Genomic DNA, 144,179 nt, shown 5'->3' with positions numbered 1-144,179 from the left:
ATTAAGACCTTTCAAAGTTTTGGCCTAAGCGAAGGGGCATGGGGGTGTCATTTGAGCTCCCCGCCTCAGGTGCCAAAATGTTGTGGGCCGGCCCTGTCTGCTTCCCTGATTGGCTGGCTGAACTGTTTTGAAATAGGATAATAAAGAATAATGCTAAAGTTTGTGAAACTTTGGAGAATCCGTTAACATTTTCCCACATAGCTGGCAGTTGTCTAAATATCCTCACATAATAAATATCACAACAAATCAAATTCAGCTCTTGTATTCATGGAAACATTTACAATTTTTTAAAAAGACTGGATCCAGAGCTTTCCTCTAGATCACCCAGTATGGTTCGTATTGTCTGTCTACTTAGACTGTAAAGCCCAGATCCTCAAAGATATTTAGATGTCTAACTCCCATGAGATCAGTTAGGCACCTAAACACCTTTGAAGATCTAGGCTTAAGCTTCTTGGAACAGGGACAATGGCCTTAAAGTACAGTAATGCTTTGCTCAGGGCAGGACCCAAGATGGGGACCAGGTGTAGGGTTGCCAACTTTCTAATCACACAAAACCAAACACCCTTGCCCTGCCCTCTGCCCTGCCCCTTCCCTGAGGCCCTACCCCTGCCCTGCCCCTTCTCCGAGGCTCCCGCTCACTCAATCCCCCTCCCTGTTTCGCTCACTCTCCCCCACCCTCACTCACTAGCTCACTTTCACCGGGCTGGGGCAGGGGATTGGGGTGCGGGAGGGGGTGATGGCTTTGGCTAGAGGTGAGGGCTCTGGGGTGGGGCTAGAAACGAGGGGTTCAGGGTGCGGGAGGGGGCTCCAGGCTGGGGCAGGTGGTTGGGGTATGGGCTCTGGGGTGGGCCAGGGATGAGAGGTTTGGGGTGCAGGAGGGGGCTCCAGGCTGGGGGTTGGAGCTGAGGGGTTCAGTGTGGGAGGCAGAGGGTTGGGGTGTGGGCTCTGAGAGGGAGTTTGGATGCAGGAGGTGGCTCAGGGCTGGGACAGGGAGCTGGGGTGCGGGCTCCGGGAGGGAGTTGGGATGTGGGAGGGGGCTCAGGGCTGGGGCAGGAGGTTGGGATGCAAGAGGTGGGTGAGGGGTGTAGGATCCTGGTGGCACTTACCTCCTTGGGGAGCTCCCTGGAAGCTGCAACATGTCCCTTGGCTCCTAGGTGGAGGTGCGGCCCAGTGCCTCTGTGCGCTGCCTCCAACCACAGGCACCACCCCCGCAGCTCCCATTGGCCTCGGTTCCTGGCCAATGGGAGCAGCAGAGCCTGCAGTCGGGGCGGGGACAGCGTGAGGAGCCCCCCGGCCGTGCCTCCGCCTAGGAGCTAAGGGACATGTTGCTGTTTCTGGGGAGCTGCGCAGAGCCAGGTAGGGAGCCTGCCAGCCCCACCAGCCTTCTTTTAACAACCTGGTCAGCGGTGCTAACTGGAGCCACCAGGTGCCCTTTTTGACTGGGCGTTCTGGTTGAAAGCCAGATATCTGGCAACCCTAACCATGTGGTTTTGTGCATCCTTTCTGTTCCCCTACTCTCTGGGGCTGTATCATCTCTCCTTTTCATAAGCTAGAGCAACCTCAGAGCTGCTGTACTTTCTGGCCATCAAAGGCTGTATTTTGACCCTTCTGCTTCCTGCTGCTGCGTGGCTCGGATACAGAGGTTTAGGGTGTTGCCATTTCAAGGCTACTCTGTTTGTTACTTTTCCCAGTGACACAATATTAACAGCGGTGCCAGTTCAGGGTTGAGTTGCCAAGACATCACAATGCAGGTGCAACGTAACTGACGCACCATCAGCTGAGATGCCTGGATACTAAATACCCCTGCACTGAGCCGCAGCTCTCAGGTGTCGGTGAGGCATCTCTGGCAAAGTATGTCAGTGAGGGGTTTAGCCATTGTCTGCAGGTCTGGTTCACGGAAGCCCCGGTCATAGCACAGCGAGGAGTGTATTGGTGAAGTTAGCTGGACGCTCACACTGCACAATGATGGGCATTGAAACCCCATTCACTCTAGTGGCATAGGAATTGCCATGCTGGATCAGAATTTGGCAAAGCTCAGTCTTCTGGCGTGCTGTTACCACTGCTTATCCTGCTGACCGAGACTGTCTCTGTTTTCTTGTGCTCCTCCATCAATCTGTCTGTATCAAGCTGTTGTCTCATCTTATACTTCGATTGTAAGTTTCTTTGAGCTTTTTGAGCTGTGTTTGTATTACCCCTAGCACAGCAGGCTCCCTGCTCTAGGACTATGACCATACAAATAATAAGGCCAGTAGCCCACTTACCACCAGGTGGTGCCCTAGGGGGTAAGAACAAGCTTCAAACATAGCCAATGCCTATCTCGTGATAAATCCAACAGCCCAGCCCCCTGGTTTTGACCTTCCAGACCCTGTTTTGGGTAAAGCTAAAATAGGGAAAGAACAAGTTAAAAATTACTTAGACAAGCTGGATGTCTTCAAGTCACCAGGGTCTGATGAAATACACCCTGGAATACTTCAGGAGCTGACCGCGGAGATACCTGAGCCAGTAGCGATTATCTTTGAAGAGTCATGGAAGACGGGACAGATTCCAGAGGACTGGAAAAGGACAAATATAGTGCCAATCTGTAAAAAGGGGAATAAGGACAACCCAGGGAATTATAGACCAGTCAGCTTAACTTCAATACCCGGAAAAATAATGGAGCAAATAATTAAGCAATCAATTTGCGAACACCTAGAAGATAATAAGGTGATAAGTAACACTCAGCAATCATTTCTCAAGAACAAATGGTGTGAAACCAACCTAATAGCTTTCTTTGACAGGGTAACAAGCCTTGTGGATGGGGGGAAGCGGTAGACATGGTATATCTTGATTTTAGTAAGGCTTTTGATACTGTCTCGCATGACCTTCTCATAAACAATCTAAGGAAATACAACCTAGATGGAGCCACTATAAGCTGGGTGCATAACTGGTTGGAAAACCATTCCCAGAGAGTGGTTATCAGTGGTTCACAGTCAAGCTGGACGGGCATATGAAGTGGAGTTCCCCAGGGATCAGTTCAGGGTCCAGTTCTGTTCAATATTGATTTAGATAATAACACAGAGCATATATGTATAAAGTTTTCAGATGATACCAAGTGGGGAGGGGTTGCAAGTGCTTTGGAGAATAGGATTAAAATTCAAAATGATCTGGACAAACTGGAGAAATGGTTTGAAGTAAATAGGATGAAATTCAACAAGGACAAAAGCAAAGTACTCCACTTAGGAAGGAACAATCAGTTGCACACATACAAAAGGGGAAATGACTGTCTAGGAAGGAGTACTGAAGAAAGGGATCTGGGGGTTATAGTGGATCACAAGCTAAATATGAGTCAACAGTGTAACACTATTGAAAACAAAACAAAACATCCTTCTGGGATGTATTAGCTGGAGTGTTGAAAGCAAGACATGAGAAGTAATTTTTCTGCTCTATTCCATGCTACTTAGGTCTCAGTTGGAGTATTGTGTCCAGTTCTGGGTGCCACATTTTAGGAAAGGTGTGGACAAATTGGAGAAAGTCCAGAGAAGAGCAACTAAAATGATTGAAGGTCTAGAAAATATGACCTATGAGGGGAAGATTGAAAAAATTGGGTTTGTTTAGTCTGGAAAAGAGAAGACAGAGGGGACATGGTAACAGTTTTCAAGTCCATAAAAGGTTGTTACAAGGAGGAGAAAGAAAAATTGTTCTTCTTAACCTCTGAGGATAGGACAAGAGGCAATGGGCTTAAATTGCAGCAAGGGAAGTTTAGGTTGGACATTAGGAAAAACATCCTAACTGTCAGGGTGGTTAAGCACTGGAATAAATTGCCTAGGGAGACTGTGGAATCTCCATCATTGGAGATTTTTAAGAGTAAGTTAGACAAACACCTGTCAGGGATGGTCTAGATAATACTTAGTCCTGCCATGAGTGCAGAGGGCTGGACCAGATGACCTCTCAAGGTCCCTTCCAGTCCTATGACTCTATGATATATATACCAGGCCCACAAGGGGAAATTATGGGATAGCCTGTCCATCGAAGAAGTTTCTCCCTAATCCCCGTCAGTTAGCAATTGTTAGTGGCCAATTTATCTGAGGCCTCCATCAGCTGGTGAGCTGCACCATCCCCGTTTGTGATAACACTGCCCTACCTTAATAAAGACCTTTGACCTCATTGGGCCAGACTGGCCCTTCCAGCCTATCTCTGAGCAAGGAGTGGTGTGTAAGCTGCTCCAGCCCAGAAAGCACCCCTCGGAGACACAGCGCCATCCCCACTTCCTTCTCACTCTGGAAGGGCGTAATGTGAGGCTGGCCTGTACCGGCATTATGATACTTCCTGCACTGGCTCAGTTGCACTGGCAGCAAGTACAGGGGTGGAACTAAAGCTTTTCCCGTTACCCACCCATCCGGTCCAGATAGGAACTAAGTGTCAGGACCTGCGGCACAGCCAGACTCTGGGCAGCCCAAGGAGTGCAGCTGGCCTGTTGTAGGCTGCCTGACTGATGGGAAGCGTCAGCAGACCAGCTCTTATCCCCAGTAGCAGCAGCTTTCAACAGCTCCTCAGAGCATCTGCCCACGACTGCAATAGTTTCTGTGTCCGCTTGTTCCCAGCCTTGCTCCTGCCTTTGACCCTGCCCTGCCTTGTCTCACTGTGGGTAACCCATCCCAGCCCACACCCTCGGCTCCGATTCCTGACTTTGGCTCTGATCCCTGGCTGTGGTGCCTGGGCTCTGACCCTGGGCTCTAAGTCCTGACTACTAGCTCCTTCTCTAGCCACTAGGCAGGACTGCCCACATCCCAGTCACTGACAGTAAGTGGGCGTATAGAAGAGCTGGGAGAAAAATTTTGGTCCAGGATGTTTCTTCCAGTGAAAAATGCAGATTCGGCAACACCAAAACATTTTGCAAATTCGTACGGATTTCACCTATTTGTTTCTTTACAAAGACAAATGCAAAACCCCCAAAGTTCTGAAAGAATAAAAATGCTTCATTTCAACATTTGCGGGGGGGACGGGGACGTTTTGATCTTTCGGCTTGAGACGACTTTTCATTTCAAAATGTCTTTGAATTTTATTTGTAAAACATTCAAGAACATTTTAAAATGGGCCAAATCAGAATGAAAGGTTTTGCTTTTGTCGAAATAAAATGTTTTTCTTTGACCCAAAACAAAATTCTTCAAAACTTTTCATTTTCGGTCTGACCCAAAACAATTTGTTGTTTTTTTTTTTAAATTGCCAATGAAATGAAAAATCCATTGGTCTCTCAGCTACAGTGCATAACCCTGATTTGTGATCAGTGCCTGGACCCTGGGACATAGCAATGAAAGGGGAACTCTGACTTCTTTGCAGATCTAGCCCTATGAATGGAAAGTGCTATGAAAAGCTGTTTCGGGCAGGCAACATCCTTTACTCTGTGTTTGTACAACACTTCAGACAATGAGGCCCTGACCCACTGGCCTTTAGGAGCTACCACCATAGAAATGTTAAATAAAAATAACAACAACTGTGAAATTTGGCAGAAATTCTCCATTTTGACCAGATGCTGTCCCTATGCACCCTGGCAAACACGGACCTAAATCCCTCCTGACCTGTGTGGTTTTGTGTGAATCCAGCAAAATAAGGCAGAACGCACCAGATGACCATTCAAAGGCAGTGAGTCTTTGCCACTCTAACTTGCTAGCAGCCCTGCTTTTCTTTTGCTTTTCCAAACTCCTGCCAAGTCATATAGAAGTGGATGAGCACGATTCTTTCCCCTTCCTAGCAACCTAATGCCAGCACAATTGAGTTTATTATTGTAACTTAACCCTCTCTTGCAAAGTGTATTTAAGGACCTGGCTTTGAATGAACCAGAATTGACCCTACTTTGCTACAAATTTTGCTGCTCTTTATTTAACTGGGGTTGCTCGTTACACAGTGGCAGCCATTGGATGTTAAGAGTTCTCTGACAGGAAAAACCTGGGAGCAAAGGGTGGCTAAAGATAAAAGCCTCAATAGTGCCAGAATAGCATGCATTGTCCTGAAGTTTTAAAATTTCATCTGTTTGCAGCAGACCAGGGGGATTTTTTTCTTTACAGGAGCTCCATGTCATTCGATGGAATTCATTTCACAGGACATGGTGGCAAATGGGTTAAGGCTCTTTGAGTGTATTGGCTGGAGGTTCTATCCTACAGCCACTTTTATTGGTTGATGGACAAACAAAATGGTTCCATTGCCACACCCCTAATATCCCAGGAATGCCTGTTGATTGGCTCTTCTTTGGTCTTCTTGACTAAAACAGGAAAAAGCCACAGCAGATAAAAAACAGTTCATAGCCTAGCCCAAGGGAAACTTACTGGGGAGTCCTTTCTAAAGTCATGGCAAACCCATGGACCTGACAAGGCATTGTCAGGAGTTCAAATTCAATTAAGTCAGACAAGGCCCACGCCCAACTGGTCATTAATTATTAATTATTATTATTATTATTTGTATAAACAATAACACCTAAGAGCCCTACTCATGGACCAAGGTGCTAGGTGCTGTACAAATATGAAACAAAAAAGACATCTTGTCTAGTAAATAGCCACAAAGTCTGAACTGTGTCTGGTGATGAGCCCATAATTCAAACTAATCAAAAATTTCCAGACAAAACTTTTTTTTTCCCCATTACGGAATGTCATTTTTGTCAAAATCAAAAATTTTCTGCAAGACAAATGCCAGTTTTGATGAAGTTTTTCAGTTTATCAAAGCGGCCATTCACAATTGAAAAGTTTCATTTTGAAAAGTTAGCTGCAGCCAAAATGTTCCATTTCAAATGGACATTTCAACTTAAAATGACATTTTAACTCAAAAGGAAACATTTAGTTTCAAATCCACATTTGCAAACAACACGTCTAAGTTGATCACCAGAGTACCTGAGCGCCTTAGTAATTAAAGACGGTTCTCTGATCTTTTCTGATATTCGCCATAGATGAGACATCCCAAACTCTCATACACAATAGATTATCTGGTACTGTTTATGGCAAAACTTTTTGGGGGGGATGAGAGGGGGGAGGTAGCAACACAGCACTAGTGCAATAGGAGACAAACTGTCTCACACATGTGATGATTTGGCAGCGAGCCCAATACACTAAAATCAGTCCCTTTAGCAATCCAGCACAGTTCTGCTTGGTTAGTGAAAATTTCTCGGGGAGGGGAAAAAACAAACGCCATTTCCATTCAGATTAGAAACAACTGTAAATAGTTATCACTCTGGTTATATCACATCAATCTGGACGCCGGGACAAACTGATCATCTTTCTAACTGCCATAACCTTTGTCCAGCCCCAAAACTTTCCACTTGCGTCTGTTCCATGATTCGTGCCCTTTAGCGGGTGTGCCAAATTTTTCTCTTACTCCATCACTCTGTACCTTAGATATAAACCTCAAGTGCGGAATGCTTTCCAGTTCTTGAGGAAGATTTATCAGGCAACTATATGGCAGCCCCTCTGCCTTCTTCAGCTGGTGGTGACAGCCTCCAGGTTCTCAACATGCTAATGAGAGTTGGCATTCATTTCCCACAGCCATCTTTACCATCCTCACGCTAGTCGAGCTATGTTTCAGGAGTGGATTTCCCTTTTTTTCCCCCCTTTCAGCTGTTGCAAAGCTGGCTTAATCATCATTCCAGGTCCACAGAACAAACAAATGCCCTATTGCATCCCTCACTTTTTCTGTGGCTTTATTTGCATTTTGTATGCTCCCCTTCTTTACAGCCCTGAAGGTGTCTGGGCTCTGGAGTGGTGGCAACGAACTGAAACCCTGAGCTGGGCTTACTCATTTGGTTTTGCGGCTAGAACTCTGCAAGCATTTCCCTGCCTTTTCAGCTCCCAACCAAGCTGAGGGTGGGCCACTGCATAGCTTCATTGCTTTGCCATTGCCTTGGTTCTCAAAAGTGACCAGCAATTAAGAAAAAGAAAAGGAGGACCTGTGGCACCTTAGAGACTAAATTTATTTGAGCATAAGCTTTCGTGAGCTACAGCTCACTTCATCGGATGCATTCAATTAGGGTTGCTTCTGTTTTTAGGAACTCAATTTGAGCCACCATACAGGGGTGTGGTGTGTTGAGTTCATTGACCAGTATTGTCTCCTTGTCTGTATGTTATCACTTGTCTGCTACTTAGATGGTAAGCTCTTTGAGGCAGAGATTGTCTTTATTGTTCTGCGTCTGTACAGCACCTACCACAGTGGCCCATGCCTAACACAATGGTCCGTGCTCTTTGGCACTATGGTAATACAATGAATAATAAATAATAGTAATAAATAAAATAATAATAATAAACAGAAGGATATACGGAAATATACATAGCCAAACTCAGATGACAGATCCATAATTCAACCTTAGCAAAAGTACTCCAGTGATAGACTCTTTGGTCACTGATTGCAAGAGTGGTGCATATCAAGTCAGGGAAAAGAAATGATACCATGTGGCCACTCAAAACAGCTCCAGTTTAGACTGTCCAACACTCATAACCAGTGGCTCTCAAATAAGCCACTGGTGGAGACATTTACAGAAATGTATTCACGGAATACTCACCGCCAGTGAATTCCCTCAAGAAAATCATAGTCTGAGAAGAAAACACACAGCAAAATTCATCAAATAAACTATTCACCACAAGTTGTGTCCCCAGATCTAATCTCAGCCCTGAAAAGAGAGGTGAGCAAATGGGATTTCAGAACTAACATCTCAATCATCATGTCCATTTAATCCTGACTATTTCCAGTGAGACTGACAGCAAGGGTGGCAATCATGCCAAACGTGGCGGTGTATTTTTTCATATAGACACACTTCCACTAGGGGTGGGATTCACAAAAAGCATTTACTGAATTCAGTGGGAGTTAGGTGCTAAATGCCTTTGTGAAAGCCACCCCAGGAATAAATGCACCAAACTCCATTTCACACTGACCGTCAAACAGCCATGAGACGGGAACAACTTTCTTTCAGTACCAAACGAGATCCCTGATCCAATAAAGATGCACATAAGTAGTCCCATTAACTTCACTACTCACATGGTTAGAATTAAGCACATGGCTAAGGGATTGCAGGAAGGTGAAAGGCTCCGTACATCACTATTACTCAACTGGTAATAGTAACTCAACTGGGGACTGGACAGCTCAGTCAAGACTATTAATGTTGCCCTGATGATTTTCCCTCTGTCTGCTTCCTGTCGCTCAGCCTCAAGAGCATCAACCTTTTAATTCACCACTTGCCCATGAAAAGAGCTGCAAAACCATTTGTGCTAGATAAAATGCTTCGGATTGTTTGATACGACATTGCTGTGGTTCCAATTATGTTTCCTTGCTTTTATCTTCTTTGTATAATCTACTCAACCCTCCCACTAATTAGATCCTTATTTGCCCTTTCCCCCCCTAAAAAACTGTTTATCCTTCGCATTGTTCCTTACAGCTCTGCTAAGCTAGATTGGCTTCTGTTATCTTTACTTTTTAAATATATGTTTGGAGTTTATTGGCCCAGACGCTCATTAAAGCTCTCCAACTATTCATTACAGACCTGCAATTTTCCATAGTAAATTTTCGAGACAATCAACTCCGATCAGCATTATCTTTATCCCATTCCACATTCTTTCAAAGGGGTCTTTTAAAAAAAGGCCCAATTATTCAGATTATTACCTTTCCTACATAACATCTCCTTAGAATCAGCTCATATCTGATGATATTCTGATGGCTAGACCTCCAGATGTTTTACTTTATTTATCATACTTGGCTCGCGTTCTAGGACTAAGTCCAGAACGGCCCCTGATCTAAATGATTGCTTAACAAATTCTGTAAGGGAGGGAGATTTGACATTAACTCAAGGGGGAAAAAAGTGTATCCATGATGATTTCTGTAACTGCTATTGTATTCTTTATCTATGGAACCAAAATTTACCTTGACCAGTAATCAGCCTTTAAAACACAATAAGGATTTTAATAAAAGAGTTTTGAAAGGGATACAAACCTTCGTGCTTCAGGGCATAAGCCGTCCTCTAACTAACAAGGGTTAGGAAAAGAATTTCCATAATTGTCAGCTACAGGGTTTCTTACCCTTCTTCTGAAGCAGCCGGTTCTGGCCACTGTCAGAGATATTGGATTGAATAGAGGACTAGTCTTGCTCCAGGATGGCAATTCCTATATTCCTTTAAAAAAAAATGTCCAATGAATTTGTAATGAGCCATGGCAATCTGCCAACAGATTCTTTGCTTGTCAGGTTGGGGGATAGAATTTAGGACTTTGGTACCAAAAGGACAAGCTTCTACCACTTGAGCTAAAGGAGAACTTTTAGAGGAAAAGGAAACAGAGGTTCAATGAAATGAAAGCCAATGCTGTCCAGCAGTAGGCGGGAAAAATTGACCCATAAGGGCTGTGACACTCCCCAGGGATACCCCGGACTGGGATGCCCCTCACTACCAGTTGCTTTTAGAGAGAGGAAGCCTGAGCATCCAGCCCCTGGTCTACTGAATGTTCAGATTCGCTGCTTCCAAAGAAGCAGTATACCTCAGTTTACCCGTTCCACCTCTGCTCACCGCTCTGCATAACACCCAGCCCTGGTGTCTAATGAAATCAAGTATTCGTTTATTTAACAAAGCACAGAGATTCAAGTGATAGCAGGGAGAAGTGCTGGAAACAAATGGTTACAGATCAAACAAAATCATAACACGCATTCTAGAGCCTGGACTGAATTAAGGAGATACTCTCGTGGCTTGTAGAATATTCTTCACCCAAAAACTTTACAGCCAGACTGGCTGTGAGCCTCTTTTCATGAAACAAACATGCTGTCAGCTTTTTTCCCGGGTGAAGGAGCCCACGTGTCTCTTTACTCCCCTAAATATACCAGTCTCATCCTTGGTCTTCATTCATGAACCGGACACTCCCTGCTGATTGGTTTTTCCTATAGATTTCTCTCTTATACATTTTACAATCTTTCAGCTGGTATCTGGCTCAGGGTGCAACTCATTGTGAGCCATACAATGCACAGTACTCACGTGGCCAGACACAGAGATAAGCATCTGCTACCTCCTACTTGATGGAAGCATATCCAGAGTATGTCACCTCCTGGTATGTCTCCTGCCTTAACTTCCAGACCTTAAGAACATAACTGTCCCTATAGATACATAACTCCTTAAATATTATCTGTATTTACATTTTGTGGTGATTACGACAACCAGTGGGCTACTGCCTCATGGTAGAGATCTCACACGCCACCTTTTGGTGAACTATTATGCTCATATCTGACCCAGGGGATCCTGGTAAAACCCTACGCACTCCATGTGCCCTCTGCCCGTTGCTACCAAAAGGTCTCTGGGTCACAAGGATGCATTTGGTCAATTTATAATAATAGAATCATAGAGTTGTAGGACTGAAAGTTTCCTCATGAGGTCATCTTGTCCAGTCCCCTGCATTCAAGGCAGGACTAAGTATTATCTGGACCATCCCCGACAGGTGTTTGTACAACCTGCTCTTAAAAACCTCCAATGATGGAGATTCCACAACCTCCCTAGGCAATTTAATCCAGTGCTTAACCACCCTGACAGTCAGGAATTTTGTCCTCATGTCCAACCTAAACCACCCTTGCTGCAATTCAAGCCCATTGGTTCTTGTCCTATCCTCAGAGGTTAACAAGAACAATTTACCTCGCTCCTCCTTGTAACAACCTTGGGCCATCTTGATTATCACTACAAAAGTTTTTTTCTCCTGCTGATAATAGCTCATCTTAATTTATTACTCCACCTTTTCATGTTCTCTGTATGTATGCGTGTATATATATCTTCTTACTATATGTTCCATTCTATGCATCCGATGAAGTGGGCTGTAGCCCACAAAAGCTTACGCCCTAATAAATTTGTTATCTCTAAGGTGCCACAAGTACTCCTGTTCTTTTTATGTACTTGAAAACTGTTCTGTCCCCTCTCAGTTTTCTCTTTTCCAGATCAAACAAATCCATTTTTTTTTCAGTCTTCCCTCATAGGACATGTTCTCTAGACTTCAGTCATTTTCAACCAATAATCAGTGAGTAAAGATCATAATGTATTTTGTTCCCTTAGGGAACACTCACAGTATAAAATCAAAAAGAAAAGGAGTACTTGTGGCACCTTAGAGACTAACCAATTTATTTGAGCATAAGCTTTCGTGAGCTAAAAAAGACAGCTGAGTATAAAATCAGCTGTCTTAATGGCTGTCCGGCTTTCTCCCTGTCTATTTTCCCACCTTCAATTCCTGCCTGATTAACATAGCCAGCGGACTCATGATCTGTAGAGCTGATATAATCTGCAAGCTGGGACTCCAAAACAGGCCAGGGGAGCTGTAATTAGGCAAGGACTCATCTGAAAGACAGCACCGTGCACTCCTCGCACCGTACTGGGTTTGGAGAAAAGAATATAACGTACAGAACCACCCACATCAGAGAAATCCCAGGGGCTGCGGGGACTGAAGGTCTCTCCCTGAAAAATACTGAGCAGGGCTGGCTATACTTCGGCCCCGATCCAGCAAAGCACTTGACTCTATGCTTCACTTTAAGCAGATGGACAGTCCCATTGACTTCCACACCTGCGGAGCCCGAACTCCGGAGACCAGCAGCACTGCTTGGAGGGTTGACCCTTGCCCCCGGAACGCTGATCAGCTGGGGAATGGGCAAAGAGGAGGGAGACAGAGAAAGGACCGTGCAGGCCACCTGAGAGGACATATGCCACGGCAGGGACCCAGCACCAGGCCCCTGATCAGTGACCGAGGAGCTGGTGTGGAGTAGTGCTCCGGGACTTCTCATTCGCTGATAAAGCAGTTGAAGTGATACGTGGGTGAATTCCTGCCTCCTCGAGGCTCTCCACCCCCAGGGAAGCTAACTACCAGCCAGGGGACCCCCCTGCCACACACGCTTTGCTGGACCGGGGCCTTAGTTTGTGATGCCTGCTGAGACCGGCAACACGGGGTAGCGCGGCTCACAAGAGGGTCACCCAGGGGGTTGAGGAGTCTGGTGTGTTCAGATAGGGTTGAGCAATTGTCTCTCGGCTGTGCTCTCTTACAGCCAATGAGTTTAAATTAGGATGGGCTGCTGCTATTTTACTGGACATCTGTTTGTGAGTGTGGGGGGCTGGGGGGGTATCCATTTCACTGCACCGTGAGCCCTCTACTAAGATGGTGCTCTCATACTAGCCCTACACGACTTAAGCAAATGGAAAGTTTTACACCATCATGCATTCAACATCGGCTCCTGTTCCACCCTCATCCCCGACAGTCAGGGCACTGTTTGCCGAAAGTAGTGTTCATTTTCAGACCAGGCTCTTTGGCAAAGGTTCTACGGGGGAAAGCAAAGTGCACTGACATGCTAATCCACTATCCTGCTTCTGGCAGTAGCCAATACCTGATCCTTCAGTGGAAAGCAGAAAGGCAGCATTATGCAGCTAACCAACTGTGTAATCACCCACATGATTGCTTGTGCGTGTGTGTGTGTGTATGTAAGTGTGTGTGTGTGTGTGAGAGAGAGAGAGAGAGAGCTATCCCTTCCTGATGCTTGCAGGTAAGCCCTGAAGCCTGATGCCTGTTTACACTAAACACAGCTCCTAAAGTTGGCCAGCCCTTTTAAAAAACCCATCTCTCCACTATTTGACTCCATGACCTCCTGCAGCAGGGAGTTCCACAGATCGACAATACACTCGCAGAAGGGGAGTGGGGTGGGGAGATGCACAGAGTAGAACTGATCTGAATTTTTCAAATGTCCAAGACATTTCAAAATTCAAAATGTATATATTCAAAATAAAAATTGGGGAAAATTTTGATGACTACCCCCCCTCCCATTTTTCAACTGGCTACTCCCTTTCCCAACCTTATCACCATTGTTTACTAATATAATTCTTTATTATATTGTTATTGCTAAGAGCTGTACACGTATAACATGTACAACTCTATCGCACTGCCCTGCTTAATTCTTTGCCAAAGCACAGGCTTGAGGTTTGTCTTTTCAGGCCTTTTCAGAAAGCACTACAGCGAATTAAACCTCAGGGCTGTTATATGTACAACCCTGCTAAATAGGGGTCAATAATTCCAAATCAGCTCTAAAGAGAGAGTACCAGACAGTTTCTTAGGCCACGTCTACGCTACAAAATTAAGTCAACCAAACTTACGTCAGCATACAGCGGCCGCAGTACTTACATCACATGTCTACTCTTTGTGTCAGTGGGGCGTGTCCTCACCAGGCTCACTTGTATCATTGAATTATAGAATCGTAGGACTGGAAGGGACCTTGAGAGGTCATCTAGTCCAGTCCCCTGCACTCATGTCTACTCCAGTCCCCTGCACTCATGACTAAGTATTATCTAGACTGGCGGTTCTCAAACTGTGGGTTGGAACCCCAAGATGGGTTGCAATCCTGTTTTAATGGTCTCGACAGGGCTGGCTTAGACTTGCTGGGGCCAGGGGCTGAAGCAAAAGCCCAAGCCCCACTGTCTAGGGCCGAAGCCTGAGGGCTTAAGCCTTGGGCAGTGGGGCTGAGATTACAGGCCCCCTGCCTGGGGCTGAAGCCCTTTGGCTTTGCCCCCCCCTACCTGAGCTGGCAGGGATTGGGTGGGATCAAGCTTCTTCCCCCCACCACCCTCCTGGCGTTGTGTAGTAATTTTTGTTGTCAGAAGGGGGTAATGGTGCAATGAAGTTTGAGAACCCCTGATCTAGACCATCCCTGACAGGTGTTTGCCTATCCTGCTCTTAAAAATCTCCAACGATGGCGATTCCACAACCTCCCTGGGCAATTTATCGATTGTACGATCCATGTGGGGCATTGTGGGACAGCCCCTGAAAGCCAGTAACAGTCAACATCAGTGACACCGTGTCTACACTGACGCTGCATCGACCTAGCTACATCGATGTTGATGCTACACCGCTCTACACCATCAGAGATGATTTCTCAGTTCACTAGGGGGGCCATAACATGGATTGTGCGTCACCTGGACTCCTCTGACCTTGAGACAAACGGCAGCATCTCAGTGTCCCTCCAAAACCCTGTCAGCAAACAGTCATTGGGGGGCGGGGGTCTCCCCAGCTAACAGCATTCCAGCCCCGGCGTTAATAGCTGACTGATCCTCAGGGGCTGTATCCAAGGAGCGACAAGTATCGGGACTCCTTAAATCTTCCGAGACAGCTTCGGCAACAGCTCGTGAGCACGTCCAGTAACTGCCCTACCCTAGTTCTAGAGATCTGTGGGCCCTTCTAGCTGAATTGTCCTGCCCTGCCCTCTGCACTTGGGCAGAGACCGAGTACCCAACTAAAATCCATCCGTCCTTCCCACTGCTTCTTTCCCGTTCCCATGCTGCAGAATAAAGCATGTGGGTTACATCAGACTGGTTGAAAGCTCTCTTGCGTATTAGCCCTTTCCTGCTGGAGTGAGATTTTTATGGTGTGACGTACGGTGCCAGCGATGGAAGCTGCCAAATCTGCCGGAGCTGAGGAGTTATTCTCAGGAAGAGGAAAAACCCAAACTAGCTATTCGAGCCCTGACCCTATAAAAAAAAAAATACAAACCCATCTGGCTGCTTCCCCACTGCCACCTTTATTAGGGGGACCCTGGGAAAGGGTATTGGAATCCAGGGGAATTAATCAATCTTGAGAATAAGGAGCAGATATGTCAGCATCATTGATCAGGAGCATCTGGTGGGAAATTAGGGAGCATTCCATAAGGAACAGCTGGCTGCCCTTAGCCTCCAAAACGGCTAAGGTTGGCACAGTGACTACACCACAGCCGTGCCATTTTCACAGCTCTCGGGCACTAGTGCCACATGCTGTTGCTCTCACATCACTTCCCCATTTGGTTCACACACGGCTGGTATCCACCTGTCAGTTAAACATTTTCCATATGGCAGTCACACACCCACGAGGATCTGTGGAGCTGGGAAGCGTGACTAAGACCATTTCCAAATACAGCAGCAACTTGCTGTACATGATCTGGGATCCGTAAGGGGAGGACTTTACAAATGAACACTGTAATGCCAACTCTATATCGGGATCCGTTGCCCCTGGAATGCAGCCTACTCTGGGGTGAAGCCCAGCAGGTGTTTAGCAGCACAAAGGATCACTCCCCAATAACACTTACACCATATACCTGTCAGTTATGCTGTTCTCATATCAGTCGTCCCATCTCTATGCACGTCACAGCACAGTAGCAAAAGGCCCCAATGGCAGTGCAGAAACCCGTCTCTTCCCAGCCTAGTTTTGGCAGCCAGATCTGATCCACAATATCCCCACTCCCCTGGATCACAGATGGCTCACCTCTTAAAGAATACTAATTCCACTGTCATGCCCAGGGGGAGGCTGAGTCTGTGACCTCCAAACCAAGAGCCTCCTGTGTTTGCAGCTATGCCACGGGGCTGATCAAAGTTCCAAGGATTTCCCTAATTAAAACTAGCAACGAACTCCTCAAAATAGATATGATTCTACATTGGACATGGTCCCAGTTTGGATACTGACCTTCCGGTCACGCCGTCTCTTTTCCTTTGAGTGGTAATCACTGGCTAGCAACCTTTGGCATGCAAAGCAGCAGGCTTATAATAAAGCTGCTAATGAGCAGACCAATAATTTCTGAAACTTGAAATGCTGGGACAGGAGTCAGTTCAGCGGATGGCATTTCAGTGCCATTGCCTGGCTTGCTAGATCTGTTCTCGCCATGAAAGTCACTGGGTTGCATGAAGCCCTACATTGTTGGTCACATCCTGCCAGCTGCTAAGAAGAATAATGCGGAACCCTTTCTGTCCAGGGATCTCATTACAAAAAGGGGTTGAATGTTAGCACCGGCATTTTTTCCAGCTAGAGAAAATGAGTCACGGAAATGTGGGTGACTTATCCAGGGTCACGCAGTGTGTCCATTGCAGTGCTGGACTTGGAATCTAGATCCTCTAACCCACAAATGCACGGTCCTAGCTACCAAAGCACAGAATCCTTCAATCTTCTTTATAAATAAGAGGGGAGAGAGCCGGGGCAGGAGGGAATATCACTAATATTTCCTTCCTTTAATTGCACCAACCAAACAGCATCTGAAGACACTTGAAATGGGGGAAAAGATGCTCCCAACTCCTGCAGTCAAAAGGCCTCGGACTGAGGCTTATGGGAAATTCTAAGATGAATGGCATGCAGAGAGGTGATTCAAGCCATGCGGCTGTCTAACAGAGAAGGCATGAATCCCCTAGGAATGCCTTGTACATAACAGCTATACCAGTTGTTCCTGCATCACCCACCAAAAGAACCAGAGCCCAGATCTAATCTCAGCTATGCTGGGTGTAAATCCTGTGTGACTCTGCTGACAACAACAGAATTATCCCGGTGAGACTGAGATCAGAATTTGGCCCAGAGGCCTACAGTTCCCACCCTCACCCCTGCTCCATTTTGAATGTATACTTTGCAATACTGTGCCTTATTGCACCTTGACCCATCAGCTCTGACTAGCTGGTCATGAATTTCCTAGGACATACCCTTTTCTCCCATCATTATTGCCTAAAATTGCAATAACGTAATTTATGTTTCCAGGAAAATAATTGGCCCAGTGTGTGTGTTTGAAAATTAGGGTTTGTTTTTAGTATAGTAGGGCCTAGATGCCACAACAGATTGGGTGCGGTCCCAAAGAGCTTAAAAACGAACAAGAGAAGGGGTGTGAAGCAGAACAGATCAGCCCAATGGCTGGGTCAGTGGCAGACCTAGGACTGGAATCCAGATCTCCTGAGTCCCAGCATGACACCAGTAGCTCACACAGCTTCCCCACTAATGTCTGATTTCTGGTTCTCTGCTTTCTGATGGCAGCCAGGGGTTCTCCCGCTCTCCCCCTCTCCCCCCCGGCTCCTGTCAATCCTGGTTTTAATACTTCACACATTGCTAGCATAATACCAAGTAAAAATCAACCGGCCACCATCTGAATACCACATTGTAAAAGAAATTGGCGAGCATGAAACCTGAACACCTGGGTCCACATTTTGTCTTCAGATTCATACATGCCGCTCTCGCTTGATTTTCACAAAGATGCACTTCCCCAAGGTCCAAATTCAGCCCCTGGACTTCCTGAGCAGGTCACTGCACATGACCAAGGACCGATGTTGGCTTGTGATTTGTTCAGGCTTTGAGTGACTTTTGTCTGAGAGGGTGTGTCTACACTGCTGTTGGAAAGACCCATCTACACCTGAGCCTAGCTGGACCAAAGCTACCATGAGTAACAATAGCAGTGAAGACCCGGTGGCATCAGGGATTAGCTGTCGCCTCGTGCTGCATTCACACCTCCCAGTGATAGAGTAGATGTACCCGGGGTGTAACCAAGTTAATGATCAAAGTTGTTGCAAAACCCCCAGATACCTGGGTTGGCTCTATTAAGAGGGAGACAAAGGGAAGAAAAAAAGATACGTCGGCACAGATGATCTAGCTGTAGGTATAAAATAGATAGAGTGAGAGAAAACAAAAAGAAAACCCACTCTCCGTTCTTCCTATGGCCTTTAATATTATAGCTTGCAGGATCCTTGTTAGGCAAATGCCAAAGTAATTGTTCTTAATGGGGATCATAGGTGACAGCAAAGACTCCTCTCATCTTCAAGCTTTCACAGGGCTTGATCCAAGGTTGTCCATTGATTTTTAATGAGTCTCTGATCAGAGCATGGAGCTCGCATGGACTTTAGTGGCCGACCCATATGTACAACACATGCAGGGATGGGCAGTATTCTCATCAGAACTTAATCTACTGTCCCTATTCCTGCTGGCATAGGAGGGCACTTGCTACAGTGAAGGAGTTGTGATTACTCTGTCCAACGTCCTTTCATTGCTTTGGTCTCTTCTGAGAGATTTTTGATTTATTTCTGCAAGCCCTGGGATGCCCTCTTTTAATTCCCCTTTCATTTCATTGCATTGTGTAGCTGCTCAGTTGACAGAGCTGGAGTTTGCTTTATCCACAGAACAAGTCTGATGGGGTGACAGAATCTTCTCCCACTCCTCTTGACCAGCATGCCTGCATCTTGACCTGGAGAGACCATTAACTATTTTCCTACAGAGAGAGAGCAGTTCATTTTCTACTGATCATTCTATCCTTGGCCTCTCTTCTGACAAAGGGGGTCAATTAGTGCCAGTGGATTTTGATGACATGGCCACCTGTCTAGTACTAACTGGTGTGAGACCACCATTTCACATCACATAGGTCAGGCCCTGATAAATTGGATACATCCAAAACTTCTAACCAACCCATCAACCTGTGTTCCAGAAACGGGACGTGATTATGTCTTTCTGGCTACAGGCATATATGCATAAATTGTGTGAAGCGTAGGGAAAGGGCAGGAGGCCAAATAAGAAATAAGGGTCAGATTAGAGTTAGTCACAGCCAGTTCTTGAGGGCTGGTCCTTAAATCCCATTTTTACAGGGCACGTGGGACCAAATGGGATGATCGCAGAGATTTTGCATCACTCTTTCCATTAGATATGATGACACTGCTAGGCCCGTGGTCTGTTCCATGTAAAGTGATAGGAGAACGCTGTAAATTATTGACTTGCATTTCTTCGGCTTGTACTTTGCACGCTGCTGTGCTGGGCTACATTTGGGAATTGTAGTAATACGAAAGATATGTGGGGTTTGGAGCTGGGCTTGAGAACGTCATAGCAGAGGTGATGTGCACTGAGCCCATCCCATTTGCTCTCTCAAATGCTTCTATTTCTCCTTCCAGCTCTCTCCAATCAAAAGCTCTCCATGCCCTGTCTCAGCACGCACAGACATTGCACTCTCCAGCAGCCCCGTTTGAAAGGCACCCCTCATCTTCCGGACCTGCTGCACAAAGCCATCCTGCTTCAACTCTCCCACTGCTCACAACTTCATGACATTCAGAGCACACCCTGTTTCTTTTTGGCCCAGCTTCGTAGGTTTTTCAGGAATCAATTCCAGATTCACAGAGTTCATGAAAAAATGCATAGGAGTAATGTTTGAAAAGATCAGTCGGGTCATCACGAAACCTGGTGAAAAGAAAAGAAACTACTCCATTTCCTCCGTCTTTCGCCCTCTTGGTTTGGTCTGCATCATTTCTTCTCCATGCCAAATGCAGTGTCAGGTGTTGGAAAGGTTGCCCCTCGCAGCAATAGACCATTGGGAGATAGATGGTTCAAAGAATTGGTACTTGCCTACAAAGCCTTTCACCTCTACATCAGTGGTTTGAGTCCAGCTCAAATCCATCAGTGTCAAAAATCTTCAAACGCATGATGGCCCCTTTGTGGCCTTCACAGAATGAGCTAGGGTGTCCTAGTCCCAGTGGATAAGTAGCCACATCACACGGCATATCTACACTACATACTAAGCCTGGAGTCTGACTCAGATTTGAGTCCAAGCCCCATTTCTGCCCACACACAAATCAGTGTGACTCAGGATCGAGGACCATGCTAGATGGTTGGTCAGAGCCTGAGTCAGATCCTCACCAACATAATTGGGTCCAGTAAAAGATATTGTCTCACGCACTTTGTTTCTGTATGATCCAAGCCCTGTCATTTTGCAGTGTGGATGCAGTTCTAGCTGCGGACCCAAGCCAGAAGGTCTGCATAGTGCAGCATGAGCATGTTGGCATGGCTGTGAGAGCTGGGTCCAGGCATTGTAAAGCCAGGTTTATAATGCAGTGTGGACACTCTAACATGGGTTTGGAAACACCGAGTCCACAAGCCTGGATCCCACAGACTTGGGTTTACAATGTAGCGTAGACATACTGAAAGACACCAATAGGCTGTAAGTGCCCCCCTTATTGGGATCCCAGACAAACAAACCCATGGCAGAGGGAACCCAGCAGAACACACTGTTCCCTCAGCCTCAGAGATCGTCCCTCCACAGAAGGGCACACTGCAGAGGACCCTCCCCTTGATGATATTTATGCCACATCCAAGTGTTTAAAGCCTCAGCCTAGCATTGTAGAACAGGTCACAAAGCTCCCAAATGTCCCGCAGGCACTATAGGGGGTTACAGACAGGGAAGCACGAAAATATCTCAGCGTTGCTGTCACTCGAGGTCCTGGAGTGCCATTGCCTCAGGCTTAGATTAACGCATGATCATTTTGCTTCTTTGTGGCCTAGTCCGGGAGCTTCTTTTTGCTCAGGCTGGAGACGAACCAGAGACTGACGTGGAAAAAAGACGCCCTTCCTGTGAGCTGTCGGCTAGAAGTCTGAGGGTTTGCCGGACCTGTGAAGAGTGGGGCAATTCCAGGGACGTCGCCCCCACGAGCACAACCAATCGGGGGAATGCATTTCCAGCTCCTCCTCCTTCTAATGGTCCTTGCCATTGTTGGGCAAAAGAGGCAATGAAGACCCAACTCTGATGACCTAACAGCTCAATTTAACTCGTTCAAGTCCACAGGCTGGATACTGTTCATTGCAATGCCCTGAGGACATCACCTCCAGATTCCTGACCAGGGCTGTGGGAAAAACAAAGGCAAGGATGCCCTCAATAATTCATGCCAAATTTTACACTGAGCCCAGTGCTTGCTGGGGTGGGACTTAGGAAGTTCAATGTGAATATATACCCCAGCAGCGCTGCTAGGATCCCCGATAATATAGCGCTCGGTATGTTGCTTTCCAGTCTCAGTGCACTGCTCCTGGGACATAAGGTTGACATCTAGGACACCGCTCCAAAGCACAAAAGTTCTGCTCTCACTTACACACTGCTGTAAATCATGGACAACTCCACTGACGCCAATGGCGTTATGCCAGTGTAAACTGGTGTTGATGGGAATGGAATCAGGCATGGAGGCTGAAAGGAAGATTTACTCTTCCTCAGGACACCCCAATGCATGGCTCACCAAGCCTTCACCTTTCTTACAGAAACTCCTAAAGACATGCTGGTATATCTTTTCTGGAAGGTGATAGGAACTGAAATCACCTGATCAATGGGCCATTTAGTCCAGGGGCCAGTCTCTGCTAAGGGATAAAACTGGATATTTCAGTGCAGGCATAAAAACCCTGCTTCCAAATGCAGCCAACCATGCAATACGCAGGCCGGATCGTGTGTTGTTATTATTATTATTTATTACAGCTGGTCAGACATTTTCTGAGGGAAGGCTTTGCGGTCAGAAAACGCTGATTTGATGGAATTGAAACTATCAACGGAAACCAGGCATGCAGGCAGGGTGGCTGGCTGCCAGCCCACCTGGCTTCCCGAGCTGCTAGCCTCCCCTGTGGCCCCCCTGGTGAGCTACCAAGCTCTCCAGCTGCCCAGCTCCCTGCCTGGCTGACTGGCCAGCCTTTACACTGGCCAGGAAGCCGCTTCCATGCTTCCCAAACAAAATATTTTGGAATTTCTGTCCCGTGAAAAATGTTGAGATTTTTTTTTTTTAATGTTTTGTCACGATTCCGGATGAGGGATTTTGTTCGTTTAAAACTCTTCATTTTGTGGAGGGTGGAAATTCCATTTCCCAGCCAGCTGTATATTATTGATATTCCTTAGCAGCTAGAGGACCCATCCAAGATCAGGGCCCATTGTGGAAAGCACTACATGGCCATCTAGAAAGATGCAGCCATGTGCCCAGGAGCTTACACTCGTAAGAGACACATTATTCTTCCCATTTTACAGATGGGGAATTAAGGCACAGAGAGAGTAAGGGACATGTCCAATATCACTCAGGGAATCCATGGAAGAGCTAGCCACTGAACCCACGTCAGCTAAGTGCTGGTCCAGGCCCTTAAACTCCCGAGCCAAGCTTTCTCTTTTACGTTTGCTGCTCCACGGCTACACAGCAGACAGAACAGCTATAAAGCCTCTTCCAAAGGGCCATGTACAATTGCAGCTCCTGCTCTCGAGGGAGAGTGAGGCTTGCTCCTTCCTGCACGACCAGGACTACACACCACCCCAAAAGTGGTGGGGAAAGCCCTACCACCACACCCCCCACACACACACAGCTCAGAAAAACGCACTGATCTAAAGAACACAACAGCCCATGCATGCCCACCTGTGCACTGGGAAGAGGCCGAGCCATTTCGTTACCATATAGGATGGCGCGCTGATAAAGGAAACATGAACCCTGTCAGTCTAGACACACTTCCGCCTCCTAAGCACCAGCCGCGCTGAGTCAGAGCCCTCCAGCAGGGCCTCCCTGCCAACCAAGGTGGCTTCAACAGCTTGGCGTCTCGCACTTTCCCACCCTCCTCCCCCCTACGACCCGATTCCCCTTTCTCCCCTGCCTCCCACTTAAGCCTGGCTTGAACCACAGCCAACGCTGTGTTTGATGGGTGAAATGTCAGAGGATTAACTTCTCCCTGACTCGGCGGGGCCGACAAGCAAACAGGAATTCTCACAAGACGGCAGCAGCTTCTCTTCTTATCCTTCCCAGACTCTCAGGAACGAGGCCTAGCAACGTCCGCCTCCGGAGCCTGCAGCCTGGGGAGCTCTGGGCTTAGTGAGGCTATTCGGCTGCCTTCATGGAAACAAGTGGGGTATTTTCCTATCCCTTCCCTTAATTCAGTCAGCAAACATTCCCCACACAAAAACCCCAGGCTGGGAAGAATGGCCGTATGCACCATCCTGCATTTGCCAAATGGATTAGTTACTAAATTGCTGACTCTCTCAAATGCTGAAGGGCTCCTGGGTCTTATGTCTTGGGAGGGATGTTTTTTAATTTTCATTTTCCCCCCCTTGTGAGCCCTCAGATCCTGTTCCTAAATCCGTCTTGCCTTTTTTTCATTAGCAAAGCAATGGGCCGAAAAATGACTTTGGGAACCAAGATCTTAACCTTTAAGGATCCTAATGCCGCATTACAACGCATAATCCTGCATTCCACAGCATGTTAAAAACATAAAAGGCTAGCTCGAAGAGCAAAGATCACCCGTTGTGCAGAATTTACACTCGCCGAAGGAAACAGAGATCATTTGAAGGGTGGGAGGGTGAGGACAAAACAGAGCTGGGTCGGGCCGTCTAAGCGTGGGACATTTCTAAAAAGCAGAGTGTTGGCTCCAGAGTGGCGTACTGAAATTATCACTCCCGTACACACACACACCCCAACTACTTCCTCCCCAAACCACTTTGCCACCAGGCATAGACAGCCTGTGTGGGGTCAGTGCTACCAATCCCATCACCATGAGCAGGGTTCTATGGCACAGAGCCATTGTAGCCTGTTGGCATCACAGAGGACTGAGAATGCATCGCAATAAGTAGAACCATCCCTTTGTTCATGTTACCTAGCTGGCGAGCCCCCAGGGCCATCTCAGACAGTATCAGGATCTATTGCAGCTGTAGGACACATTGGCTCTGCCCTGTAATCTCACCACTTGAATATTTCTTTCCCTGCGTATTGGTGAGGACATCAGAGTCTCCGATTTCATGCAAGTGCGATACACGTATCTGAGCAATAAGGTCATCAGAATGATACAAGGCTTACTTAAAGATATTGCTATGCGTCCAGCACACAATGGGAGGGTGGGAGCTGTGAAGGAAGGGGGGTTTGGCAAGGGAAAAGCTACATAGTAAATAAAGCTTTTGTCACAAAGAGGAGAAGAAAAAAGAATCCAGGTTTGAAAGCAACCTTATCTGAACACTGATTCTGCAAAATCACAGGGCACCAGAATCAATGTTCAGATAAGGTTGCTTTCAAACCCTGTACAGTGCAAGGCAGTGGAGAATCAGGCCCAAAGAGTGTCCAGGATCTAGGTTCCTAGATAGCTGATTGGAAATTTTCAGATGGAACCTTTTTCTGATGGAAAATGCCATTTTATCAAAGCTTCCGGTGGAAACATGCCAATTTTGATGACATTTCATTTCAGAAAAGAAAGGGAGGGAGGGGGGGAGGAAAAGTAACAACATTGTGTTTTGACATTACCAAACTGGAATGTTTTGATTTTTCATTATGAAACCCCTTGCTGTTTTGCAATTGCTTTGCAAATTTTTTTAAAATGTCAATATTGATTTTGATTTTTTATCCAAATGAAATAGTTCAGCTGAGTCGATTTATTTTTTCCAGAAATGTCACTTCACGGGAAATTTTGAAATTCTTTATTTTCATTTGGATTCAGATCGAAGCAAATTTCAAAATTGCAGAATTTCCCACAAAATGGAAATTCCAGTTCCCATGCAGCTCTCGATTCCTGTCTATCGACACACTTTCCTACCATAAATATACAGTCCCCATTCCAGTAGCGTCTGAGTGCCTGTTGCCTGCACTGATTCAAATCAGATATATTGTGAGCTTTACCCGTTGCTATAAAATGCCTCTGTATTCATATTTCTGTGTCTCTTTCACTTAACTGCTTTCAGTGGACAGCAACCTCCCGTTGTTTGAATGAAAGGGACCTGATTGTTTATGTACACCTGTTTTAAAGCAGCGTAACTCCAGACACCTAACTGGAGTTAGTCCTAATTTACACCAGTGTAAGTGAGAAGAGAACAAGGTCTAGCTAGGACAAAACCGAAGCTACCTCCCTAATGCACTGACCAGGGTTTTGATTTTGCAAAGCCAAAACCAGAAGGCAATTCAGATCCAGGTTCTTAAACATTCCAGTCAAGGTGCTGGGTTCTGTTCCAAAGCAAACACTGAATTCACCAAAGTTCAGATACAAGTTTTTAGTTTTGCTGAACTCAGTTCCACCTCAGATACCAAATCCTCAGCTGGTATAAATCGCTGATTTACACCGGCTGGGGATCTTGCCCCATTACCTTCATTGGAGCTACTTTGATTTATGCCAGCTGGGAATCTGGTCCTACACCTGCCTCTTGCAGTAGATATGCAGCGTGGAAAAGTGTGTTAGCGATGCCTTAAAGTGCTTTTCAAAATATCCGCAATAGCAAGGAGTGGGTACCACATGGGAGAAGACCACTGCTTTGCTAATGAATGGCTTGCAACAAGCACTGCGGGCAAGCTTTCTGAATGGAACCTGACCCTAGCCCTGGAGGGAGTCAAACCGCAATGGTTTGTGGGGGAATGGGAAGGGGTGCCACACGTGAAGAGGTGGGGGTGCACTTAGAAAGAAAAGTGTGGGGAGTGGGTTTGGGATTCCTCCCTTGGAAAATGGTGCAATACCAAGAGCAAATATCCTGCATTTTAGAAGATTTTAAAAACATTGCAGGTTTATGCCCAAAATGAAAGCAACTGCCTCAGTGGGCTTTATCCCAAACTCTCTTCATTAGGAAGACTTGCCAGTGTAGTAGGACTGGGTAATTTTAAATGGCCAATACAGTCATAGAGTTTAAAGCCAGAAGGGACCACAGGATCATCTTGGGTGACCTCCTCTATATCACAGGTCACCAGCACCATCCAACCACCCCTACATCAACAGCCAGAATTAGACCCAACACACACCAAGCCCAGCCACACCACAGGGATTATTTGATTGTATTTGGCAGCAGCTAGGAACCCCCAGACAAGGATCTCCATGCGTGCTAGGTGCTGTACAGCTAAGTAACAAAGACAGTCACTGCCCTGGAGAGCTCTCAATCGACATGTCAGACAGGACACAACACATGAGTGACAGACGTGGGGGAGGAGGGGGTAACAATAACATGAACAGAATTTGGCTAAAAACCCACAATCTGTGTGTAGCTGATCAGACACCTCTGGAAGCAGGGGACCAAATGCGTTCAGATGCTAAGATGTAAAAACCTAGAGAGAGAGATTGCCATGGCGCTGCATGGGTAGGATTAAGTTGAAGCAGATTCTGGACCGCAGCGTACAATCTCTTTCAAGACGGTGTGTATGTCTCTATATACACATCATATAGATAGCGAGAAATATCAATAGAGATATATATACACACACACACAAAATGTAAAACCAAAGCAGGATTCTCCCTTCCCATGCACACAGCGACAGGTCTCCCTTGCTAACTTCCCATTCATAACCTTGGCTGCCCATTTAAATCTCCACGCTGCAATTCCCCCTTGTCCTGCACAATCTCGTCCACTAGTGTATATATAAAAATCAAACATGCTACATACATAAAGGCCAGACCCATCCCATACGCTGCAGTCCCAAGCCCATAAAATTCTCTGTCCCACATGGGATGCCCTGCTACAGCTGGTCGGGAAATGGTTTTCCCGTCCTACGAAAAAATTGAGATTTCCAAAAAATTCCCATTTCGTATCAAGACAAAACTGAGACCTTTTGACATTTTTTGCAAACAGTGCGAAAGCCCCACCCCAGACTAGCCAATAGCTGGGTGCTATGGGACTCACCTAGCATGTAGGAGACCCAGGTTCAAGTCCCTATTGCAAGAGGAAAGATTTGAATCTGGGTCTTCTGCAGCCCCCTCCCGACATGAGCACCCTAACGAGAAGGCTATTCTGGGATCTCACTGGCCAGAAATTTCATCCTGGACCTGAGGGACCATCCCAACAGATTTGTTGAAATGGACTCTTCTGCAAAAGGTTTCAACAAATTGGCATTTTCCGATCAAAAAAAAAAATCTCATGAAAAATTCCCCACTAGCTCTGTTCCCAACCTTGCTGGGTAAATTCCTCGGCCTATGGTTGAGTTCTTGCTTCAAACACACTCCCCTTCCCCAGGAAAGGTGCAATGTTAAAGTTGTATAGACTTGTACGGGGCATGCAGGTCACACCATCTGCAGAGACCACTGTCAGGGTGTCTTCTACCCCTTAGTAGGTATGAGCACAGCCGAGAATAGCACAACCCACACCAGCAGTTACCTTTGTGATCCACAGGTGCACTCTAGTCTGGAAGACATGCGTTTATTTACACATCATTTACCACTGTGCTACCTACAGTCTGCCTCACTGTTCCCGCTCTGTGGTCTAGTCACCTGGATATTGTATTTTGCTTAGTCTCCCCATTCAAAAGAGATTGATATGACCCTAGGCCTAACATTTTCCCTCCTTCCTAAGTAGGCAGCCCATCTCGCTAAATGGCTTTCACAAATGCTAAATGGCCAGCAGGAGAGTGAGTTTGTGTGTGGGGCGGGGGGTGAGAAAACCTGGATTTGTGCTGGAAATGGCCCACCTTGATTATCATGCACATTGTGGGGAGAGTGGTCACTTTGGATGAGCTATTACCAGCACGAGAGTGAGTTTGTGTGTGTATGGGGGTGGGGGGGGGTGAGAAAACCTGGATTTGTGCTGGAAATGGCCCACCTTGATTATCATGCACATTGTAGGGGGAGTGGTCACTTTGGATAAGTTATTACCAGCAGGAGAGTGAATTTGTGTGTGTGGTTTTTGGAGGGGGGTGAGGGGGTGAGAAAACCTGGATTTGTGCTGGAAATGGCCCACCTTGATTATCATACACATTGTAAAGAGAGTGGTCACTTTGGATGGGCTATTACCAGCAGGAGAGTGAGTTTGGGGGGGGGGGGGGGGGGGGCGGAGGGTGAGAAAACCTGGATTTGTGCTGGAAAGTGGGGAGAGTGGGGTGGGAGGAGGCATTGTTTCATGGTCTCTGTGTATATAATGTCTTCTGCAGTTTCCACAGTATGCATCCGATGAAGTGAGCTGTAGCTCACGAAAGCTCATGCTCAGATAAATTGGTTAGTCTCTAAGGTGCCACAAGTCCTCCTTTTCTTTTCACAACATGGTGGAGCATGAACCATTTTAGGAGCAGGAATGGACCAGAATTCTACTCTTTGTGCTTTGGCTTGGTCCGATGGAACTGAACCAAAATAAGATGGCTGAGAGAAAACCCTGCCTGGATTTGTTGATTTATTGATTGCATCACTGTTTTATTTTTGTTACATGGGAGGGATGAGAAATTAAACAAGTGGGACTGTGCTGGGAATTAAAGGCACTACACGATCATTGAAAGGGTAAAATGAGATCTTCCTCCATAGCCCATTGGTTTCCTGCCCTGTGCTTTGCCCCCACTACATGGAGGGGGAAAGCCGGGCTCCAATGAAGTTAATGGGAGTTTTGATTTGACTTTAGTGCAGCCAGAATTTGACCCTGAATGCATTTCCCTAGTCAGCCCACCAAGACACTGTGCTGTCTTCAGGGGGTGTGAGAGATTGCTGGACCCAGACTAGAAGGAAACTAGTCTGTAAAAGGAAGCTTACTGGAACTCCTCTGAGGGTGAGGTTTTATCTGTATTCAGTTTTCTTACTGTATTAGACGTAAACTTGCATGTTCTATTTTATTTTTCTTGGTAATTCACTTTGTTCTGTCTGTTACTACAGTACAGACTCATTTACGCATGAATCCGCTTAACGCGCAGTAGCGCCATGCCTCCCAGTGCTACCTATTTAACACGCGAGACTCATGAACACGCGGTACCGGAACTTGCTATGTAGCGCTACAGATTTGCTCACTAACTCACTGACATAGAAATCGACAGGAAGTGCAGAGCGGAAACATGTTGTACGTCTTTACCGATATTGGTAAAGACTTATCATGCACGCTTAGTCATTGTCACGCTAGAGAGAGAGATAATATATAGTAGTTATATCGTAATATATATACACTACATGAGAAAATTTTAACCATAGGCCTAATGTAATGGCAGAGGGCAATTGTCAGCATTCCTACACTGTAGAAGAAAAGTTAGCTGCAATAGATGGAGTAAATAGCGGAGAAACCCAGGCCAAAGTTTCAAAAGATATTGGGGTTGCCGAATCTACTCCCCGAGGATGGCTAAAAACCGAATCTAAACTAAACAGCTTTGTACAAAATATCAATTCTGCTGCGGGGCGTAAGAGAAAATGTGTGCGTTATTCAGGAAAACCCACAATAGACAAAGCCATGGGCACGGGGTTTGCTCAGGAAAGGCTGAAAGGAATGCCACTCAGTGGGCCAATGTTTCAAGCCCAAGCGACAAAATTTGGAAATGTAATGAGGGATGAATCATTCCAAGCCCGCAAGGGGTTTATGAGTCGTTTTTAAAAGCGTCATGGCATAGAGCAGGTATCGATTTCTGGAGAAAGCCGATCAGCTGATGAATCAGCCACGAACGCGTTTCCCGCTGAGTTAAAATCTATTTTACAAAATGAAGACTACCACGAAGAACAACTTTATAATGGTGATGAAACAGTTTTATTTGCAAAACTGCTACCTGATAAGACTTTAGCCTTTAATTACGAGACACAGATAACAGATGGATTTAAAAAGATAAAAGATCGTGTGACTGTTCTTTTTTGTAGTAATAAGATGGACAGCCATAAGCTTGCCCCTCTTCTTGTTGGCCGCTTTCATAACCCTCGCTGCTTTATTCACCTCAGTAGAGCCAAACTGCCAGTAATATATGCTAACAGCAAAACTGCTTGGATGACAAGACGCATTTTCAATGACTGGTTCCAGAACAGCTTTGTTCCAGCTGTTCGTAAGCATCTGCGGTTGAAAAAATTCAAAGCCAAAGCACTTTTGCTACTTGACAATTGTCCAGCCCATTCTCCAGCCGAATCACTGGTATCGAGCGATGGAAAAATTCAAGTGCTATACCTACCATTCAACACAACATCAAAAATTCAACCTTTAGACCAGGGCATTATTCAGAATTTTAAAAACAATTATCAATGGGAGCTGATTTCAGCGATCGTGTCATGCACGTCTTCAGGCATTTCCGAATTCCTGAAACAGTTTAACATGAAGAGAATTATTTATTTAGTTAAAAAAGCTTGGGACAGAGTAAAACAAAAGTCCATTGAAAACTGCTGGATGAAGGCTCTCGGTGATGCCTGTTCTATCAAAGACAGCTCAGACTCGGAAAACTCCAGCAGTGGCCCCTGATTCAGAGGAAGGCTTTGAAGGATTTTCAGAAGAAGACATCCTACAGACACGCACGCAGACAAAAGAGGATAAAGGTAAACTTCTCTTTCAAATGCTAAAAGGTTTTAGTTTGGATACGTCGCCGGAAATAATTACCGAGTGGCTGGAGATGGGTGAAGATTGCCTGACTTCAGAATTTCTGTCCGAGGAAGAAATATTAACGGGCTGTGAGGCTACGTCAGACCGCGAAAGTGATGGCGAGGATGTCATTCAAAAGGTCAAAATTTCGCCCACAGAAGCCCTTACTGCTGTAGAAACTGTTGTAAGATTTATGGAGGAGCAAAATGCAGAAAATATCAAAATCATTCATCTGCGGCAAATGACAGACTTCATAAGAAAGAAAAAAATGCAAGCCAGAAAGAGCAGAAAATAACGGCGTTTTTTCTAAGTGAATCATAGACACTTTTTTCAGCATGGCCCTCTTAACCTGGTCATGATGGCTTGACTCCCGACATCCACACGTAAACGGGTCTGTACTGTACTTGGAACCACTTAAATCCTACTTTCTGTATTTAATAAAATCACTTTTTACTTATTAATTAACCCAAAGTATGTATTAATACCTGGGGCTGGGGGGAGGAGGCAAACAGCTGTGCATATCTCTCTATCAGTGTTATAGAAGGCAAACAATTTATGAGTTTACCCTGCATAAGCTTTATATAGGGTTAAATGGATATATTTGGGGTTTGGACCCCATTGGGACTTGGGCATCTGAGTGTTGGAGACAGGAACACTTCTTACTCTGCTTTCAGATAAGCCTACAGCTGTTACGGGATGTGGTTCAGACCTGAGTCTGGGTTTGCAGCAGGCTAGAGGGTCTGGCTCCAGCCAGGCAGGGCACTGAAGTCCCAAGCTGGGAGGGCAGGGGAAGCAGGGGCAGAAGTAATCTTGGCAAGTCAGTTGGCAGCCCCAAGGGGGTTTCTGTGATCCAACCCATCACAAACAGCCCAGCAGCAAAGTAAAAAAATGCCCAAGATACATTCTTAACACCTAAAAAGATTGGGAGCAGGACCTCATTGTGATTTACTAGCAGGTGCAATGCACAGAGAAATACCTCTTTTTCCTTTCCAATGGCCAATAATTTATTGGATTCATCTGCTGTCAGATCTTACTATTTCATATATCAGATTGCCAGCTAATTTATTATCTGCAGCCATGCACCCTTCACACAGGCCTCTTAAAAAACAACAACCCACACAAGAGTAAAAAAACCTGCCAACAACTGATAGCAAAGAGATAATCCCAAGATTAATCACTGACAACCCCCATGATTTAAAGGCCTTTGGAAACACCTTCCCCTATCAGTCATCTGTGTGCTAAGAGTCAAGTTAATTTTCGGGGTAGCTCCACTGACTCCTGCAGAGTTACCTTACACCCCAGGGCTGAGTTTGGCTCAAGACATGCCCTGCCCAAATTCTGTCCAAAGACTTTCTGTAAAGGGATAAGCCATAACGACAGGCTCCAGGGGACTCCAGCACACCAGGGATGTGGTTGATGGGATGATACGTCCCGGTAACCAAGTGGGGCTGTGCTGACAGAGTTCTGTGGGAACTGCTTGAGCACCCTGAGAGCAGTGTATCAGTTCTGGACCCACCTTCTACGGGTCTTCCTCTCTTCTGTCTGGCCTGGAAGAGCAGACTGGGATGGGGCGAAAGAATGCCGTACAAGGAATCGTAGGCCTTGTGACCGGGTCTCCAGTAAGGCAGCTCCACAGTGGCGCCCGGATCTGCTTACTGAAGTCAGTGGGGACATCTCCATTGACTTCTACGGACATCGGCTCAAGCTCTAAAAGATCCTGCACCAAAAGTTCCCAGACTTTGGCCTCCAAGAACCTGCACCTGCAGACTGTTCGCTGGAGCACTACAGCTGTTCTCAGCTGCCAAGAGGGCACATGGGGGAGAGGGGTAGTTAAACAACCATCCCAAAAGCAAGAGCAGGGCCCGCCGATTGGAATGGGAATTGAGCCAGTTTAAGCCAGGTTTGGACTTGATCCCTGGTCTCTAAAGTAGCCAGAACCCTGGCCTTTCTCAGAATAGTTCAGCACATCAGATCCTGAATTATCATGTCTAGTCAGAGGTACTTGGAAATTATAAGAAGCAACAAAACCAGGTTATCCACATTTTATTCCGCCCCCAAACCTCTTAAAAGATTCTAGTTTGGCTTGGATTGAAGGTGAAGGTCCAAACCAGTCACTAATTAACATGGGGCTGTCTGGTTTTCTGGTATTTATGTGCCATAAAAATTAATAGGGGATTTCTTTGGGCAAATAAATTGTGAGTTGGAAGGTGCCACTTTTCGCCTTTGTGTTTTTTTCTGTTCATCATAACCTCTCAGTGAGGTTTCCTCACAATTCTGAGTCAGTTTCATCCCAAGAGCCTATACTGGCTTCCCAAAGCCTGTTCTTAGAATTGGGAATGATGACAATCTCAGGTATTGTCATGCAGCCACTCTGGGGAAAAGTTAATTCTTTCATGTTGACCTCAATGGGCATTAGTAGCCCAATTTTACAGAAGCGGGGAAGGGAGGCACAGGTTTTCCGAAGTGGCCTGTCATTTTGGGTGCCTCCATTTTTTTCTGGGTACCCAAACTGAGACAGCTACAGTCCAGTTTTCAGAAATGCCAACTGCCCACAGAACCCATATTGAAGTCAATGGGTGCTCAGTTCCTCTGAAAACCAGGCCCAGAGGGGTTTAAAGATGGGCACCCAACAATGGGACCATGACAAAATTGAGAGCTCTCTTGAAAAAACTGGCCGTATGTGATTTGCTTAAGGTCAAACAGCCAGTCAGTGATAGAATCAGGGATCTAACCTAGATCCCCTGACTCCCAGCCCTGTGCTTTAGCCTCCAGCACTAATCTGTACTAAGCCTATGCCAACTGCTGCGGTTTTGATTCTGTTCCCTTACAGCTATTTTACGTTTCCATCTGTAATATCCAGCAGCCTCCATCAGAAAACCACCATTAGGTCTATTCTGAGGGTATGGAGTACGCCATACTTCAAGTATACTCAAAATTCAGAGAGGGGTAAGCTTCAGAACATCATGAAGAACATCACTGACACTACTCCAGATCTTCTGGTGGAGTAAATGGTCAGCGTAGCTCTGTTGATGTCAATGGAGCGACACCAGTTTACCTCAGCCAATCCTCTTTGAGTTGCTTCCCCCCCACACACACCTAGTCATGAACCATTCTCCCTAATGAATCCCTTTCCTCTAATAATGTAGCATCGAGAAAGAACTCCTGTTGGATAGAACATTTCTACAGAGCTAGTTCTTCTTTGAGGCCTGAGGAGAGCTGCAGGTGTCTGGCATGGGATGAAAGCAGGCAACTAACAATGCTGTTTTATTCCTGACACTAGTCCTGATATTTCACTGCCCTGAAGTATGTCAGTGATGCATGAGCCAAACCTTAAACTATATATGTAATACACAACATTGGGACCGATGTAATGGATTAAAAGGACACGATTATTATGATTATCTCAACTGTAGTGCCAGCACTATTGAGTCATGTTCAGCCAAGGAAGTATCATGGAGACAAAATTTACTTCTTTGTATACTCGAAGGGGGGAAGGAGGAAGACAAATGACTCCAATTTGAAGGATGAAGACACCAGCCAGGCAAATTTTGCTTCTTTGAATGGTCCACTTTCTTAAGCAGCAACCACAAAATACAATGTTTAATCCATTAAAAGGGCCAGTCTCCAAGATTCAAAATCTGGATTTTGTCAACGCACCAGACCGCAACTCGCTGGGTGGGCTCTGGCTGGCTAGGTGATACTCTTGCATTTGGTTCCTTCAGGAAAGACCAGGGTGCCACTAGCTTTATGTCTGGTTATCCAAAAACCTTCACTAATTGATTGTCATCATGAGCACAATGGAACAACATATCATTATCTTAGAGTAAGTCAGATCAAACGTCTCCTGGTTAAAGAGGGACAGGATGGTCTTGTGGCTAAAGCAAAAGCCCTAGGAGAAAAGAAATCTGGATTCTCTATCCCTGGATCTGTCAGAGTTTTCCTGTTTTACCTTAGGTACTTCCCTCAGAGCCTACCATGGTTCTTTAGTGGGAGGAAAGTGGGGAGAGATTCGCCATTTTGCTCACTGGAGCTGCCGGGTGGTGCGTGCTTTTGCAAATCTGGCCAAAGAGGTACTAAGCACCTCTTGAGAGTGGATAAGTGCCCTCAAATAGCACTGGAGTCAACTGGAATAGAGGGTGCTCAGCACCTTTCAGGATCAAGCCCTGGGCTTCTCCATGCCTTGGCTTGCCCCATCCATAAAATGGGGAGGATAATACAAGCATCACCAGACGGTTCAGAGGGGTCATTCGTTCCTGAGCAGATCCTGGCCTGGAAGATGCGAGGAAAGGTCAAAATACTAAGAGACTAATAATGGGGGGACGGATAGCTCAGTGGTTTGAGCATTGGCCTGCTAAACCCAGGGTTGTGACTTCAATCCTTGAGGGGGCCATTTAGGGATCAGGGTCAAAAATTGGGGATTGGTCCTGCTTTGAGCAGGGGGTTGGACTAGATGACCTCCTGAGGTCCCTTCCAACCCTGATATTCTATGATTCTATGAATAGATGTAGCATGAGAAGCAGGACACGGAACCAGAGTTTACATCGTTCTGGTAGCACAGAGGGGCCATGGAGAAATCACGGCAGCCCAAAGGAGAGTTCCTCTGGCATAGGAGCTATGTAAGGTCAGTGGATAGTTTCCTGCAGCCCCAAGGTAGGAAGCATGTTTGGGGTGGAGTTGGGGCCAGGAGATGGAGTGGTCATAACCCTGAGCTCTGCACAGCCCACTGATAGGTGTCAAGAGACTACCATAAGTTATTAGGGCAGGTCTATACAATCATGGATAGTGTGGTGAAAGTGGATAAGGAAGTGTTATTGACCCCTTCACAAAACACAAGAACGGGGGGGGTCACCCAATGAAATGAAGAAGCAGCAGGTTTAAAACAAACTTAAGGCAGTACATCTTCACAACATACACAGTCAGCCGGTGGCACTTGCTGTCAGGGGAGGTTGTGAAGGCCAAAAGTACAAATGGGCTCAAAAAACAAATTAGATGAGTTCAAAGAGAATAGGCCCATCAGTGGCTACTAGCCAGGATGGTCAGCGATGCAATCCCATGCTCTGGGTGTCCCTAAACCTCCAAATGCCAGAAGCATCTGGCACAGGCCACTGTCAGAGACAGGATACTTGGCTACATGGACTACTGGTCTGACCCAGTCTGGCCATTATGGCCTCATGAGCTACTCTACTATTTTACTCTGGGAGCCATACCAAGCAGGAAGAATCCATGTAGCACAAAGATAGCTTAAAGTCACCCCCCCCCCCACCATTCCCCCAACTCCCATCCATACCGGGTCTTGGACAGAGTCTAGTCCATATCCTGCTGAGGTTATGATTAAATGGGAGAGCTGGGTTCTTTTGGGATGGCTTTTAGGATCACAACTACAGCTGGACAGGAAAGCAAGGTTAGTACATTTAGCGGGACAAAAAGTTATAAAATAAATGAGCTTTTTCATGTTTGACATTTGCTGTGAAATTTTCCATTTTTCAACATAAAATTTCATTTTGTTTTGGTCGGAGTGGGAGAGAGGGGAATTGCCCTCATTTTCCTCCCCATTGGAAAAAAACTGGGGTGGCAGGAACTAAATATAGTCGGGGAAAGGATCTGGGGGGTCCACCCTGACTTTGTTTGCCTGCCCCTAGCCCAGCCCTAACACCCTAACACACCCATGATTTCGGACACAGTGCCATGGACAGCCATGCCTAATGATTAGAGCAGGAGTCGGTAGTCACTAATCAGATCCCAGGGTCATAGCCAGAGCCGGAGGCCAGATGCCAGAGCCAAGGGTCAGAGCTGAAGTCAGGAATTGGAGCCAAGGGACAGAGGCGGATTACCTAGAACAGGGGTTCTTAAACTGGGGGTCGGGACCCCCTGAAGGGGTCACAAGGTTATTACATGGGGGGGATCACGAGCTGTCAGCCTCCATCCCATTGCCTCCCGCATTTATAATAGTGTTAAATATATAAAAAAGTGTTTTTAATTTATTAGGGGGGTCACACTCAGAGGCTTGCTATGTGAAAGGGGTCACCAGTACAAAAGTTTGAGGAAAAACTGACCTGACCGAGGCAAGGCTGGGCCCAGGGCAGGAAAGGCCTTGGGGGAAAGCATGAACAGGGCTGGAGCAGGACTGGGAACAAACAGGAGATATCACAGCCAGGGCCGGATTTCCAATTAGGCACCGTAGGCAGGTGCCATGGGGCGCCAGTATTCTAAGGGTGCCTAAAAGTTAAAAGTGGGTTAAAAGTTAAAAAGTTCATACACAGGCCAGCGGTTCTCAGCCTGCGGGCTGCATGCAGCCCAATAAGCACACAGCTGTGGGCGGCCCAGCCGCATGCTAAAAAAAAATTCAAAGTCTCGCCACTCCCAGATCCCGGCAAGGGGTGGGATTGGCTGAGGGGGGGACTACCCCACACAGCCCTGCTGGAGCACTCCTGCCAGCAGGAAAGGCGGAGCAGCTCCCTGTGGCAGGGGAAGAGCTCAGAAGAAGTCCAACGCTGGGGGCCCTGCCGGCAAGTGGGTCCTGAGGGAGCCTGGCCCGGGCAAGCCCCACTCCTGCTCCAGCCTGGCTGATCACACCTCTCCCAAGGGGCCAGAGCGACCCCCGACTGGCCGCCAGCTCAGCCCTGTGTACATGAGCACCTCCCAGCGGGGCAGGGCACGGGAGAGTGGGTCTCTGGGGGGAGGTGTGGGGGGCCTCTGGGCAGCCAGGGGGTGGGGGTGCTGGGAAGTAAGGGGCTTGTGGGGGGGGCTGGGAAGGGGGGGAGGTCTGCGCGTGTTGGGGCGCTGGGCAGTCTTTGTGGGGCACTGGGCAGTTCTGGTGGTGGGTCTGTGCAGGGGGTGCTGGGCAGTAGGGAGTCTGCGGGTGGAGGGGCGCTGAAGATGCTGTGCCTAAGGGCACGTAAGGTGTAAATCCGGCCCTGATCACAGCCCAGGGCAAAGGCTTCAACCAAACTGCTGCTACAGCTGGGCTACAGCGCTGGTCAGCCAATCGGGCCCTATGGGCAACCAGGCAGCCTACCATGGGCCAACTGCGCTCGTGAGGTGGCCCAGAGACTGGTGCTGCTGCAGGCAGACACCTGGTCCTTCCAGGCGTGCCCCTACCCGGGGGACTCCTGTGAAGGTGGAGCACAGCCAACCAAAGCAATTCTGCTGCTGGGGCTATGCCCCAGAGGCCCTAGCAGTTGCCCGGTAGCCCCTCTGCATCACTGGCACAAAGAGACCCTGGGACAGCCATTAGGTGGGCCCAAGGAGGGCTGGAGTTAGCCCTTCATTTACCAACACCAGGTAGGGTTGCCAGTCGTCCGGTTTTCGGTGCAGCTGCTCCGGTCGGCGGTGCAGCGGGGACCCAGGGCTCAGACAGGCTCCCTGCCTGCCCTAGCTCCACGCAGCTCCTGGAAGCGGCCGCTGGGTCCCTGCGGCCCCTAGGTGGCCAGGGAGGCTCTACACACTGCTCGCGCCCCGAGTGCCGGCTCCGCAGCTCCCATTGGCTGGGAACTACAATCCATGGATGCTGTGGGGGCAACGCCTGCAGAAGCGAGGGCAGCACGCGGCACCTCACTGGCCACCCATGTGCCTAGGGGCCGCAGGGATCTGGTGGCCACTTCCTGAGAGCCACGGTAAGCGCTGCTGGGACCCTGCACCCCCTCCCACAGCCCAACCCCCTGCCCCAGCTCTGAGCCCCCTTCTGCACCTCAAGCCCCTCATCCCCAGCCCCCATCCCAGAGCCTGCACCCGCAGCTGGAGCCCTCACCCCCTCAAACCCCACCCCTCTGCCCCAGCCCTGAGCCCCCTCCTTCACCCCAAACTCCTCATTCCCGGCCCCACCCCAGAGCCCTCACCCCCTCACACCCCAGTCTCCTGCCCCAGCCCGGAGCTCTCTTCCACACCCTGAAACTCTCATTTCTGGCCCTACCTGGAGCCTCCATCCCCAGCCCGGAGCCCTTTCCCACACCCCAAACCCTTCATCCCCAGCCTCACCCAGAGCCCAGCCAGAGCCCGCTCCCCATCCCCCTGCCCCAGTCTGATGAAAGTGAGTGAGGGTGTGGGAAAGCAAGCGACAGAGGGAGAGGGGGATGGAGCCAGCAGGAGTGGAGCCAAGGAGAAGAGGCGGGGCCTCGAGGCGGGGGCGGGGCAGGAGTGTTCGGTTTTGTGCGATTAAAAACTCGGCAACTTTAGAACCAGCCTGTGCACTGGCCCCCTGCTACAAGGGCACAGAGAACAACTGGAAAGGGGAAAATAATGAGGTTTTGAGGAAGTATCATAGGTAGGGATGTAGGATTTTTTGTTTGTTTGTTTAAAAAAAAATAAAAAGTTCGTCTGAGCTAAGGAGGAGTGTTTCAAATGCGTACTGTTTCCTGAGTAAAATAAAGACAAAATCATAAAATATGAAAAATGAAAAGTCCTTATCTTGACATGAAAATATTATTCAGAATCTCTACAGATTGTTTTGCTAATTTCCAGAATGAATGATCAAATAGCAAGGGAGCCTTCTTTGGCTGCCAATATTTTTAATAGGCATCTTAGTCAATGTTAGTACAGCTGCCCTTTCAAATCAACTCTTGTGATGACTCATGCTTGGATTCAGAGGTTTCCCAAGGTTTATCTGCTCTCTTAATGCTCTTTGGTGGACGCGTCTTTGTGTCCTGTAGCAGGAGAGTGCCATCCAAAACACACAGCCCCACTGGGTAATAAAAAGGACACACACAATGAAAGGAGGTGAGGATGAGCTGTTCTCCAAGAGCTCTATATTTACACAGAACACTCGGAATCCAACACTTCTCCCGCCACTGCTCCAGCCTTACTCATGGCTAGTTCACATCACCTGTTTCCCCTCTGAGTCGACATTTCCAAGAACTCTGGCTTCCTGACATGCCCTCGGAAAACTAAGAAAGTGAAGTCTTTGGAGTTACAAGAAAATACAGCTGATTGCAGAGCACTGGGGAAAGTGTCAACAGCCAGTGCAAACAAAGGAGAGAAGGGAAAAACCTGAATATATACAAGACGTGAGCCTGGTGAAAGACAGCAACAAACAAAACAATTTATGTTATTTTGGGAGCCTAATTTCTCTTTTATTCTACATTATCTTCGTCACACTGGCCTGGTGCTTAATGGCATTCAGTGGACCGGAAGGTTTCAGTAGCAGGGCAGGGGAGAAGGAAAAGCAATAAAATAAAGGATGCAGCCTTCAGCTGCAAACATGACCCTAGGCCCAAAGGTAACGTGGGAAAGGCTTTGTTTAACTCAGTGATGTTGTTCCTCCTTCCAGACCAGTCTAGAGCCTCTGAAAAAGGGAAGCAATCTCAATCCAGTTTTGGAGCCTCCAGTAGCTTGAAATATCTCCAAGTCTATTAAACCCTGAAACCAAAATAAGCATTTTGTCCTCCTTTCATGGAATCATATCAAAGACCTCTTAGGTCAACAGCTTGTCCATTTGCCTGCCAGTGTCAGATTGTGCTCCGGAGTATATTCTCCAGGTCTTTGTCAAACCGACTTTTAAATGTGGTAAACAATGGGAAGTTCTGCCACCTTCCTGGAAAGTCTATTTCAAAATCTTTTTCTTATGCCCTTACCAAATACGCACCATAAATTAAAGAGAAAGTGGGTGAGGTAATATCTTTTATCTGGCGAACTCTCTAATATCCTGGGACTTTCATTTGACACTGCTACAACTACACTGCATGGCCATAAATTAAAGGCATGTATAAGAACCGATGTAATATCCAGCTAAGAATTCGCCTTTTGTTTTTGCATTGCTCCAGGGACTTAAGCTACTCAACTACTGATATATTAGGAGATGCGTTTCATAGGAGAGAATGCCTGTAGTGCCATTGAAGGATGCCTTTTTAATAAAAAGGTATTGTCCATTTTAATGGGTGCATTCAGTACTCCTTATATAGCTGACTCCTCCATTTCTCCTCGGGTTTTATATACTGCCTGTTTTAGGCTTTTATACTTGCATCAATATATTATCTGAGGGCACTGATAGGTTTCCTACAGTCCCTATACACTCAACAAAGCTCTTAGCCGTCTGCTAACTTTAAGCAGGTGAGTAGTCAGTACATAATTTGGGTTACTCAGGTCCTTAAAGTAAGTAAGTACGTAGTAGGATGTCCAGAAAGCAAATGTGAAAAATCAGGACAGGGAGTGGGGGGGAGGGGGTAATAGGAGCCTATATAAGAAGAAGACCCCAAAATCGGGACTGTCCCTATAAAATCGGGACATTTGGTCATCCTAGTATGTGGTTAACTGAGTTTCTGAATCAGGGCCGAAAAACCTCACTTGACTTGGAGCCTGACCCAAAGCCTATTGAGGTTAATGGGAATCTTTTCTGCTGACTTCAATGGGCTTTTGATCAGGCCCCGGGTAGGTGGATATCAACACAGAGACACATGTACTCTGTATTCACAGTCTTATCAATGAAACAGGCATATGTCTGTTTCTAGACCACGTCCTCCCCTGCCTATGTGCCGGATACTACCATTGAGAACGCATTCACTCGGCAATCTCATTGGTTCCCATCTTACATGAAGGGCCCACTGCACCGTCCTTTGCAGGCTAAGCTTTCTGGCACTGATTAATAAGTATTCTGCATATAGCGGTTGCTTGCACAGTCAGCTGTTTAGTATTGATTTATAATTGGTCTTCAAGGGAAAACTGGGCATTTCCATGTCTGCCAGATGCCAACGAAAATAGAGCTCACGTTAGCAATCAGAGATTTTTTCTGGTGCTAAGGATGGGTGCGGTGCGGGGGGACGGGGACGGGAGATTTGTGCTCTGTTCACAGAGATACCGATCCTCAGTTACCCAACCACAGACCGTACCAAGGATAGATACGGTGGGCTCCTTGCAAAGGATCGAGAAATCGAGGGGGGGGAGGCTAGCTCAATGAAATACAAACATGAAAACAAGGCCGACGTTAGACTTTCCAGCATTCTGAAAGGGCAGGTTCTTTCCACAGTCAGGGAGAAAAAAACAGATTTACTAAACAGTGTGACATAACTTGTTTGCACAGCATTTGATGACGTCTACTTTATTACCTACACTACCTCCGTGTTAGCCCCCAGAGCCTTTTCCAGAGGGCTTGGGAAGAATGCATACAGTATGGAAAAGAAATAAAAGCAGTATGAGGCTGGATGGCACAGCTGGGTGAAAGGAAAAAACCACCAGAAGCAACCTGGTTGTGTGTAAATACTGAGCAGTGGGGGGAAGAAATATGGTTCTTTCCCTTACACTCAGTGTCATTTGCCCACTGGGTATAATTGAGACTGAGGTGGGGCAACTAAAGCTCTGCTCCTCATTACTAAGATGTGCATGATTGCTGGCACAGCGTGGTACTCCCATGAATGCCCATCTGTTTGCATACAAGACCTATATGCGAAAAAAGGGCCATCGTTAACATGGCAGAAGGAGGGAACCTCTGGGAATGCTTTTTAGCTATTCCTCTCTATTCGGCATTGCTGAGGCCTCATCTGGAGTACTGTGTCCAGTTTTGGGCCCCACACTACAAGAAGGATGTGGAAAAATTGGAAAGAGTCCAGCGGAAGGCAACAAAAATGAGTAGGGGGCTGGAGCAAGAGGAGAGGCTGAGGGAACTGGAATTATTTAGTCTGCAGAAGAGAAGAATGAGGGGGGATTTAATTGCTGCTTTCAACTACCTGAAAGGAGGCTCCAAAGAGGATGGATCTAGACTGTTCTCAGTGGTACCAGATGACAGAACAAGGAGTAATGGTCTCTAGTTGCAGTGGGGGAGGTCTAGGTTGGATATTAGGAAACACTATTTCACTAGGAGGGTGGTGAAGCACTGGAATGCGTTACCTAGGGAGGTGGTCGAATCTCCTTCCTCAGAGGTTTTTAAGGCCGAGCTTGACAAAGCCCTGGCTGGGATGATTTAGTTGGGGATTGGTCCTGCTTTGAGCAGGGGGTTGGACTAGACGACCTCCTGAGGTCCCTTCCAACCCTGATATTCTATGATTCTGTGATTTCAAATCAAGGCTGGAATAAGGCATAGACACTAGAGGCTTAGGGCTGAGCTCCTGCAGTCAAGTGAGATCAGAATCACCGTGTTAATTACAAAATGACAACAAATAGGTTACATTTTCAAAAGTCTGATTTTCAATGTCATTTAGGCATCTAAGTCACTTGGGCTTTTGAAAATTTTACGCTCTGTTCCTAACACTCATAGAAACAAAGGAAAATTTGAAAACACTGACCTAAGTGTAACTGATGCCTGCCTGAGTTTGCAAAGAGCCTGAACCTATAACTCCAAGAGGTGTGAACTGTCCTATATATCTTAAATCTGAAACCTGCCGCCTCACCAAGAAGGGGTGGGGACACAGCATGGAGGGTAGGATGAGGGGGAGGGATGGATGGGTTGTGCGTAAGTCCCCAGTTGCCTTAATTTTACTCTGTTTCAAAGAATTCAACGAAGTATTCCAATAAAAATTTCTCACTGTCTTCTAATGAAATACTGTGTTCAACTGGAGTGGGATAAGTGGGGGAAGGTGTGGATTTCCCTGCCCTGAGGTTCCTCTCCCTTTAGGGACACTGCTAAACCACCCACCCAGCAATGACTTATCATCCCTTGCTCATCAAGGGTGAAATGCATCCCCCCTGCAGGTGGTCTGCCCAAGGTCCAGGCACTACTTCCCACATAAGCTCACAAAATATAGATCTTCGGCACAAGACTGAGTTTGCCCACAAATCCTGCTCGCCTTGAACGAAGACGGCAATAAACCATTAGCAATGCTAGCACTGACTGGGGGTGGGGCTGGGGGAAATCCCTAGATTTCAAGATTTGGTTTTGTCCCAAAATTGGATGAAAAGTCAAAATATCAGAACTGATCATTTCAACCATTTATATCGTAATGTTTCAAATTTTATGTTCTATTACATAACAAATATCAAAACGATGAAGTCAGAATGACAGGGTATCGTCGAAACAAAGCATTTCGATGAAATCTGTCCGTTCCCACCAAATGCTTTGATTCCTTCTAATCAGCATTTTCCAAAAGAGAATGGTCACGGTGGAACATTTTCAGCCCTCGCTATTGAATATGGGTTGGACTGGTGCGTGAACCCCCTATTCTGTTCTGCAACATTGAAGAACTTCACAGGCAAGACCAACCAACATTCACAGCCAGCCCACTGTGAATGGTCCAGTGGATAGGAAAATGGACTGGAGATCAGGAGAGCTAGGTTCTGTTTCCAGCTCCATCGTTGACCTTGGGCAAATCACCTCACCATTCATGCCTCTGTTTTCATTGTCCAGTTAAGTTGTAAGCTCTTAGAGGCAGGGACTGTCTCTCACTATATGTGCCTATGATACCTAGCAGAACAGAGCCTGGATCTTGGTTGGGGCCTGTAGATGCCGATAATAAATAGCTGTAGTTAGAAGATGTAAAGAAGAGAGCCGTGCATTAGCATCTAAGTAACTTTAATCACCAAGACCGGATATGCACATGCAGAGCAGCCCAATCGGATTCTGTGTCATATTATACCTGAAATGAAATACCAGCACTCTCTTATTACCACCTGTGCCATGCGTGTGGGTAAAAGGCTCTAAACACCCGGCCTCCACCACTCTGATCAAATTGGTCAAAAATAGGCCCACCACTAAAACAACAAAAGCAACTCTGGGATCTGGATGGAGACAGTCTAATTCCAGCTATTTATTAGTTTTATTCTAAGCAGCACCTACAGGCCCCAACCAAGACTCTCATATTTGATATTTTTCTGAAAGCTGCAGCTGCTGAACACAAGTGATTTCCTGAGCATCTCAGTGTTTTTCTTTTTTTCCTAAATACGTTTCTAGCCCTCGTGGTTCAAAATGGTTGGAATTTCTGTTTTGTGGGAAGTTTTGTGGAAATCTATAAAATTTTTTCAAATATTGGCATTTTCTGATGGAAACCTGTTTTGATGATCATTTTCTGCCCAGTTTTACTCATGGTTGCAGAGAAAAGCTTGAAAACATGCTCCTTAGTGTAACTTAAAGGCTCAAAAATCATGAGGCAAATAAAAAGAACCCAACAGAAATGGGATATTAGACTAACTGGATCCCCGCTCTGATCCATTTTGGTATTTCCTGTATTCCCACGAGGCATGAGATGGAAAGAACCCAGCCTGATAAGCAGATGTGTTTGGAAGGTTGGCAGTGAAGAGAACACAGCTAAGCTCTTCAGGGCAGGCATTGTCCTTTTGAGATGTGTTTGCGTAGCGCCTAGCTCCATGTGCTCCTGATCTCAACCCCGAGGCACAGCTGCAATGCAAAATATAAACACCAATGAGCACATGCGATCTGGAACCGCTGAGAGACAAAGCAAACAGAGACGCAGACAGTTACTTTCCAGACTAAACCCACCCTTCAGAGCTTTGAAACAGCGGAGTTGCCTTTTTTGTAGCTCTTCTCATCCAGAGCATCTGTGAGCTGGAAGAGAGTTGAACAAAAGTCTTTGAACCAATATAAATATTAAATATCACTAAATAAAACAAAAGGGAAGCCACTGAATCTTGCTGCAAGGGGAAAAACAGGGAGGGGATTCTTTCGATGAGAGGTGAAAACAAGAGCACACGGGGTGACGTCCAGTTTAAAATAATACCAACACATCAAGTTGCGTTCGTTACAGGAGAATGGAGTCTGTGCCTACAGCTCATCCAGCAGAGTATAATCTGGGCTGGGAGAACCAGTCTGGATAAGTAACGATGAAAACCGTTGTCCCCATGCTGGAACCAGACCAAACCAACCATTAGAAATGAATGTCCCAAGAGTGAAGCACTCTCAGGAACACCCTTGCTGCAGAAATATTCGTTGCAAGCGTTTCTGTGCTGGCAGTGAAAGAAGCACACCGACAGATGGCCCCAAAAGGAGGTGGGCTTCACCCAGAAGGAAAAGGCCCTTGTCTGAGGAAGTTTGGGGTGGGGGGTGCATTTGTTCTTCCTGAAGGGGGGCGGTGGAGGAGAAAGCCAGACTCTTTTCTACATCAACACCACCAGCAGGAGAGGAGCTACCTCTGCAGTGTCACCAACGCTCCTGAATCTCACAGTATTTAGCATTTTTCTTAAAGGGCAATTGTTGAAATCAGGACTTTGTATGAGAATCTCCCCACCCCACCCCTTTTTTTTTTATAAAGTAAACGTCTAGCCCTTGTCGTTGCACAGAAAAGCTTGAAAACATGAAGCGAGAGCAACCCGATGGTCAGAGATCAAATAAAAAGAGCCCCATTTTTTTTTTATTTTTAAATCTCATGATTGTTAAACCAATCTCATGATCTATGGAGGGATCTGACTCACAATCTTTTAGTGCTTGGGGCTGGCACCTCTGTACCCTTTTCCAGTAACAAACAGATGCTGTTCTGTTGTTTACTGAGCTTGTGCCTGTGTCATTATTTGGAGGACCACTGCCTGCTTGGGATGATCCATCCATGAGGAGAACACGAAGAAGCATAATAATATTCAGTGCTACCCTGGCCACCATCAGAAGCAACTCCAAGCCCAGGCCTTCCCAACTGATGCAAAATGTTGCTCTTCTACTTACTGGTAAACTTGGAGGTATGAGAGCTCTCTTATTGATACTCCAAGAGTCGTATCATGTGCCTAGTTACCAGGGTGATGGGCGTAAAAGCGTTGTTTGCAATAACAAATTAAGTAAATAAAGAACAATGAATAATTATACCCTAGCTGCAGGAAGCCTTTTTCTCCCTATTAATTTATCTGAACGCCAAACTCAGGTGTTATTTTCTTTTCATTAACACAGCCTCAGCTTACCTTACCTGCCATACGTGGCATGAAACCTTCTATCAAATGCACAAAATAAACAGGAATAATAATAATGTGGCTTTAGCTTTCCCTCCCCCGTGACGGTCTGCCTTTGAAGTGCAGGTGGATTACCTGGTTTCCAAGAAAAGATTTACACCTCAGCTGAACAGAATTGTTTAAAAACAAGACCAAACCTGACTTTTGTTTCTAAGATTTTTTCTTAACAAGAAGAAGAAAATGATTCTGCTGCTTTCCCACAGGCAAGGGTCACTTCCATGCGGCTGTTTGACAGTCCCTATAATTAACTTCTCAGAGTCAGATACATGGATTTTATAATAATCTGAGGAGGTAGCGCACTGGCCCTTTAAAAGACAACCATGTCCTTCTCCTGTAGCGCCATCTAGTGGTGGAGAGGAAGGATACACTTGGGGTTTAGGCACTGAATTGGGTCTCAGGAGATATCGGGGTTCAGTTTGTAGCTCTGCAACTCCCCCTTTGGGCCTCAGTTCCTCATCTGTAATATGGGGATAAAAATCCTTCCTTTCTCTGTCTTGTCTCCTTAGACTGTAAACTCTCTGGGGCAGAGACTGTCTCTTGCTAGGTTTCTGTACTGCACCTAGCACTGATCTCAGCTAGTGCCTCTAGGAGCTATCATGATAATAGTAATGGAGAGGGATCAGAGAGTGCTGTGAGACAGCAGGGAGGGTCTGGAGCTGGCTGCCCCTTCTGTGTGCTTCTTCTGTCTAGCCTGAGACCCTCCTGACCTCCAAAGACACTGAGAAAATCTTCTTAGGCAGTGGTTGGACCCGATGACACGTTCCATGCCCGAAATTCAGGAGACTAATAATTGGATGGCCAAGGAACCGGATAAATGACAAAGTTAATGGGAGTCTTTCTATAGACTTCTATAGAAATTGGATCCGGCCCAGTGTTTATCTTATTTGTTTATCTTATAACTTCTTGCAAGTTGGTGGAACAAAATAGACCCTGGTGTCCAATTTGTGTTATTCTCAGTGGGGTGAGCTAGGGTCAGAATTGCAGAATCGTAGAGCAGGAAGGGACCTTGAGAAGTCATCAAATCCAGCCCCCTGTGCTGAGACAGGAGCAAGTAAACTTAGACCCTCCCCGAAAGGGGTTTGTCCAACTTGGTTTTAAACGCTTCCAATAATGGAGACTCCATAACTTCCCATGGAAGCCTATTCCAAAGAGCTTAACTACCTTGATAGTTAGAAAGTTTTTCCTACTATCTAACCTACATCTCCCTTGCAGCAGATTAAGCCTAATACTTCTTGTCCTACCTTCAGTGGACATAGAAAACAATTGATCACAGTCCTCTTTATAACAGTCCTTACAATCTTGGAAGACTGTTGGGTGCTCCTCCATCTTCTTTTCTTAAAACTAAATATGCCCAGTTTTTTCAACCTTTTCACAGAATCACAGAATATCAGGGTTGGAAGGGACCCCAGGAGGTCATCTAGTCCAACCTCCTGCTCAAAGCAGGACCAATCCCCAACAAAATCATCCCAGCCAGGACTTTGTCAAGCCAGGCCTTGAAAACCTCTAAGGATGGAGATTCCACCACCTCCCTCAGTAACCCATTCCAGTGCTTCACCACTCTCCTAATGAAAACGTTTTTCCTAACATCCAACCTAAACCTCCCCCATTGCAACTTGAGACCATTACTCCTCGTTCTGTCATCTGCTACCACTGAGAACAGTCTAGATCCATCCTCTTCGGAACCCCCTTTCAGGTAGTTGAAAGCAGCTATCAAGTCCCCCCTCATTCTTCTCTTCTGCAAACTAAATAATTCCAGTTCCCTCAACCTCTCCTCTTGCTCCAGCCTCAAACAAAATAATTTTTGTTGCCCTCCGCTGGACTCTTTCCAATTTTTCCACATCCTTCTTGTAGTGTGGGGCCCAAAACCAGACACAGTACTCCAGATGAGGCCTCGCCAATGTCAAATAGAGGGGAATGATCACGTCCCTCAATCTGCTGGCAATGCCCCTACTTATACAGCCCAAAATGCCATTAGCCTTCTTGGCAACAAGGGCACACTGTTGACTCATATCCAGCTTATAGATTCATAGATACTAAGGTCAGAAGGGACCATTATGATCATCTAGTCTGACCTCCAGCACAACGCAGGCCACAGAATCTCACCCACCCACTCTCGTCCATTGTAACCCCTAGGTCCTTTTCTGCAGAACTGCTGCCTAGCCATTTGGTCCATAGTCTGTAGCAGGTCTCATAGGTCAGGTTTTCCAAACCTTTTATCTTTTTTTTTTTTGGCTCTCCTCTGGATTTTTCCAATTTTTCCACTTCCATCCTAAATTGTGGTTCCCAGAACTGGACACACTACTCCAGCTAAGGCCTCATAGTCCAAACAGACAAGACAGACCAAGGAAGTGTTACCATCCCATTATACAGATAGGGATCTGTAATTTTAAAACTTAAAAAAATGGACCAGCTCCACATCTGCTGAAAAAACCAAGGAGAAAACGTTATGAAAAATTCTCTCAATTTTTTTTCTGGATATAAAAATATGAGCAAAAAATCTGACCAGCTCTGGTATCTAGCTAGCTAATTAAGATGGGCGCAAACCTAAACTCCAAATGTCATGGATTTTTACATAAAGCTACTTACAAATACCAGCACTGACATTCGTGGTTGCTGGAAACACTCTCATAAGGGTATGTTCAACTCTATTAAGGGCTCTTGCCTCACCCACCAAACACCAGCATAGATCTGATTCCAAGCATTCAAAACCTATTCACACTGGAGTAGAGGGTACCTGTAGGAGAAGCTTCGAATCCAGAGGAGGGAAATCTTTGGCGGAAGCTCCATGCACAGCAAGCCTGAGACCTAGTTCCAAAACATTCTGATGCCGCTCTAGAAAGAAAAAAAAAAAAAAAACCAACCACCTGCAAAAAACCTCACCCCTGCCAACTTATGCAGGAGGTTCCAACCCATCAGAATTCCATAAACGGCCCAAACACATATTAACAAAAAAGCCAGATCATGCGTGCCTGGAATTTGTTGGCAAACACAGGTCAGAAAGGCAGATGTTGTCCTAATCTAACCTCCACCCACCAGTAAAGTAGTGCCAGTTTGCTGCTGACTGTCCTCCACCCACTGGGGCTGGTCCCTGGGGGAATCCACAGATGACAATGCAAACACTGCGTTTTACCCAACATTTGCCCCCTCTTGCTGTGGGGGAAAAAAATCATGCAAAGGGCATTTCTAACCAAAAGGGAGTCGTCATCCCCCAACTCCAGAACCAGCTGAAATGCTTGCAAAGAAGCAATGTGGAGCCGGCACTAACCAATAGAATCTCAGGCACCATAAGCTGTGGTCTTGTCACTTCTTACACGCTAAGCAGCATTTGGCTTGATGTCTGCTAGGAGGGGAACCTTGCCAGGAAGAGCCTGTTATCTTTCCTCTGATATTTAGATTGTAAGCTCTCTGGGACAGGTACTGTGTTTTTGTTATAGGTATGAACAGCACCTAGGACAATGGGGCCTCAACCTCTCACTGGGGCCTTTTAGTGTCACTAGAAAACTACTACTACTAATAAAAAACACGGCCCTTCAGGAAGTGATGGAGATTCAACAGGAGATACACTTTGCTCTGAGCCAGTGCCCCAGCATAGTGCTATCTTTTGGGGATGAGATGGAAAACCGAAGCAGGTAGTCATCCAGGATCTGGAGGGCAGGGGGCAGTTTCAGGTGGTGGGAGGCAAGGCACTGAAAACAGGAGTCTATGCTATTACACAGGGAATCTTTCCAGGACATCACACATACCAGAATGGAGCCACCATGAGTTAGTCAAATTTTTTCCATCAGTGGGAAGTTTGGTTTTCAACTAAATGGCATTTTTCAAGAACAGAGTCTGTTTTTGCAGAAAATTTTGATTTTTCAGAAAACTTATGAACACCTGAAAGCCAAAATATTTTAATTTAGATATGTCACCATGGTGCCTCAAGGGAGCTTTAGTTCAAGTGTCTCATGTCCCCATTCTCCTCTGTGGTCTGGGCTCCCCAGCCAACTTCGTATCCCATGATGAAGGGACTGCCATGGTGCACCAAGATGGACAGTGTGGTGCATCATGGGAGATGTAGTCATGGGAGATGCAGGGAGCCCAGTCTGTAGAGGAGAATAGGAGCATTAGGCACACAAACTACAATTTCCATGAGGTACCACAGCTCATATCCAAATGGAAAGAGTTTGGTTTTAAATTTTTCATTAAAAAAAATCTAAATTATCCATAGGGAAAAAACCCCATTTTCTAGTCAGTTCTGGGAGTTACCATGGCCATCAGATCCATTCTGATACAATTACAATCCCCAGGCCTTTTCTCCTGCCAAATCTTTACAAAGCTCGAGGAAATTCCAAAACTTGAGAAATAAAATGTTATTTAGTTTCCATTCTTGCAGCCCCAAGCCATAAGTGGAAGTGGAATTAAAAAGTTTCTTCCTTCACATGACTAAAAACTCAGCTCTCCCCCCACACTAGGTGCTTCCCCGGTATTATCAGATGGCATTGCAATTTAAACCCACAACAACACTAACTAAAAGCCCCCTTGGAACTCACAAGATCAGTTCCATGTAAGCACTGTTGTTGAAGCCATATCGGTTCCGGGATATTAGAGAGACAAGGTGGGGGAGGTAATATCTTTTATTGGACCAACTTCTGTTTAACTCTGTAAGCTCGAAAGCTGGTCTCTCTCACGAACAGAAGTCAGTCCAACAAAAGATATTACCTCACCCACCTTCTCTCTCTCTAAGATCAGTATCAAGTATAACTGTTCACTTTCTTTCCTTTCCCATATTCTCTACATCCAGCATTCCCATTTAGCCCAGTGGCCACATTAGCACTCCTTCCTGGGCCACCCAATTCCAATCAATCAATCCACCCTCATCTTCCAAACCAAACCAGGTGCTGTAAAGAGGCCATGCAATGTCACCCCAGTCAAACAACTTAGACATTTCTTTCCTGTCAATATAGTGCTATTTAGGTTGCATGGAAGGACTTTTCTTCTCAGCCTGTAAACCACTCCCACTTCCCCAATGACGATAAATGAGGATAGTAATAAAGCTTTGAAATCAAAGGAGAGAAGAATCGCAAGGTTTCCAAATCAAGTTTGAAGACCCCAGTGGCACTCAGGAGGGCTCCAGAGCTGACCTTTCCCCACCCCACCCCCCATTTTCCTTCTGAGCTTCATCTGTCAGAACTCCCAGCACAGCTCTACAATTCTGCTGACAGTGACATGGCTTGGAAGAGAAGGGTCCCGTTTTAATTAGACTAGCCCTCGTGTGCTTCTCTTTTAAGTAGCGGGAGCAGTGAGGGACAGTTCACAACACATGTTCCTGTAATTTACACCTCAGAAGATAATACTGACCAGGCAAGCTGACAAGACAACAACCTAAAATGTTGCCAGAGCAGAAACATCATTCTCCTGATTTGTCAAAAGTCCTCAGGAAGGGAACAGAAGTTTGGGAGATGATTAAAGACTGGAAGAACATGGTCTAGTGGACAAGGCCTCAGCAGATCCAGGCTCTAATTCTGTCTCTGCTCCTGCCCTTTTATGTGACCTTGGGCAAGTCTGTGCCTCTGTCTTCTCTATTTAGATTGCAGCCTCGGCAGAAGAGGGACTTTTGCTCCTAGCTCCCAGCACCGCGGGGTCTTGATCATGTTTGGAGCTCTAGGTGCTACTGTATAGAAATAATTAATGATAATAATAGAGGTTGAGAGACTTGCCTGAACTCAGAGATCTGGACCTGGAACTGCACTCACTCACCGTCCAATGCCCATGGAGGTCTTTCTGTTGACTTCAATGGCTGTTGGAGCATGCCCTGGGCTTTAGATTCTTAGAGTGAAAGTTGCCAGCCACAAAAGTCAGATCGGATCCTGGTGTGGGTTCCACAAACCCCGCCTAAGCCTGTGGCTGTTGAGATCTGGTGTACGTGGGCTGGGGAGAAGGTTGCTGTAGACTAGAGAAAGAAACCCTGTAGCCAGGATAAGACGACACCACCCCATTCTGTACTCTTTGAGCTGGGCGCCCAGTCAACAGCCGCCTCTCTTCGGTTGGCCAGCTCTGAAGGCAGCACAGAAGTGAGGGTGGCAATACCACGACCCCCCCTAAAATAACCTCATGACCACCGTGCAAATTCCTTTTGGGTCAGGACCCCCAATTACAGAAACGCTGGTCCCTCCGTAAAAATCTGTATAGTATAGGGGAAAAGCAAACAAAAGACCAGATTTCACAGTCCATGATGCGCTTTCCATTGGTGTGAATTTGGTAGGGCCCTAGCAATGAATAATTAGCAACGCTGATTCCACCAGACTAATCAGGTCCTCCGATGGTGCTGTGCATTCTGACGGAGTTCTGTTAATCAAGGCCTTGTTGTTTTTAATATTTAGTGAGAGTTGCATGTTGATTTTTTTTAATTGGTATATGTACCTGTGTGGTGGGGGGAGGGGCATAAACTACTACAGACAGAAAGAAGCAGGGAGAGATCAAATCAGTTTGAGAACCCTAGAGGGCTGCATGGGTAAGAGCGTGTGACGCACCAATGCCAGGTCATTGCATTTTAAGTGTCACGTCCCAGTTATACTGGGCTCCACTTGTTCTCAGCAGATCTGCCACCCCACACATTAGGGCTCAGTGAGGCCTAAGGCAGATGGGCTGAGCCTTGGCTTTAATTATTTTATTTTGAGAGAGAGAGAGAGAGACAGACTCTCTCATTCTGTGTTTTGTTTTTTTTTTAAATCCCAAATTTTTACAATATGTGTTCGAGCTTCGCCTCCTTCCGCTGCTGGAACAGCTGTCAAAACGTGGCTGGATGCGAGGCTACTGCGGCTTTACGACTCACATTAGCAGCTCTTTAAGGGTCTGGCAGAGACTGGCTGTGAGGTTTTAGCCTGCAATTTCTCATTCCCCAACTGGCAGGAAGTGTAACGTAAGGTCAGAAGGGAAGCACCAAAGGTATGTGGCAGGTCTGGCGAGAGGCAGCCCGGAGCTAGCCCCATGGGGGTCTCCAGCTCGGATCACACCGCCTACACCCTTCCCTTCTCGAGGCTGGCCAAACACCCTCCAGCCATAGCTTCTGCTCCAGTTCCTCAGGGCCTTGTCACAGCTCACCCCGTGCCTTCACTTTACCTCCCCTCCCCTGCTGTCTCCTCTGCGCCACAATGCTCTCTTCATTTCTGTCTCTGTGCTCCCTCCCATGCCATACCCATGCCCAGATTAGCCACCTTGCCCTCAACAATCACTGCTTCCAGTCAGCCTCCTTCCAGCGCCAACCTCCCACCACACACACCCCCTGGCATGTCCCACAGTCCCTAACTCCAGTGCCTAGCCCCTGAACAAACCAGAACCCAAGAGGGTCTAACAGGACGCATGCATAATGAGCAGTGAAGCTCATGACCTTCCCATGGAATCCACCCCGCATTTGGCATCAGCCTTCACTGTGCCAAGTCTAACCCAGGGCTGGTGCAGACAATGGAAAAGCCCCAGTGTAATGGCATCAATGTCTGCTCTGCAGGGCCACCAAGCACCTGGAGCCAATGGAGTAAGCAGGGAGCTTCCTTTTCCCTGCCTCAGCCCCCTGCATGGAGCCTGGCAGCGGATAGGGAAGGGAGAAGAAGGGCTTGGGGCAGAAATGCAACACCCTCCTTCCATGTACATGGTCCACTGGCATGTGATGTGGTCTCTGGTTGCTCTCAGGGCCTCCACGACATCTCCTGTGACCCAGTCCCTAGCCCTTCCTGCACAGTAAAGGGGAGACAAGAACATCTGAGGCCCTTCACTAACCAGGACTGTCCACATCTCCTTTGATGAGAGGAATCTACCACCCATCCTAAAACATGCACCAGCTCCACCAATACCAGAGAAACCATTGCTCAATCCAAGAGCTCCCAGAATCCACCACCTGCAGTCTGGCCTCCCTTTATTAAGCCAGCAAAGCACAACCTCTCCAATGCCACCTGTCAGCTGCCAGTGTCCTGGATCCCTCTGTCAGGCTTCAGAGCATGGTACAGAGGCAAAGCGTGTTGCCCCGGTGGGCGATCTCCTGTTCACTGATGAGTCAAGTGCAAGCCTTGCTGGACCTCTCTGCAGCATTCCATACCCCTGAGCACCAGGCAATGCTATCCATCATGCAGGAAGCTGCAGAATAGAAACACCCTGAAATGGCTCAAGTCCTTCCTCTCAGACTGAACCCAGAATGGTCATTACATGCAACTGTCTTCCACCTCCAGAGCTCATCTCTTGCATGGTATTCATATCTATATGAAGCCACTGGGAGAGCTGGTCAGGTTGAAGAGCCAGCAAAGACAACACCCCACTCTATATCCGACATAAAACAGAGCCATCTCCCAGCTCTCTCAATGCCTAGCTGAGATAAACATCTGGATGCAAGACAGCTGGCTGCAGCTGGATCCAGGCAGGACTGATGCTGGCAGGAAGAAGAAAGTGTTTCCAAGGATTTGCCATCTCTCCATTGGGGACATCTGCCCTCAGATTACTAACTCACTCCACAGTCTTGGGGGGTCTTCCTTGCAATCCCAAATCCTACTGGATATCCACACAGTCATGGTGGCCAAAAAAAACCCCAAACCCACTTTCATCTTTGACTAGCCAGATGGCTACCCCCTCCAGCTGTCGGACTGCAATCTGGCTACCATGATCCATTCACGTGACCTCCAGACTACACTACTGCAACTCATTATATCCACATGCCCTGGAAAACAATGCAGCTGGTGGACCCACACAGCAAGTCCTTCTGCTGAGCAACAAAGGTCACCATGAGCCCATCTACCCAGGGCTCTGGTCTCTGCCCTGCTCTCCGCCCTGCTCTCCTCGAACTAGAGTACAGTTCGAGGTCTCAGTCTGGATATTCAAAACCCTCCATGAAACTGACTGGAGCCATTTGAGTAATAGCCTCTCGCTTCGCAACCCGGGCCTCAGACAATAGCTACATGCCGCCAAAACCACAAAACAGTCAATTAGCAAGGGACTACAGGACACAGAGCTTTCACCAGAGCCTGATCTAGACTACAGGGCTCCCTGGCATGTGAAACAAGAACGACTGTGGACCTAAACCACCTTCAGAGTGAAAGGCAAGAACCTCATTTCAGCCTGGCTTTCCCTCAATAAACAGTCCTCATGCACGCAGGCAGACACACAAACATGCCCTCTCCCACACAAACTGGAAACATCCAAGCTAATCCAACTATTTCTCCTGCAGCCAGGGAAGAGAGAAAGCGAGAAGGAAATTATGATTTCTATTTTTAAATGCTTGGCACGTGCACAGGGCCTACAGTGACGGAGGGAAACAGAAGATAACTGTCCAGGACTTCCTTACACAACACCAGCCGGAGCTTAGAAGTTAGGAGGTCTTATCTCAATGCTGTTGCTGTTTCTGCCCGCGAAGGAGGTGCGGGGAAAGACGGCTGGGCCCCAGCCCATTAATTACTAACTTGCTATTGACCAATTACTGGGCACAGCTGGCATTCACTAATAATCCAATGGATCACAGTGCCAGCCTGGTTTGAAAGAAATGGAAAATGTGGCTCCATGTGGCTTGCAGGCTAGATGGGATGTTGACCATCTTTCATCACAGAACCTCCTGTGGTATTCCTACTCACTGTAAAAGGCTCGGAGAAAGCCACCGCTTAAGGTATATAGAAAAAAAAACAAGATATCTAGCCCCAAAGCAGGATACTGAGCACCTGAGAAACCTCCCCCGTCCCTTTAGAGACTACAGTGACGAGTAACCTAGAAATACCAGACATACACAGAACAGCTTCACTTAGTTTAATCCACTGCTGGTGCAGCCCTTACAGTCCCCACAACTGTAACGTGCAAGACTCAACGGAGAGGCAAGCAGAAAAACCTGGACAGCCACCCCCAGGGCATTCTGCCTCTTTCTACACACTGGCTATGGATGTGTGCTGTCCAGTTTTGTATCTGCTAACTAAAAAAAAAATCCTAGAGTCTGGTGACTTCTGCAGAATACAGTGAGGTTTTTCAGGCTGGAAGAAGCAGGTTCACCTGTTAAGCCATAGGTACACTGCACCTATGGGGCAGGGGGTAGGTCAGTGCACAGACATTGTGTTTCCGTGGAGTGGTTTGTAATGTGAGGGATTTGCTCCTGGCCTGTAGTTTGCCCTAGGCTAGCCCTTCACTGCAAACATCTTCCACACCCAGAGGCCTCACTCATGAATGGAAACCAAAATGATATGGGCAAGGCTCCTAGACTAAGGCCAGAAGGGATCATCATCATGATCTAATCTGACTTCCTGCATGTCAGAGGCTACAGCACCTCACCCACCCACTCCTGTGATAGACCCCTAACCTCTGGCTGAGTTTGAGTGACAGAGAATCCACCATTTGCACTAGTTTGAACCTGCAAGTGATCCGTTCCTCATGCCGCAGAGGAAGGTGAAAAATGTATGGCTCGTTCAGACAACATTGCCTTCTCCCAAAAAACCCTTTCCCCAGCCACAGGGGAGAAGAAACAGGCTGTCACAGCGCTTCCTACAACAGCATCCGTATTAAAATCCAAGCATGGCCCTGCAACAACTGGACCATGGGAGCAGCCCTAAGTTCAGACCTGTGTTTGGCATAAAGCTCCCTCTATCCCGCTCACCCGCAGATCTTTTGATGGGAGTTGTGCTGTTGATTGCTGCGGTGAAGCATAGCAATTCTTGGGACCTCTCTCTCTAGCAGGGCATGGAGCCTGTGAGAATGCCTTGCAGTACAAGCTTTGCCTAGTCCTGGTTTTTTGGTTTGTTTTTTTAACATCTCAAGCCACTGGGCTTTCACCATTTCCCTTGGGAGACTTTGCCACACACCCCACTGTGCCCCCTGCAAGAGTGCTAAAGGCCCCCACTCTTGCAAAGGTGACCTATGAGAGTTTTGGGTATTTGCATGCCACCAGCGCTTAATCTGTGCCAGGGCTGAGCACCAGCAACTCGAGGCTTGGCCGTTCATAGCCCCAGCACCTCTAGGCTTGGTGCATCAGTAAGGCTGCGAGTGTCACGGATTCCGTGACTTCTGCAGAGGTTGGTGTGGCTGGCTCCGGGGCCGCCCGATCAGCTCAGGCAGCTGCTGGGCCAGTCGCAGCGGCTGGTGCCGGGGTAGGCTCGGGCCACCACCCTCAAACCCCACCACAGCAGCAGGAGTTTAGGTTTGAGAGGGGGCTCAGGGCAGCGCTTACCTTTTGGTGGGGCTCCCCCCCAGAAGTGGCAATGTGTACCTCCCTCAGCGCCTCGCTCCGTGCGCTGCCTCCGCCCACAGGCACCACCCCTGCAGCTCCCATTGGCCACGGCTCCTGGTCAATGGGAGCTGCGGAGTTGGCAGTGGGCACAGCTAGGAGCTCAGGAGGGACATGTCACCGCTTCCGAGAAGCCAGGTCAGGAACCTGCCAGCTCTGCCAACTCTCCTCCCCGCCCCGCCCCACCCCAAGCAGCTGCAGGGGTCCCAGGCTCCAAGCACCTGCAGTGCACCCCAGACCACCACCACCCCAGCACTCACGGCACCCTCCCTTCCCAGGCTGACCCCCTCAGCACCCGTGGTCCCCCCACGAGCACCCACAGCATTCCCAAGATTTAGTCAGGGGTATATAGTACAAGTCATGGACAGGTCACCGGGCCATGAATTTTTGTTTTGCCTGGTGACCTGTCCATGACTTTTACTAAACATACCCGTGACTAAGACGTAGCCTTATGCATCAGTTATGAAAGTTTAAAGAAAGAATGGCTTAAAGCACCAGCACCTCTCTCATTACAAATGAAGCCCTGCATGTCACAGATCTGAAAGGAAAGGGCATTTGGAGAAAAGTCCTGGGAGAGACGACTTGAATTCTTTTTAAAAGCGCTTCTCAAAAATTTAGTGTCATGTCATGTCAATGCCTTCCGAGTTTCTTTGCAGTGTAGACATGACATACCCTAAGACTCTAGTTAGACACCTGTAGGCAGCCTGTGTCAGCTGACGCAGACGTGGGCTACAAGACTGTAAAATCGGGGCACAGATGTTCAGGCTGAAGGCAGAGCTGAAGCTCTAGGGCCCCATGAGAGAGGAGCCTGGCCTCTAGCCCAAACCCGAAAGTCTACACTACAATCTGACAGTCCTGTAGCCCAGTGGTTCTTAGGTCTTCCAGGGGGTACATCAGCTTATCTAGATATTTGCCTAGTTTTACAACAGGCTACACAAAAAGCACTAGCAAAGTGAGTACAAACTAAACTTTCAGACAGACAATGACTTGTTTATACTGCTCTTTAAACTCACCATTGAAAGTACAATATTAATATTCCAATTGATTTATTTTATAAACTATATGGTAAAAAATGAGAAAGGAAGCAATTTTTCAGTAATTGTGTGTTGGGACACTTTTGTATTTTATGTCTGATTTTGTAAGCAAGTAGGTTTTAAGTGAGGTGAAACTTGGGGGTATGCAAGACAAATCAGACTCCTGAAAAAGGGGGACAGTAGTCTGGAAAGGTCGAGTGCCACTCCTGTAGCCCAAGTGTCGCAAGCCCAAGTCAACTGACATGGGCCAACCACAGGTATCTAACTACAGTGCGGAAACATCCCTATCGTTTAGGCCCTGCACTGGCAACCCTGAAAAACTTCTAGGGCTTTTAATAGTCCCACAGTTAGTAAGCATTGAAGTGCACACAGTACAGTATTAGTGTAGAGGGAAAGATGGCCCAGTGGTTAAGTCACTTGCTTAGGATTCGTGAGTTCCATTGCTCTGCCACAGTCTTCCTGGGTGAGCTTGGGAAAGTCACTTAACTGCTCCACCTCATCTGTAGGATGAGACTAGCCCTGCCCTCTTGCACAGGAGTGTTCTGAGCATACACGCTATAAATGTTGAGGTGCTCAGATGCTGTGGGAATGGGAGACATACGACGTACCTTAGATAGGTATCAGAACTAGCAAATCACAAGACCTCAATCTTTGGGCATCAGGTAGGGATGCTATACCACCAAAACTAGTATTTATCTCCATTTTAACACCCCATAGCAAGCAGTTCACAGGGTGCCATTCCTCCAGTTTGTATTGTGCTGGGAAATACCATGAATACAGTCATCCTTTGTGCACCTCAGACTCAGAGCCATTAAAGGTTGAGATCCTCCTCTTGAAGGCCTAAATCCCATTGGGGTAGAACATTCAGAAGTTGGTATTTAGTGCCAGGCTAGTAAGGCTAGCTTTAGAAGTCTGGTTGAGGAACCCCACAAACTGACAAATGTGTTATGGAAAAAGGGTCCTCAACCATCAGATAATCTGCAAACACAGCAGCAGCAGAATGAGTTACAAGTTCTTTTCCTAGCCTTAGTGGGACCAGCTTTTCAAGTCCCTCTCCATTCAGTCTGTCTTGAAGCAGTTCCCCAGAAGCTCTGCAGCTAATCAAATCCTTTTGTGTGCCATCTAGTTTTGGCTCTTCCAACCCTTCTCTTAAACTTAGAAGGGGAGGATAACACCCTGTTTCCAATATATTCTTCCGATCTCCTTTTCACATGCCCAAACCATCTAACCCAAGTTCCCTCAGGTTCTACAATGGGTACCTCCTTCAAAGTTTCTCCCAATTCATTCATTGCAAACATTTTCATTTCCGCTCTATCCAAGCGCTGCTCTCATCTCTTCCTCAGTGGCCTGCACTCTTGCATGATTCTAGCTATAGTCTTGTAGATCTTACTTTTCCGTTGGATGGGCATTCTCCTAGCACAGATCACTCCACTTGCTTCTCTCCATTTAATCCAAGACTTTTCTGTTCTGCTTGTAAATTTTTGCTTGAGCTCCCAGCTTGTCCTGTACTATTGACCCAAGCTACTTGAACTTCTGTACTTTTAGTAGTGGCCAGCCCTCCAGACTTAGTCTCATGGTCTTCCTGCAAGTTATCAGTGAATCCATAGACACATATACTCTTATTTCTGCTGACTTATGCCATGTGTTTCAAGTACGCACCTCCATCTCTCTAAATAAAATGAGCGGGATTGTTGTGCATTAGTCACTTGGCTCGGAGGGATTTAGGGCAAGACAAAGGCAAACAGAAGAGGGAACCATCTCAGGTGCGAGCTTGGTTGGGAGTATCTGCCTGTACGAGGCTTTGCTATACTTTATCTCCTGTGTATTGGCATCTTACCAAAAGTTAAACAGAAGTCCAAAGCTAATATCACCCTGCACAACCTTAACTCGCACACGTTCGCTCAAATGGGTGGGAGTACAGGGTTAAGCCTTAATAGCCCCTTATGTCTTCTGATGTGCTAGAGGAGGGGCATCCAGCCTGTGGTCCTTGAGGTTATAAATTGTTGCTTTTGAGGGCTACTGTATTTAAAAAAAAAAGCTCAGATTTTTAAACTGAAATGTTTGGCTCAGCCCCACCATTCCAGAGATGGAGTAGGGCCTCCTAAACTCCATCCCACCTCTCCAGCCCCAGGAGCAGCTCTCACATGAGCTGGGAGCACCACATAACTACTGCCCCTTCCTTGATGCAGCTTTTCCACAGCTCCCCCTGATGCCCACCCATTACATGGCAAGGGCAGCCTGAAACGAGTGGCAAACAGTACAGAAGCTGCCCCAAAGGATGGGTTGTGGCCACTTGACCTCTTTTGAAAGGATCAGACACCACTGCCCTAGAGGAGTTTGTATCAGACACCAGCCAGCACAGGCGAAGAAAGGGGAACAGACGTCATTATAATTTAAAATACATTTATTGTTTCATTTGTTCTGGCTTTTGTTATACAAAGATGTTAAATAACTTAAATACATTCTCAACAGTCACTCAGAATCAGATTTATACCTACAAGCTGTACATATGAGGTAGAGAAAAATAACTTAGGCTCCCATAAGACATTAAAAAACCCAAAGAAAATACTAATCCTTCATATGTTAGTGTTCAGTCCCCCATCTCCATTGCAAAAGGAAATGCCATTCTCAAGTGCACAAAACAAATCCTAGACTCCACATTCAGACCTCACAGGGAACTGTAGCGAAATGGAAAGGGAGGGTCACGTGCAGAGTACGAAAAGGCTAGTTTGGGTTGGGTTCATTTAAAAAAAAAAAAAAAAAAAGAGAGCTGGCAAGGCTGGGATAAATGCAACAGGCAACCCAGCTTCCTGTTCATACCTCTTTGCAAATTGTGTTATTTAAGTGCATTTCTCCAACTCCTTAGAGACTAAGTGCTTCTACACTCGTTACTGAATGGAGGCCAGCCCAGCACAACCCTACGAATACAGCATGCGCAATGGGAGAGCGGGTTGTGGTAAGAAAGTGACTTTTCAAAGCTTGGCTCTCAGAAAACGTTGAGCCGTGTGCATTTGAACACAAAGGATGGGGGGGAGGGGGATCCAATTGAACTGCATTTCCATGTATTTCATTAACTTCGGTTTTCCACTTAGCATGATCCCTTTAAAGTAAGAGCTAGCATAAAATGGCACCCAAGTGAAGGTGCTGTTTGCATTTCTGTTCTACTCTTTCCTACAAGCTTTGGAGCTATAGAACTTCCCATCAGAGATACTTTCTCTGCTTTAACCATTAGCATTAGGCTGAGAAGTGACTGGAGATTCAAGTGTTCTGTATTATGGACCCTTTTCCCTCTAGGGGGGCTGATCCAATTCTAGCCCCACATTGCACTCTAAATCCAGTCACCAATTCAGCGATCATCTGGCAACTTGCAGGGAAGTAAATTACTGTCTCAGTCCAGGTCCTCATGGAGAGATGTCTACAGGCTCAATCCTGCAAGGCACTGAGCATCCTCCACCTCACACTGACATCAATAGGAGAGGAAGGCACACAGCACCTCTCAGGTGAAGCCCATTTTACAAAGCCACCCACAATGCATAACCCAAGGACTGAACGGGTGAGGGAGACTGGAGATTTTCTGCATTAACTATGTAGCTGCTGGAAATGAACAGGAAAGAAGCTAGCAATGGCATTGCATGGCCTGCAGCTGTTCTGTGGGCTACAGAAAGGCCTCAGCTCTCCTGGGATGTCTGCTGGGAACATTTCACGAGCATTAAAAGTAGTGTTTGCAAGTGACCGTTCTCCTCTAAACGCTCCCTTCCAAGCAGTGACCCTTTAGAAAGGTTTTCCCTCCTCAAGCTTGTACTCTTGATACTTGGCAAAAAGGTGGAGAAATGGCTAATGCCCATGGCAAAAGTGGAGCAAATGAAAGAGTAAGTTTGCAGGCCCCCACCCTCCTGGTATTTCCTTACAGGAAGGAGTGTAGATGGCTGGCTGAGGACATGACAGGTGTTAAGTCTCCCTCATCCCCTTCACGTTCCTTTCCAAAGTAGCCAGCTACAGTAAGTCATGGCTTTTGACAACAGGTCCCCAACTCTATCCTTTGCCTCCAAGGAGGACTGCCAAGCATCCTTAGCTGCAACGGACAATTCCAGCCTCACATTCGCATGCAACTACTGAACTGAAGTCAGCGAGAGCGGTGTGTGATGGAGGCCAGAATTGGGTCCTGCCTGTTTAAACCCTTCCATGTGTTCATTCCTCCCCTCTCACCCCCCATTGCTTTCCTAATAGCCACCTCTGCAGCTCCAACTGAAAAAATCATTAGCAAAAGCCTCATTCATTTCAGGGACAGTGGTTTTGGCCCTGGATTCATTATATTCCACCCGATACAGAGCAGATCTTAGAAGTTCAGTTGACAAATTTTAGGTATGGGCATCTTTACTGTAAACTTCTGCTTCCCTCCACCTCTGATCAGAAATTCTCGTTTCAGTGTGAGGGAAGGAATGGATGGACAAACACGGTCGTCACCTTAAGGTAAATACTACTTGGTTTGCCAAGGTAAGGCCTCTGAAGTTGGAAGAGAACAGTACTGTAACATTTAGGATTGGTTTTGCACTTCTTCACATCCAATATATGGAAGTCAGTTGCAGAGTTCAGAAGCTTGTTAAGAGATGATGGGTGCAACAATTATTCTTGTGGGATTTATTATTTTTAATAGAAAAATCTAATATAAAACAAACGTTTTCAGTTTGCCTGGTTTACAAAAAATATTTTTATATTTCTGACATAACTAAACGCACTGCTCAAAAAAGTATTTTTCCATCGGCTAACTTCTTTATTATAAAAAATTACAATAAAATTATATAAATAATGGTTGCACCCTCCCACTACCTTCCAAGTCTTGCTGGATCAGATAAAGGAGAACCAGCCCGTAAACACTGGAGGGGGAGGGGACAGCAGAAAGCTCCCCATACACACCCTGCCATCCCTCTCCAGTTATATCTGCTGCAGGAGTCCATTTTAGAAAGAAGAAAAGCTTAAGCTTTGCTTTCCTTGTAAAATGGCACCATGACAGAGACAGGGTCCAATTCCACTCTCATACCAGCTTTATATAATGAGTAATTGCAATGGAGTTACACTGGCATAAGTGACAGCAAAACCAGCCCTTATGGAAAAGTAGAACTTAATATGGATGAAGTCAATAGATGTTTAGAGCAACCTCCAGATGCTTATCTTTATGTCTTATACAGGGTTTTTTGAGCTACCAGCAGGGATATAAATTCTCTGGTAAATTCCATAAGATCATTTTAAAAAAACCTAGAGAGAAGACTTAGGAACTATTAGAATTCTCTTTAGCGTTCAGAAGCATTTCTGTAAAGACACTACTGGATCCATCTTAATTAAGTTCTATAGGACCTTCCCATGAGGGAGAGACCTAATTCCCCCCCCCTCCCAATCCATTTATTTTCCAAAAATAAGGCAAACAGTGGAAACCCCTGGGATTTAAAAACAAAACCAAGTGTGTATGTTATACCTCCTTAGGTCAAAAAGGCAAGTTCTGATTTCAGGGTGTTAGTATATTTTATACACTGTCTATACATTTAATGCATGTGCCTCGCTACTATTTTAGTTATTTATAGTTTTGCTTAACCACAGGAGAATAAACCTTACTATTTACAATATATAACAGGAAAGTAATATATCCAAATTAACATAAATACAATTTGTTTTTAAATACTTACAGAAAGCATCCAGGCTTCAGTGCGTGAATTATAATACACAGAAGAGCTCTTTCACTCAGTAGTTCATTCACTCTTTGCCTTTTACCTCTCTGTGATCGTTTAGTTTGCCTTATTGCCCCAGCCTCTCTCTCTCCATTGTCAAACACATTGCTTGGAAATATACACCATGTGCAAGCTACCCTATTTGATGTGTCCCATCCACAACCCCCAAACTCAGTGTCAGTGCCACACCCTCTCCATACATATATAGGGCTTCATTGTCCTCTGGCATTGACAAAAGTGTGGTGTTACCCCAGACAGGTCAATGCATACGAATACACAGGTTAAAAAGGATGGGGGGGGGGGGGGAAGAGGGGAAATCAGGCCCCACAGTTACAAAAAACTAAATGAAATCCAGCATGTATCTGTCCTGCTGAGAGTAGAGAGGGGTCTGGACCCAGCCACTGAAATCTAAAATTCCTCAAGTTTGGGGTATGTTTGGATCTGGGTTTAAGCCTCTTTTGGGGAAAAAAGGTGATATGAAAATATTACTGCAATGAGTTTGTGTCAGAGAGAGATTGGACATAATACCACATTGAAACCACAAGGTCCTTCTGAAAGGCTTTACAATAAATAAATGTTCGTTCAATATTTATATATAATTATGCATATATATCCACACTGACTAATAGGTTTCTGTTCAGTCTATTTAAAAAAAAACAAACCACCAGGTAAACTGCTTGTGTGCGACTTTCGAACTGGCACATCTGGCAGAAGTCGCGGAATCCTCCTTATACCTCGCATTCAATGCGTCGATGTGCATTTGCCATACAGAGGTCACCAGAAAGGACAGGTGGTGCCCCAGAACTACCCACCACCCTCCCCAGTGCACCCAGTCTCCAGAAGTGTACAAAGAAAGAGCTAGTATGTTTTGCTTTGCAGGATCGTAAAGCTATTTAAAAAAAAAAAGGGAAAAAAACATCTTTCCTCCCGCACTGTTCCCCACCCACCCAGAAGAAAAAGTATGCCAACAGGCCAGGCTGGACTGTAGTTATCTGTTGATTAGGAAAAGATCCCCTCCCAGTAGATGCACATGAACACCTTAAATATTAGTGGCTACTATTTGAGAAGACGCTCCAATGATAGTCCTTCCTGGAAGGTCATATGGCTCTTGTTACACAACCATCTACTTGTCCTTGAAAGCCAAGAAAAAAAAAATTTAGCCAGTCAGCCTTCCTCCCTTGAAAGCCAGATATGGGTTATCAACTAGTGACAATCACTACTACTAGACAATCAAAGACTGCTACCAAAAAAAAAAAAAAAAAAAAATGCCCTCCACTCTCCAGTGTTTCCTTAGAAAGCTTCGTTAAGGCATTTACCAGCCGCTTCTGATCCCAGCAGTGTTATATGACCGAAGAACATTGCCACATCAAGTACTAGGTTGTAAATATCCTCTTAAAAAAAAAAGGGACGGTTGTCATCTAGTTCACAGCATTGGAGCTCTCGGCCATTGCATTTGGCTTTTGTTTCTTTGTCCACCGTTGGGTAGAACCATATGTTCACTCGGCATTTGGAATCCCATGGTTTGTTACCTTTAAAAATATGGTTCTCAATCTAGTGGTTAAAAAAAAGCTTAAAGTCATGGGGTCTTACATATAGCTTGTGCCATGTTCTAGAATAAATGGAATGCTGACTAGTAAAATAAAATCTTCGCCAAAAGGTCCGATCCAGTCCAGAATGGCTGCTATACAACGCAAGCATCAAGTCAGCCTTGCCTTCTGAGATGCAACGGAATTGATATGGTCATAAGCCGACTATCAAAACAAAAAAAGTTCCAATTCAGCCTAGATAAAGGCTAAAGAGTCCTCATTTGGGTTTTTGAAGCAGCTGCCACAGGGTGAGTCTAATCAACAAGCAGTGAAAGAGAAATTAACCCTATACAAAATGAAAAGTGAAAGGTCTGCTAGTGGTTTTATTTTTTCAATTAAGACAGTGATAGTGCTAAAAACCTGCATCTGAAGAACATGTGAAGAGGATGAGTGTCCGATCAGAGTGAAGGGGGCGAGTGTGTCTTGGAACTCTTCCCAAACTTTTTGTTGTCTGCAACATGGCGAGCTGGAGGGACCTCAACATTTCTGAAGCTATGTTCACTGATCCAAAAAAACACACTGATATGGAGCCAGAGTTAAGATGGACAAAGAGCTACCCTCAAAAGTGGGTCTGAGCTTCGTATGCTAGATCTGCAGAAATTCCACTAGAGGAACAATTGGTACTGTCTATGCTTTACCCACATCCAGCCCACCCCCTATCTTTAGAAAGCCACTACTACCTTGACCACAACTTTTCAAGGCAAAAAGATCCTAAGTCAGTTTCTCTCGTTCATTTGCTTGGCTGTCTGGACAGTCAGGTAGATTTCCAGGAGTTTTGTGGAGGACTGGTGAAATAATCAAAACCTCAAGATAAGTGAGTGATCTATCAAGCTGATGGGTTCATGGACGGCTTTGGTGAGGGTCTACTGGTACCTAACCCCAATGTGACAGGCACTTATTTCCACACGGTTGGACCTCATGGTTAAAATTCAGTCTACAGAAAAAAACAAAAAACAAAAAACAGCAACACAGCTGGGTCACCTGTACCCTACAAAGTGCTTATGTCTCAACATAGCTTTCAGATCCTAGAACGTCAGTCAAACCCTGTTTGTCTCCATGTGTAGTTCTCATAGATCATAATCTCCCACCACAGAGGATATCCATTAGGCAGAGCATGCATTAGTCTTTGCAGGTATAAACTTCTTCTCTCTGAGTACACTGCTTGCACTCAACGTAGCAGCACCAGCGAACCTGGCACTGGCACGGCCGCGTGACCACCCTGCTCTGTGTGTTGTGACCTCGGCCACAGCAAATGCTCTCGCAGTTCTTGTCCTTGTAACATTTCCTTCCTGAAGTCCCAGGTGAATACCTGCTCATCAGACAGAAACTGGGGGAATCGTCAATGTAGACGAGATCTGTAGTCCTTGGGATTTGATCGCTGTGGCCAGGGGTGGATTTCTTGGGTGGCGAGATGTCCCCTTCCCCCGTTGCCTCGTTGGTGGTGCTGCCCACTTTGAGGGACGTCTCATATTTCTGCTTCAGCTGCTTGCCGATCTCGTGGAACGGAGAGAGCTGCCGCCAACAAGTTCGGACAGTGCAGGATCCGGACACACCATGGCACTTACAAGTAGTCTCCACGCCAGCTTTGATGACCTGCAAATAGAAGAATGCAGTCAAAGAGAAAGTCAGCCACTTATGGGAGCACAAGAAATGTAACCACAGAGCAGACAGTCTACAGGGTAGCCTGTGAAACCATGAAATCATGGCAATTCAAGAGCGATCTCCTGGCTGGAGCAGGAAACTGGGGGCATACAGTTCTTTCCCTGGTTCTGTCACACTGATTTTAAACAAGTCATTTAACTCTTCTGTATCTCAGTTTCCCTGGCCTCCCAGGGGAGTTGCAATGCTTGGCTAGTTAATATCTGAAGTGGTTAGAGATCCTGTGGTACTAACCTGGAGTTTCTTGTTACCCATTATTTGCACAGGTAGACTTTTCAAGCTGGGATGAATCAGAAGTTGTATATTGCAGTGGGATCATTCCTGTGTTCATGAATAACTATAACGTTCACCTTGCTTATCATTTTTACCATTTGCCCTTCCATGGTAAGTTACCAAAAGCTACTAGTGGTTAAGCAAAAAAAGTATTTCTAAGACTCATTTGGGTAGCTTAAATGTAATCCTTTGTTACAAGTCTTAGATTCATACCTCTAGTAGCCCTCTGTTGGGTTCTAGAGTTCAGTCTTTCTACAGTGGTGGTCCATAGACCACCAGTGGTTTGCACGACACTTGCTGGTCACATTGTGCAGGCTTTCCTCCATTTCCAGTAACTACATTGCAATTAAAGACAGCTAAACACTTCCCCCATCTAATCACAGGCAGATAAGCAATCACGAATAGAGGGGGAGCACCCACAGGAGTTGCGGGCTACACTTTGAAAAAGTTTGAGCCTATAGTGCCAATTTCAGATGCGTCACTTACAGTAATTTTAGTGCGACGATGCCCACAGAGGGGGGGGAAGAGAGAGCACGCGCGAGTGCACAAGGATGCTAGATTCCAAATTGGCAGCATCTGGGAACACCAGAGAAGCAGCTCACTAGGTTTCAGACCATACTACACACTGTCCTACTGGTAGGCATGAGGTTCTGGAGGGATTTAAGACCTAGTGAAGTGTCCTATTCTCAGGTTGAGCATACTGAGAACGAGTTACTGTGTTTTGAAGCAGGGTAAGAGAGGAAGCAGGAGAAAGCTACTGTAAAATCAGTAGCCCTGTAGAACCTCACAGCTGTCATTACGCTCTACTCAAAACTTCATGACTGGAATTCCACCTCTGCCACAACCTTCCTGCTCCAGAAAGCACAGGGTCCCTATCACATGGGGGCACAGAACCCGCATTAGCGGGGCAGCACCTATGGAAACACAGTTGAGCAGTTCAGACTCCAGCAAGCAGATGCCAACAGCATACAGACACCAGTCAGTTGAGTACGTCAACAAGACACCTTTGCATACAACCAAGGTCATCGAGGGTTCCCTCCAGTTCATGATCCTATTCTACAGATCGACAGCTCATCCAAAGAGCTGCCAGAACTTACAGCGAGCGGGCACAGGTTCTCACAAAGTATCACTGCTCACTGGCCAAGCAGAGGCTTAATGAACCATGCTGTAATTTGCTATGAAAACCCAGGACGCCCCTTTGTTCTCTCCTCTCCAAAGGGAGAGGTTCAGATGGGAAAGGATGGAACACATTCACGTATGTGAACACAATGATCTCATTGTGTCAGCCGCAGAGCTGGGCTAATAACTGATTTTTTGGTTCACTGGCAGTTTTAAAAAAGTTTGCTTTGGGTCAAGCTGAAACCAACATTTTTGGGGAAGGAAGCAAAGGGCTAGATTCACAGGGGAAGTAAGCACCATTAACAAAAGGGAGAAGGAGATGTCCCCCCACCCCCATACCCAAGAGCCCAGTGGTTAAAGGTATTTGCCTGGGATGCAAGACCCAGTTTGAATCCCCGCTCTGGAGTAAAAACTGGAAACTGTTAACCACCGGGATAGGGGGCCCATCACCACTTTGTGAATGGCTCCTACAACCCCTTATGAATTTAGTCCAAAAAGGGGGCGGGGGGCAACATTGTTGTGGAAAGGACTAAACCATTTCAAGATTTCTGAACTGGCCCCCTGGCCTGAAGCAGTTTTCCAAAATAGACACCAATTGGCAAAATGTTTCAGTCAACTCAAATCAGCATTTTTCAGTGAAAAAAGGTTTCGCCCAGCCCTAGACACCACATGGGGTTAATAATTCCCCTATTCAATCCTACAGGCAAGGACAAAGTCTTTAAAAACCTGGAGCCTTCAGAAGCAATTCTGCATATGTCACTAGGCTATAGGTCATTACCTGTGCAGGGTCAGATTCCCTCCCAATTATATAGTGTATGGTACTCCAGAGACCTCAATGGCGTTCTCAAAATCCAGTTGATGTAAGAGGCCCGAGGGGCCCAGGCCTCAGTCTGAGTGATCCAAAATAGTGGGAACTATGAGGAAGTTGAGTGGGGGTAGAAGCCTGTGGCTTCATATAAGAGGCATATTAATGGAGACAGCTACTTGTTCTCTAGGCACATTGTAGTCATGTGGAAAGACCCATCATGATGAGCACTTCCATTCCTATCCCATAGCACAGAGAGGCCCACTACAGATCTCAGTGGGATGCAGGATACACAGGGCCTATACCAGGGGTTCTCAGGACAAATTTTTTGGTGGCCTCAGAATATGGCCACCAACTCTGGCTGGTGGCCGCTCTTGCCCTTTTTCCTAAAACACATAATTAGCTTAGGAAAAATCAAATAAATATGCACATTGCAATCGTTGTCATTTATTTATTGACAGCTAGTAAGTCTGTTGTGAAAAGTGAGCTTGATACTTGTATGTTTGCTACTTTTCACAGCAGACTTACTCAGCCCAGGCAAGTCTGGGGACAAATTAAACCCTGGGGGAGGGCCAGGGGGAGATGGGTGGGGGAGTTAGTGAGGCCTGAAGCCAGAACCCAAAGTCCTGCAGCCGGGGCCCGTGGATGGAGTCAGAAGCCATATGGCTGGACCCTGCCGCCACACAGCCAGTGCCCAGGGCTGGATCCAGAAGCCAGAACCTGCTGCCCCCTGCCACCCCTGAGCTGAAGCCCAAAGCCTGAGCCCCACCACCCCGGGAAGGTGGGGAACTCACTGGCTGCCTGCTCCTCCAGTGTTGTGCCCCAGGTGACTACAGAAGGGGACAGGGCCCCAACCCCTGCTGGCAGCCCCAGCAACCAACACTAAGGTGGTGCATCTGGGGAGGGGGGCACTACTTTGCCCTCCCCATCACAGCCCAGGAAGCTGTGGCCGCAAGAAAAGCCCCGGGTGGTTGCATTTAAGAAACACCAGCCTTTATGGTATTTTGCCTCCACTCCACAGTAGAGCCACAGTTTAAGCTCTTCTGGCCCTTCCAGGGGTAGGATGTGACCCAGAGTGCGACGGCAAGTGAGGCCGGGAATCAAAGCCCACTAGTTTGCAAAGAGTCTATGGACTTCAGCACACCAGTGACTCATGTGGCCTCTTTGGCCATTTTTATTCTCCCATCTCCTGCCTCCCTCCAAGGCATGCTAGTTGGGCAAATCTTGGAGCCTCTTGGAATCAGAGAATCTCAGGGTTGGAAGGGACCTCAGGAGGTCATCTAGTCCAACCCCCTGCCCAAAGCAGGACCAATTCCCAATCCCCCCCCCCCCCCCAGATCCCTAAACGGCCCCCTCAAGGATTGAACTCACAACCCTGGGTTTAGCACGTCAATGCTCAAACCACTGAGCTATCCCTCCCCTCTTTCAGCACAGTATGTTACAGAGCGAGCCTACACAATCTTGTGACAAAAAGGTCAGGGTCATCATAATTATCCCCACGGTACAGATGGGGAAACTGAGGCAGGGAGGTGAAATTACTTATCCAAGTCACCCAGCAGGCCATTGGCAGAGCCAGGAACAACCCAGGTCTCCTCAGTTGAAGTCCATTGCTATACCCAGTGGGTCACAACCCTGGGGGTGGGAAAACCAACTGCTTTTCAAAGAGGCCACAGTTGAACGATTTCAAGCCCACACACACATGCACGCACACACAAAGGAGGGGCAGTTCCACTTGAGTCCTTCAAACTCAAAGCTGGGGGTGGGAAGGAGAAGGATGCTGGGAAGCCCTGCAAATTGAAACCAAAACTGACACCTTTGTACGGGGTCTCGTGTCAGATTCTGCCCTTGTTTAAACCCATCGATTTCTGTGGGGCTGCAAGGGTAGCGTCTGGCCTGGGGGCGAGGTGTTTATTTCTTTACTCGAGCGTCCCCAATCTTCCACTATCGCATTCTGTGGCTGCGGAAAGGCTGATGTCAGGGGATGGAGACATCTGAAGCAGGATGTCATTTCGGAGAAGGGCTGGGGTGGGAATGGAAAGACCGACAGTATCTATTTCCAAGGTGTACACACACCAGTCAACCTAGGGAGTTCTTCCCGTTACAGCTTTAATTTGTACACGGGCTGTTCTTACTTACTGCACGTCGAAATAATTTGGAGCTCAGTAGGAGTAGGGGCTGGGCAATGGAAGGAATGTGTTTTCGCAGGAGATAGGAGGTATGGGAGGGAAGATGGCAGGACGCAGGGAGGCCCAGTGCTGCAGGAAAGGAGGTTGCTAAACAAAGTGGCCTGGTTTAATAGAGGAAGCCGGAGGCGGCCAGCACTAGGTGACTGCAAGGAGAGGGGAATACGGGCCAAGTTCGCAGCTGGAACAAAGTGCCATCGCTCCACTGACTGATTTAGCCGAGTGGAGGATCTGGTCCAATTTGGAGGCATTGTTTACCAGACTGTCCCAGAGAGACTTCTTACTGCTGGAGCCCATCCCCCTTAGAAAGGGCTAGGTAACCTACTCCACCCATCCTTCTCCACAGGGGGGGTTGAGCCCTGCAACTACTTTGTGGCTGCTGGGAAAACCAAGAGGACACCTTAATTGGACAGTCGTGGGTAGCCTGTACTTTTCATGGATTGGAATAATTATATTTTTATAGTTCTGGTTCTTCCCCCCTACCCCAGAGGGCAATAACACACCCAACTCCACATTTTCCACGAGAGAGGCTTTGTTTTTACTTTAAACGGACAAGCTATAACCATCCCTTAAAACAGCAAAGCAGAACACAGTCTGTTTTATAAGCTCCCTCCCGTAAAAGGTACCACTGCTGAGCACTCTTCCTTTGGGCCATCTGGCTTTACTCAGTGTCTTGAAATCAACCTTCATGCCCCCCCCCTCCCACCCATGACGGTGTCAGCCTATGTTATAGCCCCACAACAGCAGATGACTGGCTTAAATCCATTTCCCCGACCAACGGGTTCTTAGTTACTTGGCGGCATGAATCCACCACATGCAAATCTGCAATAGGTCATGGACTTGGGAGCTGGGGCCCGGCCCAATCCTGATATTGCAGTCATTTTTAGAAAGATGCTTCGCATCGTATGGCCTTAAGCAAACCCCAGCCAATGGTCACACTTCATTCCTGTGACAGCCAAGACCTTCTCAAATGCAATCCAATAATACACAGTAGCATTCAAACAAGTGACGGGTTACAGAGAGCGATGTGTTACTGCTTACAGTGCTCAGCTGGGCCAGCTTGGTCAGAAGCTGTTACACGCTATGTGCCAAACTGTCTAGCCAACTCCGCAAGAAATCCCACAACGTTAGACAAGAGCACACAGAACACATTTCAAAACACTAAGAGAGCCCCTATGCTTGCTCTCCTGCAGTCACTTCAAACTGGTTCTCCCCCCACACCCCACTCCCCCAGTGAAAACTGAAACAAGTTCTTATACCTGACTTCATGCCCAGACCACCAGTGTGCTGGGCAAAGCTGACGAGAGAGGCTTGCATAAGGTCTATACTGCAGTCACTTCACGCTCCTGGAGCAAACTCCTGAGGCTGCTGGTTCTCCTCCTCACTCCTACAGCCCACTCCCTTGTGCTCCGGCAAGCAACCCAGTGCGTGAGATTATCTACCTCTGGCACCCCACTGTTGACTTGGCTGGTGAGTAGGATCCTGTATAATGTGATTGTGCCAGCTGTATTTAGATCCATTTAGAAGATGCTTGTTTGACACTCTTGCAGTATCAGACGGGATGGACAATTTGACCACCTTGGCCCATCTCTGCAGGTATGCCAGCAGCACTGGAGGAAACGCAAGACTCTATGGCACCCCCTAGAGGACAGGCAAGTGCAAAGAATGCAGGCTGCAAGGCTTTATGGGTGCAAGCCTTCACTGCAGGGCCAAAGGTGAGCGGAGATTTATCGTGTCTGGCTGAGGTTTTTGTGTTTGATGGAGGTGGGTCTGTTGGAGAAGGAACACGGCAGTTTATGAACTATAAGTATTAAAACCACCAGACAAACCTGGCAACATTGTCCCAATCTCCCTGCCAGCCCCACGGTTACCCACAGCCAGGACTACTCAGCCCTGGCACAGGGTGGAACTGAGCATCAAGTTTCTACTCCCCTATTTTTAATGAGCGTACCAGTTCCTCCATTCCAGAAGGGTGCATTTACAGTGCTGGTGCATAACAGGGACACATACCGAGCTCCCCATAAAAATCTCTTCTTCTGGGGCTCGTGAAGATTCAAGAATCTTATGAGGTGGCTACAGTGAAAATCCTAGTGAGCTTCCTCTCGCAGCCACCCTCCCTCACTGCCAGTAGTCACAATTCAGCTGCTCATGGAAGTCTTCCATGGAAAGCCATGGCTTAGGGGGTCTCACCACATCGCAAGAGAGAGGCAGCCAGGAGAGGGCATCTGCTGGTGGACAGGTCTGCGCGGTGCTGGAGAATGGATTCCGGTGCTAAGTCCCCTGGGACAGAAGCGTAGCTAAGAAGGAGCGGTGGCAGTGCCAGCTCATTCAGGCTGGTTGCCGTAACTTGACAGTGGGAGGGGAGAGAAGGGGATGGCACGTGTGGCTTGAATAGGATTTCTGCAGCGTGTTAGGTCAGGTTACCTCACACTTTCTAGTTTAGAGAAGGGAGCGTCGATTGGAACACATACTAGCTAGTTGAGCGGAAGCCCATGGGGAGCAGAGTTACCCGCTTTGCACCCATCTCTCAGAGTTACTCTGATCTTGCATCTACCACTGGGGTCCTTTTACATCAGAAATATTTCAGCTGTGATACTAAGGTGATGCAAGTTCGCACAGCAGGTTGGGGCAGAACCAGGAACAGAAGCCTGGTCGCTCTATGCCCAGGCCTTTGCTTGACGCACTCGACCATGCTGCCTTCAACACCACTGGATTTACGGGGGAAGAGAATTTCTTTTAAATAGAGCTTTCTCTGTCCTCTAAATCATCAGGGATGGTCACAGCTGGAGATGGGACACTGAGCAGGCCAGGGCTCTGAGGTGGCAGAGCATTGTCTCTCTCTAGTGCTTCGCTGGCTGGTCCTTGCTCACATGCTCAGGGTCTAACGGAAAAGGAGTACTAGTGGCACCTTAGAGACTAACCAATTTATTTGAGCATAAGCTTTCGTGAGCTACAGCTCACTTCATCGGATGCATCACCCTATGTGGGATCAGGAAGGAATTCTCTCCCCAGGTCAGACTGGAGAGGCCCTGTGACTTTTGCCTTCCTCTGCAGCGTGTGGATGCGGGTCACTTGCCAGGATTATCTGGGCGTCTCACTTAATCCCCTTTAAGGATGCATGGGAAGAGGATTAGGGTGCAACACCACTTCAAGAATTTGGAGCATCTCTGTTGCTCTGGATTAAACAAAGACTGAATGGCTAGCCAACCACAAAAGCAGTTTCTCCTCCCTTGCTGTTCACACCTCAACTGCTAGAAGAGGGCCTCATCCTCCCTCATTGAGCTAACCTTGTTATCCCTAGCCTGATTCTTGCTTGCATATTTATACCTGCCTCTGGGAATTTCCACTACATGCCTCCGAAGAAGTGGGTATTCACCCGTGGAGCATAAGCTTTCAATACATCTGTTAGTCTATAAGGTACCACAGGACTCTCTACCTCTCATCTGTTCACACAGCAGCAAACTGATTAGCCTGCACTGGAGCACCCCACTTCCGACACACACTCGGGGAAGAGGGATCACAGCAGAGCACCACTCTGCAATGCAGTGGCATAATCCTTCCCCACAACAGCAGCACCTGTAGCCTGCGCTTGGTCGCCAGCTAAAGTCCAGTCTAAAAAAAAATTAGAGTTTCGGACATTCTGCAAACAAACAAGCTTGCAGTTTTAGCCAAAACGCTGAGCACAGATCCCCATTTGCCCCCCACTAGGCAATCAACCGTTCAATGGTTTTAAACCAGTTCCTGGAATTGTCTAAACTCAGGAGCTGGGCACAGTCATGGGAATTCTTAGACTGTTTTATTCTTAGAGCTCAGCCTGCAGCTCCCTTAACTCAGATCAATAACCTGCTCCTCACACTTTTCCAGGTGTGGATTCAGACACGTGTTCAGAGCAGGGAAAGAAAAATCCAAGAGGTATATGCTAACAGAACTTCCCTTTAGATGGTCATTCTAGAAACAATAACCGCATCTGTTTCCTCCCCTATCCGCTTTTACATTTAAATTTTTTTTATTATTCAATTTAATGATATTTAGAAGAATGTAACCCAGCTTTAAAGCAGTGTTTTGCAGGGAAAGTTTAGCTTCAAGATTCTTCCTGATTCGGTTAATGTTTGTAAGCACTTTGTGAGGGATAAGTACTTTTCCTGATGGGTTAACTTGGAAAGAATTCCAAGGGCAAGTTCATGGTCAGGCCTTCCTTTTCAGAATGGCTTTTGCAAGGCAAATCTGAACCTGGAAAAATAAAACGTATGCCTGTATCTTTCTACCTGCAGTTGCCTTGCTAGCCGTTTGATTTGTAGGTATAGGTCAGGTAATTGACCCTCCAGATGCCAGTATTTTGCAGGAGCGATTTGCTGCGGATGGAAAAATGCAGGTACAATTTGCAGCCATATGTACCCCTAAAGAATTGCATATGCAACATGCTTGTGTCTCATGCTTTGACTTGTTGAAAGGAGTGATCATTACACATCCTTGCGTGCACTTAGCCTGAGAAGCCTTGCCTGACAGCTCTGGAGATGAAATCTCCTTGTCTGCAGGGAATAAAGACAGGTAGAAAAAGGAAGGATTGTGTAGTGATCTGGGCTGTGGGAGTCTTAGGTTCAAGTCCCTGCTCTAGGAGAGGTCCTATGTGACCTTGGATAAGTCACTCTATGCCTCAGTTACCTTACAGATGGGGATATTAGCACTTCTCCCCCTCAAAGTGCATTCTGGTCAGATAGTTTGATACTCCAGTGATTGGGGCCAGGGACAGTACCCCAGAGAGGGACAGGTTAGACTTCCACCTCAGGCCTCATATGGAGAGGTCACCTCCAGGGGCAGGAGAGCTGACCAGCCAGACCATTCAGTCCTAGAGCTCCCTATGGACACCAACCGAATTCCTCTTTTTTGGCAGTTACAATGGGGCCCAACCACACTCTTGGTGCTGAAAGCCAAAGCATGGCTATCCCTAGTTGTTACCAATTGGGGTCCGACGTACCCTGTGGGCCTCGAGGGGAACAGTGACCTGCTGCTAAAGCCACTTCTAGTATAGCAGTCCCCAAACTTTTCATGGTCGTGCCCCCGCCCTTACCCTGATTGTGCACCCCCATCCCAGGAACAGGGCCACAGCTCCTCGGGGGACGGGGGGGGCATGGCACGGACATGGGAAACGGGGCCAAGAACCGAGCCATGGCCAGTGGCCGAGGCTAGGGCCAGGCGAAGAACCATGGCTGGGTGGTGCTCCTGCCCTGATCTCCCCCCCACTCCCAAATGTTCCTCCATGCCCCCCAGGGGGCATGCCCCACAGTTTGGGAACCAGTGCTCTAGTAGGATTCTCCCTCCCATTCCTGCCCTTACAAACATGAGCTTGGGAAAAAAAGAAACACCCCACTGATGCAGAGACCTGAAATAAGCTGGATCCATTTTATAGCCTTCAGCAGCTGGCTTGGGAACAGGCCTTTAGTAGTTGTACATAATCTCAGCAGGCCAAAACCCCTCAACTGGCCTTTCAGGTTACTCCAAAATAAAAGCAAGGAAACTTAATTACTGCATGAGGAGGAACAACTTCTGATGGATTTATGGTCTCAAGAGACTGGGCAGTGGGAATTCGCCGCTTTGCAGTTTTTCTGCCTCCTTTGCTCTACACCCTCATCCTCCCTGGTGGAACAGGCCTTTGAATGCACCACCCTGCAGAGGCAGCTGACAGTCACCCACGTTCCTGTCCCCTTCAGCTGACTGGGAGGAAGGGAGAGAGGGCTGGGAACAATGGTCCTTCCTGGGTAGCTGCATCCCCTCTCATAGTGCCCCTCAGACTGGTAAGGCATGCTTGACCAAACATGCCTCAGGGAAAAGGTCAGGCCTTTGTGGGATTACAGGAATTTAGCAACGCTCCAGAGAGACAGTTGCAAAGTCACGTTTAATGATACTTCGCTGAGAAACATGGACGAAATTTAATTAAAACATCACTTACTCAAGCCCGGTGGAACTAATTGAGTGTGCTAACATTCTGACTTTTCATTAATGGGTTACAAAAGAGGGGGTGAAGAGGGTGGTGGAATAGCGTCCAGCCTCGCTTTGTAATATAACTGAGCCTCTTCCACTTTGCTGCCAGCCATGGAGCTTTGTGGCGTTGACTTCTTTCAGCAGGGGGTGGTGGGTGGGGAGAATAGCTGAGCGAGCTCAAGTAGATTTGGCAGAGGAAGGGAAATTGCTTTTTTAATAAGTGGGCTATTCAGAGCTCATGCTTCACAATAGAGAGGATGCTGGAGAGGTCCAAAGTCTAATTACCTCATCCTCACGCCAGACAAGCTTGCCCTTTCATTAGCAATTGAGGTCATATGGGAAGCACTTTGCAAGGCCGAACGGGCATAACCAGCTCAGTGAGGATTTCAGTCTTTGCAGGAAGTTACAGTTGACACATCAAGGGTGTCAAGAAGTGAAGTCAGAACCTCTACCAAGAGGCAAAACTAGGGTTTTGGGGGTTTTGTTTTTTTTAAATGGACAGGGGCAGAATAATACCACCACCTAGAAATACATGGCACATTTAATAGCCTTTGTCCATGGAGAAGTTGCTCTGTTGACTGGAAGGAGACTAGAGTTTGTTGCCAGCCCAGTGAATTAGGCGCAGTTCCTTTCTGCTGTATCTCAGGGCACCCGTGACACATTCTGCCAGGGTTGGGGAGTAATGTGTGGGGCGGGAGGGGCAATCCATGCTGCTGAGAAGCGGGGAGAGAGACCACCCAAAATTGGGCTGCACCTTTACCAGATTGTTCCAGTGTCGGTCCATGGCAGGGGTGGAGAGAGAGTGTCTGGGTAGGGCTCTCTTGAAGGCAAGCTGTGGGAGGGAGGAGTCTTCTTGCCCACCCCCAAGCCAACCCAAAGCAGGCTCTATGGTGCACTGCATGGATGCATCTGGTCCACACTAGTTTAGTTAAACGGATGCCTTTAAGCCAGGGCAACCCCTGGTGTGGACAGTTGTGGCCCAGTGTTCAGGCTCCAAGTCCCAGGCTAGGGCCCTAAAGTTGAATTCCCTGCTCAGCCATAGACTTCCTACGTGACCCTGGGCAAATCACTGGCTTTCCAATCTGTAAAATGGGGATCACACCTCAGATGAGTGTTGTGAGGGGATAACTACATTAAAGACTGGGAGATGCTCAGATACGACAGTAACAGGGGTCCTACAGGTACCTTAGATATTAAAAGGGAGCTCTATTGCAGTCTCTCAAGTTGGTTTGTGCTAACTCAGATTAAGAGTTGCCTATTTTGAAACACAGGGTAGATTCCCCCATTTAGTTTAAAAAAGTCAAGGCACCAGCTGGTTTTCAAGCAGCCCTCCCATCACAGCTATCAATTTAGCTTTCGGTGCTAGTCAATGGTTGGAGAAGCTGGAGCACAAAAAGCCAGGTCCAGTTTCTTTAGGAAGAGAAGAAAAGGAGGTTACCAAGAAACATGACCTTGAACTGGATTAATTAACCCTTTATTGGCATCCCCCTCCATGAAGGTATCAGGCTAGAGAGGCTGCCAAAGCAGAGGGTTCCCACTCTTCCCTTGACTTGACCTAGCACTCCTTGTTATCCTTAAGAATTAATGCTCAGCTCCATGTACAAGTGACAAGATGGACACAAGGAAAAAACAGGTTACAAGGAACGCTCCTTATTCCACCCAAAAGAACAGCTACAGCCACACCATACCAATGGGTTTAGCCACCAGGTTTTAGTACAGTTTAGCTCTTATTGTGGCCAACCCAGGGGTAGCATTGCTTCGCCAGCCAGAGTGAACAAAGCCAGGTCAAACACAACAGCCTCTTGTCTGCATCTTTACAGTTATCATTGAATGATGGTGGGGCAAACTATCCTGGCTACGTTAAGCTACATGCAGGCAGGACCAAGTATACCTAGACCATCCCTGACAGGTTTGTCCAAACTGTTCTTAAAAATCCTCCATTGACGGGGATGCCACACCTTCCCTGGGAAGCCTATTCCAGAGTTTACAGAATGTTTATCTGAATATCTAATCTAAGTCTCCCTTGCTGCAGAAGGTGGGAAGCTTCTCAAAAGCTCTTCAGGGGGCATCTTAGTCCTGACAGCAACAGCGTGCAATTCTGCTCCTCCTGAGGGGAGGCGCTCATGCACCCTGGCAGTGGCCATGGTATTATCAAGAGGTAGCCAGATGCGATCAAGTCCAGAAGATGGGGAGGGGAGACTTCCTCTGATTCCACTTCAGACCCAACTCTAGGGAGGTGAAAGGCAAAGTGAATTAACCCAGACCACCCCTTAACTCCCCCAAGAGCAGATTTCCACAGGAGCCAGATTGGGTGGCTGGAAGGAGCAGTCTCTCACCTTCATGCCCACAAGGTTGTTGTGAAAGTCCACCCTGGCTCGCAGGTCCTTGTTGGATTTCTTCCCTAGGAACTCCTTGACAAACTTGTTGCTGTACTTGAGGTTGTCACCGCAACCGCCCCACTGCCAGGCCTCTCGGTTTTCCAGATCGGGGGCCTCGTCGCAGGTGCAGCGCTCCATGCGCCCAGCGCTGCAGGCCTTGGCCATGGCGTGGGTGAGCCCGGCCGAGGAAATAGCATAAAGGAAGGCTGTTTCCTTAAAACCTAGGAGAGGAAGAGAAAGGACGGTGTTACTTTGTGGCAGGACCGCCTTGCTGGACACAATTATCTCCAATGGACTGGACTGAAGGGATTAAGTCATGCCAAAAGCATTATTCCACACAGGGTTATACGACACAGAGTGAAATATTGGAGAATATAAAAGAACAATCTCTCTGTGGCAGAGAAGTGAGGAGAGAAAGGACAGATCAGCACTCAACCAGCAGTTCTCATCCTATGTGTGGCTAAGGCCTTGTTTACACGAGGAAACTTGCTGGTGTAGCTATTCCAGCAAACCCTTCTAGTGTAGACGCAGTTTATACTGGCATAAAAAGGGCTTCTACTGGCATAGCTCACTCCAGTTCCCTAAGAAAGAAGCTATGCTGGCAAAGACACTTATACTGCTATAAACTATATCTACAGTAGGGCTTATACTGGCATAGCTATGCCAGTTAAAACAAACAAAAACCACTCATACCAGCATAGGTATGATGGTTAGGAATTGTTAGTATAGACCAGGCCCATGCCTGAGTCAGAGAGGAAGGAGGAGGGAAAGTGTTGGGGGGGGGGTTTGGGAGGGGGGCGGGCATCTGTGAAGATCCCCAGCCTCCAAAACCAGCAGAGGAACAAGTCAAAATCCTCATTAAGTAATCCACAAACAACAAAATTTGAGGTCAGCAAGAGCTTCATGATCATGACTGTTGCACAGCAGAACCACTTGCAGTTAAATGGTTACAGTGGGGAATATGAACAAGACTTTCTGCTCCAGAAGCACATGAGCTCAAGGAAACAACTAGGTATGTTGTTATTCCTTATAAATGTCCAAGACAATTGAGCAGGGAGATGAGCAACCTACACAGCAGCTGGCCCATTACCAAAAGGCACTGTCACATTTGAAAAGTGTCTTGTGTGCATGCACACACCCTCACACAATGTAGCGACTATCCATTTTACAGTTAATTAAACTGAGGCACAGACAGATTAAGTGACTTGGATCAAGATTACGCAAGGAGCTGATGAAGACAGAAATGGCTCCTAGGTCACCTACTATCAAGACAAAGCTACTGCATGTTTGAGATCAGATCCCAGAATTCGGTTCTGGATCAGACTCAAGAATCCCTATCTTGTGAATCACTCAAGCAAAGGGTGAGACAGTGGCTGGTGTCTGTCAGCTAGTCGGTCACCCAAAGACATGAAGGTTCACGCTGCTAGAAGGGATCTGGCAGTGGCCATGCAAAGCAGTAGTTTCAGGAGTGAGATTACATGGTGCTGGGCCAGCACCAGTTTTAGCATTGCCAGGGCATTCCCAGATCCATGGATTTCTAGGGACACAGCACTAAGTAAGAGTCAGGTCGACAGCAAGGGCCTACTGGAAGTCTGAACTTGGGAGATGCAGGTTCCATTTCCTGCTTTACTACAGACTTCCTGTGTGACCTTGGGCATGCCACTTGGCCTCTCTGCCTCAGTTCCCCATCTGAACAATGAGGATAACCGCACTGCCCTACATCACTGGGGTGTTGGGAGGAAAACACAAGAGACTGTGAAACACTTAGATCTGCTGACGGAAGGCTCTGTCTAGGAGCTGGGCATTATATTGTCATAGCCCAATGTGATGGGGTGTCGAGCCCACACCAGCCCTGAAGGGGTTAAGGTGGCCCAGAAGCCTCTAACAGGAGGCCCAGGGATTTATAAATACTAATTGCTGATGAAGCCCAGCTGGGGGAGAAGCTGTAGTAGCAGGAGAAGGCTGAAGGGACACCAGTCTGCGTCAGAGAGACGAGATGGGAAGGAGGAAGCTCAGGGGGAAGAATGAGCCCCGGAAGAAGGGTCAACCCCTGTGGGGAAAGAATGCCTTGCCTGAGAAGGCAGGGTAGGAAGAAGCCCAAGGAAACAGTAGGAAGGAAGGAAACTGTAGGAGCTGGCTGCTGATTATAGGGTTCCTGGCTGGAACCCAGTGTAGAGGGTGGGCCTGGGATTCCCCTACCAGCCACTGGGAAGTGGCACAGAACTGCTGGAGGTGCCCTCCACACAGTTGGTCCTGTGTGAGACTAATCCTGGAAGTGGGGACCATGGAGTGACCTAAACAGAGGGCTGAGCTCTAAAGAGACCACCACCACAGTAGAGTGGCCATCAGCAGGGGGCACCATATGGCAAGCACGCTGCTGTGCCATGCCTAGCCAGGAGGAGGTGCTCTTAGGGTGGGTGAACCCCCATCACCCCTCATTTACTGCAGGCCACACAGAGCTAAACATCTCTACACAGGGCCATTCCCCCCCACACACATCCAATACGAATGCGGAGAGGCATGGCCCCTACGAAAATCCCCAATTCCACACACTGCAGCATTTGTTGGCTGTTTCTTATCTTGGTACCAGACAGGCTAGACTCTAGAGGTGTTACAAAACCCAACGTTCAAAGGGCAGTGGCTGAAGGTGACTGTTGCCCATGCCACATAATCATCACACAACCCCATGATTTGGCCCATCTCAAGCAGGCGAACCTCTATTAGAGTTGCAGACTTGCTCCAATCATGGCAGGGGTGCTCAGTTGCTGTAAGTGATCCCGTCACACAGAAAAGATTGTGTATTACAGAGCGGCCACTGACAAATGTAAAAATCAATGGAAGCATTCAACACTCCAATATTGGTTTGTGGCAACTTTCTCCTGCTAACTTTTGGATGCGAACAGAACAGTGGAGAAACTGGATTTGGCAGAGAGATGCCTAGATTTGTAGGGTGAAGCAGTGTGCTCCACTGCAGGGATTCTAAACTGCTCAGGTGTGTGTCATAAGCTCTATATAGCTAGAAGTGGTAATCTTTAGATAGGGATAGAGGCGAGTGCTTTTGGAGTAGGACACTGGTCTCTCTGCTGCTGCGAGTGCTATTGTAATGCACACATCTCCTGGGTGTGGTGCTCTGTCCCATCTAGTGGCACTGAGACCACTTAGCCAAGGCTGTCAATCTCTAAGAGGTCCCAGATTCGATCCCACCTGCTGACGGCCAGGGTCTGTCAGTGTTACACTATAAAGTACAGAAATGAGAATTTGCAGCCATGTTGTAACCCTTCTGCCAGGTGGAGCCAGTGGCAGCCAGAGATGGGTTCAACATCTAGGGGTTCCTTTCCATCGATCCAACACAGAACCGGCTCAAGTTGCCACCCAGTAACCTGGGAAAATTACATACCACCCCTGAAGAAAAGGAGTACTTGTGGCACCTTAGAGACTAACCAATTTATTTAAGCATAAGCTTTTGTGAGCTACAGCTCACTTCATCGGATGCATACTGTGGAAAATACAGAAGATGTTCTTATACATACAAACCATAAGAACAAGAACATCTTCTGTATTTTCCACAGTATGCATCCAATGAAGTGAGCTGTAGCTCACAAAAGCTTATGCTTAAATAAATTGGTTAGTCTAAGGTGCCACAAGTACTCCTTTTCTTTTTGCGAATACAGACTAACACGGCTGCTACTCTGAAACATACCACCCCTGGGCGCCTCTGAGAGGCAATACTTCTCCTCTTGCAAGCACAGAGTGAGTGTAGAAAAGAAACTTAATAAAAGGAGGGAAGTAACTTGGCATTAATTTGGGAAACCAGCACAAACAGGGTTCATAAACACAAGCCATGACTAAAAGACCAATCCCCAAGTAGGTTGGGCAGTGCCCTTTTCCCCTCAGGTTCTTAAGTCCAGCAACCCAAAAGTCCCTTTTACATGCTTGAGCCTTTTCTGCACCTCACTCACAGTTGCTGCTCTTGGTCAGTGCAGACCCAGAGTTCAGAGGTGCATCTGCAGAGTTCACCTCCCACCCTGGGTGTGTGTGGGTGGGGGGGACCTCTGCACATCAGTCTCAGTGATTTTCAGCTCTTTTGCATGCTGGGCAGAAACATTGCCTCATCAAGTGATTTCAGCTCTGATTTGTTTTAATTGCTCAAAAGAGATTCCTAATGAACCTTATTTAGCTCTATTCCTTTTAGGAGAAAAACAGGCTAAGCCAGTCTAGAGAGGACCCCTTGGGAAGGGGCGGGGGCGCAGAGCAGTGCAGCCTCCTGACCAGGACACCACAACTCCTGTTCCCAACCCCTTTTACTTTCACAGGGCTCTGACATTCAAGCCCCTGCTTAACAAGGTTTTTACGACTGAGGGTGCCCCCCTTCATTTGGGACAGGTTAAGCACAGTTCTGCTTTCCTGTATTCCTACAATAAGTTACAACATTGCTGGGGTGCTGAAATATGGTTACCATTCAGTATGAAGGTCATTTGTACCCAACACCAGCCAAAGTTGATCCTTTGACACAGCTGTAAATGATGAATATGGAAAAAGAGCAGGAGCAAATTGTATTTACATGAACACACCCACAGTCTCTTCTCCTCCCAGCTAGCTGTCAGGGACGCATTCCTTCAGATCCTGCTTACAGTATAAAGCCTGATATTGGAACAGGAGATCAAAAATACATTATGTGGCTAGAGATCCTGAAGGAAACGCCATCAGCCATCAATGTGAAACAGCCAGCAACAGATGTGCTAGAAAAAGGCAACAGGCATTTTTGCATCTGGGTTCTTGGCCTTGTCAATACAATGCTACCCTGGATACACAGGAAGCGCAACAGGCCCCAGATAAAATAGCCCAGGCTCTGTGCACTGCAGGGGGTGTATCAAAACACAGCCTGAAAATGAATTTGGGGAGAAGGGATCATTTGGCTGGCATGCTGCCACGGCACTGCTTAGTGGCAAAACTTCAATGTAAGCTTGCTCCTCTTAGGTCGATTTCACAACCAGCCCATAAAGGTATAAAAGCTTGCTCTCCACTTCTCCCTCCTCCATCCTTTGAGACTCAGATTCCCAATGCCCACCGGCCTGCGTATCATCTCTCTCCGGCAGCTCAGCCAGTTCAGTCAAGTTCATGTGACATTTGGCTCTGGCCAGAATTAGAGCCATCTCTGCAGTGCACTATTTGATTGCACCAAGATATTTTGTAACAAGATAATAGACTCTAAATCAATGCAGGCATTCTAACCTCAAGTGTCTGGAGAGCCTGCCATCTACGGTGATCCAGTTTCAGCCATTTCCAGATCACTTGCAAGTCTCCAAAAAGGGCATCCAAAGAGGATAATACATACAGTTAAAGGGATTTTTTTTTTTTAAATCGTTAAAAAGGAGCACTTCTCTGGAAGTTACAACCCAGTGATCAGGCACTTTTGGTGACCGAATGCAAGATACAGAGAAGACAGGCAAGTTTCTCTCCTCCTTCAAAAGGTGCAGTAGCTCAAAGAAAGTTGGGAGGCGGGTGGGGGGGGGGGGGGCGCGACTATCTCCATGCTGGCACATTTGAGTAACTGCAGATTACTAGAGAACACACCTTCCCCTTTGCCCCAGGGTAATGGCTCTTGCAGTGCTGAGACAGGAACCAAGAACTCCCCTTGTGGAGAAGTGAAAGATTCCAAGGGCAGCATATTATGCTACAGGCACAATATCGGCAGGATTTACAGCCTCTGGAGGGCAGAGAATGCCAAAGAAATAAAACATGGAACAACGAGGCAGCAGGCAGACTACTGGAACCTGCAGGGCTGTCATTTGTTATGCCACGTTTTTAGGCAGCTAAAATTCAAGCACCTTTAATGGGGTAATGGCTGTCCATCAAGCCAGCTCTCAGCTGGAAGGAACAGACTGTGGCCTCCAGGTGTCAGTATAAGAAAGAGCTTGTACTCTGTAAGCTCCATTAACCAGGGGTAGTTCTGGCAAGCGGAGATATTTTTAAACGTCTTATAGCTCAGGTTCAGAGTCTAGGGTTTCATAGGACTTTCCTTGTTCCACACAGTCAAGGACAGGCCATCAGTTTAGACCCAACACTTCAAGTGATTAAATTTTGTACTACCTGAAGATGGGTGCAGAGAGGAAGGAGTGTCTCATGGTCAGAGCAGAGGCAGTGCTGTGCCGTGCATACGCGAATGACACATGTTGTATGCCCCATGACCAGCCGGACCCACAGAACGATTCCATCTACTCCCTGAACAAAATGACATCCTCTGCACAGAGTGACTTCACATGCACTGTACGTGCAAGGCCATTTTGCAAGCAAGTGTACGGTTGCATGCCTGACTCAAAATGTCACAGCATGCCACTGAGCAAGTGTTTGTGTCAGGACACCTGGGTTCCATTCCCAGCTCTCATTGATGGGATGACTTTCCCTTAATGTCTCAATCTGGAAGAGGGGTATAGCATTACTCGGCCATCTCAAAGGGGATGGTGAGAGAGTCTAAAGTTAGTTTTTGCCTTTCCAGAGCCCCCGCCCTTTCACCCAGGGAATCTCTAAGCACTTTGCCAAAACACCATCTTGTTTTCCATTAGGGAAAACAGGAAGTGGGTTTTTGCCTCTTCCAACTAGCTTCACTTGTATGCAGTATTACAGTGAGACTTAGTTCCCTCCCTTCACACAAGGTTAGGTGACTTACAAGACTCGCCACCAATATTCACTCCCCTCTTCTGCTCTCCAGAGCGGCTCAGAGACAGTGTAAATTAACCATCCATACGGTCCTCGACCTGGAGCCATTCCAGGCCGGGACAAGTAGGGCTGAATGAAATGAAGCTTTTGCAATGTTTACTTTGCACTAGGACCTGGCAAAAGCTGACTCAGCATATCCTCTATGCCCCTTCATTTGTGCTTTGTTTCCCTTTCACAAAATAAAGCAGCTGGGCACATCCTGCTTTATGCCTTCATTTTAAGGAGGAGAAGATTCAAAGCATTTTGGTCTGAAAGTGGTGTACTCTTTAGGCACCACTCCAAGTTTCATGGTTTATTAAGAGCGTTTCTTACCTTAAAAGAAAAAAAGTCTGGGGGGTGGATTGGGGCAAATTCTACCCTCTGTTAAAACTCTTGCATTTAGAGACAGAACAGAGGGCAGATAATTTAGCCTATTGAGTCCATCTGTGAAACTCCACTGAAGTCAATTGGTAGCTTTTCCTAATAGCCAGCGTAAATCTCCCCCACTGCAACTTGAGACCATTACTCCTCGTTCTGTCATCTACCACTGAGAACAGTCTAGATCCATCCTCTTTGGAACCCCCTTTCAGGTAGTTGAAAGCAGCTATCAAATCCCCCCTCATTCTTCTCTTCTGCGGACTAAACAATCCCAGTTCCCTCAGCTTCTCCTCATAAGTCATGTGTTCCAGTCCCCTAATCATTTTTGTTGCCCTCCGCTGGATGTCTTCCAATTTTTCCACATCCTTGTACTGTGTCCAGTTTTGGGCCCCACACTACTCCAGATGAGGCCTCACCAATGTTGAATAGAGGGGAATGATAACGTCCCTCGATCTGCTGGCAATGCCCCTACTTATACATCCCAAAATGCTATTGGCCTTCTTGGCAACAATGGCACATTGTTGACTCATATCCAGCTTCTCGTCCACTGTAACCCCTAGGTCCTTTTCTGCAGAACTGCTGCCTAGCCACTCAGTCCCTAGTCTGTAGCGGTGCATGGGATTCTTCTGTCCTAAGTGCAGGACTCTGCACTTGTCCTTGTTGAATCTCAGATTTCTTTTGGGCCAATCCTCTAATTTGTCTAGGGCCCTCTGTATCCTATTCCTACCCTCCAGCATATCTACCTCTCCTCCCAGTTTAGTGTCATCTGCAAACTTGCTGAAGGTGCAATCCACACCATCCTCCAGATCATTAATGAAGATATTGAACAAAACCGGCCCCAGGACTGACCCTTGGGGCACTCCACTTGATACCGGCTGCCAACTAGACATGGAGCCATTGATCACTACCCGTTGAGCCTGACAATCTAGCCAGTCTTTCTATCCACCTTATGTACCCTGGTTGAGAACTACTGCTCTAGAAGGCTGAGCAAATCCCCCACTGGTCCCCCCCCCTCACTTACCTCTCTTCAGCAGACTGGCTCTGTAGCGCCCCTCAAGGGTGCAGTTCCACCGTTCGAAGCGGAACTGGTACTGGCATTCCAGGGCGCTCATGCTGATGGCCTCCACGAGGGTCTCGGCCACCCCTGGATCCCGCCTGCACATCCTGCGCTGCTTCTTCTCCAGCTTCAGGCGGTCGCACACTTTGTAATGGGCCTTGACGGCAGCTTCCTCCATTTCTGAAGTCAGAGGGAGGATGGTCAGAGGTTCATTCCCAGTCAGCCTGTGAAGAGACCAGGGCACAGGGTTGGGGAGGGAAAAAAAGAGAATGGACTAGTCAGAAAACAGCTACCATGCTCAAACTACATTCTAGCATCTCCAGTTGGTGCCACCCTCACGGAGTTGGGGGTGAAAAGGAGAGAGATACACAGCACATGTACTGCATTATGGCTCTGCAATCATTGGTTCTATGTAATGAACCACCCTGCTCTCATAACTCACCCACCTTCAGGCCTAGGTTCAGGTTATGCCACCAAGAGGCTTTAGTTTTCAGGTTTGTTCCTCTAAGTTAAGTGATTTGGGAGCTTGGCGGGGGGAGGGGAATAGGTATCCCATCCCCTTCAAGCACAAGGTCCTTGACTTGTACAATGTGCAACAAAAGAAGCTAGCATACTGTTCCTGGTGTCGAGTGACTGGCTGCTGGACGCTGACCAGGCTGGCACCGGCCCCAGGGAGTAAAGAAGCTGCAGGAACATCTGTTGGAAGCATGAGCAGTTTGTTGGTTTTTCTAACAGTAGCCAGCTCTCCTGGCTCTGCCCTCTTCCGGCCAGGTGCCAGTGTAGTCAGTCAATGGGAATCACTATACAGGGTTTTGAGGGACCTGAAGATGCATTTCCCCCAGCCAAAAAGGAAGAATTGCTAAAGCCAGAATTAAAAAGCTTACTGGAACGTTTCAGCCTTGCACAGACACACACAGAGCGAGTGCAGGGCTGGGCGTTCACCTTCACTGAAGCATACTCTGTTGGTTTCAGAACTTGCAGACCCCTAACAGGGCCCAATATGGGGGGAGGGCAGCAGAGACAGGGCAGGAAGAAGGGGGAGGAAAATGGACAACTTTGAGTTAAAAATAAGGTTCTAGAACCTTAAAAAGTTATCCTTTTGTTTTAATGTTTAGGAGGAATTCCATGTTAAAAACATAGGGATTCTCCCTACCAAGCAGGCAATCAATCCCCAGCCAATAGCTGGAATGCTGGAATGCCAAGATATTTCTTTACAAACATATTTGTATTCCAAGCCCTGATCTGAGCCCCCACACCCAGCTGAGTTGACTGAAACATTAAAAGCCACTTCATAGAAGTCAATGGTCTTCTGTGGGATTAAAAATATGGACCCATTTTGTTTCTCCAAAATTGTTTTGCTGATTTTGTTTATGGTTCTCCCCCACCTCTTGGCCACTTTTGAAGTATTTGGATTTTTTTTTTTAAAATGACTGAAGGAAAAAGGGGACAAAAAGAAATAAGGGGGAGGCACTGATAAGTGAAAAAAAAAAAAAAAAATCAAAAAGTGAACAATTGAGTGAAAGTATTCCAAAAACTAGCCATTTTCCCCAAAGACGGTTTTCAAAAAAAGTAATTTTTAAACCTCTTTGTAAATGGGATGTGGATACAACACATGCTCAGGGCTCTTTACTTACCAAGGAAAAGGGGCATCCAACCTCACTGAGGCAGGGCTACTCGACATGAACACGCAATATTTAAGTGCTGCAGCAAATTCTGTGGGCCATTCACCACGTGTACCCATCAGCACACTTGCCTGAACGGTTTGTTCCTTGACATTTCTACAGCTAACTACTTAGGAGGCACATGCAAATCTAAGAGAAGAGAAAAATATGCGGGGGGGAGGGGAGGGCATATTTTGTAAGTCAAGTCAGCCTCCAGTTATTCATCTACTTGATCTGGAACCACTCAGTGCAATATTCCAGAAGATGTACACCACCAGGATTGTGCAGCAGTCGGATACGACAGAGATGAGGGGGACATATATGGCTAAGATTTTGTAAAGTGACTGGTGATTTTTGGTGCCTCAGTTTTCCAGTGCCCAAATGGACACCTTAAAGGTAACAGATTTTCAGAGGGCAGGTGCTCAGCATCTTCTGAAAATAAGGCCCATTCAAGGTGCCTAGTTGAAAGGGGGGGTGGAAAAACACACACACACACGGCTCCTGAAATTAGTCACTAACCAAAAAGCTCAGACTTTAAAGACAGTACTGAGATAGCAACACTCCAAAACCCTCAGTCAGTTCAGGCCTTTAGCAGTTGCTTGGGATTAGTGTCTGGAAAGCCAGAGAAATGGTAAAATATCGAAGCATTAAATGGATCGGTGGTAACCTGAATGTTTTAACTGCTCTGTGCAAAGAGTCTTTGCAGGATGCTTCCAGGATTGACCATGGGGGCTTGTGGTTGATAGCCAAGGTGATAGGACAACTCTAGTTTGTAGGTTTCCACCCTTGCCACCGGTTCCTGCTCACCCCCTTAATAAAATTTTACAGAAAGGTGCCTGAATGACATCTCCAAAGATGGAACTTGTCTACCATGAAAGTATAACAGCTCATTAGCTCAGAGTCCTGACTAGTGAGTAGAGAAAAAAGAAAAAAAAAGTTTCAAGTCCACTCTTTGGATTTCAGCCTGCTTGCTGGCCCTTCTTTGCTCAGCAGCCTAGGGTTTGGCATCACTTCTTCCATATCCTTCAGAAGTAACTTCGGACCTTAAAAGCTGGTCTACACTCCAGGGGCTATTGCATCACTGTAGCTAGAACCCTGCAGCATACTCCAGTTCTGGAAAAAAGCATGTAACTCCACCTTCTTAAGCAATGGTAGCTAGGTCAAGGGAAGCTAGGTCTACACCTGGGGTGAGCTGGGCAGAGCCACAGGGTTCTGGGGGTATAGATTTTTCTCCACATTCCTGAGTGCCATAGCTACGCCGACTTAAAATGTAAGTGATGACCACGCCGAAGCTTCAGAAAAAAACTCCCCTGTTTCCTCAGTTCAGTGAGAAAAGACCCATCCAACGAGCATGATAATGGACATTTATCACCCAACCCAGCTTCATGGCTTTTTTGTTGAGGTCTGCTTGAGGCCAAAGCAAGAGAACAAGTTATAAAAAGGGGTCTCGTGACCAAAGCAAGTTTACAGGGTCAGTAGCAGTTGCTGCTACTTGGCCAACAAAGGCCTGTCGTCCCATTCAGAAAAACCAAACCAAGAAATGAGGCAGCGGGGGGAGAAAAACTAGTAAAATGAAGTGTGCGCCTCTCCTAGCTGTTAAACAGAGTCCTTCTTCCAGGCGAAGAACTCCTGGGGAACAAATGATGCAGAGTAATATGCATCTGTGGCATGAAATCTATGCCCATTCCAGCAGGGGGTGCCACCCTAGCAGTATCAGGACTTTACTGTGACAGTTCCAAGGGCTGAGGTGGCATTTTCAAAAGAGTGCCACCAACACACACACACCCCCTGCGCCAGGGAGTGTCAGTGCCGGTGCCTGAAATGCTGGCTTAGGGCTGCCACGGCATGGAACCCTTATAATCCATCAAGTCCTTTTATGCAACCTAGGCTGAGTGAGGTCTTGTGAGGCCATGGTGTCCAAGTCAGATGCCCTCTCGGCTCTGCACAGAGGCTGAGCTGTTCCTGCCCAGGAGTCCGGGGCTCTGTCGGGGCGAAGGAAGTTCATGTATGCTCCCCCTGTGAAAAAAATCCTCAGCTTTGGTGAAACTGCCACCTAGGCGGCTACATGTGATGGTGTTATTTTGACTTGAAGGGGAAATGCCCATCCACTAAGTCCTGGACTGAGCCCGACTGCTTGTTTATCAATCAGATGGCTCTAAGAAAAATTACTTTTGGTCCTTAAGAGGGAGAGTGGGCTAGTGGGTCAGGCACTGGACCGGAAGTCAGAGACCTGGGTTCTATTCCCCACGGCCTGCTGTGACACTGAGCAAGACACTTCACCCTACTGTGCCCCATCCCACCCTTTGCCGGTCTTGTCGTCTTTTTAGACAAGACTCTTACTGTGCATCTCTCTCCCCAGCACCTGGCACAATGGGGCCCTGATCTTGGATGTGGCCTCTGGACACTACAGATAATTTCAGCGAAAAGTCTAGGATGCATTTGACAGTAGAGGTGTTCCCGGAACAATCCCAGCTCCCCCCCTAGGAGGTGGTTATTGTTGGTGGGAACGATTTCTAAGACTGACCGTGGATTTATATTAGTCATGTTTCACCATTCAGTCTGCATCTTACTGCAAAATGCAGTGCTTAGTTGGGAATCATTAAAACTAGTCTCGTCTCTTTTTAAAGAGACACTGGCATTATACCTGCTTTCAATATTGCAATAAACTGTTGGCAAGTGGTACTGCCCTGGATGCTCAGTTGTGCCCAGCCCTACAATGCTAAAAGGTTTCCCCTCTAATATCAAATTGCAGTGATCCATGCTCTAATATTCACACAGAGAGAGAGAGAGAGAGAGAGAGCGCGCGCGGGGCTGGATCTTGAAACTTCCAGCTTACTATAGCGTGCCCCACACGGACAGCAGCAGAGTCCCTAGACAGCTACGTATTTGTGGCAATATGGATTTGCCTGAACTTCTAGATAGATGCTACTCCCCAATGAGCCCTGGTTTTAGACAGGCTCTAAGCTAAAGCTTTAGTTCTCTACCTAGCAAGATGATTTGTTGGTGATCAGTCCAAGCGGGATGAGAGAGAGAGGCAGAAGCCAGTGAGTTCACTCCCAGTTTGATATAAATTGGGAGTTGCCTGAGCCAAGCAGAGCTACATCACTGCAAGAAAACTGCTCGGCTACATCTGCCTGGAATGCCAGGCCTGGTGAAATCCAGCAGTCCACTCTCCGCTTCCACAGGATTTCTCCATGGTAAATCTGCACGACACGCTCCTCCCCCAGTGGATATCTTCCCTTTTTACTTGACTACTTTGCTGGCAGTTCTACTGCCTATGCCAGCCCCTCTTTTCCTTCTGACCTTCTCCTTTCTCCCAAAAATGCTTTGAGAGGCAACTCTGTTGTATCCAGTATGTCACAGCCCAATGACTCTGCAGAAGCACACGACATAGCCCAGTGACTCAAGTGAAGGAAGCCAGACACTAGTTCAGACTGGACCATGTGGAACAGATCTGATGTCTTTTCCTTCCAGCAATTCCAAATTGGGATTTTCCCCTCCTCCCCATAACTTTCCTAACTTGGGCCCACATCATACCTTCTTCTACAAAGGAAAAACACTACTTTAGTTTAATGGGTCCAATCTCTCTCTGGGACAATTACATGGACTTCAATGGAGATTAATCTGGACATCTGTTTGATGCCTGGTCTAGTCTTTGAAGGCCAGTAATTCATGAAGCATTCACCACACTTGTTTTCACTAGTCCAGTGCTTACAGAAAATACTACACCAGTGAATTGTAACTGGCTATTTAGTTGTCTGTAAGAGGAATACAACATATAGCTCTGTTGTAGACCTGAGAGGTAAACTGAAGAGATTTTTCATTTTACCAATACAAGTCATGGGGAACCTCCCTTAAGTTATTTCAGGTTTCCCGAAGTAGCCATCCAGCTAGTATGTTCAATAGATTCCAACTTACAGAACAGGAGATGCTTATACCAGACTTTCGATGTGCAATCCAACTTGATCCAAAAAGCCATCAAGAAGTCCATCACCATAAAAAAAGTAGCAAAATTCCACCATTCTCTGAACTTCAGCACAAAACTGAAATCCCCCCACACACACACTTTGGCTACCACAAAAAAAACCCACCCACCCACCCCTTACCCCCATGCCACAATAAGATCCCCTCCAAACCTCAGCCCAGATTTGTTGGCCTTCTGGGTGTCTCAGTGCAAGTCAAGCACCTTGCCCCTCAAGAACATCCTGTCAGCAGCTCCCTCAGTTATAAATTAAGGGACAGCTAGGTGGAAAGCCCCTATTGATTTCTCCCTGTGTCACACCACCACAGAAGGGGGCATTGCAGGTAGACAGATCCCAGGCCACTTTGGTTTGGACCTCTGAAACACCTAACACAATCTACTCTATCTGGAAACTAACAAACAGGCAGCTACATACACATCATGGAACATTCATGTCATGTGCTAGCAATATACAATGTTTAACTAGTAAGATACCGAATTCAGAATCAGTTCAGGATAGATAAGTCTCTGGGCCAACTCCATCCTCAATGTCAGTGGCCCCCCTCTGACACTGATGACCATCATCCCCTCTGGGGGTTGGTTTTTGCAACTTCATTTTCCCTTAGTTATCTTCCTCGGTGCTCTTTTGTTCAGAGGGTCCTCCTTCCTGCATTCTCCATGAGGGGCCCATAGGGCCCCATCCTTGCCCTCCTCTTCTCCCTTTACTTCCCATCAGGTTATCCTTTTGTGTGCCCTCAGCCATCTTTACATCGAGGCCTGTCAAATTCACCTTTCCCCTGCTGGCCTGTCCACTTCCATGTGATTCCCTCAGTCTTTGCCCTCTCCTGAAGTTCATGGCTGGCATATGATGGTGGGTTAATTTTGCCCCTGAAGTGTAGATGCTTCACAGCATGAGCTGATAATGCTGAACTTTTGCCTTGAACTTTGGGAATTCACGACTTGGCTCCAGTGAGATGGTGAAGACAGTTGGAAGAGTTCTCATTACGGTGCATTCCTGTATAGGACCCGTAGTACCAAAATACCATACAGAAAGGCTATTTTTGCCTCCTGCCAACCAGAAGTAAACATTTTAAGCTTCCACAGCCCTGAAAAGAGCTTCACAAATAATGAATTAAGCCTGACAGCACTACTTTCAAGTAGGGCAGTACCACCCTTTTACAGAAGGGGAGGATACAAGCCCATGTATGCAGATATTCAACAGCAGAGCAAGGAACCAAACCCAGGTCAGCTAGTTCCAGTACTTGACCTTAGTCACAAGGCTATGGGCTCATCCACTCGAGAGAAGCTACAGTGGCATAGCTACAGCCCATAGCATAGACAGCTTACGACAACAAAAAGTGTTTTCCCATTGTTGTAGGGAAGCCACCTCCCTAGCAACTGTTGCTTGGGTTGATGGAAGCATTATTCCATTGACCTAGCTGTGTCTACACCAAGGGTTAGGTAGACTGATACCCAAAAGCCACACCCCTCAGCAACGTGTTCATCTAAATTCTAAGTGTAGACTAGGCCCCCAGGCCTTCTATTCCTCACAAGAAGGCTTGTTCTGGAAGCTTCCAGGCTGCTTCCCCCACCCCCAGCCTTTATTTTAACTAAGGCTGTGATTTTTGGTTGCAGAGCAGAGATTTACCAGCATGGAAACGTGAGAAATGTGCACATCTAGACTCCAGCTCAACTGGTCTTTTCAACATTCTCTTGCTTGTAGCATGGCTCATACCAGAAGGTTGACCAGTTCCCTGCCACATGTCAGCTTTGGAACCACTGCCGCATTCTTCAGTTTTTTGTTTTTCGATGATTACATTCACTCCCTCGTTTGGGAGCTTCTGGGTAGCTTGGCACCCCGCGCTCCCAGTGACCTAATTCCCCTGGAACAACCCATTTTGTTTGTAAGCGAGTAGGGTTTTGCCCCCCTCCCCTTCATCCTCTCAGGAATGAGACAACCATCAGCTAGATTTATGGAGGATTTTTACTCAACTTAAAACCTGCTGGTGAACTCTGGTGCCAGTGGAATGCGTGGGCCAGGGAGCTTTCACTCACAAATTTAAGACAGCATTAGCTTCACCCTCCGCAGTTTGTGCCAGGAGTTATATTCTCGCCTCAGTCTTTTCCCTCACCCGCATTGGTTGGCCAGCTTCATGGATAACCCCCTCTCCACCCTCCTGGAGAATTCTTAGCAACCCAGAACTGTTAATTATTCTAGTGATACTTTTTTTGGCTTAAGGTTATTCCTTCTGGCATGGATCCCACTAGATCGCAGGCAAAGCGTAGCTGTGGAGTGTTGGTACAGGGAGGCATAAGAAGAAAGTAGTGGAAGGAGAAGCAATAGGCTGAAGGAGGGGGGAGTTTAACCCCTTCAGTGCCCCACTGTTTGGGACAGAGGCTCCAGAATTAGCTGCAGCAGAAGCTAGGACATCTCCCACCCCCTGCTTGGTTTGCTGAAAACAGCAGCTAAGAGACAGCTACAAGTTTGACAGTTCAAGTAATAGACATCCCCTCCTCCCACCTTTGAGTCAGCAAGAGAAGGCAAGGCTGATGTGAGGGCTGTGACCAGAGATCTTACGCACAAGAATGGGCAGTCATTACAGCAACAGCGTACAGCCAATGCCTATGTTATCTGTTGGCATAAACCAGTGCTGCTCCATTGACATAAACAGAATTACATCAATATAGTCCACTAGAGATTTTAGCCCAAGAGCTTTCCATGCTTAGTAGTTTCATGTGTAAAATAAAAGGCACTCAAAATTCCAATTCTTCTCCAAAGTGGCTACAAAGGACACAGCAGGTACAAAGGACATGAGCAAGGGTATAAGGTCCTTTAGAGGCATCAAAATCCAACCCCCACCCTATCCAGGTCTGCACTTGGCATCTCTGGCCCATCTATAAATGAGTTGTCCCCACTTTAGTCACCTATCAAGGTGCTAGGTGTTGCCTATGGTTATTTTCACGTGGCCCTCCTGTTAATAAGCAATATTAGAGCACATCCAAAAGGGTTTTTGGTTATTAGGACCCTGCTGCTACGGAGACATAAGTTTATAGGGGAGTCACTTCTACTTAGATTACACAATCCACTGGATTTAGGTACTAGAATGGTGACAGTTCTGCTCTTTCCAGAAGATCTCTATGCAAAAGAATAAATGGACACAAACCATAACATTCAAAAACTGGTAGGAGAACACTTCAAACTCTGGCCACTCAGTAAAAGATTTAAGGGTGGCAATTTTGCAACAGAAAAGCTTCAGAAACAGACTCCAAAGAGAAACTGCTGAGCTTTTGAATTAATATGCAAACTAGATATCATTAACTTGGGTTTGAATAGAGACTAGGAGTGGCTGGGTCATTACACATATTGAATATATTTCCCTAAGTATCCTCACACCTTCTTTTCAACTGTCTAAATGGGCCATCTTGATTATCACTACAAAAGTTTATTCTTACTATATGTTCCATCCAATGAAGTGAGCTGTAGCCCATGAAAGCTTCTGCTCAAAATAAATTTGTCAGTCTAAGGTGCCACAAGTCCTCCTGTTCTTTCTAGGAGTCAAGCTAGCCCTCAATTCTTCAGGACATGGGCATTTGTGGCACAGCTCCAATAATCCTCGCAGCATGCCATGTGTTAATGTCAGTCTCGTCTGTCCGCTCCAGTGCCAAAAAACACATCTGACTTTGTAATGAATCACTCATTTGTCTCCCTAACACCTCAGCCAGCCTTTTGTTAAGCCTGGCCTCCCAAATTTAAACAGCTTCGTGATGGACGTCATGCAAAGCACTGGCCTCTCCCTTTCCACGCTCCCCCAATCCTGCATGTCCTAGAAATCCTACTTTCGTTCAGACGCAGAGAGTTTTCTAGCCCTGGCTCAGCCAACAAAGATTTACAGAAGGAAGACTCCTTGTGGCAAAAGGCAACAGTTTCCCTAATTGCCCAGAGATATTAAGTAGTGTTTAGAGCACAATAGTTTAAATACGATAAGGGTTTAATGGAAGTCTCAAGCTTTGGCTCTCTATGCTTATTTGAGCCTTCCACAAAAGCAGAGTTAGATAGATATAGGAGCTTTCTAAGATAGTACCCCTGGTTTTGGGTGGGCCAGAAATAGTTCAAGAACAGCCTCTCCTTGTATTCGGCACTGTGTGCCACAGGTAGAGATAAGACTCAGCAGGGTTCACCTAAACATTTGGGAACCATCAGAAGAGGTTTTAGCCTTAGAGCTGTGCACAGCTGAGCAGAAGATGCATGAGTTTCCATCCCAGCTCCTCCAAACAGTTCACCCATCCCCATTTTACTGTCCACAGCGATCAGATCGTAGAGCGTTTGGATGGTTGGGCAGTTTGACACATCATCTGCTCTATTTCGGGAGCAGTTTACAGCTCTGCAATTCCTCTGCCGCACAGCAGTGATAGCTATTTCACTCAGCCACTGGCTTTAGTGTCATATTATCCTGGAGGCAGGTTTAAAAACTGAACAGGTGAAAAAACAAACCTATGGGGCACTGGAGAAACCAGGATGCATGAATGGGGATTATGCCTCTGGGATGGTATAGGCTTTTCTTACTGAACCCAAGAAGGGTAGTGGCTGGTTCTGTCCTTAGTGAGTTAGGAGAGGAGGCAATTAAGATACCCCAGTCTCCCTTGAAGGAGTATTTACATGATTTTGAAGCGAATCAGTGGAAGTGTTATTACTAACAATTGTAATTAACAAGTGATATGCACCCTACTGTTTCTGGGCAAGCGCTGTGTAAGCAAAGCCCAGCTAGCCAATGGAGCTACAGATTTATACCAACTGAAGACCTGGCCCACTGCTCTAAGAAATTCCCTCGTTAGGTTAAGTATCTGTGCAGGAGGCAGACCCTTCTTGGGGCCAGTTCTGGATTGTGGAAGGAACTCACTCAGGAACTAAGGACCACTGCAGCCCTCCCCACTTTTGGCTCCAAGCTCTAACAAAGAGTGTGGCATTACACTGAAAACCCTATCAAGGTACCACTTCAGTGCACACACAACCCTCCCCATAGGAAGATAAGGAGAGAAAATATGAACTCTGATAGACTAGAGAGAAGGTGGGTGATGTGATATCTTTTATTGGACAACTTCTATTGGCGAAAGACATGCTTCTGAGCTACACAGAGCTGAAGGGCTCCATCAAAAGCACGTCTTTCACCAACAGAAGTTGGTCCAATAAAGAAAAAATTCTCACCCACCTTGTCTATTGAGCATCCCGGGACCAACACAGCTACGGCCACACTGCAAACAATGTGATAAGATATTCACCACGGTTCTTAATCTGCTACTGGAAGGTGCTCACCTCCTCTGGTCATGAGGGTGGTGTAATAACAGATATACAAATCCATTGGCAGCCTTCTGGAGAAGTAGCTGGGGAGTCAATATGAGCCAGGGAGAAGAGCAATGGGTAAGCGGCTCTTCAACCCACAAGGTATCAACACCAAAAGTTACACCACAGGGCAGTTCAACTTTTGGTGTTGATACCTTGTGGGTTGAAGGAGGAAAGCAAGTGCTTTGTGTTGCATGCAGTCTTCCTTCCAAGTGATGGATGTGGAGTTCAGCAGCTCCTCAGAGGGAATCCTAGCTACCTCTCCCAATCCTAAATAGCAGCAAAACGTAGGACAATGACATCCTGCCTCCCCACCCCACCCCCAAGAGTGTGATGGAACCGAACAGCTTAGAAAGAAGTACATGTGCAGCTTTAGGAGGGATCACCACCTGTGTAGAAGGGCAGTGATGGTCATATAGATATACTGATTGAGCTAGAGAAACATGGATTGCCATGGGATTGTGTGTACTCATGGGATCATGGCAACTAGAGGGAGACCAAATCGGATCCAGACCTCAGCTTCTGTTGAGCCTTGTGCAGCCAAACAGATGGATGCAAGGCAACACCAAGACCCCGATTCAGCCAAGGTGCTTGAGCACATGCCCAGCTTCACGCATGCCAGTAGCTCCACTGACTTGACCGAGTTCCATGCCTAGAAGGCAAAGAGGTGAAAATTTGCTGAGGCCCCTTGACCAAGTCCATGGTAAGCTTTGGTAGAGAAGAGGGGAGTCCTCCTGACCCCTGGCTGTCACCACAAGAAACTACTCCTGCCCTTCTTACCTGAGGAGGACAGTGAAAGTAATGAATGTGGTTGAAGTGTTGATATTTCCTGTGCAACCTTGGGCATGTCACCTAGAGTAGGATTTTCAAGAGAAGGTGAGTGGTTGCAGCTGGGCTGGTCATGGACTTCAATGGGAGCTGCTGTGCATCATTCCCAGACACCACCACCTGTAAAATAGGGAAAACACTCCCTTTCCTACCTTTTGTCTCAGATCTCAGAGACCTCTTTGGGGGCAGGGCTGTGGCTTACTTGGCATGTTTGTACAAAGAGCCCCAGTTTCAACTGGGGCCTGAGAGTGGAATGAACAAATTGATGCTGATGAGTCTCTCCACTCTTCGCAGTTGCGCAGTACTTTACACAGAGTGGCCAAAATAAAAAAAAAGATCTATTCTCCAAAATCACACAGACTGGTGTATTAAGAGAAGCATTTCCTTCCTGTATTGATTATGTATCCAATGTATTAAGTTAAACCTCCACCCCCAAAAACAGAATCAACCGAGTGTTAAACATAGCAAATTCCAATCAGATTAGGGAAAAACTTTAAGAAGATCTTAACAAGTGGACATTTACACAATTAGCTTGCTACTGGTAAATTCCTTCAGTGGTGCCAATGGCAGATTTTCACCACCTAAAATAGCCCAAAGCTGTTGATTCAGGAATGGTTGCCATCCCAAATTAGATCAACCCAAATACAGAGGCCACAAGGTGGTTTTGTTACATCAAGATTATGAAACGAATGGGCTATGTGTCAACTGGAAGGGGTGAGACTGCAGATGAGAAAGCCCTATCACAATGTTACCCATGGTCTACTCCAACACAGGATTGTTCCTTAGAGTGGTCTGGAATCAATTTACAATATGGTTCTTCTGCCACTTATTTTACAGAGAAGTTCTACCCTAAAGAAACCAGCTTCCCCCTCCAAGAAAAAAAAAAGCCAGCAACTTGGATTGTGGGAGTCCATGTTTCTCTCAGTCACTTTGCAAGAATCCACCCCTGCAGTTGCCAGCCCCATAAATGCACCAAGTTGGGTCCCTGCCATCACACTTCCATCTAGAGGTGCTCAGCAGGCCAAACTAGGCCTCTGGCTACATCCTTGTTACCTCACTGCCTTAAAAGTCATGCCTTCCAGGACACCTGTGCAGACACATCTTGGGCCCACGGGTCACACTATTATGATTGAAAGATCAAAAAAAACCAAACACTTGGCACATATTGCATATAGAATTTTGATTTAGAAATCCAGGAGACCCAGCAAACATGAAACCACACAACGCCATTTCTACAGAGACTTTTCAGAAAGTGCCTTTTAAAATTTATATATATAGTGTCCAGTCCAATAGCTTTCTTGAGAAGTGCCCTCAGTCCCATGAAGGGCTTCTGTTTTTAGTTATAAGCCCTGGGGTAACAAACCTAGAACATTCTTGAACAGTACAGCTTTAGAACACTTCCCCCTGCCCCACCCACCCCCCATTTAGAAGGTGGGCCAAAAAGCTACTAGGATTTCAAGGAGTGGCCATGTCAAAGGAAGGGGGGGGATTTATACACCTGGTGTCAGATTCTGAACCTCAGTACAGGTGTGCAACTCCCAGTGAAGTCATTGGAGGTGTACACACTCTTACAAAAAGGTTAGCATTTGGCCCATTGTCAACAAGCCAAGAGGAGACCTCCTGAGCTAGTTAATCCAATCTTCCGCATAAAATGAGAACTCTCGCCTCCTTCCTGAGCCTGACCAGGGTATCATTGCCCATAAGAGGTTTGTAGAGACTAACTGGGGACCGTGGATATAAAAGCATGAACTTCTACTGCTTCAGCAAATGGTTCTCCAGCTCCAGAGATGGTAGCAAACCTAAGTTTGTGGCTCCACTGCTAGAGGGAGACAAGGAACTAAACTGGATTTGTGTGGGTTACAGTGGATGCCATTTCTCCAGTACCCAGCTCTACAACAGACAGACACTCTGTACAGCTAGAGTAGTCCAGTCAGCTACTGCAATCGGATATGGCATTTCACTGGTCTTCTGAACTGGTCGCTGCTGTGTGCTGTTGGACAGCTACCAACATTCCCCCTCCTTTCAGAGGTGTGGAAGGTAGAGTTCCCCCACCCCTTCCCTAAACTAGTAAGGGACAAATGACAAGGAATCTGGGAAGGCTGGAGACAGTGGCAGGAATTCAGATTAAATTCTACGTTGCATCTAGGGACATAAATGCAAAAAAGAGGGAAAAACCTGGAAAGCTGTAATGCCAGTAAGTTAGAAGCCATAACAAAATTGAAAACAGTGAAACAATCCCCCTCCTAAAAACAAATCTATCCTCCTGCATGGACTAGGATGACAAGACCTGGAACATAACATTCAGTTCATCACCAGAAAAAAAAAAAAAACACGCTAGAGTATTCCGAGGAAAGAGGTCAAGGGGCTGGAGATCTGCAGGGAAGGCTGAACTATGTACAGCTGGCTAACTGATGAGTTAGGAGGGTGTTGCTAGCATAATGGCAGAGCAAGCGTGTAAATACAGATGGAGGGAGAAATTTAGAAATTGGACAAATTTTAGCTAAACAAAATCCAGGCAGAGGATACTGAGAGTTTATACAAAGGCCAAGGAAGTGGTGGAAGCTTCATTGTCTTAAGACAAACTGCTAGGAAATAGTGCACCTATTTAATTCAAGAAGTTGATGCTCCACAGTGAAGTTTCATTACAATGCTCTTTTAGCACCAAGAGCCTCTCCTCTGACTCTATATCCATCACTAGTCACCTTCGGTCTTATACTTTCCAGTCCAACTGGAGTTCAGTGAATCAGCCCCATCTTTGTTTCTCCTTTCTGAAGTAGTTCTTGGAATTGCTTGGGTCTTCCAAGGAAGATAACTCATCAGGTGCCTCTTACACAGAGGCTAAAGAAGTCCTCCAACATTCTTTACCCTGCTCCCCAAGCTAGAGAGAGTTAAGCTGCAAGTCTTACCACCTCAAAGCACTGTACGTGTAACCCACCCTTGCAATCACAGATCAAGCACAGCAGCACCTCAACCAACCACTTTGCCCATTTGCTATCTGCCAGAGTGATGTTGGTTTTCCAGGGACCATCACAGCAGAAGCTTACTGCTGTTGGATTACCATTCATGCATCTGCTGAATGAATGGCAAGTCTATACAAATCTATTCCCCCACCATCAGTTAATTCAAGCACAAAACAAAAAAATAGCCACTTAGAATTGTGATTTCCCTCCCCACTACAATTTTTCAGGTGAAGGATATCCAAGTTTTAGTGTTGCCACCTTCAACAATGAATCAGCAATTCTGTTCTCACTTGCATGGAGGAGAAGTGGGAGCAACTTCACTGAACTAACATGGGTTTAATAAAGGAGAATCAGGCCACCTAACTCTAGAGGTGAAAGGAGCCATCTATTATAGCTTCTGAGTTAAGCAAGAACATTAGCCAAGTTGGAATTTCCCTCCAACTTAAAGAAACTTTCAACTAAATAAAGTGACTACGTTTCCAGAGTATTTCAAAATGATAAAACTGGAGGGTACAGCTTAAAAATAAAGCTCAACCTGAAGTATGTGCAAATTATAGAAGAGCTACACCACAAAACCAGAAGAAAAAAAAAAGTCTCGCATGTGGTTCAGCTGAGTTGTGTGTAAACACTCAGGGTTTCCTATAACACAATATCTAATGCAGATGGGTTATGTACAAAGCAAACTTCTACTCAGTGGCTAAGGCAGGGGCAGTCAATTTTTTCCTTCGAGTTCCAAATTTCTTCGTCAAGGAATAGTGAAGATCCAGACTCCAGAGAAAAACCAATACAAATATTTTGGGGTCTGTTCAAAAGCATCTGGCAGTTGGGATCTGGCTCACTGTCTGCTTATTGACTACCCCAGTTGAAGGAGACACTATACCAGGAAACTTGCAATAGGGTATGGACACGACCATTTATACATAAGATAAGCATTGGACTAAAGACCATGGTGAAGTCATCTCGCAGCCTGCAAATAAACTGCCTTGTGGACCATCAAGCTAGTTTGCTACTCTTACTGGGTAAAGGTGTTCTATGCTGGCCTGCACCAGATACTTCAGGAGGAAGGTGCCAGCACTTTTTGCCTTTATATGAAGCATCAAGAGCAACACTTTCATCTAATTGTACAATAAAATAGGTGTGCATGCACGGGGGAGGCACCTTCCCACCCTGGGAGAAACCATTTTAATTGGTGTCAGAGTAGCAGCCGTGTCAGTCTGTAAGGTGCCACAAGTCCTCCTTTTCTTTTTGTGAATACAGACTAACAAATTTGAGCATAAGCTTTCGTGAGCTACAGCTCACTTCATCGGATGCATTCAGTGGAATGCATCCAATGAAGTGAGCTGTAGCTCACAGAAGCTTATGCTCAAATAAATCTGTTAGTCTCTAAGATGCCACAAATACTTCTTTTCATTTTAACTGGATACATGTGAAGAGGAGAAAATACAGAGATGTGTAGTCAATACCTGCTGACCAGAAGTAACTCAGCTATTTGGAAATAAAACAAATTTTAGGAGTTAGGGGATTCATTTGGGATGAGAGACACCCAGGTCTGAGTCCCTGCTCTGCCAGATTCAGACCAGAGACTCGAACCTGGGTCTCCCACATCCTGGGCAAGCGACTGACCAGTGGGAGATGGAGACCCAGCCCTGCAGCCTTTTTCCTCCAAAAAGCTCAGGGAGTCACAATTTTGTCCCAATATGGGAAAAATTCTCACCTGAAAATTTCTCTGTTCAGCTCTGCCATTCACACAGATCATTAGAAGGTCCCTGCTGAAGCTAAGTAGAGTTTAAAAAAAGTTTTCATTGCATGATAATTGGGAAAGCCAGAGTTTGTGGCACAGGTTAATTAACCTACTTCCAAGGTTTTCCTAGGAGGGCAGGGGTGGGAGGTCCTACTTTATCAAGCTATTCAGGGGTTAGAATCATAGAATATCAGGGTTGGAAGGGACCTCAGGAGGTCAGGAGCCTTAAAATAAACTGTCAGATGTTTCTTCTTTAATTCTATATGTCCCAACTTTTTTAGTGGGTGGGAGAAAGGTTGACTCTATTGAGGACAAATTCTTATAATTCCTGATGTCAGTCTAGCTTGGTATGTCCCACTGAGAATTCAAAACAGCTATGAAAGGGCCCTGTGCAACCAGGAAATACACTAATCTGCAGCCTGCATGTTCGTAAGCCAAAAAAACCAGTAGGATATACACAGTGGTTGCCAATTAATTCCACTGTCCTGAATGGACATCAAGGAACTGTTACAGGACCTTCGCCTAAGTAAGCCTCCAGAAAGAGGTAAATAGTAGAAAATAAGTCGTGTTATTGAAACTGAAGGTAGGGTGACACTTTAAGGCCTGGTCTTCACTCAAGAGTCAGATTGACCAATCTGCATCACTCAGGGGTGTGGAAATATCTACACCCTTGAGAGGTGTAGTTAAGCAAACCAAACCCCTGGTGTAAACAGAGCTAGGCTGATGGAAGGATCCCTCTGTCAACCTAGCCACTATCTCTCAGGGACAGTGGATTCTCCACAGCAGTGGAAGAACCCCTCCCATTGGCATAGTGAAGGTCCACACTGAAGTACTACATTGGCACAGCTACAGTACTTCAAGTGTAGACAAGCCCTAAAAAGGCAGAAGGTTTCATGTTCAGTGGTCTTGCTATTATCCATTTAAGTTGCAGAATCTGAAAGGCCCCCTCCAGAAGGCTTTCTGGAGGAAGGCTGTTGCTGCCATAAGCTTGTCTTCAGAAGGCTTGGTAGTGGTAGATCTCACTACCTTGTTATTCTTCAGTGTTGTCTTATTCCAGTGCATGACAAAGGATGAGGGTCACATCCTCTGGAGAGCAAACCAAACCATTTACAGATTGTCCCCCCTCACCACGTCTCCCAAGGTGGGAGAGGTCAAGAGCCTGGGATGAAAGGACCTGAATGGGGTCAGGCTTTCCTCTCACTCACTAAGCCATCTGCACATCAATAAGGAGTCCCCACCTGAACTCTATGGATTCCAGCCTGCTCCTTTCTTGCAAAAAGCAGGTCATTTTGCAGCTGGAGTTGAGGTCAGTAGTGGGACAACAGAACATACCCTATGAAGTAAGAGGACCCACAGTTTAGTTATTCCCAGTCAGATTGCAGCTTCATCTCAAAGTACAAGTGTGTCTCTCCCCCTTCACCCTCACTGCAAGTATAGTGTACAAAAAGGAATCCAGACTGCTATCTACATAGATGCTAGGTGAATCACTCCATTAGTCCAGTGCTTGTAATCTTAACACTCCAACCCAACAAAGATTCTATTCCACTTTGTTTCCTCCACCTCAAGCTATTTCACAGCAGTCCCTATGGAGCTGGGTTGGTGACAGGTGTTAAAGGTGGCAAGGAGGTACTGGGGGCGGGGGGGTCAGGAAGAGTGATGACTGGCACTTGGCTACCCACTAGTTGTCTCTGGAGTTAAGGGGAGGGGGGAGAGATAGAGTCTTATTCCAGCTACACTCAGGAGGGAACCTCAAGATCACAGACCATTTCTGTGCATGCATATCCCAAGGGCTTGCAGGAGTCAGCCACTGCCTCCAGCAGTAGTGTCAGGAAGACAGGAAACAGAGTTCTTAAAAATTTGTGTTAGCTTAGAGTGAAGTTTGAGCACACAAATTCCTAGCTACAATGTTTTACTTCTAGTGCAATCAGGACTGGCGGGCCCGTTCTGTTAGGTAAAGAACCAAGAAAGTCCCTGCTCTAAAGAAATTCCACCCTTTTGTAAGGAAGGATCCAAGACACTGAGGGTACACTACATTGCAATAGAAAACCCACAGCACCAAGTCTCGGACTAGAGCCCAGGCTGCGGTGCTAAGAACAGCTCGGGAACTACCAAACAGCAGATGTTTTGGTCCTTTGTAACCATGATCCATGTGAGGTGCCTGGAGCCCAGAAAGCAACTCCTCTCTCCCAGTGCTCGTGCCAGCTTCAGTTTCACCACCTCATTGGCTTTAGCACAGTGTTCAGACAGGGATGCACCTCCCGCCATGTAATACATGCGCTGTTGCATGGTAATGCAACCAGAGACCACAGCTTGCTAGCTAGCAGCTACTGGAGTGTGTCAGCCTGCAGAATGTAAGGGGACTGTTTCCCCCCTTACTAACATTCAGTGGGGGTGTTTTAGTTGCTAGCTCCCAGTACTAAAAAAGAGGGAAGGGTTGATGGGGAATCAGGACCCTGAGACTGACAGCCCCCAGGAACAATGGGGAGAGGCCAGTGCTCCAGGTCAGCCTGAATGACCGGGCGAGCAGGCTAATCAGAGTCAGGAGGCCAGGGAGGTCCTGTCCTCTGTGTGAGCTGGATTTGCCTGGGTCAGACAGAGTGGGGCTGAGCTAAGGAGAAAGCAGGGGTGCAAGCTGAGCTGGGGAGCAGAGCTGTGCCAGATCCAGAGAGCAGACCCTGTCCTGGGAGCAGAGCTGCAGCCCCAAAGCCAGAGGCACAGCCCAGAGAGCAGACTTGCCCTGGGAGGACAGCTGCAGCAACCAGAGCCAGAGGGGCCAGAAAAGCAGCCCAGGAAGCAGGTCAGTGCTGGGAGCAGAGTCACAGAAGCAGCCTGCAGAGCAGACCTGTCCTGGGAGCAGAGCTGCAGCAACCAGAGCCAAAGGGGCCAAAGAAGCAGCCCAGGGAGCTGGAGGCAGAGCAGCAGCAGTGCAGAGACAGAGTGGTGGAGCTGGGACTGGAGCAGTCCTGAGCTGGGTATTGTGAGCAGCTGGGGAGAGCAAGGAGGACCCTGGGCAGCAGGCCCAGCACAGGGAGACACCTCAGCTAAGAGGCTCTGCAGGCCAGGCTTGGATCATAACCCTGATCAGGGCTGGGGGCGACACTGGGAAGAAGAGTCCTACCACTTGGAGCCTGAGAGCATGTGGCCAACCCACAGCATCCCTGCAGCACAGCCAGGGCCGGAGAAGGAGGCCTGGGACTTACAAGGAACAGACTGAACTGCCTGGATTTTTCCAGAGACCCTGTTTGTGATGTTCCCTGCCACAGAGCAGGGTGATGTGTTTCCTTTAACCTCTCTCATTATTCCTTATTCTTTTTAAAGTTAGTTGTTGATTAAATAACTTGCATTTGCTTTAACTTGCATGTAATGGTCAGTGGGTCAGAGAAGTGCCCAGTGCAGAGAGAGTACCCTGGAGTGGGGACACCCTAGCCCCTGTCCTAGGTAACCACAGCAGGGTTGGGGGTCGAGCCCCCCAGGAATCCTGGGCCCAGCCTTGTTGGGGTTACGAGGACTCTGCCAGACAGGAGAGTGAAAGGGGAGTCCTCAGATCCTTTTGCTAGCCCACTTTCCTGGCTTCTGCACTACACCAGTGAAGTTCCCCCACAATAGCGGGACTATTCCCCGCTTACAAGACGACAGCCTTTCGCCATCTCTAGTGGAAGCAGGCAGATGTCAGCTTGCATGTGCTTAAGCAGTGAACCCCATGCCATAAATTAAGGAGGAGTCAGCCACAAAGGTTCTGTACACCATCACGCCTGTCTTGCACAGTAGACACTGGTGCTTAAGGTGTCCCCATATTGCTCCACTGCTCTGCTTCAGCTCTGGCAGGGCCATCTCCAGACACAAATGGTTCAGTTCTCTCCCTGCTATGCAAGGAGTATCAGTTGAAATGGCTGCCTCTCCCTTCATAAGCTCTTGAGTATTGTAAGGAGGGCTTGGCTCAGGAGGGAACTGGAGGCTGACTGCACAGGAGCAGCAGGCTGGAGGTGCCTACCTGGGAGCTGGGAATGAAAGGCCAAGCAGCAGTCTGTTGCTGGCAAGGAGCATCAATCTTTGCCCCTGGGTTTCCACCTATTGTGGTGGCCTGTAGGCAGGAGATCCATGTAAATCTAACCACATGGGACAGATTAGAAGCCTTGAGTGCTGTGGTGCTCAAAAGCTTGTCTCTTTGACCAAGAAGTTGGTCCAGTAAGAGAGATTACCTCACCCACCTTGTCTCTCGTATGCTGGGACCAACACAGCTACAACAATGCTGCAAAATGAACATTTGTGGTACTATTGTTTACAGTAACGGAAGAGCTTCAGAAGCTTTGAACACAAACAAAAACACAGTCACCCACCCAGGCAGCTATGTATGAACATGACCATGTTTACCCACCCATTTCTGTACTGACGAGTCCCACCAAGGAATTTCAACCCCTGAAGCCAAAAAGCTTCTTAAGTCACGCTATGTACATGGTCAAGAAAGTGGACAAAAAGTTACAAGAACTTCAATAGCAAGAGATTGGCCAGAATCAGAACAATTCTTGAAGCCTGAATAAAGAGACTGCCCATAATGTAAACTCATCCACCCCTCCGCCCCCCCCCCCCCCCAATCTGTGAATAAGCAACACCTCAATCGTGGTCATGTAGCAGATTCCTCAAAAGATTAGAGTCATTGCTTTGCAAGACCACCATGTAGAGGCAATTCAAGGCTCCAGGAGAGGGCAACACTGGAACGTTTGACTTGTTCAAGGTCTGTTACAGTCTCTCTGGCATGTCATGCCCACAGCAGGCTCTTTAGAAAGATGAAAAGTTTGAGCGAAGCAAACTGTAGGTTTGTTCCCAGAAAGAGAGCCTGTGAAATGGCCAACTGCTCCTATGAGCACCCAAACGGTCCATGTATTTCTTAAATAGTGCTGAACCAAGTACAGGAATTGAGATAGGAGGGAAGAGATGGGAGATTGGAAGGTGACAGAACTACTGGCGAAATAAGCCTCAGTTCTGGCTAGGGTGACCTTATTTCCCCATGCTGAATATGGGACACCTAGTAAAATTACTCATTAAGTGAGTTCAACAGCAAAAGAAATCAGAACTATGCAGTACAAACATTCAAACTAACATTAAGTTGACTGAGCCAGCGTTAAAAAGAAATCCTGCGTAGTTGGATTCATTTTATTTACCTTCTTATCTTTAAGGCTTTAGGGTTTGCACAGGGAGAGGACACACACCAGGGGTGACCGACTGACCTGACCCTCCCTGCCCGGTGCTCTCTGCCTTCCATGCCTGGCTAGGCCCCTGGGACATACTTGCTTCTCCTGGTACCACATCTTTAAGGCAACATGTGCAGTGCGGGGCAGGGGGCACATACCCTCCCCTCCCCAGATTTCTGCCAGGGTTCATACCAGAATGTGACCAGCAGCAGCCTTTTGGCACTGTGTGGGAGGGAAGGGCCAGGACCTGCTTCCAGATGCAGGGGAGAGATGACCTGGCCAGTGTCTTTGCAGAGCTCATCTCTTCTCCCCTCCCAGTCACCCCCCCTCACTCTGCTCCCCTATGGCTGGAAGCAGCTTGTCCCTTCCTGCCTGCACAATGTCAAAAGGCAGCTAACAACTCCAGGCTGCTGCTGGCCACAGATGTAACCCAACAGCTGCCTCTTGTGCCCTGGCTACAGCATGGGCAGGAAGCCCTAAGATGCATTGTGCACCAGGGCCCAAGGAACTGGACTTCAGGGGCTTCAGTGAACCCAGCCAGAGAGGTGGCTCAGCAGGGGAGGGTGCCTAGGGGACAGAGCGGGGGTGAGGGGGGAGGAGGAAGAGGGGCACAAACTGACTGGAAATAGCTTCCCCCTACCACCACCCCCAGAGCGTAGCTCCAGCTAGAGGCAGTGGGGGGGGGGGGGAAGGAAGGAGCCTGCCGAGCAGGCTGTTGGTGAGCTGAGTGATCCGACCCTGGGCTGGTTCTTTGCAGTGTGCTGGGAGCAGGATGCACTGGGGGGGGGGAAAAATATGGAGGAGTAGTGGGGCGCGTGAATGGGCAAAGAAGGGAGAGGACAGCGAGAAGGGGGAGCACATAAAGGGCCAGTGTGGGGGCAGGAGAGGTGACATGTAACTGGCTGTCTCCTGCCCTTACCAGCCACCGCAGCTCACGCTGGTTGGAAACAGGATGGGGGCCCTGCTGGCCGAGAGCCAGCATGCAGCAGGGGCTGTGCTGATGGACCAGCATGGGGAGCGGCTGGCCCTGCATCTTTGTGTCACCACCAGCCTTACACACACACACACACACACACCCCCCCCGTGCTGGTGCATGGGCAACTGGCGAGCAGGGATCTGGCCAGCAGCAGGACCTGCTAGTACTGATGGGGGGGGGGGGGAGAAGAGAAAAGAGGGGGGGAAAGAAAATATGGGACAATTTCCCCTTTTTAAAGAAAAAGTCAGGACACCTGCAGGAGGGCTTAAATATGGGACCATCCCTTTAAAAAACAAACAGGACATCTGGTCACCCTAGTTCTGGCAGGCTGAAGGAACAGTAGCAATGAGGATTGCAGACATTTCAGTCACAGGTTTTAACACTTTGTTTCTCAACTGCTTTGCTGCCACCTACCCTTTGAACATCGAAACAAGGCAGAGTGCTATGAATAACTTCACGGGCTGTTCTGGGAACAGCCCACCTGCAAGGAATTTTCAATGTTTTTGGTTGTTCGTTTTTTTTTAACATCAACCTGAAGTTTATTAGTAACCTAGATGGCATGACAGGAATTCATGACCATGGTCTCTTCCTTGCCTTTGTACAAGGCTAAGAGAAACACTGGCTACTTTGGACAACCTTGAAGCAGACACCGGGAATGTCACCAACAGCATGACCCTTCCGGCCAAAGCCGGCAACCAGAACTTCGGTAGTTTCCTCAATGAGGTTCAAGCAACTGTCATTAGGAACAAAGGCTGCTAGTTTCTTGCTGTTCTTGATCAGCTGGACTGACACATTTCCTGATAGCTGAATTGGGCTGCTTAGTCTCTACACCAGCTTTTTCCAAGAACAATTCCCTTTGCATGGGAAGCTCCTCCAAAGGGGTTGGCTTTCAGGGCAGTACTCAAGTGGGCCTTCTTAAATTGTGGGTCATGCCATTTCTGATCCTGTTGGTGGCGGCAAAGCTTACTAGCAGGACGAAGCCCACAGCACTTACCCATTGTGCTGCTGGGCAGGCTGTTCTACCCAGGCAGCTGTCTCTAGAGCACAGGGGAAGTGGGTGGCTGGATTTTTCAGTAAGATCCCATCTTTTGCAACGACAGACATCAGGAAACTAAGCCTCCTTATGAAGAAGGCTGCTCTGAAAACTTCAGTCTTTCACTCTTGCCCCTCACATCGCAACCATCAACTTAGGGGACATGGTTTGTCTCTTGTGAGAATTCAGACCTGCATCTCAGAAGAGGCTTCTGAATTTAAACCCATGCCAAGATTAGGAAGAGAAAAGTCTCCCACATCATGTGCCAACACCTCCCCCAGACTGAGAGGAGTTCAGGTTTCCATAGGCACTGTTCCATGAGAATGGTTTACCTTCTTATTTTTTTTTTTTGGGGGGGGGGGGGGTGTTAATACTGGAGGTTGGTTTGGGACAGCTGAAGTTAGACCCCAGAAAAGTGGACATTAACTTGCCCCATGCCTGACAGGATTCTCTCTCCCAGCCCCCCTTAAATCTTACTGAAAGACTGGGGAATGAAGTCTCATTCCCTCACTTCAGCTGTCTGAAGCAAAGAACCAGAGTAAACCACAAGAGCTAATCACTAACAAGTGAGGAGGGTTCCTTTTCATGGTCCTGCCACTTGCAGTTTATTTGGGATACCTGGCTCATGAGGGGCCTGGTGTGGTTATTGGAGTCGCTCACTGTACTCCAGTGGGTTAAAGCAGCAGAGAAAAGTGACACTGTCCTGCTGGCCTGGATTTAAGTGAAAAAGCAAGTAGCATGGCCAAAAGGATGCATGCAGGGTTGGGGTGGGGGGGGGGGGGGAAGAAGAGAAGAAAAAGACAAGAATGTAATAACATGGGAATGCAAGAGGAGACTGAACACCTCCAAAAACCCACACCACACCCCCAGTTAATTTTTAGGCACTGCTTTGGCATGGGGACATTTAACTCATTAGGCATCATGTTTGTAGAAAGATTTCCTAGCTGAATGAATCTGATGACTATTGTCCACATCTAGAGGTGTATGAAGGGGGGTGTGGGGGGGTTGAAGAGGAGGAAATCTACTGAACTTGCAGTAGGCAGATCACTTTGCCTGTAATGTTTTACACAAGTCTGCTTGGGGGTTGGGAACTGCATGGGAGCTTGTTTCCACTACTGCTTTAGCCTCTCCTCCATGCAGGACACATTTGCAATGCAGCCTTCGGTAGGTCATCCCCCTCCATGAGGGTAGCAGTAGTTTATGATAACTCCCTCCCCACAAAAATCTTAGTGGGTTACAGGCTCCAGTAGATCGAAACTACTCGTCACTTGCAGAGTACGTGTTATTCTCTACCCCACAGGCCAGTCATTTGGACGCTAGATTTGTGCTGGCTGGTTTTCTTCCAGAGAAATTCCCATCTCTTTTGTCCCTCATGCCTGACTTGTCTACCAATCCTCAAGCTGAGGACTGGTCCAAATTTCAGACTGCCTGCTGCTTTTGTAGGATTGCAGGTTCCACCTACAGCCTTTAAAATGAAGCAAGGTTCAAGCCTTTGACAAAACCTGACCCAAACTGTCTGATGGACCTGGAAGAATTCAGCCCTGTACATGCCCACTAAATAGGGAATTCTCTAGAAACACATTGGGCATTACTGCCTGGCAGTAGAGGTAAGATAGAACAAGATACTGAATCTTTATGGCCACCGAAAGTGCTTTTGAAGTCCCAGCTCTACAGAATTGGGCTGGAAATACTGCCCAGATGGACCTAAACTGCAAAATCCAATTTAGACCACCACCAAGTTAGTAAAACTCTGTGCCAGAAAACCAGTTACGTAAAGCCTCTTGCTGGTCATTATGGCCCTTCTGGTTCCAGATGGAATTTGCTAAGTACAGTAGCATGAAGCTGGAAGGTAACAAAACTAGACTGAGTTTTGGTTTTGCTTCTAGAGCGTGCATTTGAGCCCTTCTCATTTTGATCTGAACTAGTTCTTCCACTACTAATAATCCACATGGCTGCTGTTTGATCTACATATTACCACTCAAGCCCAGTGTTTTTATCTGGTAGATATTCAGGGAAAGGAGTACATCTGTGTGTGTTCATTCTAGTTAAAGTTTCCTGTGTGGTTCAGCCCGTTGTGCCTACAGGTATGTTTATTTCACTACTTTAGCAAACCAGCAGACTTTTTAATGGAACTGTTGATATTTTTCCTGGCTGGAATTCCTGGCTGGGCTAGGCAGTGTACAACTGAAGTTCATTCCTAGCTACAGTCTGAAACTATTATTCTCCTCATGGGACTGAAGAGAATTGAAGGTTTCCATTGCATTGGTCAGATTTCTTCATTCTTCATCCTTCAAATTTAAGATATCTAAATAAAGGAGCTCAGGCAGTGGACAGTAGCTCTTGCCTAAGCCAAGGCTTGTTTTAGCACCAGGCACACTGGACATTCATCTCCATCATTGCAGCCATATGTTGTGCTGGAAGTAATGTGACAGGGTCGAGCCAGATGGCTACAGGAGAGTAACAGAAGGCAGATATATTAGCCCCAGGTTAAGTAGGTCCCTTTTCCCTGGGTAAGGTAACAGGGAAGGTTTTTGAAACAATCACGAACCTTCTGGAGACAAGACAAACACCTGCAGCCAATCAAGAAGCTGTTAGAATCAATTAAGGCAGGCTAATCAGGGCACCTGGGTTTAAAAAGGAGCTGACTTCAGTTTGCGATGCATGTAAGGAGCTGGGAGCAAGAGATGCTAGGAGCTGAGAGAGTGAGAATGCATACTGTTGGAGGACTGAGGAGTACAAGCATTATCAGGACCTTCCTCCTGGTGTCTATGGTGAGGATAAAGAAGGTGTTGGGAGGAGGCCATGGGGAAGTAGCCCAGGGAGTTGTAGCTGTTGCACAGCTGTTCCAGGAGGCACTCTAGACAGCTGCATTCCACAGGGCCCTGGGCTGGAACCCGGAGTAGAGGGTGGGCCTGGGTTCCCCCCAAACCTCCCAACTCCTGGTCAGGCACAGGAAGAGTTGACCTGGACCATGGGTTCATGAAAATGGCCAAACTGCAGGCTGCTGTGAAGCTCCAAGGCGAGCAAATCTGCCAATAAGCGCAAGACCCACCAAGGTAGGAGGAGGAACTTTGTCACAGTAGGTACATTGCTACACCCCAGCAGATGAAGCTCTAAGCATCAGACTTGATGCAAGGCCAAATACCTTGGGACAACGCTGGGGGAAGATTCCAGCTTTGTTGGCTTAGGCCACATGATCAATAGATCATTCTCTCGGTGTTTTTCTTGGCATTCCTTTAGATGCTGCAATGGGAACAGCAGCTCCAGTCTGCAAGCAGCAGGCTTCTGTTTTGCAGGGGGGAGAGGGAGAACTATGACCAGCAAGACATTTATGTTCCAGTAGCACTCAGAAGTCTCAATGAAGATCAGAGCCCTGTGCAAGGAGCATTAGATATGCATAATAGGAGTTCCTGATCCAGAGGGCTTAAAGTCTTCAGTACACAAGAGAATTCTTGTTTTACAAGAGTTTAAGTAACTTGCCAGAGGTCACAGACTGTGGCAGAGCCTGGAGGTCTGGGTTTAGTTCCTGAGTCCCAATGCAGGGTCTTAAATGAGGAAGGACAGTCAGAGGTCTAATCTCACTTGGTTTCAGGGAAGGCAAGTTTAGATCGGTCAACAATTGACCAAGTACAACCCACCAGCAACAGTCCCATAAAAAGACCAACAGGGCATGCATGCACGCACATATCTTCTGGGGTCTTAGAGAGTGTCACCTGGTCAGACAGCAGGAGGGCTCAAGCAGTCTGATTGCTTAATACTGCCTTTGTGGAGGACAAAAATGACAGCTGGTGCAAGGCAGTAACAAGCTGAGACAATGCTGTCCTACAGAACAAGTGCAGGATTTATTCTTGCTGCAGGAGACTGTTTTTGCTCTAGCCTGCAATGCATTCATGCCATGCCAAGCAGCGCTTAGACCCATTGGAAGCCTGATCTGTGGTTATTGGTCTTGGAATTCTTTACTGATTGGGGAGGAGGGGCACTTCAAAGCAAATTCTACCCGGCTCCCCTCCTAGACCTCTGGACTGCTTTTGACTGCTCCTCATTCTATAGCCACATAATATTGCGAGGTGCTTCACTGAAGGTCCAGGCCACAAGAGAGGCACCTGGCCAGGAATGTAGAAGATTGCTGGGGGATTTACCCAGCCAGCCCGCCTGCCCATGTGGCTTCAGGTCTTCAGGAGTTTGAGGCTTCAAAGCCATCATTTAGCTCCATGTCACCTCCTCCTGATTCAGCCCCATTCCTCAGACTTCAGTGCAAGCTTTATTACACATTGGCAATCCACATGCCTGAGAACAAAAGCATGCCAGAGATGGGGATTCCAGTCTAGTTGGTCTTCATGTACCTGAGTGTGCCCTCTTGTGGCAGAATGAGGGCAGCTGACTGTGGATCCAGTCTGCCCAATCCACAGCAGGGGCTCATGCAATGAAATATAATCCCATATTACCATGCACTAAGAAGAGGGCTGCATAGGTAGTAGATAGTCACAACGCACAGTCAACCTGTGGAACTCCTTGCCAGAGGATGCTAGGAAGGCCAAGACCATAACAGGGTTCAACAAAGAACTAGATAAGTTCATGAAGGATAGGTCCATCAATGGCTATTAGCCAGGATGGGCAGGAATGGTGTCCCTAGCCTCTGTTTGCCAGAAGCTGGGAAATGCGTGACAGGGGATGGATCATTTGAGGATTACCTGTTCTGTTCATTCCCTCTGGCACTGGTCATCAGAAGACCTGGTTTTGTTCCCAGCAATGCTGTGGACCCATTTTTGATGTCAGGTAGTTAACTCCAGTGCTACCATGTCCCCTCTCTATATCGAGCTTGTCTATTTAGATTGCAAACTCTTTGGGGTGTGAAGACTACTTTGCCTTGCAGTCAGGACTGATCACAGCCAAAGCCTCCAGGTGCTACTGTAAATACAAAACAGGAATGGCAAACAAAAGCCACAGAGACAGGTGTGTTGTGGGTTGTCATTCTGGAACCCATCTGCAGCTCGGAATAAAGATAAGGATAGGCAAGTGACTTCAGGAATAAGTGGAACCAGTTCATGACACTGATCAAGAATTTTAATGCTGCATCCTCTTGTCCAGATGCCATCAAGTCCACCATTGGAAATTTTAAATCAAGATTGGATTTTTTCTAAAGAGATCACTTTAGTTCATGTAGGACTTCCCTGAATTTACTCCCAGGGCCTGTGTTATGCAGAAGATCAGACCCGTTGTGGTGATCTAGTCTTTTCAACCTTAAACAACCCCAAACCATCTATGAATCTAAGTCCAGAACAGCAAGTCCAGTAGCCTAACATGTGGTGGGGCTTCTTCCAGAAGAGAGCCAAGTAGTAACTTCTGGAGACAGTCTTGAGCAAGTGCTCTGTGATTGAGCATAAGAGCACAGTGGTCAGCTCTCCAGACCACACCTACCATCTCCATTTCCTCCTCCTGGTCAGTACGCTCCACATGGGAGCGTTTCTGCACTCATTGCAGAGAACAGGCTGATTTCATACACTTGGTGACACCATTGCTGATCTTGCAGTTGCTCTCACACACATTTAAAGACAAAGTGCTAACCTTGGCTACACCCACAACTCCCATTGACATAAGTGGAAGCTGCATGGGCATATGGTAGATAAGGGCAGAATTTACCCCTCAGAATACCAAGACCCAAAAGTTTCATGTACCAGTAGAGTTGGTGTGTACACAACAAGAAGCAGTCACTAATGTAGGCATCTGTGCAGAGTAAGTGCCTACAAGATCAGTGTTAGATTCCTTTAGAGACACACACTTGCTATGTGCCTGAGTTTTTAGACCAGTCTGTGCAAGAATGCAAGTTGCAGCCTGCTCCTCTCCCCTAGCTCTGAGAACCTTGCCTCCACCCAAGCCTGTGGGATGGTACATAACCAGTCAGGAGACTAGATTTCCTCAAGGGTATATGCTCTCTCATTGGGTTCTTCACCCTGGGCAATTTGTAGTATACTGGACTGGAGGACTAGCTGGGGAGAAATGAGAAGGATGCAGTTACACTGACAGACCAACCCACTCAAATCCTTGTTTGGTCCATCTTATGCTCTCCCTAGAAGGGTTTTCACCTCTGTCCTGGCCCACACAGATCCCGTCTAATGAGATTTTGGATCCCTAGGGCCAACATACAAGACTGACCAGAAGCTGGTAGTGCCTATTCAAGAGAAGCCAGGGAAGAACATGCCAACTTGATGCCATGCTACCTATGAGCCTGAATGCAACAGCTGTGTCTTATAGAAGGGATCTTGTTGGGCCAAGTTAGGGTGGTGTATTGGGAGGGGTTATGTTGCCTGTGGGCTATCTGGGATCTGCCTGCAGTTATGAAAAAGGCATGCGCACAGGGCTGTGGGACTAGAATCAGGCTGGTTAGTTTGATGGGTCTAGAGACCTGGCCTTTTATTTGAGCATTAGGAATAGATCTGCCTGAAGGAGAGGCACAACCAGAGAGTTTTTAAAAGGGAAGCTTTTAAAAAAAAAAAAAAAAAAAAGAAACCACGCACACACACCACAACGCAACACTTGTTTGCATGGAGCACCCACTCCTTCAAGGCATGGCTGAGTAACCAGAAACTGACCTAGAAGGGTTCACAGAGCAGAATCAATATCTGTCTAATTGCACATGCAATTCAAGGATGTAGTAAAAGCGGTGGAGACCAGAGTCTTAAGTTACAGCTGGATTTTTGCAAGATGCTGAAAACTTGGTACAACCTGGACTGTGTGAGTGCCAAGTCCAGGAGACGATGACGACTAGGCACTGTTATGGGCAATAGTCTTGTATATGTTCCTACTCCATTTCCCGCTCGGGCATCAGATACCACTTGTTCATTTCAACAAATGCACCATAAGAATGGCCATACTGGGTCAGACCAAAGGTCCTTCTAGCCCAATATCCAGTCTTCGACAGTGGCCAACACCAGGGGCTTCAGAGGGAATGAACAGAACAGGTAAGCAAGTGATCCATCCCGTCGCCCATTCCCAGCTTCTAGGAAACAGAGGCTAGGGACACCATCCCTGCCCATCCTGGCTAATAGCCATTGATAGACCTATCCTTCATGAACTTATCTAGTTCCTTTTTGCACTCAGTTATAATCTTGGCCTTCACAACATCCTCTAGCAAGGAGTTCCACAGGTTTACTGTGCTTTGTATGATGAAATACTTCCTTTTGTTTGGTTTAAACCTACTGCCTATTAATTTCATTGGGTGACCCCTGGTTCTTGTGTTATGGCAAGTAGTAAAGAACACTTCATTTACTTTCTCCACAACGGTCATGATTTTATAGACCATCATATCCCCCCTTAGTTGTCTCTTTTCCAAGATGAAGTCTCAGTCTTAATCTCCCCTCATATGGGTCTCACACAGCTGTGGAATTTTAAATTCAGGAATCTTTTATGCAGCTGATTGGCAACAGAAACAGCCATAAATAAGGCACCTCATGAAGATGGAGCTTGAGGTGTCTGACTTGTGCTTACCCTAACAGGGGCTCCTAAGAATGAATTGGCTCATCTCAAACCTATCCAGGCACAAGTTTACAAAACAGCTGAAATCAATGAGAGCCTCTGCTTACACCAGGTTAGAATGACCAACAGATTGAGGTGAGGATACTGGGGTGGGTGAAATATTTCAGGAATGTCTAAGATATAGGAGCACAAATCCCACAGATTCACAAGAGGACTTGTGGCTAAAATCATGGAGGCACGTTAGAAAGTTTCCCCCTTAAAAATTTAACAAAGCCTTCTCCAAGCAGTGAGATCTTCACTAGATCAGAATTAGTGACAATGTTATTCCTTCGAGTGGACTAAGGTACCCAAGTGGTAAACTCATTGGTACTCCATGGAAGGGCCAAGGAGTATGTGGGTGGATTCACAGTAGAGGAAGGAAAAGCCACTTAATTCACCTGCTGCTGCCCCCAATGAAAGTGCTCCCTCTCAGATATTTTCTAGTCCAGAATGCCAGAACCCCACGGCTTAGGTCTACTTCCCTTGGGAGATGGGCTATAGTACACATTCTACTGTTCTTTGAAGGACCCAGGAGACCATGTGGTCATTCTAAGCTCCTGAATGCTTCATCCTTGAAGGTCAATGCAGTTTCTCATATCCTTCCACAACAGTGGTGGGACAGTTGTTATATAACCACCCACTAGGTATAGTGTAACTAAATAACTTCAGTTTTTGAAGCCTTCTGTTACTGCCTCCCCCCAGTTTAAGGAAGCATTTTTGCAGCAGCTATTCATTGTCTTCCCTAGATACTTATCAATGATCTTGTAGCTGTGCTGGATGGTTAGGTCAATAAAAACCAGACTAATGTGACTTTTCTTCCAGTCTCATCCTGTAAGAGCTGGTGAATGAGCAATCTAGACTTCTAATGAAGACTTGTTACTCTTAACAAGAGGGTTGATTTGGGATCTGTGTAGTAATACTGTAAGGATCTGTCTCATCATGAAAGGTGATGCAGTGTTTGCATTCCAAGTACGTACAAACTAAGAGCTTTAACACCAGATCTATTCCAGTTTAGACATGCTCATAGAATATCTACTATGTATCTTTGCCTATTTGCAACCCTTGGGAAAGCTCAAGTATATTTTTTAAATTATTCCCCTCACCTCAAGTTTTTGTAAAGATAGCTCCCCACCCTTGACTCTTCTGGAAAAATGATTTAATACTGGAAGCAAAAGCAAAGAACTACACATGTCAGAAAGTTGTTTTGACCATTTCAAATATGAAGTTGTTTGTAACACTATATAAAAAGCTACTCTGATTTTTCCATATGCCAGAGCAATTCCCTTGAGTTTAGCCAGTATGTTTATCTATGTAAAGTCATGAAATACTCCCTGTTCTAGTTACTACTTTGCACTGTGCTGCTACCATAAGGAGTAGAGCTTACTGTGGTAGATTAAAAAGGTCTGAGATTTTAACCAAGATCAGCTTTTCATCCAGCAAAGGTCAGATTCTGGATCTAGATTGCACTTGGGGACTGCGTGAATATGAAGTCAAATAGTTTATTTTGCCATCTAGTTTTAGAAGTAAAAAGGGAGTTCTGTGACAGAACTAAGTTTTGTAGAAACATGACAGCTCATTTTGCAGCACCTTTGACATTAAAAAGGATGAGATACACAGAACTAAACGATTTCTGACTAGGTTATCTTGATCTATTTTAGACACTGGAATGGTTCCTTAGCACTTGGCTTTTATGATTTTCTTATGATCTATATTAAAAACATGTAAGGCTCTAAAGAGCTAGGAACCTTTTTGGACTTTGTCATCAGGATTTTCAAGCCAGTCTAGCTCCCATAGACTCCTTTGAAAATCCTGGTCTAAAAGAGAAATACGTAGGCTAACACTTTACCCCTTCCAACGAAAATCAAAATTCTGCCTTAAAGGTTTTATCCTCCTACTCCCCAGCCTCCCAAATGAAGGTTTGTTTTAAACAAAGACAGTTGCATTTAAGATATTTAGCTTTTATCTCCCAGTCCACTGGCTTGGGTTCCATTGGAATTGGAGAAAGAAAAGGAGTACTTGTGGCACCTTGAGTTTTTTCATGAAGTTGATAGATTTCCACTCCATACGGCTAAATTCAGTGCCTTGCATAATGACAGGTTTCAGAGTAGCAGCCGTGTAAGTCTGTATTTGCAAAAAGAAAAGCACAAGTCCTCCTTTTCTTTTTGCGAATACAGACTAACACGGCTGCTACTCTGAAACCTGTCATTTGACTTGGACTAGTTCTCCAGCAGTGGGATCTGACAAATCAGGATGAGTAAGTGGACACATGTATATTGGCTGGTTACAACCAGGGCTACCTAATGCTCAGTATTTGGTAGGGGTACAGTCTTCAGAGCACATCACAGGGTCTCTGCCATCATGTGGTCTAAGATGTAGCTTTAGATCACAAGCTTCTAGATACTATATTGTGCTACAGTGTCTGACCCAGCTGCCCCACTTAAAACCTAAGGGCCACCCACTGATGTGCATTTCTGTACGGTTTTGCTTGCAGATTCAGACAGTGGCATGTGGCATTAGCATGATACTAGCAATAAACAAGCCTCAGGCGACATGGGGAAGGGTGCTTCTTCATAAGCAGTTCCAAGCCTTTAGATCAAGTTTTCCATCTCAGTTGAGAATTAAGATCAGATGCTTAACATGGGCAGGGAGGGTTGAAAAATGGTTTCCTCCCCCTGTGTTTATACATCACTATTACTATGAGGGGGAGGGAGAGGGAGCACAAACGTGAATGCCTGCTCCCCACATTGGATCTGACTGGTGAGATTCTGTCACTCCATTTAAGAGCCATAGTTAGCTCTGCTGGCTTGTACCACACTAAATTGGAGCAGAATATAAGGTGATCTATGGAGTCTTTCATGAGACTCATGTTCACTAGGGGTCTCATGCAAAGCACACTCAAGTGAATGGGAGCTTTTCAAGTGACTTTGGGGTCAGTCCCTAAAAGTCCCAAGGTTGGTTGGTGTCATCTCCATTCAGGAGGAGACAGCCTCACTTACTGCACTGTGACAATAGCTAAAGATGCCTATGCTGAGAGCTGTAGATTTAAAGGCTAAGAGGGACCATTATGATGTGGCACGACCAAGCCCACAACTTCAGCCAGCAATTCCTGCCTCAAGTTCAGTAACTGAATTCACCCCATCCTTTGGGAAGCTGCTACAGTGTTAATTACCCACACTGAAAAGTCTGCACTGTATTTCCAATTTGGCTGGCAGGTGAAGCCATCCATCCATCGGCTCTTATGTCTTTGTCTGCTAGGTTAGAGCATCCTCAAGTTTGAGGAGGTCTTCTCCCTGCATAGATACTGTCTGGACTGATCGACTCACCTTTTAACCTTCTCTGATGATTGCAGAAGCTTGAGCTCTTAGTCTGGAAAATGCCCCCCTACACAACTATGAATCTTGTGCGCTACTCTTCCCTGACCCTTTCCCTATTTAAACATCCTATTTAGAGTAGATGTCAGGACTGCACAGAGATTGTAGTAGTGGAATCCTCCATTCCATGTATGATGGGAATCTCACCTCTTCATGCTTAGTACTCCAAGTTATACAGCCAAGTACTGTAACAGCCCTTTTGGCCAAAGCATTGCACTGGGAGTTTGATCAATGCACTTCTACCCCAGTTGCTTTTCCAGTCTCACCATCTCCTCAAATACGGGAGAAAGAAATCTATCCTAGAAGTATCCCCAATTTTCCTCCCTTCTGCCCTAAAAGGATCTCACTGATGTTGGTTAGCCCAGCAGAGCATCCTGTGCTACAAAATGTTTTCCTTGAGCTAGCAATGAACTGATGGGAATGGGAGGGGGACAAGCAAATGTTGACATGACCTAGAGTCTGGCGCGATACATTCAGACTGGGGAACTATCAGGTTTGTCTTTGTTCAGTTTAAGCCCCTTCTGTTCACAGCCCCACCAACCCACCCTGCAACTGAATTCAATTACCAGCCACTGAATAAGATTTAGGCAACTTGGTTATGCGGTGATAAAGCATGAGCCCTTTAATAATTACACACATGAGCTTTCTGAATTGGGTTGTAAGGCTGCAAACTGGACTTCCTTTAATTGTGATTAGCAGCTTCCAAAAAGCAAGTTAATCATTGACCTGGCCCACCAACAGGAGATCAGAGTCCTAAAGATATCAAGTGTCAAGTTCTGCATAGCCAGTTCCATGAAAGAAAAGACCCTGCCGAGTCAGACACTAAACTCCTCAGAGCTGATGATCTCCTCCATAAGGAGTGTAGGACAGTTGCACCTAGAAGCCCCAGCCAAGGTTGGTGCCTGGTTGTACTAGATGCTGTAAGCAAGGTTACCTACTCAAGTGCTGAAATTCAGGGTAAGAGGAAAAAGCATTAGCCCCATTTACAGAAGGGAAATTGAGGCAATAAAAAAGTGGTAGATCCAGGAATTGAATCCAGGCCTCCTGAAGTGCAGGGCCATCCTTCCTCTCCCAAGACTGTAGGGCAACCTTTCCCAGATCTCCTTGCATGCTGCTGGCAGAGGGAGCTGATAGATCCCAGGAAGTTAAGCACCCACATGTGGATTTGTGCATCCAGGTCTGAAAGCACTGGCCTTCACGCTCTGCTGTGGCAACAGCAAGTCTATTAAGGTCAGACTGCATCAGGTATATGGGCAAGAGCTGCCCTCCAAGCCTGGGGTGAGAAGGGGCCAGAATTTACCAGTGTACACTGCCAAAGAGCCACAGGAGTAGGTCAGCAGCCCCTCACCCCAATCAGCTCCACCTTCAGGGCACTTTGCAAATGCAGTCCAGTACTCCTGTTAGGTAGGCTAAAATGTAAATGCTTCCATCTTCATCATCTGCTCCTGTGTAAGTGGTTCCCTCTGCAGGGGAGGGGGGTCGTTAAAAGCAGCTTCTTGAATTCACCCAGGTCAAGGCCTACAATTTGGAAACTGGAGATCACGGTTTGTTGATCATATCCATAAAAAAAAGCCCACACATGCACCTCACTCATTTTAAAGGGGGTGAAGAAACTACTATTCCAGCTCAGGACCATACCAAATGCTTCCTCACATTTACTCCCATGAAGTACGAGAAGAAAGGCAAAGTCTTGAAACGATGTCCCATGCAGTAAAGGGACTAGAGAATCTCTCACCCTTTCCCAGTTCCCTCTTGTACTACTTTTGAGTGTTGTCCTTGTTTGGATTCCAAGACCACACATTTGGGTCTGGAGGATTGAGACCTCTGTATGGACCACTGGGGCCATTAAAGAGTGCCATAGGAGCGTTAAACAGCATTGAGGGGTGTTAGACCCACATTCCTGGCCAGATTCCAATTTGGGGAATTACATTCTGCCTATATAAATTCCAGCTGTAGTTTCAACTGGATGCAGTATTCCTCACTTGCCATCATAGCTCATTTTTCTAAACAGCTGCTGTGTTTCACTCTGGAGAAAGATGAAAGAGCCTATGGTACTTGTCAAAAGTACAGGCCTGAGTGAGTTATAACTAGTCCATAGTCTATACCACAGTTCAAGAACCTGCAGCATAGGTAACACCTTGAGTCTGTGCACCACTTTCCCTAGATCACACCACCATCCAATGTCAGCTACAGAAATTCCCTAAATGGAAAGGTAATATTAGGATATTTAGAGTATGTGTACATTGACTTTGGCAACTGGTGACAAAGAAATAGAATCCTTAGTTTTGTTTATTACCCAAGGTGCTATAATGGACAGAAGTATGCAGGTATCCAGACAGTCTCATGACTTCTGTGGGACCACTTGGTAAGACAATACCCAAACTAAAGGGCAAGCGTTTCTTGGCCTGCCAGGACAGAAATGCTTTTGGACCAGTAAGTAGTTCTGAACATTGGAGTGAACCGGGGCAGGGGAAATCACTCCACATTGCAGATGCAGGAGAAGCACCAAAGGTGGGTGTAGGACATCCCCTGGGATGTGGAAGGAGAGTCAACCTGCATCTGGGGCCAGAGAAGGCATTCCTGAGCAGCAAGTGCGTGTAGCGCTGGCCTGTGACCCAGCCAGCCTGCCCTGACCCCAGAGGTAGCTATAGCAATCCATGTGTAGAGTACAGGTCAGTGAGGTTTACGAAGAACATTGGGGTCTGTCAAGATGGACACCACTAACACAACTGTTATAGAATGTTATTACCTTGCCTTGTCAAGTGTTTGCAGTGGGACAGATCTGACGACAGACTATTGGCAGAAAAACCCTAGCTGATCTCAGAACCAAACACACACCAGGACCTAACAGCCACCTCTGCTTCCTACTCACTTGTAGTAGCGTGGCACACATGACTGGCCTTCATGATCGGTCACCCAAGCAGGACACTGCTAATCTCATCATCTGTTACTTCAGAGACCAATAATGCAAAGTCCACAGGGATTCCCTGAATGTTATCCTAACATCTGCCCTACAAAGAAAAGTGGAGGAGCAAAATAACCCAAAGCTTTTAAGCGACAAGAAAAATGGAGAAGGAAATGAAGTGCAATGCTTTCTTGGGGATTTTTCTTTTAGCTTTGGGCTGCTCCAAGATACCCCCCTCAATTATCAAAAGATATTTTTGAGAAAAGTTTGGCACATCCTATGCAGCTGGTCTAAGTGCTTTTAGTATTTTGGAAGCAAACATCTTTAACAACTACTCACGGAAGAGAAAAAGCCGATCTGTAGGAGATGCCTTCATATGGCATGCAGCACTGTTTGTAGTTGTGTTCTGCCTTACGATGCCCTTTACCCTAGCAGTTGTGTTGTCCTTTCCTCAAGGCGTGTCCCAAATCACTGAAAATCTAGGTTCTTAAGAAAAGAAGGCCTGCCTCACATTAGTGGAGAAAGCCTGTTGTCAGTTCAGTTTGGGAGACTCAAGTACTACAGTGATTGAGGCCAATTAAGAGCCTAGATTGATTTAGTAGGTCACCTAGTCTACGATTGTTTCCTACAGCATGTTCTCTAGACCAGGGGTTCACAACCTTTTCCTTTCTGAGGCCCCCACAACATGCCATAAAAACTCCATGGCCCACCTGTGCCGCGATAACTGGTGTTCTGCATATAGAAGCCAGGGCTGGCGTTAGGGGGTAGCAAGCAGGGCAGTTGCCTGGGACCCCATGCCACAGGGGTCCCCTAGGCAGCTAAGTTTCTCAGGCTTTGGCTTCAGTCCCAGAGGAAAGGGCTCAGGACCCCGGCTTCAGACCCATGTGGTGGGACTTCAGCTTTCTGCCCTGGACCCCAGCAAGTCTAACACTGGCCCTGCTTGGCAGACGCTCTGAAACCTGCTCACAGCCCCCCAGGAGTCCACTGACCACTGGTTGAGAACCACTGCTCTAGACTTCATGAGGTCAGTCATACAGACACAAGGGAGAAAGATTCTCCCCCCACACACACACTTCCCTTGGCAGATTCCTCTTCTGTCATCACAGGTCTTTCTCCCCTACCCCAGTGTTCATAGAACCATAGGACTGGAAGGGACCTCAAGAGGTCATCTACTCCAGTCCCCTGCTCTCATGGCACGACTAAGTATTATCTAGACCACCCATGACAGGTGTTTGTCTAACCTGTTCTTAAGAGCCTCCAGTGAGATTCCACAACCTCCCTAAGCAATTTGTTCCAGTGCTTCATCACCCCGACAGTTGGGAAGTTTTTCCTAAAGTCCAACCAAAACCTCCCTTGCTGCAATTTAAGTCCATTGCTTCTTGTCCTATCCTCAGACATTAAGAAGAACAATTTTTCACTCATCTCCTTGGAGCAGCCTTTTATGTCCTTGAAAAGGCACTATCATGCCCCCCCCCTCAGTCTTCTCTGCTCTGGACTAAAACCCATTTTTTCCAATCTTTCCTTGGGGGGGGTTCACGTTTTCTAGACCTTTAATCATTTTTGTTCTTCTCTGGACTTCCTCCAGTTTGTCCACATCTTTCCTGAAATGTGGCACCGAAAACTGGACACAATACTCTAATCTGTGCTGATAAGGCCTCAGCTAGAGTATTCCATTTAAATACACTTTAGTACTCTTGGAATAAGCTTGTTAGGCTTCCTTGGGCCACCACCATATATTCTTTCCATCTCTAGTGTCTGAATTCAGACTTGTTGGGGCACCACACCATCACCAACAACATTTGTAACCAGTCACTTCCAATCTATTACTCTAAGCACATCCGTTGACAAAACACCTGCTTCTCCTCCCCCAAGTGGAAGAAGAGACTTAGGATTAAACAGACAGGAGTCATGAGATCCAAGTTCCAATCTGCTACAGATCTGTAGTCCAACGTCAGGCAAAACAGCTTATGCCTTTTCCTTCTGTTACAGGATAATGTTGACCTGCCTTTGTAAAGCTCTTTGAGTTTCATGAACAGAACATGGTATAACCGGAGGACTACAAACACGGTCTTGTGTGATTCTAGCAATTGAGAGTCTTCTACAATACAGAATGTACACAAAGCAAGGAACTTTGATGAACTAAGATCAGGAAAAAACAGGCTATATTTTCTCCCTCCTTCACCACTTTTCAAGTACTCTACAATTCCCAGTGGATTGGGATCGAGAGGGGCCTTCAGGAATCCAGAGAAGAAAATTAAGGAGCCCCCCCCCCCCCCCTTGTGTTCATACCATCAACCTGAATTCTACATTCTAGAGGACACTCTTCAGCCTTGCTAGACCATCCTGCTACTTCTGCAGTCTCTCCTTTGCAGGCGAGCAGACACCAGCGCTACTGCCCGCTGACACAATCTCGTTAACATGTAACCATGCACAATTTGTCCCAGTGGCACTAATTACTGGGTAGGCCACCCATTTGGAAACACCGAATTCTTTCCCTGAAACGATTCGTTTGGGTGGAATGCAGGGGAGGGGGGGGGAAGAAGAGAGGAAGAGGGAAGAGAAGGCATCATCCACAGCTGTCTCAATTCCTTTTCGGACTGCGGAACGGAGCAGCCAAGTTGGGAGCTCCAGGGTGACATCTGTTTAACACGGCCTCCTGCAGTTTACCCCTCTCTGCATGGAGACTTTAAAGAATCACTGCTGAGATGTTTATGTCTCCTAGGAAAGGCTCCACAAAGAAGTGAAGTTAGTTTTAACAGCCAAAAGAGAAGCATTGCCACTTAGGGGTGGGTGCTGGAGGCCAAGCTAGAGTCACACTAGACATCCTGGTGCTTTAAAAGCAGGTGCTGACAACAAGATGAGGCAGATTCTGCTCTGGTGTAAATCCCAAGTATGCTGAAAGAGGGTATATGTTGGTTAATCCGGTAGAGATCTAGGAGCAGAATTTGACTCAGCATTTCCCTGGAGATTAGGTCCTTAGTGCAGTTTTCACTTTAGTCTCATACCTAAGCGAAGAATCTCACAGGAGACCTTTGCAAGGGAGGTGATCAGCTTTCCGACTCGGGCCAAGGGGAGTCAAACACAGCCCATGCTACCTGGCAGGGGCAAATTGATCACATTCATGTTTGTCAGAGCCACCCAGCGCCCTGTGGGGTGTCTTTTCACCCTGATTCTGGCTTGTAAAGCAGAAGCTCTTCCATTTGCAACTTTAGGGGTGCCCATACTAAAGAGTGCAGCACACCCAAGTACACCTTCCATGCACACTCTGTAAATCACGTATTGTTGTGGATTAACAAGGACCATGAACCCAGTTATTGAATATTCTTCTGTGTGTGAGAAGGCTCAGTGAGCATGATCTCTGCTTTAGTCCTCTTAAAGAACAAGGTATTAGCAGCAGATGCTAATCATTTGCAGGGCTCTAACCAAACAGAAAAGATGCTTAATTAACATAAGCAAACTTCATTTTGCACAGCAAAATGGGATGCTCACCTAGCAGGTGGAACAGCCGGCATTTCCTCCCCAACCTACCCCACAAGATGCTTAAGAATAATCAAGCCCAGTCTGGAGAATTCAAGTAGCAACACAAACAGCCCCTCTGCTCAGCAATGCAAGAAATTCCCCGAGACCAAGAAGGGAATCTGGAATTAAGTCAGGTGCAATGTTCACTGTGCCCTTCTCTTGACCCAGACTATTAGTTTTGAAGTGCCTATAATCTAAACTGGCCATTGGAGGCAGGCTTTAGGAAAGGCTACTCCTAACAGCTGCAATAGACTACCTGTTCGACTACAGCATTAGCACGGCATGGTTTAAACGGATCTCGGAACAATCCCCAGTCAGCACAGAGATTAGAGCCAGACTGCAAATGCTTAGCGTTGTCTGATATTTTAGATGCTGTGTGATGTAGTTTGCAGAAGGCACAAACTTCAGTGTGCTCGTGGGACTGCAGGACCCTTACCACGAAACCATCACAAAAGGAGAGGGCCTACCTCACGAAGCTAGCCCCGGAGCAAAAAGTTAAACAGCACGGGTTTGGGAAGGGAGCAGGCAAGCAGTGTTTTGAGAAGTCTGCCAGACCACAGAGCAAGACAATAGACATGTCTTACTGGAAGAAGACATCTCAGCTCCATTAGGAAACCACTCACTGGGGACTGTGTAGCTCAAGGTGATGGAGTATACAAACCCCAGAGACAGAAGCTAGATTCACTATTAGATTTCCATGTTGGTTTAGTGGACTGGCTCTCCTGATTGCACTCCATCCTGCTCCCTCTACCCATTGCAAGCGGATCCCATTTCAAAACAAATTCTTTGAAAAGAGACAAGAAATAACCCCACAATGCTTCCCCCAGCCACTGGCAGGGGCACTACACCAGGATTAACAGAGCATAAAAGACTTAAACTGCCCCGACCGCTTCAGTGTCTGAATTCAAATTTCTCTACCGAGACCAGTTGATCTTGCCACTGTGAGGTTTTAGCCCAGTGACTGACATGGGAAAATTATAGAGAGATCTATTGCTAAAAGGGAAAGCCAGGTCTTCAGGAGGACGCAGAGGTAAAGCAGGAGAAGAAAGCAGATGGGGGGGGTGGAGGAGGGAAGTGTACTTTTTCCTCCTTACATATATGATTAGCTTTAGACCCCAATTCAGAGTATTGAGAGAATGGATCCTCCCAGAGAAGACCCCCCCCCCAAAGCAAGCTTTCCCATGAAAATATTTAATTTTCTTTGAGAACAGGATACACCTGCAAGCCTCCGCCAGTCAATGCCCCTCCAACTCCACAGGCTCCATTCATGGGTTGACGGAACCCTCTGCTGGTGCAACCGTGAAACTGCACGCAAAGCACCCTCTTCAAAACTTGGGGAAGGCGTGACAGGTGACAAGAGCAGGGAAGTCGGGGGGGTCCACCCATGCTAGCCGCACACCAAATCCACACTGCAAGAGAGGGGGCCAAGAGGCGCCATGTAGCCAAGGAAAAGGTGTATTCCAGGAGAGCTTGCTGTTGTTACAGGGGAATCTGCAGAACAGGAACCAGTCTTCAGCTTTGTAAGCGCTAAGCCACCTAAGCTGCATGCAAGACCAGTGAAAGCTGCAAACCTCCAACCAAACCCCCCACACTTCACGTCTCACTGTTCTTTAACCTGCAGACTAGAAAGGGGTTTGCTAGCACTAGCAAGCTTACTGGTCTTTGGTATACACGCACCAATCAGAGTGCAATTGTCACTCCACTTCCTTTAAGAGAGAAAGCTGCGAAATTAGACCCAGAATCGCTGAACCAGACCAATCTGGGGTGTTCCAGCCGGAAACAAATACCAATTCAAAAGCTACATTTAAAAACCCACATGAACACTTCGAGACTAGAGAGTCTTGAGATACAGGAAGAAAAACTTGTTCTTTGATTTCCTGCCCCAGAAAGCACAAGTTACAGGAGGTCCATAATAGCAATGATCTCTGACACTTTCACCAGAACAGCGAGCCAGGAAAAAAAAAAAAAACAATTAGAGCGAGTTATTTTTCTATAAAACAGTTTGTAAACATCTGGATTTTGCCAGTGTGTTTTATGGTCATTAACTTGGTGGGGAGGGGAAAAGAACAGAGGAGCTTTTATCCCTTAAGGGGGCTTCCCATGATGTACTGCAAGTTTAGACAACTGAAAACAAAACCACACCTCGCTGAGTGTGCAAATCCCTTCTCCATCCTCTAGATCCCAAAGCAAATCGCTCCCTCTCACACACAGAGAGAGAGAGTTTTCCCGGCTACTGCCAATTTTTGGAAGTCACGTTTTGTTTGTGAAACTAAAGAGTAACTTGATTTCAAAGCTACGTGACCCCTAAACAGAAGAGCTCTGGAGACAGGAGCAGCTGGATCCCTAGGACAGACCCACCAACGTGCCTTTTGCCATTGTAGAAGTCGTGCCCTGAAGTTGCACTGTATGCAGAGAGGGAAGGGGGTGGGGGAGGGTGGACCACAAACATAAGCAAAATATCAGCTTGGAGACTGCACTGCTACCCACCACTAAACATTACAGGAAAGACAAAATGAGACTCCAGAATCAGCACTATTTATTTATTTATTTTTAAATAAACCCCAGTTCAAATGATCTCAGCCAGTCTGCCCAGGCTACAGGGAGAGATTCAAAGCAGACGCCAAATACAAGAGCCATGAATACAACTCAGTGCTGTAAAATTACTATGAGAAATGGGGAGGGGGGGGGGGAGGGAGAATCCCACTTAAACACAAACAAACAGCTCCCAAGCAACAACCTGCAGCTTCTAGACTCCCGGGGATTAATGACAACCTGGAAATGCAAGACGACGAGCAGCGTCCTGCGCCCGGTTTCCAGAGGCTTGACAACGAGCAAGGCTCCCGGAGCCGGGTGACTCCACCAGAAGCAGCCGATTGCGGGGTGAATTGTGGGGGGAGAGGCTGGGTCCGGTTTGTGTCCCTTCCCCACACCCCCGATTGCTCTCCCTGCTGTTCTGTGCCTACGCGGACACACTCCGCCGGCTCCCAGGGCTGGCCCCCGGCTCACCCCGGCCCACCCCGGCCAGCTGATGCCAGCTACAAGAGCTCGCAGGGTGGGTCAGCCACAGGACAGGGTTAGGGGAACTGGCTCCCAAACGCCTTCGCATCTCGCCTCAAGGGGAAGGCGCCCAGATGTGGGCTAGATCCCTGGCCTCGACCCACCCCAGGGGGCCAGGAAGGGGGTGTAGGGCGGGGGGGGGGGGGCATTGACACAGTCCTTGCACCAGGCAAGAGAAGGAGCATCCCCGCCCTGGAGGGGCAGAGACAGACACCTTGGCAACCCCCCCCCAGAGTACGACCGGCACAAGCCAAGCCCTTTGCAGCCAGCCCCAGCACGCCCAGGGCGGCGCGCCCCCAGCCTGGTCCAGGGGGCAGCTGCAGAGGGTGCGGGGGACTAGACCATGCAGGGAGGCGCCCCGGCTGACCGGCCCGGGGGAGGAGACGGGAGGGTCCCGGGGCGCCGCTGAGCTGGGGGGGGGGGGCGCAAGGTGCAGCGGGGGGAGCTCACGGGCTATTTGCGAGACGGTGGGTGCAGGGCTGCGAGCGCCAGGGGCACCGAAAGGGTGCAGGGGAGGGGCGGCGGAATGCAGCCTAGGGGGAAGGGGGGGCGCTGGCCTCACTGAGGTGAGGGTGCAGGTTGGAGCTGCCTTAGGGGGGAAGTGGGGGTGCAGGGCGCACTGAGGTTGGGGTGCAGGTTGGAGCTGCCTGGGGGGAAGCGGGGGTGCAGGGAGCGCGGAAGTGGCGGAAGCTACATGGGGGTGCCGGATGAGCTGCCTTGGGGAAGTGGGGGTGCAGGGGGAGCGGAGGTGGGGTGCCGGATGAAGCTGCCTTGGGGGGAAGCGGGGGTGCAGGGGGAGCTGTCCTGGGGAGCGGGGGTGCAGGGGGAGCCGGATGAAGCTGTCCTGAGGAAAACGGGGTGCAGGGGGAGCGGAGGTGGGGTGCCGGATGAAGCTGCCTTGGGGGGAAGCGGGGGTGCAGGGGGAGCCGGATGAAGCTGTCCTGGGGAAAACGGGGTGCAGGGGGAGCGGAGGTGGGGTGCCGGATGAAGCTGCCTTGGGGGGAAGCGGGGGTGCAGGGGGAGCCGGATGAAGCTGTCCTGGGGGAAGCGGGGGTGCAGGGGGAGCCGGATGAAGCTGTCCTGGGGGAAGCGGGGGTGCAGGGGGAGCCGGATGAAGCTGTCCTGGGGGAAGCGGGGGTGCAGGGGGAGCCGGATGAAGCTGTCCTGGGGGAAGCGGGGGTGCAGGGGGAGCCGGATGAAGCTGTCCTGGGGGAAGCGGGGGTGCAGGGGGAGCTGCCCTGGGGTGCCGGATGAAGCTGCCCTGGGGGAAGCGGGGGCGCGGCGTTGGGGCCGGGGCGCCCGGCGGACCTACCCGAAGTAGGCGGCGGAGGGTCCCGGGGCGCCGCCGAGCAGCACTAGGAGCGCGCAGGAGGAGAGCCATCCCAGAAGGAGGTGTCCATCCAGCATTTTGCTGCAGCGCTAGGGCTGATCATCTCGTTTCCCCGCAGAGCCCGATGAGGCTCCGGCTGCCCGAGCCGCCTTCTTATAGCCGGGGAGGCAGCGAGTGCCCAGCCGGGAGCGGGGCGGGGCCGCGGGGGCCGGCCCCGCCCACAGGCCACGCCCACGCGCCGTGCGGGCTCTGCGGGGAGGGGCGGGGACGACTGAGGAGGGGGCGGGGTTAGGGGCTCAGGCTCCGCCCCCAGCAGAGGCCGGCACATGGGAGTGTGAGGGGCGGGCTGGGAGCAGCTGCAACAGGGCAGGCGGGAGCTCCCAGGGAAAGAGGCCGGCAGATATAGCGGGCTGGGCGGGAGGGGAGTGATCGAGGCACGGAGTGTGTGTGTGTGTGTGTAAGGCAGAGACTGTGCGTGAGTGTGAGAATCAGTTGTGTGAGCGTGATTGTGCACATGAGCGTGAGAATGAGGAGCATGACTGCGATCGTGCGCATAAGCGTGAGAATTGTGTGCATGAGCGTGAGAATCAGCTGCATGAGCATGATTGTGCGCATGAGAGTGCGGAGTGTGCATCTATGCTTGAGTGTGACTGCAGGAGTGAGAGAGACATGTGAAAGCGTGACTGAGCGTGCATGATTGTGAGCATGAGCATGTGGAACTTGTGCAGGAGCTTCACTGTGCCTGTGTGTCTGTCGTGCCTGAATGAATGGGATATGTGAGTTTGTGGACATGCGAGTGTATACAGTGTGCATGAACCTCAGTATGAAGTGTGTGACTAAGTGAGAGTCAGAGGAAACGTGCATATGTGAATAAACATGAATGACCAGGAGTGTGTGGTGGATGAGTGTGAATGAGAGCCAAAGAATGAACACATGTATGTGAATGAATGTTTTGGTGTAGTAAGAAGTATAAAGTCCAGGGACATGGGGGTTATACTTCAATGGATTTATTTTTCCATGTGTAAAATGCACCTAGTGCAACCTCCAGGTGCATATGTTGTAAAAACTATCAAAATAAAATAATCATAAAATTGTTAACATGTCAATTAAAAAGAAATTCCTTGAGGCCAAAATAGAAAAATCTTTCTGGCATTCCCAACTTTTTTGGGCAGCGAGACCCATTTAACCAGACTAAAATCTTGATCCTATATCGATTCATAGAGTCCAAAGTCAGAAGGGACCATTGTGATCATCTAGTCTGACCTCCTGTATAACACAGGCCAGAGAACTTCCCCAAAACAATTCCTAGAGCAGATCATTTAGAAAAACATCCAAGCTTGATTTAAAAATGGCCAGTGATGGGGAATCTGCCACAACCCTAGGTCAATTGTGCCAGTGGTTCATTACTTTCACTGTTAAAAATGTACACCTTATTTCCAGTCTGAATTTGTCTATCTTCAACTTCCGGCTACTGGATTGTGTTATATCTTTCTCTGCTAGATTGAAGAGCCCATTATTAAATATTTGTTCCCCTTGTAGATACTAATAGACTAAAATCAAGTCACCTCTTAATCTTCTCTTTGTTATGCTAACTAGATTGAGCTCTTGGAGTCTATCACTATAAAGCATGTTTTCTAATCCTTTATTCATTCTGCAGGTCTTCTCTGAACCCTCTCCAATTTATCAACCTCCTTCTTGAATTGTGAGCACCAGAGCTGGGCACAATATTCCAGCAGCAGTCACACCAGTGCCAAATACAGAGGTAAAATAACCTCTCTACTCCTACTCAAGATTCTTCTGTATGTGCATCCCAGGATCACATTAGCTCCTTTGACCACAGAGTTACACTGGGAACTCATGTTCCACTGATTATCCACCATGAGCCCCAAAACCCCAAATCTTTTTCAGAGCCACTGCTTCCCAGGATAGAGTCCCCCAACCCTGTAAGTATGGACCTCATTCTTTGTACCTACATGTATGCATTTACATTTAGCTGTTTTAGAACGCATGTTGTTTGCTTTCTCCCAGTTTATCAAGTGATACAGATCGGACCTAGCCTCTTCATTATTTACCACTCCCCCAATTTTTGTGTCACCTGAAAACTTTACCACTTATGAATTTATGTTTATGAGTGTATGTGAGACAGCCTGCACACAAGTATGTGTATATGTGCACAAACTGCTATATAGTAAAGGAGCGGGAAACTTTCTAGGAAATTGTATAGCTCTACATTAAATACTTGCTGGGCCAGCTAATGCCCACCTCATATCCAGTAGTGTCGAGCAGTTTAACCAGCCCCTTCACTTCCAGAGTGCGGTTTGCAGTATTGTTAACCTGAAAAACAGAAGGCAGACAAAACTCCCAAACCCTGAGATTTATCTGTCATGAGATTTCTGAATTGGAACTTCATTGAGAAAAGTTTTGCTTCTTCTCCCATGCCGTGGGAGCATGTATGTTTCCGGTGGGGAGTGAGGGGCTCCCCACACAACTGCTGGCAAGGGGATTCCGCTCTGTCCCTTTCCCTCTCCTCTCATGCCTCAGCCACTCTCCGTGGGCAAATCCGGACCCCGAAGCCTGCACTGTATACCCTTGACCTTAGTTCTGCTCTGGAGTGCCCTTTGGGGGTGTTGCCATGAAGACAGGTGCTTTGAAGAGGGAGCTGGCAGAGTGTGAGCCTAGAGGGAACCATTTCCATGCAAACCACACATACTAACGGCCAGCCAAATCCTGCCTCCACAGGGACTCAAGAAGAGGGTTCTTAAAGAGCAAGCAGCTTCGACATAGCATTCACCACAGCAACCAAGCCTTGCCTCCATTTATAGCTCTTTGTAGGGCTCACATGATGGCTGCCATTTTGTACAACACACCAAGGACTGAACCAGGGACCTCCAGAGCTGAAAAAGCGAATCTCTACAGCTTGAGTTTAAGGGGTGGGGAGTACATTTCCAAGCTCCACCCACAAAATAAGATTCACCCCCCAGATACCACCTCCAGTAGATGATGCAGGTGTTCAGGCTATGATTATGCATGCTCTTGTATGGATTTTCAAACTATAATCCCCAATTCTCCTTCTTTACATGCTTGGATGAGCAATGAAATAGTTAATCCCTTAAGGGCCAACAATGTTAGCATCACATATCTGAGTTAGAACCCACTGAGATGAAGGGTGCCGATCACGCTTCTCAGCTACTGTTTCAGGTTCTTCAAACTCAGGCAGACGTCGCTGTGTCAGTTCCACGCAGCTCATGTTTTCAAGGCTCTTTCAGCAGCTAGATACTTTTTAGTACAATGAAATTAAATACTGGAGAATAAAAAGGCAATATGAAAAAGGTACCAGTATGCCAGATCAGCTGCATATAACCCATATTGTCTGTGGATCAGACACAGATGAGGACACGTAATATACTGGCCAAGATTACATACCTCCTCTGGACAAAGGAAGCTTGTCCCCAGCAGACAGGCTAGGTCAGAACCTCATCCACTCAGAGGTAGATAAGTGGGGAAAGTCTTCAGGGGCAATTTAATCCCAGGCCAGTCCCCTTGGCAGATTCAGGTGCTAATCAGGCTCACTCTCCCTTCCTATTGATTATACCTATTTGTCATTTCCACCTGGGAATCTACGCACACACACACCCCTTCCGGGTTTTGAGCTTTTCCTAACACCAGCCCAGCTTTGCAGATCTCAGCTAGTTTTCCAGTGACTTTCAGAGAAGATCAAGTTCAGACTGCATTTCACCTAGCTGGAGACATCACAGAGAGCAAAAAATATTTCCGACGTGTCATGGAACCTTCCATGGCCCAGGGTTCCATCTCCCCCGGTTAACTAAAGAAACTCAAGACAGCTGCCACCCAGCTGAACTCTACCCCGCTCCGGTTCTACCTGGACAAGTTCAGGGCAGCCCAGATTCCCCAGCCAATTGCAACGTGCAGAACCAAATGCAGAAGCAGGCAGCCGTTTCATTCTGGGCCCCAGCAGGGAGTTGTTTCTTAAGGAAAGCCAGTGCTGGTGGCACCCATAAGGGGTTGGGAAATACTGCATGAGCCTGCTGACCTCTCACCGTTTCAATGAGAGAGATCTGCACAAAATAGATGACATTTTAAAAACTACGAGTGGGGTTGCAAATGCCTCTTTGGGAGGGTTGGCACAAATCCTTCAACCGATGGACAAGATGCTTTAAAAACCACCCTCCATCTTTATCCCAAATAGGAGCAAGAATAAGGCAACAGGCTTGTGTGTTTGAGAGAGATTCTGATAGTGGAAAGGAATGATAATCTACATGGCCAGTCAGTGCAAATAGCAAGAGTGCTTGGAAAGGTGGAGTGGCCATAACATCTCACTGTTTCCTCGCTCTTGAAGCTGAGTAGGGAAATGAAGCTAATTCACTTTGAAGTCCAGACTGCACGTGATTCTTTTATGAATGAGACAACACAGGGCATTTTCAGGAGTTGCAAAACAGGGGCTGACAAGAAAATTTCTTCTTTTGGGAGGCAGATGAAAAGCACATGCAAGGTGTCTACAACTTTGCCCAAACTAATGTGTTTCCTGACTAAATACTCTGCTGAATGTTTAGGTGGTGGATGTGCATTGTTCTCATGATCATTTGCTAACCTAAGCCATCTATCGGATCCCTTTCCCTTATTAAAAAAGGAAGTATATAATGACTTCAATATAGCACATAACAGTGTTACAGCATTATATTTGGTGAGTCTAACCATGGACGAATACAGTTAGGGTGCATTGTATGCACCACACATATAGAGCATGAATGGTGCCATTCTGAAACAGACCTGTGGCTAGCCAGGATTTTCAAAGTATCACTGCCCTAGAAAGTTGCAGTCCAAAGCTAAATGCAGGTCTTCCTGTTCCCGGCTCAGCACCTATGGGACCCTCATTTGAGCAGGTCTGACATTCCACCCAGCAGGGGGCACCGCTGCATAGACATACCGCGCAGCATTAATAGAGGTGTTACCAGCCATTAAAACAACCAACAGCCATTTTTAAAAAGGCTTTTAATTGATCGTGTTTTGCAGAATTTCAGTGGGCACGCAATAGCTTGCCCAAAACGAATAGACTGAGCAAACAGCCACTCCGCATTTCAAGAAAGAGCATTTAAAAAAAACCAACCCACACACACTTACAACCACAGCTAAACCTGCGAGTAGTGCTGCTAGGGAATTATAAGATAAAGAGACAGTCCTTTATCATTGGAATAATGGACTGGAGCTGGAAGGCTCCGTGGAGAATGACTGGGGACCAAGGCATGGAACGTGGTCCACTCGCCAGTGGTAAATTCAGTTATTTGTAATGTGCTAGCTAGTGTGTGTGTGTGTGTGTATATACATGCTTCTGCCTGTCATATGACAATGGTGAAGACTCACAGAGTCACTTTCTTCTGACACTGAACAAGGAACTGTATTAGTAACAAGAAAACAGTCCTATCTGGGAAGCGACCCTGTTTCTAGTCTGCTTCAGTGTAGTTAGAGCTTCTGCCTAGAATCTTCCCCTACCCACCCCTTTGGTCTCACTTCCTACTTCACAGAGCACATATCTTATGGCCCTCCACTGGATGGAATGGCAGCTCTTTTCAATTGTTTGTGATTGCTGTTTAGAGGTCTGCCCCGAAGAGGATAAGCCATTGTCACATCTGCCCCTTGCAGGTCAGATTTCGCCTTCCAAAATGGGGGGGTGACCTTTGATCTCTGCAACCATGTCCTTACACAACAAGAGCAGCTGCTTCACATACCCTGTGCCTATAGGAGCCCCATTAGATCACAGGGAATGACCAGGGTGACTTCAAGTTTTCCCTCTCTGTGACTTGTGACTCAGCTCTCAGGCTCCTGGCTCAGCCAGTGCAGAGCCAGTCGCAGGATCGAAGCAATTTTTCTTTCCATCTTGTCTCTTTTACTAAATGAACCCTTGACTTGCTCTCTTTTACTGCATGAAACTTGAACTGGTCTACCATTTTTAAACATTAGCTTGAACTTCCATCCTTTTATTTTCACTTCCTGTTTCGTTCCTTTCCCCTTGGTTTATTTGTCATCGAGCTCCCCCAAAACATTCTCTCTTTCTGAAGGCATTTCCTGGCAGAAACCAAAGTGCCAACCACTCAGCTCTTACAAGTGGCCACTCAGCCAGAGCTCTGACAGCGTGAACCAAACCTCACTGATTCAATGACTACAGCTCAATGGGGGAGTGGGGGGGTTGAGTCATAGAAGTCAGAGCAAAGGGAAATACCTATGAGGTCACGTCGTTCATGCCCGGTTGCCAATCCAGTAAGATTTCCTACAGTATATTTAGCATTAGGTTCCAGTTTGCAATGACTTTAGCGGTGCGGTCTAGTGGGGGATGGAGAGGGGGCTTGTTATCCCAAGAAGCCCTGAGCTATCATTCCTGCCCTGACACAGATTCCCTCTGAGACAAATCACTCACACTTCCCTTCCTCAGTTTCCCCAGCTGGAAAATAGAGATCAGTTATCTACCTCAGAGAGCGTTCATGCTGTGTTTGAGGTGTCAATGAGCCCATACGTGCCAAATGAGTAATTATTTTAAAGTTATTAGTGTTTATTCCACAATCTAATGGAGCTCGTAGTTAGGAATTTTCTCCCTGATCTTCATCTTATATCTGTTTGCTTATTTTCACCCCGTGACGCCTGCTCATAACCCTGAACAATTGCTCCCTCCAGGGTGTTTCCACTATTCAAATATTCATAGACAGGTATTGATGGGGGAAAGGTTCTCTGTTCTTTTCCAGCAGCAATCAGCCAGATCTGCACAGCTAAGAATTTCCCCAGTGCAGGGAGCTCTGAGCTGGCGCAAAGCCAGCATATCACACTTCTGGGCTCCACCTCCCTGTATACGCACTCAGGGCCAAGGGTAGGGGGGTCTGAGGAGGGACCCGGTCAGAATGTGCTGTACTCCAGTTATACCCATCTGGTGTACTGTCCCTAAGGGACCATTGCCGGTGGGGGTAAATTAGAGTAGGAGCCAAGCTTTTCTAGCCTATGCCCAGGCTGAAGATGTTGCATATCTGCCCTGTGAATCAGGGAGCTGTAAATGGCTACCTCGCATCACCTTCCCCAGATGCTCCAACCTCTTCACTCCCCGCTCTCACTCCTCCCATTGAAATTCACCATCGTGCAGCACTTAAAACCCCCTCTTTTAAGGACTTTAAGTGGTGCATTGGGCTTTATGCAAGCCCTCCACACAGGAGCGAATGTCACCTTCTGTGCAAATTCCAGGATCCCCCACCCTCTTTTCGCCTGGGGAGGAGACCCCAGGGAACCCTGCCAAAGCCAATCCAGAAGGCACAGTCTGATCCTCCAGTTCTGTCAACCCAGCTTTTTGGCTTGTTCTTCTGCCTCTAGTAACAAGGCACAGAGCCTGAGCTGATCTCACCTGCACAGGTGTAAGTGAGTCTCCTGTAAGTGGGATCAGGCCTACCAGGTGTACATAACAGGGACAAAGCTACATGGAGTCTAAGTCGTTTTGCAAGGGCCTCATTCACACAACCTCAAAGCACCAGAGGTTTGACCATCCCTAATTTCTCTCTCCTTACCAGCCACACTCAGAGGGGGCTGACTCACCTCCTTGACCATCAACATGTGTTACAGCAGCTGTTACTGGGTGAATATTAGGATACATCCAAAGAGGCTTAACAACTGGGTGACACTCCTAAATGAGTGTCTGTTCCACAGTTGTTAAACCTCATTAAATGTTGCTGACAAGCAATCACTATTCCTCGTCACCATAATGGACTATCTCAGATCCCTTCCCAGTGTTGCAAGCTCTCTCCATTCTATCCCAAGTCTCCCGACCATTAGGGTTTTTCTTAAAGCCCCAGTTCCTGGAGTCAGAGAGTGAGGTGAGGTTTCCGGGTCTTTTTAGAGTCCGAAAGTTCCTATTCTCATGGTTGCAGAGAAAGGCTTGAAAATGTGAACCTGGAGGCAAGTAGAGAGAACCCAAAAGTTTTTAGGCTCATGATTTTTAAGCCAATCTCATTTTGGGGGGTGGGGGGTGATGGCCTGACTCATGGTTTGTGAACAGCTGTTTACAATGTTGTTTTCCAGATGTACCACAGAGAGGGACTGAGAGGGAGGTGTTACTGGATTCCCCAAAGAAGCTCTGGAATGGCTCACGCCTTGCATTCATGGAGTCTGGGGTGAGGGGAGTATGACCTTTGAGAATGCTCAGCTCCTCCATCCTGGTTTCTAACCTTTCATATCAGCTATATCCCGGGAAGGACAGTTCTCCACCTTAAGGACAGTCGTGTGCATCATGTGTCTTAAGATGAGACCATCAGCTTGAAAATTTATCAGTTGGGTTTTGGGCTTTTTTAATGAGTTCGGGGTCATCCTGCACCTTTCCCTGGGTGTACACAGGCTCCAAAGGAAGGAACACAAAATCCATCCCAAGGCTTAGCTGCTTCCAGGGGTCCTCCTCAAGGACTGCTCAGCTCACACCCTAGGTCCTCTCCTTCTAGAGAGCTATTCCCCATCTCCCTTATAGCCAAGTGGGGAAATGGAGCCATCTGCAATTGTGAGCCAGCAGTATACACTTAATGCTTCCCAGCAAGGTCAACACCTGCTGAAAGGGCAGGGAACCAGGCAAACACTGATGGCCTGTCAAATGTACAAAGTAAACAGGTAAAAAAAGTAGAGGATAGATTTTTTTCCTCTAATACCTTTCAGTTATTATAAGCCCTGATCTTACATGAGATCCCCTAGCATGGGCCCCTATGCTCCTGCAGCCACAATTCAGTCAATTGAACTTCACATTTGTACAGGAGTCTACGCTATCAAAGCCAGCTACAGGATCAGAGCCTTTTGCAGTCCTGGTAACAGCAGAAGGCAAGATATTTTGACACAGAAATCTGATTTTAGTTACTGTCTTGTTAACTATTATCACAGTGTATTACTATGGACCTTAGTTTACTAAAAGCGAACAGATTTTAAAGCTCTAGTTGACTTTTCGCCATTAGTCTGGTTTACACTAGGCATTCCAGAGTGCAGGTTGATCTGCAGTAATAACCCTAACAGTACTCTGCACCTATCTAGATCAAAGTGAATTACAAACCTGAACTTGTTTAGTCTGTGATGATCTCTAGCCAGTTTCACTTCTGATCCTTGTGACCTGCCACAAGCCGTTGTGTTTGGTCCCTGCAGGCTGCCGGGCTGTCCTCCCAGCCCAGCAAAGAACCAGTCTGTCCAGACCACTTCTTTAATGCCCCATCAGTTTTCAGTCAAACTCCAAAACAAAACAGTTCAACATGGATCCAACAGCTAAACAATTCTCCTGCCCCAGGGCTTCCTTGCCAGAGTCTCCATGGTTCTTAACAGCTCTTCCCCTCACTTGAGCTTTCAGCCTTTGCAGGAATCAGGTGCTCAGCACTTGACCCCTTGCAAACTAGCAGCCCCCAACCTATTCTTAACAGGGCTATCTACCTCTGAACAGGGCTGGCTGGCCCCAGGCTCCGAAAGCAGCCGAACATCCTGTTCCAGATGCATGTCGCACAGCACTGCAGCACATGCTCAGAGTTAAGCAGCTGCCTAAACACTTTACCGAACCCTGGCCCCTTCGGCCTGGATCCATGTCCCACAGAAGTCACCAGGAGTCTGTCCTTTGACTGTGGTGGACGATAGCGAGCTGATCCAAAGCCCGCTGCAGAGACCCCTGTTCACTTGGATGAGCTCAGAGAGGTCGTTTATTGATTTGGGCCCTGATCTTCCGAAGACTTATGCTCATACTTAACTCATGCCCCAGAGGGAATGAATAGAACAGGCAAACATCAAGTGACCCATGCCTGGGCGACGAGGAATGGATCACTTGATGATTCCCTGTTCTGTTCATTCTCTCTGGGGCAGCTGGCACTGGCCACTGTCGGAAGACGGGATACTGGGCTAGATGGACCTTCGGTCTGACCCAGTATGGCCGCTCTTATGGTCAAGCACCTGGGTAAGCCCAGTGAAGTCAGCGAGACTATGCCTGTCTTTAAAGTTCAATAAGTGCACAAGTCTTTGCAGGACTAGGGGGGTCTTAATTAGCACTTTCGATGGGCTCAAACCTTCAAACAGCCCTTATTAGACATAGGGAGTTAACTCCCATGGGAGTTAGGCACCTTAATACCTTTGAAAATCTAGCCCAGAATGCTTACTACTGTGATTAGCCTCATAGCAAGATAGGGTCCTGATTCGCTTTGTC

The 144,179-nt window shown here is 47.2% G+C and overlaps 1 protein-coding gene, 1 long non-coding RNA gene and 1 pseudogene across 2 annotated transcripts; 1 reads left to right on the top strand and 2 right to left on the bottom strand.

Moving 5' to 3' along the window:
* Positions 1–61,156: 61,156 nt before the first annotated feature.
* WNT9A (Wnt family member 9A) lies at positions 61,157–134,109 on the bottom strand. Its single transcript, XM_037891249.2, has 4 exons — positions 133,964–134,109; positions 88,565–88,824; positions 80,428–80,690; positions 61,157–67,666 (listed from the first exon to the last, which is right to left on the bottom strand). Exons 1-4 carry the CDS (start codon positions 134,056–134,058, stop codon positions 67,193–67,195), a joined length of 1,092 nt encoding a protein of 363 aa, XP_037747177.1. The 5' UTR covers positions 134,059–134,109; the 3' UTR covers positions 61,157–67,192.
* LOC114018399 lies at positions 111,805–112,252 on the bottom strand (annotated as a pseudogene).
* Positions 134,110–141,736: 7,627 nt separating the features above from the next.
* Positions 141,737–142,540, top strand: LOC122464362. Its single transcript, XR_006288310.1, has 2 exons — positions 141,737–141,843; positions 142,049–142,540. It is a non-coding gene; the product is annotated as an uncharacterized LOC122464362 (long non-coding RNA).
* Positions 142,541–144,179: the final 1,639 nt, after the last annotated feature.

The sequence above is a fragment of the Chelonia mydas genome, chromosome 2 (genome assembly GCF_015237465.2).
Source record: "Chelonia mydas isolate rCheMyd1 chromosome 2, rCheMyd1.pri.v2, whole genome shotgun sequence".
Taxonomy (NCBI): domain Eukaryota; kingdom Metazoa; phylum Chordata; order Testudines; family Cheloniidae; genus Chelonia; species Chelonia mydas.
The sequence above is the reverse complement of the archived record's forward strand: the minus strand, read 5'-3'. Positions and strand labels throughout refer to the sequence as shown.

Bases quoted from the DNA above. Each gene is read 5' to 3' on its own strand.
- WNT9A (XM_037891249.2), bottom strand. From the start codon at position 134,058: ATGCTGGATGGACACCTCCTTCTGGGATGGCTCTCCTCCTGCGCGCTC. The intron at 80,691-88,564 runs GTAAGTGAGGGG...TTCCTCTCCTAG, and splicing joins AGCCAGTCTGCTGAAGAGAG to GTTTTAAGGAAACAGCCTTC. The intron at 67,667-80,427 runs GTGAGAGACTGC...TTCTATTTGCAG, and splicing joins ACAACCTTGTGGGCATGAAG to GTCATCAAAGCTGGCGTGGA.